Source organism: Leopardus geoffroyi, chromosome C1 (assembly GCF_018350155.1).
Source record: "Leopardus geoffroyi isolate Oge1 chromosome C1, O.geoffroyi_Oge1_pat1.0, whole genome shotgun sequence".
Lineage (NCBI taxonomy): Eukaryota > Metazoa > Chordata > Mammalia > Carnivora > Felidae > Leopardus > Leopardus geoffroyi.
In genome coordinates, this window is record NC_059328.1 from 24,467,860 (window position 1) to 24,608,069 (window position 140,210).

At 47.5% G+C, this 140,210-nt stretch overlaps 6 protein-coding genes and 1 long non-coding RNA gene across 11 annotated transcripts; 4 read left to right on the top strand and 3 right to left on the bottom strand.

Moving 5' to 3' along the window:
- The first annotated feature begins 232 nt into the window (after positions 1-232).
- Positions 233-32,474, top strand: HDAC1 (histone deacetylase 1). 2 transcript variants are annotated; one of them, XM_045476517.1, is made up of 14 exons: positions 233-532; positions 7,414-7,526; positions 18,756-18,873; positions 24,653-24,727; positions 26,095-26,233; positions 26,697-26,838; positions 27,844-27,936; positions 29,081-29,189; positions 29,271-29,411; positions 29,948-30,056; positions 30,151-30,281; positions 30,557-30,709; positions 31,228-31,276; positions 31,548-32,474. In XM_045476517.1, exons 1-14 carry the CDS (start codon positions 484-486, stop codon positions 31,573-31,575), a joined length of 1,449 nt encoding a protein of 482 aa, XP_045332473.1. In that variant the 5' UTR covers positions 233-483; the 3' UTR covers positions 31,576-32,474. The 2 variants fall into 2 exon arrangements, 1 of the variants encoding a protein (XP_045332473.1); XR_006712152.1 differs by having other exon boundaries at positions 376-532; positions 31,228-31,363.
- Positions 32,360-34,835, bottom strand: MARCKSL1 (MARCKS like 1). The gene is made up of 2 exons (XM_045476518.1): positions 34,507-34,835; positions 32,360-33,655 (listed from the first exon to the last, which is right to left on the bottom strand). The coding sequence occupies exons 1-2, from the start codon at positions 34,591-34,593 to the stop codon at positions 33,146-33,148; spliced, it is 597 nt and encodes a 198-aa protein (XP_045332474.1). The 5' UTR covers positions 34,594-34,835; the 3' UTR covers positions 32,360-33,145.
- A 20,130-nt stretch (positions 34,836-54,965) lies between these two features.
- FAM229A (family with sequence similarity 229 member A) lies at positions 54,966-56,317 on the bottom strand. Of its 2 annotated transcripts, none has more exons than XM_045476524.1 (3): positions 55,666-56,317; positions 55,438-55,584; positions 54,966-55,230 (listed from the first exon to the last, which is right to left on the bottom strand). In XM_045476524.1, exons 1-3 carry the CDS (start codon positions 55,800-55,802, stop codon positions 55,128-55,130), a joined length of 387 nt encoding a protein of 128 aa, XP_045332480.1. In that variant the 5' UTR covers positions 55,803-56,317; the 3' UTR covers positions 54,966-55,127. The 2 variants fall into 2 exon arrangements, with proteins under 2 accessions (XP_045332480.1, XP_045332479.1); XM_045476523.1 differs by having other exon boundaries at positions 55,113-55,343.
- A 106-nt stretch (positions 56,318-56,423) lies between these two features.
- Positions 56,424-58,016, top strand: TSSK3 (testis specific serine kinase 3). Its single transcript, XM_045476522.1, has 2 exons — positions 56,424-56,568; positions 57,297-58,016. Exons 1-2 carry the CDS (start codon positions 56,424-56,426, stop codon positions 57,956-57,958), a joined length of 807 nt encoding a protein of 268 aa, XP_045332478.1. The 3' UTR covers positions 57,959-58,016.
- Positions 58,017-58,583: 567 nt separating this feature from the next.
- On the bottom strand, positions 58,584-83,362 carry BSDC1 (BSD domain containing 1). Of its 3 annotated transcripts, none has more exons than XM_045476520.1 (11): positions 83,331-83,362; positions 82,692-82,752; positions 77,738-77,854; positions 74,485-74,652; positions 73,432-73,486; positions 70,499-70,614; positions 70,000-70,068; positions 69,760-69,838; positions 67,982-68,461; positions 61,571-61,674; positions 58,584-60,130 (listed from the first exon to the last, which is right to left on the bottom strand). In XM_045476520.1, coding segments are annotated over exons 1-11 (1,284 nt in total). In that variant the 5' UTR covers positions 83,333-83,362; the 3' UTR covers positions 58,584-60,097. The 3 variants fall into 3 exon arrangements, with proteins under 3 accessions (XP_045332476.1, XP_045332475.1, XP_045332477.1); XM_045476519.1 differs by lacking the exon at positions 83,331-83,362 and adding an exon at positions 83,019-83,067; XM_045476521.1 differs by lacking the exons at positions 70,000-70,068; positions 83,331-83,362 and adding an exon at positions 83,019-83,067.
- Positions 83,363-84,867: 1,505 nt separating this feature from the next.
- Positions 84,868-93,994, top strand: LOC123597539. The gene is made up of 3 exons (XR_006712154.1): positions 84,868-85,051; positions 93,200-93,377; positions 93,496-93,994. It is a non-coding gene; the product is annotated as an uncharacterized LOC123597539 (long non-coding RNA).
- Positions 93,995-101,104: 7,110 nt separating this feature from the next.
- ZBTB8B (zinc finger and BTB domain containing 8B) lies at positions 101,105-124,517 on the top strand. Its single transcript, XM_045476526.1, has 4 exons — positions 101,105-101,624; positions 107,677-108,692; positions 120,400-120,578; positions 124,036-124,517. Exons 2-4 carry the CDS (start codon positions 107,717-107,719, stop codon positions 124,351-124,353), a joined length of 1,473 nt encoding a protein of 490 aa, XP_045332482.1. The 5' UTR covers positions 101,105-101,624; positions 107,677-107,716; the 3' UTR covers positions 124,354-124,517.
- The last annotated feature ends 15,693 nt before the right edge of the window (positions 124,518-140,210 follow it).

The following is a 140,210-nucleotide window of genomic DNA, read 5'->3' on the forward strand; positions in this document are numbered from 1 at the left end:
AACCCGCGTTCTAATCGACGTTCAGCCCTGTCATTAGCTGAGTGACCTTGTGCAAGTCACTTTCCCCCCACAGGCCTCGGGTGATTCTCTATAAAATTACAAAGTTGGCTTCTGACCTTCAGGCACGCTTCCAACACCGAAATGGGACCGTGGAGTGTACGGATCTGCTTTCCTCCCCCGGGACTAATGGTACGGTCCCCGGGCAGTTTCCCCCACCCCCCTGTCGCAGACCTTGGTACAGGCCCAGGGGGCCCTCGGCTGCCTCTCAGGGCTGCCCTTGCCCCCAGCCGAGTTCCGGGCCGTCCTTGCGCAAGCTGATTGGCTGGAGCCGTGCCCGGGCTGCGCGGCTATAGGTGAGCCCGGGAGGGGACGGGCGGAGCGGGTTGGAGGCCCGCCCCCTCCTCCCCTGGGTCGGACGCTGAGCCGAGCCGCGGGCGGGAGGCCGGACGGACCGACTGACGGGAGGGACGGGAGCCGAGCAAAATGGCGCAGACTCAGGGCACCCGGAGGAAAGTCTGTTACTACTACGACGGTGAGCTCCGTGCGCGTGGCGGGGCGGGGGCGGGGCCGGGCCGGGCCGGATCCAGGAGAGGGAGGCTGAGGAGATGTGAGCGGGGAGGCTGGGAGAGGCTGAGGCGTTGGGGAAAGGCTGAGAGAGGAGGCTGCGAGGAGGTCGAGGCTGAGAGAGGAGGCTGAGAGGAAGGAGGTCGAGACTGAGGGAGGAGGCTCAGAGGAAAGAGGTCAGGGTGAGGGAGGAGGCTGAGAGCAGGAGGTCGAGGCTGAGGGAGGAGGCTCAGAGGAAAGAGGTCAGGGTGAGGGAGGAGGCTGAGAGCAGGAGGTCGAGACTGAGGGAGGAGGCTCAGAGGAAAGGAAGGGAAGTCGAGGCCGAGGGAAGAGGCTGAGGCCGAGCGGGGGTCGTCTGGAGAAGCTTGGGGTAACTTGGTGGCGAGGGGCGGGGAAGGGGGGAATCCTCAGGAAGCTTTATGGGGAGAGTTTTAGTGGGACTCCTGGAGGGGAGGCTGAGTCTGAGCGGGGAGGCAGGATCTGGTGGAGAAGTGTGCAATGATCTGTTTTCCTTGTGAGAATACAAAAGTCTTTCTCTGCCCCTTTGCTTCCTCATCCTTTTTGGTGAGAGTCCTGCGGAGTCCCCACCTCCTGTCACCAGCCTCCCCTCCCCCAGTCTCTGAGCTGGGCCTGCAGTTGCTGCTGGGAAATGGGGCCCCTGGGCTTGGAAGGAGAAAGTTGCAACCTGTTAAAACAGACTTTTTCATTTAACAAAAGCCTATGGAGCAGCTTACTCTGTACTAGGGATGATTAGCTGCTGGGACCATGGGGCTGATCAGGTCACTTCCCATCTTCTTCTCAGTCTGGAAGGGGAGATAGACAGTGGCAGGGAACTGCTCTCCAGTGTCATGCTGGGATAAAGGAAAGCTCAGAGTGTTTTGGGAGCCCAGAGGAGAGGCACTCAGCCCAGCCTGGGGAGTCAGGGAGGGAGGTGCCATCTTGGACCCAAGGAACAGGAGTTATTAGCCAAGCTCCGGGAAGGCAAAGGTGACAGTAAGTTTAGAGGTAAGAGAGAGGACAGCATTTTTGAAAGCAGGTGTGTGTACAGCATAGCTGAGGCATAGGTTTGAGGGCAGAGTGTAGAAGGTCAGGAAATAGCGTGGAGGGAAAGGTTGCAAGTGATGAGGCTTGAACCTCATGATCTGGGGACCAGATCATGAAGGGCTGGACACACTGTCTTAAGGAAGTTGGACTTTATTGTGAGTGCACTTGTGAATCATTGAAGTTTTATGCAGATTGTGACATCATCAGATTTATACCTCAGACCTATCACTCTGAGACAGAAATTGAATTCGCCAGTGTAGGGGTAAGGAAGACGGCAAGGATCCCAAACTTCTGGGTTGGGCAGTTTGATGTTGAGTGTTTGGAGAAGGTTATGTCAGTTAATAACTTTGGGTTTTGGGTTTTTTTAAGAAGTATTTTTTGAGGGCTATCCCTACTAGGGGATATCCAGGTAGAGGCATCCAGTAGGCAGTTGGCCATTCAGGTCGCCATTTTTATTTTTATTTTTTTCAATTAATTTTGAGAGAGAGAGAGAGAGGCAGAGTGCGAGCAGGGGCTGGGCAGAGAGAGAAGGAGACAAGAATCTGAGGCAGGCTTCAGGCTCTGAGCTGTCAGCACAGAGCCCAATGCAGGGCTTGAACTCACTAGCCGTGAGATCATAGCCTTAGCCGATGTCTGACGCTTAACCAACTGAGCCACCCAGGCGCCCCCAGGTTGGCCATTTAGAAGACAAAAATGAGAAGATAGAGATTTTTTGGTAGTTGTCAGCATGTAGATGGTAATTTTAGTTATGGAAGAGGATACAATCACCCAAGAAGTTGTATAGCGTGGGAAGAGAAGAAGATCGGAGTGGAATTCTAAGGACATGCACTGAGGAAAAGTCTAGTGCCCTTCATGCTCTGTATTCCCCTGTCGTAGCACTTGTCACTGTGTATTGGAATTGCCCATTTACTTGTTCGTTCTTCTTAGACAGTAATCTCCTTAGGGAAAGAGACCATGTCTTGTCTCGCTCTGTATGCTCAGCCCCCAGAACAATGCCTAGCTCAGAGTAGGCTGTCAATAAATACTTGCCGATTAAATTGTATACAGGGAATGTAAGTGAACCAGAAAGTCTTGGGTTACAGTAGCCAAAAGAAGGAAGGAGTGGCCAAGTGTTGGCAAGAACTGTTTTGTGTGTACAGTTTGGAACTGAAGTGAGATTGCGGTAGATTGAAGAATGAATGGATGGGTGAAGAGAAGACATCAGATTGAACCCTTTTCAAAGGAAGCTTGGTTGGGGCAGAGAGAGAGAGGGTTGTTGATACAGGGGGATGTAGTGGCTGAGAGTTGAGCATATTCAAAATTTGAATGGTAAATAGCCAGGGGGAGGGGTTGAAGATACAGGAAAGAGAGGGGTGGGTAATGATGGAGGTTCTTGAAGAGACCAGGTGAAATGGAAACCAGAGCACAGGTATGGACACTAGCCTTCAGGGGGAAGTTTCTTCATGATGAGAGGCAAGGAAAAGTTCAAATGTAGGCAAGTTTGATGAAGAGAAAGTTGGAGTTTTCAAGATGAGGTAATAGATTATTTCTTTTCCTGTGAGTGGGGGGAGGGTAGTTGGTAGAGTAGAAATCTTGAGAGAGATAGCTATGAAGTAGCTGTTGTGAAAGAGGGAGGTGGGAAAATAAATTTGGAAGAGTTGCTGGGCAGTGGTGAGGGCCTATTTGGGGCTGGAGCCTGCAACTTTGTAGCTGTATCGGTTTGCACTGTTTTATGATCTCTCCACCATTAGTTTAAAAAGAGAAAAAGTGGATGGGGCGCCTGGGTGGCGCAGTCGGTTAAGCGTCCGACTTCAGCCAGGTCACGATCTCGCGGTCCGTGAGTTCGAGCCCCGCGTCGGGCTCTGGGCTGATGGCTCAGAGCCTGGAGCCTGTTTCCGATTCTGTGTCTCCCTCTCTCTCTGCCCCTCCCCCATTCATGCTCTGTCTCTCTCTGTCCCAAAAATAAATAAACGTTGAAAAAAAAAAACTTTAATAAAAAAAGAAAAAAAAAAAGAGAAAAAGTGGAAAGACTGCAGTTTTTAGGCAAGGGAGATTTCTTACTCCTTGAGAAACCGCTTGTGAGTTTTGCAGTGAGGTCACTAGCTTGGGACTCAGACTTGGTTCTGCCCCTCAGAAGCTTTGCAGTATTGGGCAAGTCACTTTACCTTTGCAGGCCTCAGGTCACTCTCCTATAAAACTGAAAAACTTTGAGAACAATGGGAGAAGCTTTCCACAAGTTTAAAGGTAGTATCTAAATGAAAATGATTATTTCTTTTAAAAGTCTCTTAGCAACTGGATTAAAAGCTGTTAAGAAAAGGATGGTGTCTGGGCCCCACCCTCAGGTACTCCCCTAGCCTTCTAGATAAGTTATCTTAAGTCCCCCAAGTCTAAGCCTTGGCTGAATTCAGGTTTGATAGGCAGAGGAGTTGCTGGGGATCAAGGCCCAGGCCAGAGACTTGGATAAGCCATGATCTAATTATGTAACAGTAATGGTCATGTTACTGACTGCCTTCAAATTGGGTCTGCATCTGGATGTCTCAGCCAATGCCTTGAAAACCTATTCTGTCAATCCTCATAGCTGATAAGCTTGTCTGAGGGTCTCTGGGAGCAAAATTTTCTGCCTGCCTCCTCTGCTACTGCATCTCAAAGTCTGTCTATATGGGACAAGGGTCCCAATTGAATACCATCAAATACTGTACTCTGGCTTGTAGCTCTGGCTAAGAGCACAGTTCCTGCCCTCAGAGGCCTGCCTAAGATTAAGAGAAGAGGATAAAAGGACATTAAGCAAAAACTAAGGAAAACTAAGAAAATTTGAATAAAGCATGGGCTTCTTTTTAGTTAATGACACTGTATCAATATTGGTTCATTAACTGTAACAAATACTTCTTATTTTATCATGTAGAATGCTAATAATAGGGGAAACTGCCTATGGAGGTATCTGAGAACTCTATCTTTGCAATTTTTCTGTAAATCTAAAATTGTTCTAAAAAGTAGTCTAATAAAAAGACAGAAGAGGGTGAGATCCTAAATATCCAACTGTTTAGAAGTTTTCCATTGTCCCAGGCCATGTCTATGACCAAGAGTATTGGAGTGTGGCTTGGATACTATTGGTGGCATTTCCCACAATGCATTGCTCCCTGGAATGAATTCTGTTACTCGTGCCACCAAAACACAGTGCATAAGAGGTTGGGACCTTCTTTTCACTGGTGCTCAAAGATCTGCCTCGTCTTGATGGACTTCTAAGGCGAGAGAGATCTATCCTTGGGTGTGCGGTTCACTTGATTTTTGTGCTGTTTTTTGGCTTTTAACTTTTTCATTAAAAATTTTTTTTTCTGGGGCGCCTGGGTGGCACAGTCGGTTGAGCGTCCGACTTCAGCCAGGTCACGGTCTCACGGTCCGTGAGTTCGAGCCCCGCGTCGGGCTCTGGGCTGATGGCTCAGAGCCTGGAGCCTGTTTCTGATTCTGTGTCTCCCTCTCTCTCTGCCCCTCCCCCGTTCATGCTCTGTCTCTCTCTGTCCCAAAAATAAATAAACGTTAAAAAAAAAAAAAAATTTTTTTTTTCTTAGGTTTATTTATTTTGAGAGAGAGAGCATGCACAAGCAGAGAGGAAGAGCAAAGAGAGAGGGAGACAGAGGATCCAAAATGGGCTCTGTGCTGATAGAGAGCCTGACGTGGGGCTCGAACTCAAGAACTATGAGATCATGACCTGAGCCAAAGTCAGATGCTTAACTGACTGAGCCACCCAGGCACCCCAGTTTTTTCATTTTTTTATAGTAAGCTCTGTGCCCAAGATGGGGCTTGACCTCACAACCCTGAGATCAAGAATTGCATGCTCTAGCAACTGAGCCAGCCACGCACCCCCACTTGATTTCTGGAATATTTATTCCAGGAACTTTGTGGCAAGTAGATTCACAGAGCCCTCTGGATTAAGTGCAATTGAAGTAAGTATCTGGTAAACCCAATGTAGCTTTTAGGATACTGAATTTGGAGTCAGAAGAGTTGACCCCTGGATCAGTTATTGGTTGTGTGATCTTGAGCAGGCACTTAACCTCTCTGAATCTCACTGAGTTCAGTTCCTTGAATCTTTATTCAGCTTCTGTGATGTACAGGGCATATTTATCCTTGTCTTCAAGGAGTAGCCAGTCTTAGGAATATAAATAGATATGTAAGGGGACACCTGGGTGGCTTCAGTCAGTTCTAAGTGTCTGACTCTTGAGTTCAGCTCAGGTTGTGATCTCATGGTCATGGGATTGAGCCCCACAACAGGCTCCCCACTGATCTTGGAGCTTGCTTCGGATTCTCTTTCCCTCTGTGCCTCTCTTCTCTTGTGCGCGTGCGCTCTCTCCCTCCCTCAAAATAAATGAATATATAAAAATAGATATGTAAGTAATTCAGATACAAAACAAAATTTGTTAAGTGATATATACAAACTGTGTACAGAGGAAAGGACCATTTATTTTGATCAGGAATGTGTTTGGCACTTAAGCTGGGCTTTGTTGTATGAGGATCATCAGAAAAGGAAGGACAATCCAGGTCAAAGAAACAGTCTGAACAAAGGCTACTTGGGTGTGAAGGTGAATGCCATGTTCAGGATGCTGATAATAATCTAGTGTGTTTAGAACAGAGATTGGCAAATTTTCTGTAAAGGGCCAAATAGTAAATATTTTTCACTTCGTGTGCCATATGGGTGGGTCTCTGTGGCAACTATTTACTCAGCTCTGTTATTATAATGTGAAAGCAGCCATAGACAATATTTAAACTAATGGGCATGGCTGTGTTCCAGTAAAATTTTATTTACAAAAAACAGGCAGCCAATTGTATTTGGCTCAAGGGTCATAGTTTGCCTATTCCACTTTGGAGCGGAGAACTGCGAGAGGGAGAAAGGGAGGGAGAGGGAGAGTGTTATGGGTTGAATGCCAGGCTAGTGAAGTTGTTCTTTATCCTGTAGGAGATGGGGAGCCATTCAGGATTTTTTGAGCAGAGGAATGATGTTATGAAAGCTGTGTATTAGAAAAATAACTGGTCGTTGTAGCAGATAGTTTGAATTGAAGGCAGAGGAAGCAATTAGAAGTCTTTTGCTATGGATGAAGCAAGAGATGATAAGAACTTAGTTTTCTTATTTATAAAATTAGAATAATACTTCCTGTTCTAACTATTTTATGGGGTTATTGTGAAGATCCAGTAAGAAAACTAATGTAAATGTGCTTTGACTCCATAAAGTGTCACAGCATGATAAGGGTGAACTGTGACTTATAATAATTCTGAGTACTAACGGTTATTTTTCTGTTGTGGGAGTGAATTCTTTGGAGATATATAGTGGGGTGAGTCACTCACTGCCTGTTATTCCCGAGTAGCTTTGGAATGAACCCCTTACACTGTCTAGTTCCTGTGGACTAGACTTAACATCCTTAAATGCTGACCTCACCAGGGTCCTCTGCTTTTTTTTTTTTTTTTTTTTTTTTGATGTTTGTTTAGAGCACGCACGCATGGAGGGGAGGGGCAGAGAGAGAGGGAGAGCAAGAGAATCCCAAGCAGGCTATGTGCTGTCAGCCCAGAGCCCAACTCAGGGCTCAAACTCACGAACCATGAGATCATGACCTGAGCCAAAATCAAGAGTTGGATGCTTAACTGACTAAGCCACCCAGGCATCCCTGCTTGCTTTTTTTTTAAATTTTGGAGTTACCCTTCCTCAAGCTGGGTAGAATCTTGGAGACTAGAACGAAAGAGAAAAAGAATTTGACTAGGAGATAGTTATAAAGATTCCTGGATTCTCCTGGGAGTATATGTCAAACTGTGTCACTGAAACTGTCACTCTTTTTTCTTCAGGGGATGTTGGAAATTACTATTATGGACAAGGCCACCCAATGAAGCCTCACCGAATCCGCATGACTCACAATTTGCTACTTAACTATGGTCTCTATCGAAAAATGGAAATATATGTGAGTTACTGGGAGCCCTACCCCTCCCTAACCTCATCAGCTCTGGTCATAGTTATTCATCTCATTTTCTCAACTACTCATTCATCAAATGTGTTGAGTGGCTATTATGTGGCAGACACTGTAAATGATAGAGATTTCTGTTTTTAAAGGGTTCACTCCAGTGCTGGAGACTGACATGTATACAAATAAGTTGTACTACAGTCTATTATAAGTGCAATAATTAAAAAATGTACAAGATGCAGAGATAATAAAGAGTGAAGGAGGAAAGGAGCCTTGGAATGTTTCCTAGAGGTGATATCTGAGCACAATTTTAGAGACTGAATAGAATTTAGCCTGGAGTTCAGGAGGAGACCGACATTCTAGACCAAGGGAAAAGCATAGACAAAAGGCAAAAAGAGGTGAGAACAATATGATGTGTTGGGGAACTGCTACAAGTAGTTCGATGTGCAAGTAGTACTGTGGTGTAAGGTTCACAGGTATGAGTGAGGGGACCTAGAACTGGAGAGGCCAGAAAGGATTGGATGTGCTGTGCTATGTGACAAGCAGCTCTGACAGGCAAGAGTCAAAAAATCCAACGTTGAAATGGGGACTGTGTTGAACTAGATGCCCACGTCTCTAGTTACTAGAGAGCATAGACTATCTAAGTTCTTTAAAAAAAAATTTTTTTTTAATGTTTGCTTATTTTTGAGAGAGAGAGAGAAAGAGACAGAGTGCAAGCAGGGGAGGGGCAGAGAGAGAGGGAGACACAGAATCGGAAGCAGGCTCCAGGCTCTGAGTTGTCAGCACAGAGCCCAACGCAGGGCTGGAACCCACGAACCGTGAGATCATGACCTGAGTCGAAGTTGGATGCTTAACCGACTGAGCCACTCAGGCTCCCCTAGACTGTCTAACTTCTTGACTCAGTTCCAGCTGATTTTTGCCCATCTACAAGTTTTTAAAGAGAAGCTGGAAATCCACATTATTATGTAAAATTGCCTGGGTTTCAAATATTGACCCAAGTTGGTTTTTTGGTTTTGGTTTTGTTTTTTAAAACATGTTCAAACAAAAACACATCAGTACATCTGTGGACTAAATTTGGTCCAAAGGTTCCCAGTTTGAACCTCTTCTGGAGGCAGTGAGGAAAAAGTAATGAATTTTGTTTTATTTTATTTTTTTAAGTTTTTATTTATTTATTTATTTATTTATTTATTTATTTATTGTAATGTTTATTCATTTTTGAAAGACAGAGAGAGACAGAGCACAAGCAGGGGTGGGGTGGAGAGAGAGGGGGACACAGAATCCGAAGCAGGCTCCAGGCTCTGAGCCGTCAGCACAGAGCTCGACACGGGGCTCGAACTCACAAACCGCGAGATCATGACCCGAGCCGAAGTCGGACACTCAACCGACTGAGCCACCCAGGCGCCCTTAAGTTGTTTTTTTTTTTTTTTTTTTCAACGTTTTTTTTATTTTTGGGACAGAGAGAGACAGAGCATGAACGGGGGAGGGGCAGAGAGAGAGGGAGACACAGAATTGGAAACAGGCTCCAGGCTCTGAGCCATCAGCCCAGAGCCCGACGCGGGGCTCGAACTCACGGACCGCGAGATCGTGACCTGGCTGAAGTCGGACACTTAACCGATTGCGCCACCCAGGTGCCCCAAGTTTTTTTTTAATGTTTATACCTGCCATGGGGCTCGATCTCACAATCACAAGATCAAGAGTCTCCTACTCCACCAACTGAACCAGCCAGGAGCCCCCAGGCATGCATTTTAGAAGGAGGGAAGCCAGTTAGGAGGCTGTTGCAAAGATCCAAATGAGAAAATCAAAAAGGGCTGAGGACTCGTGTTGCCTTATGGTTAGAGCCTAAGAGTCTGTGGTTGAAGTCTGTGCCGGCAGCTTAAGTATCCTAGCAACAGCAGTATCCTTCCTCACCATTCCAGAGACTGAAAGAAGATGAGTCTTCTGTCTCAGATGGCCATGTTATGTCCCCAGAGCCACTGGAGGCAGCTGAGGAAGCAAGGAGGGAAGGGAGACAGAGGAGCAGACGGACCTTGGGACCAGAGAGCTTTTTCAGGTGTGAAAGGCAGCTGGGAATGAAAAACATAAAAAAGGTAGCAGAGGTTTTGAGGGACTCTAGGGAGGAGACTAACATTTAGATAAAGAGAGGATACCTAAACGTGGAATAGCAAGCACCAAGACCTTCCGGAGATGCCTCTTGCACGTGTATACCATGCTAATCTGGCCATGACTTGCCTTCTTTCCTGCTACTCCCCTCTCGGAACCCTCCAAGTCAGCCAGATCAGATTCTGCCTCTTTCCACCCCATCCTGATTGGGAGGAGTATTTAATCTGCCAGTCATATCTTACTCATCTTCAAAAGTCACCTCAAGCCCTCTTTCTTTCATTCAACAGATTTTTGTTGAGTACTTGTCATACCCCAGGGATTATATTAACCTCCATGAGTGATATTGAGATACTAAAAAATGGATCCTATCTTTAAGTGAGAGGAAAAATAAACTAACATTTATTAAAGATTGCTAGTTCTAAGCCAGAGCCACTTGTTATTTCGTGTAATCCATATAGCAACCTTAATTTATAGATGAGAAAACAAGGTCAGAGAGGATAATTAACAGGTTCAAAATCACAAAATCACATGAACTAAGACTCCAACTCAGATATATCTGGTTCCAGAGTCTTTATCTGTTCATTTGTCCTATTCCCTCTTCCCAAGCAGCATTTTAACAAGAGGCCTAGAGGTAGAATGTCTCAAGATTTTTTGGTGATGTCATCAGGGACCCAGGCTTATTCTGTTTATCCTTCTGCTCAATCATCCTTAGTTTATTTGATTTTATCCTTTTGTTTTTTGCCTTGAAATCACATGATGGCTGTCTTAGCTCCAAGTACCATGTCTTCATATGACAGAATCCAAAGAGGAAGGAAACAGGCAAAATGGATCATTTTCTACTATTTCCACACACACCCCTCCCCTTTTTATTAAATAGCAAAACCCTTCCTAGAAGTTTCCCAACAGATCTCCCTTTAAATCTCATTGGGTCATTTGCCATCCTTAGACTATTCACCGGCAATTGGCTTAGACTAATCACATTTGATCCCTTCGGCTGAGTACATTAACACCCAACCAAATTGAGATCTGTTAACAAGAAGGTAGAGAATGGCCCTTTGGGAAGCATCTAACAGTGGCTGTCATAGAGATAATAAATAATATCTTACTGGAAATTACTTCATCTGTGTGGTATTCTTATTGTAAACCTGTAAAGCAAAATTCCAGTATAATCTCTTTCTTAAAAATCTAGACTTGCTCTCTTTAGTGTGATCTGTTTCCTTCTTTGACCACTGAGTATGAATCTTCTTCAGTCTTCTTCCCCCAACAGTTCATCCCTTCTAGACTTCTCTGGGCTGTGATCCTAGTTTTCTTTTCCCAAAGCACAGATAGCCATTTTAGTATATGTCCTGAAATTGATGGCTTTTTGGGTCAATCCTAGAAGAAGCTCCTTAGACTTCTTACAGAAGTTGTATTCTGGGGCACCTGGCTGGCTCAGTCAGTAGAGAATGCACCTCTTGATCTTGGGGTTGTAAGTTTGAGCCCTACAGTGGGTGCAGAGATAACTTAAAAACAAAATCTTTAAAGGGGGGGAAAAAAAGCAGTTTCTGTATTCCATCTCTGTACCTGAAGGAGACATGTTGAAGTCTTTCACACAGTTGGTCCCTCCCCCAATTCTGCCTCCACACATCTAATTAATCTCTCCCAGAATCTACATCCTCATTTTTCATCCAGGAACCTTCTTATTTACATAATCAACAATTCTGCTCTCTTCCTTGCCTTGGATGCTAATTTTGTATATTCCCAGGCTTCTTATTCATCGCCTTCTGTTCTTTTGTGCTTTTTTTTAAAAATGTTTTTATAAAATATTGAGTAGATATGAAAAAATTTTTATAAAATATGTGGAAGGTATAAAGAATCACAATTCACTTAATACCACCTAGTTTAAGAAAACAAAGATTGCCATGATTGCTAAAGCCCCTATATGCTCTTCCCTGATCCTGTCTACTTTCTTCTTCCCCAGAGTTAACCTCTGTCCTGAATTTGGGACTTACTTTTTCCTTGCTTTTATTTATTTATTTATTAAAAATTTTTGTCATTTTAGAGAGAGCGCGTGTGCAAGCAGGGGAGAGGGGTGGGGGACAGAGAGAGAGAATCTTAAGCAGGCTCCATGCTCCCCACGAGTCCCAACTGGAGCTTGATCGCACAACCTGAGCCAAAATGACCCGAGCCGAAATGCAGAGTCAGATGCTCAACGAACTGGGCCACCCAGGCACCCCTATTTCCTTGTTTTTTAAAAATAATTTTGCCAGGGGGGCCTGAGTGGCTCAGTTGGTTGAGCGTCCAACTTCGGCTCAGGTCATGATCTCGTGGCCAGTGAGTTCGAGCCCCGCGCCGGGCTCTGTGCTGACAGCTCAGAGCCTGGAGCCTGTTTCAGATTCTGTGTCTCCCTCTCTCTCTGACCCTCCCCCGTTCATACTCTGTCTCTCTCTCTCTCTGTCTCAAAAATAAATAAATGTTAAAAAAAAATTAAAAAAAAAAATAATTTTGCCAGTATGTATTCTTAAACGATACATGTTTTAGTTTTACGTGTTTGAATATTATGTAAATGGAATCATACAGTATTATTATGTGACTTATTTGCCTTTTTTGTTCAACATGTTCCTGAGAGTCATACATGTTGATGGATGTAGCTAGACTTATTTTCACTGAAAGAATATAGTATAGGACATATGCACATATTTACCCGTATTAGATAATGTTAAAATGGTTTTCATTTGCCACCAATGTAGAATTAAAGTTGCTCTCAGTCCTTGCCAACACTTAATATTGTCATATTTAATTTTTTTGTCTGTTTAGGTTGATGTGAAATGATACTTACTATGGTTTTGATTAGTATTTCCCTGTTTACTAGGGAGACCGAGGATCTTTCTGTATGTTTATTGGTCATTCAGTTTTCCTTATTGAAGTCCCTATTCAAGCCTTTTATCCATTTTCTTATTTGTTCTGTTTTTGTTTTTGTTTTGATTGGGCCTTAGATACACAGAATTGAGATAAACATTATCCTTGGCTCATAAGCATCAAAAGAAGGTCCATTTTTGATCTTTTTGAAATACGTATTTTACTGTTTATTCATTAACTTAAATATTTTCATAGTGCTATGAATATCCATATTCCTACACCCCAATCACTCTTCTAAATTTTGTGTTTATTATACTCTTGCTTTAAAAAAAAAATGTTTATCCTGGGGCACCTGGGTGGCTCAGTTGGTTGGGCGACCGACTTCGGCTCAGGTCATGATCTTGTAGTTTGTGGGTTCGAGCCCCGCATCGGGCTCTGTGCTGACAGTTCAGAGTCTGGAGTCTGCTTCCTTTTCTGTGTCTCCCTCTCTCTGGCCCTCCCCTGCTCACGCTTTGTGTCTCTCTGTCTCAATAATAAATAAATGTTAAAAAAATTTTTTTAAACGTTTATCCTGTGTATATATGCCTAAACAATATATAGTAATTATTTACTTGTTTTTGAACTTTTTAAAAAAGGTGTCATACTGGGGCACCTGTGTGGCTTGGTTGGTTAAGCATCCAACTTCGGCTTAGGTCCTGATCTTGCGGTCTGTGAGTTTGAGCCCTGCGTTGGGTTCTGCTGACAGCTCAGAGCCTAGAACCTGCTTCAGATTCTGCGCCTCCCCCAGTCGCACTCTGTCTCTCTTTCAAAAATAAATTAAAAAAAAAAAAACATTAAAAAAAAAAAGGTGTCATTCTATGTAATCTTCTGGGACTTGCTTGTGTTTTTTTTTTTTCTTTTTTTAAGTTTATTTATTTATTTATTTTTAGTAATCTCTATACCCAGTGTGGGGCTTGAACTCCCGACCCTGTGATCAAGTCACACGTTCTCCCAACTGAGCCAGCCAGGTGCCCCCTGTGCCTTGCTTTTATCACACAATATTATGTTATGAAAATCCATCCACCTTGCATATAGCTTTAGTTCTTCCACTTTTCTCTGATGAATAATATCTTATTGTCATTATACTTCAGTTTATCTGTTTTTCCATTCTTAATTTGTGTCTAGTTTTTTAATGTGAGCAGCGCTTTGAATATTCTTGTACATGTCTCAGTTCATACATGCAAAAATTTTGGCTGTTTCTCTAGTACTAGAATTGCTGGACTGTAGGGTATGTGAATATTAAATGCCTCGTTGCTTTTCATTGTGGTCAAATGAATTTATAGTCCCACTGGCAATGTATGAGAGATACCTTGATTCATATCCTTTCCTATACTTGGAATTAGACTTTAAATTTTGCCAACTAAATGAGTGTGAACAGTATGTGATTGTGATCTTGATTTGCATTTCACTACTAACCAGTGAAACTGAGTATCTCTTCGTATGTTTATTAACTATTTGTGTGTCCTCTACTGTGAAATGTTTTTTCCTTTGCCCATTTTTCTCTTTTTGGTTGTTTGGCTTTCTTTTTCTTACCAGTTTGTAGTAGTTCTTTTTTCTGGTATAGATAGTCCAGTGGCCATACATTGCTCCAGATATCTTCTGTTTTGGTTTTGTCTTTTCACTCTAAAGTATCTTTAATGAACAGAGATTCTTGATTTTAATATAGTTATATTATTTCCTTTAGAAGTGCTTTTTGTGTTTTAAGAAATCCTTACCTTGGGGTGTCTGGCTGGCTCAGTCAAAAGAGCAGGCGACTCTTGATCTCAGGGTCATGAGTTCAAGCCCCGTGTTGGGCATAGAGCTTACTTAAAAAATAAAAATAAAAATAAAAATAAAAGCTTTATAGGTTTGCCTTCACATGTATTTACTATATCTAGAATAGATTTTTATGTCCATTGATGGATGAATGCATAAAGAAGATGTGGTATGTATATACAGTGGAGTATTAGCAATCAAAAACAATGAAATCTTGCCATTTGCAACTACGTGGATGGAACTAGAGGGTATTATGCTAAGCGAAATTAGTCAGAGAAAGACAAATATATGACTTCACTCATACGAGGACTTTTAAGACACAAAACAGATGAACACAAGGGAAGGGTAACAAAAATAATATAAAAACAGGGAGGGGGACAAAAACATAAGAGACTCTTAAATATGGAGAACAAACAGAGGGTTACTGGAGGGGTTGTGGGAGGGGGGATGGGCTAAATGGGTAAGGGGCACTAAAGAATCTACTTCTGAAATCATTGTTGCACTATATGCTAACTAACTTGGATGTAAGTTAAAAAAATAAAATAGAATCGATTTTTAAAGAAGTTTTATTTTTTTCAACGTTTTTATTTTATTTTTGGGACAGAGAGAGACAGAGCATGAACGGGGGAGGGGCAGAGAGAGAGGGAGACACAGAATCCGAAACAGGCTCCAGGCTCTGAGCCATCAGCCCAGAGCCCGACGCGGGGCTCGAACTCCCGGACCGCGAGATCGTGACCTGGCTGAAGTCGGACGCTTAACCGACTGTGCCACCCAGGCGCCCCTAGAATCGATTTTTAAATACAGTTTGAAGTAAGAATCCACTGAAATTTTTTCATTCCGCAAATACTTATTAAGCACCTGCTTTGTGCCAGGCATTGTGTATGGGTCTGTTTTTGGGCCTGTGTTCTGTTGACTTGGTCTGTTTATTGACGCATATGCCAGTACCCAGTGCTTAATTGTGATAGCTCTTCAGTAAGTTTTGACATCTAGTAGCACAAGTCCTCCCACTTTGTTCTTAAAAAACAACAACTGACTTGCTATTTGCCCTTTGTGCTTCTTTTCTTTTTTTAATATTTATTTATTTAAATGGCAGTATTCTTTTTTTAATGTTTATTTATTTTTAATGTTTTACTTATTTGAGAGAGAGGGAGAGAGAACGTGAGCAGGGGAGAGGCAGAAAGAGAGGGGCGGACAGAGGATCCAAAGCGGGCTCTGTGCTAACAGCAGAGAGCCTGATGCAGAGTTCGAACTCATGAACTGAGACATGAGATCATGACCTGAGCTGAAGTCAGACGTTTAACCAGCTGAGTCACCCAGGAGTCCTTTGAACTTCTATATAAATTTTAGAACTCATCAAGTGCTGGGATTTTGGTTGTAATTTTATTGAATCTTTACATCATCTTTTTTGTTTTGTTTTTAAGTTTTTTATTTATTTAAGTACTGTCTACATCCTATGTAGGGTTCACACTTAAAACTCTGAGATCAAGAGTTGCATGGTCCTCTGACTGAGCCAGCCAGGCACCCGTGAATCTTTATACCATCTTAGGGAGAATTGATATTTTGAGAATATTTAGCCTTTGCATCAGTGAACATGGCATATTTCCATTTATTTGGGTCCTTTTATTTTATTTTTTATTTTATTTACATCTTGTCTGTTTTTTTAGAGGGAGGGAGAACATGCAAGGAGGGGCAGAGAGAGAAGGAGACAGAGAATCCCAAGCAGGCTGTGCCCTGTCAGCACAGAGCCTGAGGCGGGACTTGATCTCAGGAACTGTGAGATCATGACCTAAGTGGAAGTTGGACACTCAACCGACTGAGCCACCCAGGCCCCCTAGATTTTTTTTTTTTTTTTTCCAACGTTTATTTATTTTTGGGACAGAGAGAGACAGAGCATGAACGGGGGAGGGGCAGAGAGAGAGGGAGACACAGAATCGGAAACAGGCTCCAGGCTCTGAGCCATCAGCCCAGAGCCCGACGCGGGGCTCGAACTCACGGACCGCGAGATCGTGACCTGGCTGAAGTCGGACGCTTAACCGACTGCGCCACCCAGGCGCCCCCTAGATTTTTTTTTTTAATGTTTATTTATTTTGGGGAGAGAGAGCTCAAGAGCACATGCACGCACAGGGGAGGGGCAGAGAGAGTCAGGGACAGGGTATCAGAAGCAGGCTCTGTGCTGTCATCAGAGAGCCCAATGCAGGCTTGAACTCACAAACTGTAAGATCATACCCAACCCAAAGTTGGATGCTTAACTGACTGAGTCACCCAGGCACCCCTAGAAATTTTTTCAAAGTAATTACAAAAATTTTGTTTTTAATGTTTATTTTTGAGAGAGAGAGAGAGCGCGCACGCGAGTGCGCACAAGGGAGGGGTAAAGAGGGAGACAGAGAATCCCAAGCAGGCTTTGCACTGCCGGTGCAATGCCCCATGTGGGGCTTGAATTCACAATCCATGAGATCATGACCTGAGCTAAAATCAAGAGTCTCTTGCTCAACTGACTGAGCCACCCAGGCTCCCCTCCAAGTACTTCTTTTTAATGCTATCATAAACTATCTTTTAACATTTTTATATTTAGGTTGTTTACTGGTATAGAGAAATGTAGTGCAATTCTTTTTTATTTAGACATGTATCCAGGGTCTCTGTAGATCTCTTTCTACTACCTGTTGTTTCTGTGAGCTCTCACTCGTAGTGCTTTGTTTCCTTGCATGTTTTGTAATTTTTGACTCTGCGGTCATATTTTTTGGAACTTTGTAGCCTGGGATGAAGATAGGTTCTTAAAGCAAGATTTGCCTTTACTTTGTAACAGAGGTAGCTTTTGAGATGGGCTTTGTCCTTGTTGAATGTAGTACATGAGGAACATGGAATCAAGGGGTGGCTTCTGTCTTAAACAATTGGGTAGTTGGTGGTGAGAATAGGAACCCTGGGAAAGAAGAGCATAGGAGAAATAAAGCAGTGGATGCAGTCAAGATTATGGAGGAGGTGTAATGAAAGGGATGGGCTGTGGATTGAAATGGAAGTCAAGAAAGGGTGTTGTTAAGGATTATAATTAGTTTCTCAACCTGAGTGGATATTGGTGTCATTAACAAGAATATTAAAAGAGAAGTCTGGAAGTTAAATATGAATGCCTCTCTATAAGTTGTTAGATCCAGTTGAATTTGAAGTGCCTCTAGGATTCACAGGTGGAGCTGGCTGGGAGGTTGTTGGAATTGTGAATCTGGAGCTCAGAACAGAAATCAAGATGGAGTGAGTCTGGGCAGGCATCTATATAGAAGGTAGAGTTAAAGCTCCATCTACAACGTTGCAATGAGGGTAAAAGGCTTAATACAATAAAAACAACTTCGGGGGCTCCTGGGTGGCTCAGTCAGTTGAGCATCTGACTTCAGTCCGGGTCATGATCTCACAGTTTGTGCCTGGCATCGGGCTCTATGCTGACAGCTCAGAGCCTGAACCTTGCTTTGGATTCTGTCTCCCTCTCTCTCTGCCCCTCCCCTGCTCATACTCTGTCTCTTTGTCTCTCAAAAATAAATAAACGTAAGCAAACAAACAACTTAGTATTTGGAGCCAAGTCTTGCTTCTTTCACTATGAGTGTGGTATATAAAACAGTATCCACCTTTTAGTCTTACATTCTGCCTTATACCGAGGATTAAACAAGCACCAAATAGTGCCTGGAGCCAGACCTCTGGGTTTCGATCCCAGTTTACCAACTGTGTAGCTTTGGGCAAATTACTTAACCTCCCTGTGGGCAGAGTGAGGATAATAATAGTATGGAGTTTAAGAGGTTGTTGTAAGGATCACAAAATCACATACAGTGCCTGGCACAGGGTAAACAATGTTATATGTGTATTGAAAATGCTCTATAAACTATAAAGATATTCATAATTGGAAGAGCAGAGGGTCATCTTCGAAGAAGACCTATCTTTAAGGGATGAGAGGAAGAAAAGAGAATTTTTAAAAAGAGGGAAAGAGGACTCAGAATGTTGGGATAATCAGGAAATGACCATGTCAAGGAAGGTTCAGTGGGGAGGGTGTGATGAGAATTGTTGTGATGATGATTTATAAAAGATTTCCTATCTATTTCAGTTATTGTTAGTCACCTCTTTTTCTGAAACTCTTGGAGCCTTTTGGACCATAACTATTTAAAAAGAAATAAGAGTTTGTAAGCATTTCACAATTTACAAAGAGATTTAACTATCTCCTCCAATTCTCACACTGTTAGGTAGAAGTTGTTGCCTCTATTTAGTAAGTGAGAAAATTGAGGCTCACAAGGTAGACTTGCCCAAGTAACAGAGCTTGAGTTGTAGTTCTGCTTTTTGATACTGAATCTCCTTTGATAATCCTATATGCCTAATTAGATCGCAAGTTTCCTGAGGCATTAATCTAATCAGTAATTCCTTGCCTAGCTCAATGCTGGATGGCTCTTCTCTTAGTGTTCGAAGTAGACTAAGTGAAGAGTGGCTTGGGTCTGGAATAACATGTTCTTTCTCCCCTCTTCCCTCTAGCGCCCTCACAAGGCCAATGCTGAGGAGATGACCAAGTACCACAGTGACGACTACATTAAATTCTTGCGCTCCATCCGCCCAGATAACATGTCTGAGTACAGCAAACAGATGCAGAGATGTAAGTCCATTCTGTTCCCTCCTTACTCTCAAGGCCCCAGTTGGATCTGCCCTTCAGTTGCAGAGGCTTACCCTGCCTTCCCTTGTATCTCCCATTCATCCCACACTTGATTTCCCCTGCCTTCCAAGGATGCCAAAGTGCAGCTCTTTAGTCTAGCTTTCCTTGTTTCTTGATTATAAAGAATAGTGTTTGATCTTTGTCTAGTTAGGTTCACAACAATATGCCAAGAAAACCGTAATTGTTGTGATGGAAAACGCACTGACGTAGGAGAGGGAGACAGAGATAGAAGTCCCAGCTCTGACTCTTAACTGACCAGGCTGGTCACTTCCCCTCAGATTTTTCTTTCGTAAAATGGACTGGATGTCATCCCATACAACTATAACTGCTCTCACTTTGTATTAATTGAGAATCAAGGGGCCACTTAGGACAGATTCTAGATGATGTAATCTTTGAGTTGAGGTGATTCTACCCCTGCTTCCTGAGACTTGAAACAGGTGTCATCTCGGAAGCTACACTCAGTTTGTAGGAATTAATGAGGCTTATTTTAGCTATGGGAGAAAATGTGTTTAAATTTGGAAAAAAACTTATATCTTACTTCTCCCTGTGTTATTTTAGAAATGATCTCTTAGCACCTAATATCTCATATAATAAAACAATGAAACAGCATTGTCCAAAAGTTTTGATTAGCTTGTAACAGTTTATTTGGAAATATCAGCAAATCTGTGGCACTTGTTGCTACTGGCCACAAGGTAGTCTGATTCCCAAGGCAGAAAGTTTATTTGTTATAATAGTTGTGCAGTTGTAATGATTACAGAACCACAGAGACCTTTTTTATTTTTTTATTTAAAAATTTTTAATATTTATTTATTTTTGAGAGAGAGAGACACACAGAGAGTGAGCGGGGGAGGAGCAGAGAGAGAGGGAGACACAGAACCTGAAGCAGGCTCCAGGCTCTGTGCTGTCAGCAGAGTCTGATGCGGGGCTCGAACTCATGAACTGTGAATCATGACCTGAGTCAAAGTCGGACGACTTTAACCGACTGAGCCACCCAGGTGCCCCTGCGGGTTTTTGTTTTTGTTTTTGTTTTTGTTTTTACAGAGGCCTTTTTAAAAGTATTATTACCACCCACAACTCCAGGAGCTGCTGCCCCTGTAAGTGCAGTATTTGCTCTTTGAATTGGCAGGATCTTATTTCCTTCCAAGATGAGACACATTCCTTTCTTTGCTCTAGATGGCTTTAGAGCTTTTCATAACCTATCGAGGCCAGTGATCAGGCTCCACTGTCAGCAAAGAGGACTCTCATTAGAGAAGCAGCTTGGTATTGAGGCAAGAAAATGAGTTATTTTTTGTTTAAAAAAATTTTTTTTTTAATTTTTTTTTAACATTTATTTATTTTTGAGACAGAGACAGCATGAACAGGGGAGGGTCAGAGAGAGAGGGAGACACAGAATCTGAAACAGGCTCCAGGCTCTGAGCTGTCAGCACAGAGCCCGATGCAGGGCTCAAACTCATGGACCATGAGATCATGACCTGAACTGAAGTCAGATGCTTAACCAACTGAGCCACCCAGGCACCCCTGTTTAAAATTTTTTTTAATGTTTATTTATTTTTGAGAGAGAGGAGAGTGCCAGTGGGAAAGGGGCAGAAAGAAAGGGAGACACAGAATCTGAAGCAAGCTCCAGGTTCCAAGCTGTCAGCACAAAGCCTGATGTGGGGCTCAAACCCACAAACCGTGAGATCATGACCTGAGCCAAAGTCGGATGCTTACTGACTGAGCCACCCAGGCACTCCAGGAGAATGAGTTTTGATGTCTTGGTTTGAATCCCTTAGCTCTACCACTTAACTGTGTGTTCTTAAGCAAGTCCTCTAGCCTCTCTGAGCCTTGTTTTCTCTTCTTTAAAAGGAAGACAATAGTGCTTATTTCATAGTGGAGGTTGTCGGGGATAGGTGAGATAGCACTGTCAGTGAAGCACTAACTGTCAATGAATAGTGACTTTTGCTGTGATGACTTACTATTTTCATCACTTTCCAATCTGTCAAGGCAGACATAAAATATTAGGCCCTCAGGAGTGCCCAGGTTTGGGTCTGACTTCCAGTTTGCTCCAGTTTTCCTGAAACTAGCATTCTAAGATTGTGCATTAAAAAATTAGGTCTGGGATTTTCTCTCATTGAAGATGGGTTAGGAAGGATGAGGTTCTCTATGGACTTAAGGTACCTTACTGACTTGACTCACAGGGTTATAGAAAGATGTCACTTAGTGAAGTGCTGTATAACCAGGGGTATCTTCAGAAACAATAACAGCGATGTGTGAGCTGAGCTCTTTTTTTTTTTTGTATGTACCAACACCTAACCTAGGAAGTTATACATGTAATAAGACTAAATAAGTTAGGTTTCCTTGCTCTTGGCTAGGATGTAATAAACATTTTGTGGTCATTTTGAGACTTTGAGAACTTTGATCAGAAGTTCTGATCTAATATTTTAATTAGTTAAAATGGGAACATGATGAGCAGTGGGCTTCCTGACAGCCTGACTCAGCCTGCCCATTTGCAGTTGGTCCCCTGGCAGCCAGCCTTGGCCTGCCAGGGAGTTCATGGCTTATTGGGCTGAGGCCTTATTAAAAATAATAATAAATAAAAGGGTGCCTGGGTGGCTTAGTTGGTTAAGCTTCTGACTCTTTTGTTTTTTTGCTTGTTTGTTTATTTGGGTGGGGGGGAGAAGGGCAGAGGGAGAGGGAGAAAGAGGACCTGAAGCAGGCTCCGTGCTGACAGCAGAGAGCCCCATGTGGGGCTTGAACTCATGAACCACGAGATCATCACCTGAGCCGAAGTCGGACGCTTAACCAACTGAGCTACCCGGGCACCCCAAGTGTCCCAACTTTTGATTTTGGCTCGGATCATGGTCTCACAGTTTTTGGGATTGAGCCCCGTGTCAGGCTCTGTACTGCCAGTGCACAGCCCGCTTGGGATTCTCTCTCTTCCTCTCTCTCTCTGTCCCTCCCCTGCTCATGTGCATGCACGCATGCTCTCTCCCTCTCTTTCAAAATAAATAAATATTTAAGAAAATTAAAAAATAACAGTGAATAAAAAATAAGATGGATTCAAACATGAATAAGTGCAATGGTGTTTTTTTTTTTGCCAGATTATCAGAATGTGAAACGTGGTGGAAAATGATAAAAGGGAATTATGGTGGTGAAATTTGAAGACATTGTCATTGTCATCTTTTTTATAGATGTATAAACTGAATTTTCCAGGGTCTCCTAACAAGGTAGTGGTAGAATGGAGAATGGAACTTGTCTCTTCCTGATTCTATAGTATTTTTAAATATGTTGCATGTAAAATATTTCAGACACACACAAAACGTATAAAAAAAAATAGAATGTACATCCATGTACCTACTACCTACCTTCCTTCCTTCCTCCCTTTCTTTCTTTCTTTCTTTCTATTTTGTTTTAATATTTATTTATTTATTTTTTTGTGAGAGAGACAGAGTGTGAGCTGAGGAGGTGCAGAGAGTGGGAGACACATAATCCAAAGCAGGCTCTAGGCTCTGAGATGTCAGCACAGAGCCTGACGCGGGGCTCGAATTCACGGACTGTGGGATCATGACCTGAGCCCGAGCTGGATGCTCAACTGACTGAGCCACTCAGGCACCCCCCCCCTTTTTTTTTAAGTTTATTTATTTTTGAGAGAGAGGGGGACAGAGCATGAGCAGGGGAAGGGCAGATAGAGAGGGAGACAGAATCTGAAGCAGGCTCCAGGCTCTGAGCTGTCAGCACAGAGCCCGATGTGGGGGGCTCAAACCCACAGACCGCAAGATCATGACCTGAGTTGAAGTCAGACACTTAACTAACTGAGCCACCCACGTGCCCCTACCAACCTTTCTTTCTAGGAAACAAAACGCTGCCAATACAGTTGAACCCCCCCTGGACACCTCCCCTTGGTCACACACCCTTTCTGTCCTACTCCCCAGTCCACCCTATTACACCACCACAGTGGTATAAGCCCTCTCCTGAAACCCCTGTTAATCCCATGCATCTTTCTGCAGGGTGCTTTTTACCACCTTCTCTACCTTCCTCCGCTCTCTCATCTCTCACCCAGTATTGTTCTCTTCAGTATAATGCCACCCTAAGAATAAGAAAAGTATTTGTGATAGGAAGAGGAGAACCCATACAAGAGTCCTCCCTAGTCTTACAAATTAGTCCAGGTGAGGGTCTCCATTTCCCCCCTTTCCGTCTCCAATCACACAGCTTGTTGAACTGGGAATAATGGGCTGGACACTTGAGCCACATGTTGGTTTGGGGCCTGAAGGGAAATATTTTTTTCTCATATCTAAAATAACCATTTTGTGGGGTGCCTGGCTGGCTCATTCAGTAGAGCATGCAACTCTTGATCTTGGAGTCTTGAGTTCAAGCCCCATATTGCTCTTAGAGCGTACTTGAAAAAAAATAATAATAAATAAAACATATCCCACATGAGAGTATAAACAAAACTCTAGAAACCTAGGCAGGCCAAACCCAATGAAAGACGAAGCAACTGGAGGAGGCATTCGGTTGCCAGTGGATAAATAGCTTGGCCCCAGGGACCAAAGTTCTTATTGACACAGCCTCCCAGTGTTTACCCGGGAAGTGGGGGTGAGAGCCACCTACTACTCCTCACCCCGTTATGCAGGCCACACTTCCTCAGAGCACTTGTCTTGGCAGGGCACCCTCCCAAGCCTAGGGCAGTGCCAGAGTTGGTAACGCTCATGGTTATTGCAGACTTTGAGCTTCAGCTGTCTCTCAGAAGGTTTCACAGTCCGAGCTGGGCTCTGCTACCCTCCTCATTCTAGGGCTTCTCCTTGCTCTACTTTGGGAATCCCAGTTGATAGCAGTGGATGTAGTAGGAAGGCTAGGGCAAGAGAATAAGGATCTAGCCTACCCCTGCCTCTAGTTTCCTGTGTCTCGTTGATGTCTCAGTACTTTCCTTTTCTGTGAGAGATGACTTGGAGCCCTAAGGTTCCTCTCTAGCTCCATGACTACAGCCCTCAGGTGTGCTTCCCTTCCTGTCTTTCAGTTTGTTTGCATTACTATTTGCATGCATTTCCTCATTGTGTGTTAGTTTGTACTTTTGCCCCGTTAGGCCTGAAATAACCTTACTCCAGTTGTCACTTGTAGGTGTAGTAGAAAGAGCACTACACTGTATGGGTCAAGACACCTGGACTCTGATTCTGGTGCTGCCATTGTCTTGCTATACAACCTTGGCAGCTCACTTAATTCTTCGTATCTGTTTGTTCAAGTACTTACTTGCTATATTCTTCCCCACATAAGATTTCTGTTAATCTTCTCAACATTTAGGTGAGGTGGATATCATGATTGCTTGTTAAAGATAATAAGCCAGGGGCGCCTGGGTGGCTCAGTCGGTTAAGCGTCCGACTTCGGCTCAGGTCATGATCTCGCGGTTTGTGAGTTCGAGCCCCGCATCAGGCTTTGTGCTGACAGCTCAGAGCCTGGAGCCTGTTTCGGATTCTGTGTCTCCCTCTTTCTCTGCCCCTCCCCTGCTCATGCTCTGTCTCTCTCTGTCTCAAAAATAAATAAAACATTAAAAAAAAATTAAAGATAATAAGCCAAAGCTCTAAGAAGTTAAATGACTTGACCCAATCACAAAGCCAGTAAGTAGTAGAGCCTGGACTAGAACCCAAGCCTTCTGAATCCAAATTCTTTGTTTTTTCCCATGAGCTCATAAATATGTAAACAAAAAACTAAAGAAATTGTGGAAACTAACTTTTCCCTTCTGTCTTTCAAGTCAACGTTGGTGAGGACTGTCCTGTATTTGATGGCCTGTTTGAGTTCTGTCAGTTATCTACTGGTGGCTCTGTGGGTAAGGAATATACCTCCCTCCTCGAGGGCAGTGCTGGGTTGTATTAGTGAGGTCTGCCTTTTAGGCCGCTATCCTAGTAGGGCTGATCTGTGACCCCATAAAATTGTCTTGTGAGTTTTTACCTTAGGTCTTTAAAATATCCTTCTGGTTCAGTCCCAGCCCAGGTTCAGTCTCTGACATGGTACTGACAGGTGTCCTTGACTGTCCTCTCCTACCCAGAGATCTTACATACTGGAATTCCCTGCAGACCTCGTGGGGTTGTTGAGATGCTGTACATAGAAGCAATTTGCAAACTGCAAAGTGCTATAAAAATGGGAAGTGTCATCATCTGTGTCTTACAAAAGAGCATGGTAATTACCTTTAGAGGTCAGAAATACTCCTCACGTATCTCCCACTTCCATTATTAACTTCTAGACTACCTCCAGGATTACTCTAAACCCTTTTTAACAAATATATATGTTCCTATGATCATTGTTTGGTCTCTTCTCCCCTTCCCCCTGCCTCTCAATATAACCTCAGAAAACAAAGATGTACACAGGAAAAAATTACCCACAATCATACTGTCCAAAGATAATCATTACTACCATTTTAGTGTTTGTATATGCATTCTTTTTTGTTAGTATATATCTGGATATAACATATACATCCATATTTTATAAAAATGTGTCATGTGTATATAGTTTTGTGTCTGAATTTTTTATTTAGTAAATCTTTAAGATTTCTTTGGTAGTCTATAGAATGATTTCTAGTGGCTTCAGGATTATGCCATGTTATGGACCAACGTCAGTTGATATAATTGGTCCCTCTTGGATCATTTGGCTTGTTCTGTGTCTTTATTGCTGTTAAAGTTACATGCCACAAATGCACCTGCATACACAAGTGTATATTTCTCTCACTTCTTGGGCCTGTTTGTGCTTTGAGCTTCTAGTTCCTTTAGTATCTTCATCATTTTTTGACCATGAACCATGGTAAGAAATACATTTACTCTTGCAATCCAGGTCGTGCACACACACTGTCATTCTGAAGCCAGTTTCACAGAAGAGCAACTTCCTTTACTGTTATTTTATTCTAGTCTGTTTTGTTTAAAATTGTGTGTGTATACACAAACACACACACACACACACTAATCATGACCCACTAAACCAATTTTAAGGCCTACTGATGGGTTTCCACCTTCAGTTTGGAAAAAAGTTGTTTGGAGTAGCCAGCCAATGTCATATTTACTCCCCGTTAGAATAGGGAGGGAGGGAGAGAACAGTCCAGCGATTGAATAGGCAGGTTCTACCTCTCACCAGGTTTCCTGGGCTTCTTGGGGAAAGGGGGAGAATGGCTTGCTAACAGTCTTGCGTTCTCTCTTTCACACCCAGCAAGTGCTGTGAAACTTAATAAGCAGCAGACGGACATCGCTGTGAATTGGGCTGGGGGCCTGCATCATGCAAAGAAGTCTGAGGCATCTGGCTTCTGTTACGTCAATGATATCGTCTTGGCCATCCTGGAACTGCTAAAGTATGCCTGCCTGGCCTTGTCTCTTGGAGGAGCACCTTAGGCCAGGTTCCCACTTCCCTCTCCCCCTGGGCTTGCCTCCCTAGTTTGCTTTTCCTAGCGGTGTGCTGGCTAGGATGTGTTCAGTGAGTGTCTCTGGCTGGCCATCCTCTCTTTGACGGGGTCCCGGTTTGATTTGAGCCCACGGCAAGATCAGGGGCAGGTGCTGCTCAGATCCTGCCTCCAGAGTGTCCCTGTGTGGCTGGAGTTGAGCCTGGCTGTAGAGTAGGAAGATCGGACTTGGTCGGCTTGGTCAGGCCTCTGGAGACACCCTGCCGCTCTTCCACCTTCCTTCAGCCAGTTTCCACGTCTCTGGTGCTTAGAGATACCTGAGGGAGGCAGCCAGCCCGGTAAGCTGGGACCTGGCGCCCTTGGCGCGTCCCACTCCCAGAGAGCCGCCAGACCCCTGACCCCCTTCTGATCCTAGGTATCACCAGAGGGTGCTGTATATTGACATTGATATTCACCACGGCGATGGCGTGGAAGAGGCCTTCTATACCACAGACCGGGTCATGACTGTGTCCTTTCATAAATACGGAGAGTACTTCCCGGGAACTGGGGACCTACGGGTGAGAACTCCCTTCAGGGGCCAGCCAGCTCACCCCTAGCTGCCAGCTCTAACTCTCCTATCTCATGTCACCAGAAACCACTTCCTGCCCCTTCTGCCATTCAGAATGCCATACCCCAGCCTAGGGTACCTGCCCTGGTCTTCCCTCCCTTATTCTGGAGGAAGGGAATGATGAGACACAAAGGGTTGGGAGGATAGGGGTCTCATGACTCATTGCAAGCCCCTCCTGGCCACAGCTAAGTTACACTGCACTATTCAAATGCCCCAAACAATTTGAATTTTAGGCTAGAGACATCAGGTTCTCTCTCATGGGCTAGGAATTGAGACCCTTATGGACCATCTCAAGGGTTCTTAACCTTCCCCTTTGATCATCTGACTGAAAGCTATGGACTCTGTCACCAGGAAAGCATAAGGAGTCTTTTGTATCTGATACTGAATAGTTAATTAAAGACACCTCCCCTTACTGAAGCCCATCTGTAGACCTCAGGATAAAAGTCCTTGGAAACTAACTCACTGAACTGTTGTATCTGCTTCTATTAGCATGAATATGAAACCAACCCTTTGCCGTGCACTAGCCCTCTGGTGAAAAAGTGGCACTAATTCATGTTTGCTGTGGCCAGCATAATAAATGGTCTTTCTTCTACCTTCTCTGGAGAGAAAAAGGTCGTCCCAGGGTGGGTGTTAGTTCTGTGACCCAACTACCAGCAGCTCTAACCCAATCCAAAGATGGAGGTCTTGTGCTCTGGGGTAGGATATTCCATCTCTGGCTCCATAAACGGTTCTCAGCCTGGGCGCAGGCTCAGTGGTGTGTCCAGAAACGTGAGCTAGACTTGCCAGTGAGGGGAATGGTATTAACCAAGGTGCCCCTGCTCTGTCCCTGGCCCACCTCATGGATTCCAATTGTCTCTCTTAGAATACTGCCTCTTTCCTTAGCCTCCCAGCCCCTGTCCTTGAACTTCTTCCTAGCTTCATCTTTCAGTTTTACTTTAATGTCCCTCTTGATTAGGATATTGGGGCTGGCAAAGGCAAGTATTACGCTGTTAACTACCCGCTCCGAGATGGGATCGATGACGAGTCCTATGAGGCCATTTTCAAGCCGGTAAGTGGCTTATCCACCACCCGGGCTACCAATGGGATTAGTCTAAGGGATGGGTAGCAAAGTACCCCCAGCATACCTCAGGGACCTCTCCCCACTGAGAAGCTGGTTGGGAAATGAGCTCTGTTTTGACCCTGGATTGTTATGCTGTGTGGTCAGCTAGAGGAACACAATTCATCCAAATATTTATTGATGCCTTCTGTGGGTCGGGCCCTCTGTTGGATACAAGAGTATCTAAGACATGAATCATGCCCTTAAAGACCTCACAGTCTACATCGTGGGAGGCAGGCACACACACAACAGTGTGTGGTCATTACTGTTTTGCAGGATGAACAGAGGAAGGGGAGACAAACCGCTGCCTGGGCTGGGGAGAGGGTAGTCAAAGAGGATTTCACAGAGGTGGCGACATTTGAGCTGGACTTTGAAAAATGAGGAGTTGCTATGTGAAGAAGGAGGTGGAGGCCGGAGGGCAGGGATGGCATTCAGCAGGGGGGACAGTACATAGCTGTATGTAGGTCAGTATGATGGGTGGGAGGAGTGTTGAAGGACGTGGGAAATGTATATGGGGGTCTTGGATGCCAAGCTGAGGAGTTAAATCTTCACCTGCAATCCACAAGGAACCATTACTGGAGTATTAACCTAATAAGGTTAGGTAGTCAAGTGCCTACTGTATGCCTTGCAGTAGGGGTGACAGAGAAGTCCAAGGTATGATCTTTGTCCTAGGTAACGTCAAAGTCTTGTGAGAATGGGAAAGGTGAAGGTGAGCACTCCCTCACAATAGGAGGCTCAAAGTCTCAAAAGACTGAAGGAGCAGGGCAGATGAAGCCAAGGGTCAGAAGAAGGGGCACTGGAGCTTGGGTAGTGAAAGAAGCGGAAGACTGAGGGAAAGGTGAGGCTGTTCTAGGTGCAGCATTACTAGAGCTAGAAGAAGCCTCTTGGAGAGCCTCCTAAATTGAAAAACTGAAATCCTAAATAGGGAAACAAGAACTCCAGACTGATACTTCCTCCTTACCACCCCGCACGAAGGAGAGTGGAAATGTAGGAATAAATACAGGAAACGGAAGAAGTACTGCAGCCCACCCTTTGCAGCCCCTAACATCACATAGCTTTTCTTAAAGCTGGCGGTGACCAGGATGTGTCCTTTTAGGTCATGTCCAAAGTAATGGAGATGTTCCAACCCAGTGCAGTTGTCTTACAGTGTGGCTCTGACTCCCTATCTGGGGATCGGTTAGGTTGCTTCAACCTGACCATCAAAGGTGAGACCAGGTAGCATAGGGATGGGTGGGCAGGGTTCTGCCAGGCGCTCCTGTAACCCAGCGCCCCTTTCTCCCACCAAGGGCACGCCAAGTGTGTAGAGTTTGTGAAGAGCTTCAACCTGCCTATGCTGATGCTGGGAGGAGGTGGTTATACCATCCGTAACGTGGCCCGCTGCTGGACGTATGAAACAGCCGTGGCTCTGGACACGGAGATCCCAAATGGTAATAGCCCTGGGCCAGGTTGGGCTGGGCAGAGCCAGAGCTCATGTGTCCTAGAGTTTATAACCCCTTCCGCATTGGCCATGTGGCCTCTCCTCTTCTGATACTGGGCATTGACTCTCTTCCCTATCTTCTTGTGATTGTCAGACCATCGCTTTTTCCTGAGTCCTTTTTTGACCCTGCCGCCTCTCCTTCCCACTTCTGGTCTAGACATAATGATCAGTGGTTATTTATAGCTTTGGAATTTCTACTCTGTAGGGTAACTGGGGTAGTGAGTGAGGAGGTGCTCCCAACGAGCATTGCCTAAATTTTTCTAAACCATGAGCTTGTACCTTCTCCTCAGTGGGGGGTGAGGTGTAGACACTGGAGAATGGCATTAAAAAGACTGAAACCCTGTAAGCACTCAGGTCTCACCCTGTCTCAGAGGCATTCTTCTCAGTTTGATGGTTGGGCTAGCAGTTCCAGATAAACCTACAAATGCTTTTCTCAGGGTCCCATGGTAGCCAGGTCTTTGACTCTTATCTCCTGCCCCCAATTAGAGCTTCCATACAACGACTACTTTGAATACTTTGGACCAGATTTCAAACTTCACATCAGTCCTTCCAATATGACCAACCAGAACACCAATGAGTACCTGGAGAAGATCAAGTGAGTATATTCCCCAGACACACCCTGATTGAACATTCCAGGCTCTGGTTTGTCCCTAACCAGCGCCAGCCACCCTCTCTACCATTGGCCATAGACAGCGACTGTTTGAGAACCTGCGAATGCTGCCCCACGCACCTGGGGTCCAAATGCAGGTGATTCCTGAGGATGCCATTCCAGAGGAGAGTGGCGACGAGGACGAAGAAGACCCTGACAAGCGCATCTCGAGTAAGACCCAGACCCAGGGGCCTGTAATTTCCCACTCAGTAGGTAGCTGACTTCCCACCACTGTTCTTGGTTCCACTTTCCTCTCAAGCTACCCACCTGTTGAGAAACCCCAGTTCTGGTAGTTGGGACAGTTTAGGGAGTCTGAGTTTCCTTCCTTTCTTCTTGGTCACCCCTTCCCTTGGTGTCTCTTGGACACACAGGGAGGCACTGGGCACAGGTCCTGAGGTAAAGATAATCTCCTGCTCTCTCACCCATTATTTCCCATTGCTTCCCAGTCTGTTCCTCTGACAAACGAATCGCCTGTGAGGAAGAGTTCTCGGACTCTGATGAAGAGGGAGAAGGCGGTCGCAAGAACTCTTCCAACTTCAAAAAAGCCAAGAGAGTCAAAACTGAGGATGAAAAAGAGAAAGATCCAGAAGAGAAGAAAGGTGGGTTTGGGTTGCGTCTGGACTTGGGTCTTGAGCCCCAGGCCCCAGAGGAGGATGAATCTATGTAGGGCACTGGGAGGAGGGAGCTGACTCAGGCCCTGCCTTCTGTGGGGCTGTCTCAGCTCCCAGAAGTGGCAGGGCCCACAAAAGAATGAAACTCGATTTGTCATCTCCAGTGGCTGATTGAGCCCTGCCAGGTTCCAGAGCCAGGGACATGCCTGGGCTCCCCTTGGTTAGGAGTGTGGCTCTCACATACCACCCAAGCCCTTTTCCCAGCACTTCACCCCAGTTTCCCAGGGGGCTGCCTCCGCCCACTGGGTTCAGGCTCTAGCAGGCCAGGAAACCGGTCCAACCTGTTTGTTCTCCACAGGGCTCAATGGAAGGGCCTGGGATGGGCTTTTCTCTCTTTAGTATGTCCACTGAGCTGCAGTGTTGGGGAAGGGGTTTCAGGTAAGTGAAAATTCCGTGGGTCTTTCTGGAAGGGATCCCTTCACCATCCCTACATTCTTATGTTCTAGAAGTCACAGAAGAGGAGAAAACCAAGGAGGAGAAGCAAGAAGCCAAAGGGTGAGGAAGGAGCTGTCAGCCATCTCCCTGGCATTGGAGCACCAGCCCTTTTGTCCGCTATGCCGAGGGAAGGCGCAGGGACAGCTGGTGCGGCTTACAAAGACCTCTTTCAGGAACCAGTCCATCTCTGCAGTTCTAGGCAGAGCTAGGAAGCCCCAGCTCTCAGCAGTCACCTGGGCAGCTAGGGTCCTATAGAAGTCATTGTCCCCATATTTTTGCCTCAAGGCCTCTGGGGTGCATGATCTCATGCCAGTCTCTGCTCTCTCCACAGGGTCAAGGAGGAGGTCAAGTTGGCCTGAGCAGACCTCTCCAGTTGTGGCTTCCTGCCAAGTTTCCCACCTTTCTCCCACAACCCCTCAGATTTTATATTTTCTATCTCTCTGTGTATTTATATAAAAATATATTAAATATAAATATCCCCAGGGACTAGACAGGAACCAGGGCCCTGAGCCCAGGGCACGTGTTAGGAGTGAGCTTTTCTAGTGGCTGCCTTGCCACCCATCCTTTCCCACTTCTTAATTTTGAACCATAAAGGGTGCTGGGTCTGGAAAGCATTATTCTTGAGAAGCCATAGGACAAAATCCTGAAATGTTAAGTGCCTGCTTAGTGGCTTTGGAAAGGTGTCCTTACTGGGCATTCTAGGAGTGGCTAGATCTTGAGGGACCCCCTGTCAGGCTCCTTAAGGTAGTATCAGCCATTTTTAGATTGGTTCTGTTATCATACCTTCCCACTGGCCCCCTGTGAGCCAAGAAACTCACAATGCCTGCCCTCTATCCTCGCCCAGTTCTGCAGGTGGAGATTGGTAGTCTAGTTTCCTTTTTGAGATACTATTTTAATTTTTGTGAGAATCTTTGTAATAAAATGGTACATTTCTACATCCTCCTGAGCTTGTCTCCTAGCAGTATCCCTGGGTTGATTTCAACTCCACTTCCCTGTCCTGGTGTCCATGAGAATCTGGGCAACCCTCCTGAACAACAAGACAACCCCACAATCTTACCCCTCACCTTAATCCCTCCCTCAAGGGTTGAGGTTAACCAGTCTTCTCACCCTACTCCCAGAAGACCACTCATTAAAAAGCACTACTAAAGGGACGACATTTATTCCTTTTCCAAATGTTACAGTAAAACCAGGTGGAAGAGAATGGTTTTAGCAGTTAGAAAAAAAAAAAAAGTACAAATCTGGGGTTTGGCCATTAAAAGTTATTTACAACAATGGGAGGGGGAAAAAAAGACAACAAGAAGTTGTTTCACATTACAGACCTCCCCCCCACCCCAAAGCCTAATACTTGCTTACCAAGTCAAAAAAGAGACACAGTCGATTCACAAGCTGGAGGTTTGAACTTGAGTAAGACATTTATAAAAACCTAGACAGGGGCAGTGTCCTCCCCAGCCCAGGTGCCACTAGGCACAGCACAAGAGACTAAAAACTCAACAGGGGTGGGGGGGGGGGGGGGAGGAGGAAGGCTGGACACTCAGGGTTTGGGAGTGTAGGCACCCCACATCTGGCTCAGGGATTTGGGGAATAGAGTAAACAAAACCTACTTGGAAAAGAATTGGGGAAGAAAACCAGCAATTGCCTTCTGCAGGGGTGGGGACAGGAGAGGTAGGGCCAGGGGCAGGAGCATTTCACATCACTAACCTAACTTGGGAAATTGCAAGGGACCATCTTCAACTGGCCTTAAGAGGAAGGCCAAATGGACGATGGGAGAATCCACAGGAGGGAAAAGGAGAGGGAACGTGGCGGGGAGGGGGCAACAGCCCCTTCCTTTCTGGGCACAGGAAGGCAGCCAGGGCACCAGGTCCAGGCAGTGACCTCACAAGGACAGCACAGTTTTTGCAGCTTAGAGATCACCCACCTGCCCCCACCCAGCTACTCATTCTGCTCGCTGGCGGGTGTAGGGCCACTCTCCGGCCCCGAGGGAGTGGATGGCTCTGCAGCCTGGGGCCCTGCCTCTTCTGTGTCTCCTCCCTTGGAGGCAGCACTAGCCTCTGCCCCCTTGGCCTGGGGCTCCTGGCTCTCGGGGGTGGCAACAGCCTTCCCTTCCTGGGCTGTGCCTTCCTCGCTGCAGGCACCGATCTCCCCCTGCTCCTGCTCTTCCTCTGTAGGTGAGGAGGCAGAAGAATCACCCCCACCCTCCTTCCGATTTCTCTTGAAGGACAGACCACTCAATTTGAAAGGCTTCTTGAAAGAGAATTTCTTCTTCTTCTTGGGGGTCTCCTTGGCGGGGGCATCCCCCTTGACCTCAGCGCCCTGGCTAGGGGGTGCTGGCTCGATGGCATCGCCAGTGGCCCCGGCTGCCTCCTCTGTTCCGTTCACGGGGGGCGATTCCCCTTCACCCTTGGGGGATAAGTCTCCATTGCTTTTCACGTGGCCATTCTCCTGCAGGGCAGAGGAGACAGCAATGAGGGCCGGGGCTCTACCCCACCTCCCCCAGCCCGCCCCTGACCCCTTCCAGGCAATGGGACCCCGACTATTCTGCAACCCGGGAGGTTGGCTGTAGCTTCACCCCCACCGGGATCCCGTCAAACATCTCCCTCCTGCCCTCACGAGCGCGCGGGGGCCGAGCGCGCAGAGGCCGCGACCGGCAGGAGGCGCTGGGGTCCCGTGGCCCCCCACCCACCTCCCCCGGGGCGCGCTCTCCATTCGGCGCAGACCCGCTCGAGGCCGCCGATCCCCGGCGGGCGGGCGAGCGAGCCCAGCAAGCCGACAACGGGCGGGAAGCCGCCCCAGGGCGCTCTTCTCCGCACCTGGACGGCCCATTTTCCCAGCCTCCTGCTTTGTGTAAACGGCCCCCCACCCACCCTAGGCTCTCCCATCTCGATTCCCCCCACCCCCCCACCGCCGCCAAAAAGAAGGCCGTGAGCCACCGAGATCGGGTCTAAGGGTGGAGTGCCCTCCCCCCCGGGCGCCCGCCCCGCGGCCCCTGGGCGCCCCCTTGGCGCGGCCCGGCAGCGCCTTTGTTCCTCGCGCGGCACTCGGGGCGGCCGGGGGGCAGCGCCGGGGGCCGGGGCCGCGAACAAAGAAGGCAGCGGGGCCGGGCCGGCGCCCCCTCCCCGCCCCTCCCCTCGCTTCGCCCGCGGGGGCTGCGGCGCCGAGAACAAAGGGACCGGGCGGGGGAGGGGGCGCCGCGTGTCCCGGGCCGGACAAAGCGCGCGGCCCCGGCCCAGGGCCCCAAAGGGGGCGAAGTGAGGGAGGAGGGGGCCGGGTCGGGCCGTTCCGAGTGCACCCACCTGTCCGTTGGCCTTAGCAGGGGAAGCGCCTGCTGCCTCCTCGGCGGTCACGTCGCCCCGGGGAGCCTTGGAGCTCTGGCTGCCCATGATGGGGGGGGGGGGTCTGCTGGGGGGCGCCCGGAGCCACCCCGGGCTCGCGCCGCAGGGGATAGTTCAGCCGGGTCGGCCTGGCCGGCGGAGGGGTGGGGCTCGCGCCTGAGGGGGAGGGGTATCGGGGGGGAAACCGAGCTGCACCCCCCTCTCCGCGCCCGACCCGCTAGCTGCACCCGCCGCCGCTCAGCTCCGCGCCAGAATGCCGCCCGCCGCCCGCCGAGCTGCCTTATATATGCGCCCCAGCTCGGGGCGGGGCCGGACATTTAAATAAGCGCCCAATCGAGGAGCAGAGGCGGGCTCAGGTCCCGGGCCCCACTTGCGCAGTGGGCGACGCCGGCGGTCTGGTACCCCCAGCCTACTCGCCTACCAGGGCAGGTGGGGTCCAGCGTGGGTAGGGGAGAGGCGGGTCTTTCGGCGAGCTGGGCAGGGGGGGGGGGGCTCCTAGAGGAAAGGGAGAGCAATCCTGTCACCACCCATCCGTCCGAGTGGACGCCCCAGCAACTGGAGTGGTCCCAACACCTTGGTCCTGCACTGACAGCCCCTGTCAGTCTCCCCCTAGAACTCTTCGAAGGGCTCACATGCCCAGACTCGTTAGAGGTTTGGTCCTGAGTTATGCTCCGGAGAATGTGGTCATAGAAGCCGCAGGGCCCCGCGCTGGGATCTGCGCCCCCTCAGGCCGGGAGACCCGTCAGAGGTCCCACCCACGTCCCTGCCTGCCGGTCCCGGTCAGCCTGGGGGGTCTGGCCCGCCGCGGAGTCCGTCTGGTCAAGACTGGTAAGATGCGTCCAACTCCCCCTCCCCTACCTCCCTTCGCAGCCAGTCACACACGAAGCCCCCACAGACAAACTCACCCTTGGTCTCTCCTGCCCCCAGCCTGGACCCATTACAAAGTTCCGATTAAGGTGGTCCTGCGACCTTGAAGGGCATCTCCGTCCCCACCTGAAAGCTGGAGAGTCTGAGGCTCAGAGACATTGGCATAACCTGTCTGACCTGTCAGATGCTCTCCCCCCACCTCTGCTCCCCCATATTAGGGAGCCTCCCGGAGCAGGCAGAGGAACCCCAGGAATTTAACAAACACTGCAGTGGAGGGGTGGGACATCAGCAAGGCTCCTGGGACAGCCCCTTGAGGACAGCCCCAAGACTGCCCAGCCTGGCCCCCTACCCAGCCTGAGAGTGAGGGAGCCTGGAGAGAGAGGCGGGGTGCAGGGGGTGGAGACCCTCCAGCTCTAGTCCCCTGCCACTTCCCCTTCCCCTGGTATGGACAGGTCTGTGGGAACCCCCGAGTCCTGACTGGCCCCGGATGTGTGTGTCCGGTTGCCTGCCCTCAGCCCCCAGGAGGAAAGGGATGGGGGCTGGAGGAAGCAAAGTGTTGCAAAAGTAAGGCTGTGCCCTGGACAGCTCAGCACGTCCCTCCCTCCCTCCTACTGGTATGGCCTCCTGGGAGGCCTGAGGCTGTGAGGTGTGGAGACACCGCAGGGCCTGAGAAATCAGGAACTCCCCACAAATCTGACCACAAAGGGGCGGAGGAGGGCTGAGGTGACATGACACTCAGCACTCACTCCTGTAGACCCCCCCCCCCCCACTCTGAGGCCACAGAATACTCTCAACTGCTTCAACACCCCTCCTCATTTTCCAGACTGGGACACCCAGGTTCAGAAAGAGAAAGTGATGCGCCCAAGGACACACAGCAGATACCGGTAACTGAGGGTGAGAAAGGATTTGGAAAGACCCACTAAAATGAGGTGGAGGCTGTACGGAAACCCCTGGAGAAGTCGTCCATTAAGATCTGGGACTGCCTGGCCGAAGTGGGAGGTCAGAAGGAACCAGCCTTGGGCTGGGAGGGGCATCCTGCCCCGCTGAAGTTCACTGACAGAACAGTGCCTTCTCCACCCACTGCCACTAAGGAATGGACTCCGTGACCTGCATCTCTGTCTCGACCACAATAGGGAACCCACAATGCTGCCAGGCGCTGCCCGCACCGGCTGGCAGGGCTCAGATGGAGGGTGTGCGAGTCCTGGAGGGGTTGGGATCAGGGGTGAAGAGCAGATCCCAAAGCTCCCGATTTCCGGGCGCTGCGCTGAGGGGCTGAGAGGCAAACCCAGGAGGAGAGAGCAAAGGGCTCTCTGAAGGACCCTGAGTTCCCAGAGCCCCAGAGGGAGCCAGGCCCACAGGGAGCTCTGCCTCTCCTCCAAGATATTGCTGGAGTCTGAGGAAGGGTCGTCTGGGAGCCCAATCCTTCAGTAAATCCAGGTCCCCGCAGGGTCTGGCTTCTGGAAGAGGGAAGAAGCTTAGGATGCTGTGGGGGTGAGCGGGGGGCGGTGTGCGGAGCCCCCACGGCCTCCTCCGTCCACACTGTGGCTCCTTCCTCCCCAGCTGCTGCCAGCCCAGACAATGCGCCCATTGTTCTGTGTCTCCAGGGGCCTGTGTGCAACTGTGTGTGTCTGTTTCTCTCTGTGTGTGACTGTGTATTGCTCTGTGTCTGTGTGTGAGAGACTTTGTGACTGTGTGTGAGTGTGTGTGACCAGGTGTGCACGTTTGTGGTTGTGTGAGCCTGCATCTTTGTTGGGCCGTGGGTATTTAGAGGGAGAGAGAGACTTGGTGACTCTTGGCGACTCTGAGACTTTCTGGGTGTGTGCCTGTCTGTCCTTCAGATTGCGCGTTGGTGACTAAGTCTGACTGAGATTGGGTGTACAACTATGAGGGTGTGTGGCCGTGTGAGAGAATGTGAGTGTGGATGAAAAAGTAGCTGTTGGCGTTTCTGTGCCTGTCCCCGTGGGTGGCTGTGTGTGCCTCAGTTTGATCGCTGAGGCCGTGGTGGTCAGAGCCTTCGAGGTATGGGCTTTTGCCAGCACAGAGGCAGGGAAAGGAGCAGTGGGAAGGACAGGGGGACTCTGGGATGGATGGGGGAAAGGCAGCTGTAGAGACTAGAACCCCATATGTGAAAACACATCCCTCATCCGTCCCAGCTGTCCAGTGAGGCCTCAGCCCCCTGCCCTGGCCTGAGATGCTCCTTAGCCTCCCTGGATGGAAGGGAATGAGTTTCCTTGGCAGGGAGCCTGGGACCTCAGGAGAGCCACAGGGTGGGGCTGAAAGGTGGGAGGAGGGCAGAAGAGAACACGGCCCTATAAAGGAGGATTGGGTACACTTGAGGTCTCCGCGGGGACCCTGTGGTGGGGATCCGGTGAGATGCCAGGTGAGGGGTGAGTGGGCAATAGCTAGTCGGAGGTGGGGGATGGGCCTTCCTAGCATGGGCGGGGGGAGGGGGGGCAGCACTTGCACAGGCCTGGAGAGGGGAAGAGACATCAGAGAATGGCTACGTCCCAGTGGAGACCTCAGCAAGGGTGACTTGATACGGCCCGGTTCCCAGCGCCAGTCACCCCGTCTCCTTCTGGGGGGGCGTCAGCTGGACCCACGGACCGTAGTTTTGCCCCAGGTCAGCCTCCTCCTGCTCTGGAACCTCCTTAGGCCTCAGTTTGCCGGTCTGTACAGTGACAGGTTGGACTCCATGATTCATACTCACAAACACTAGAGTTCCTCCACCAGCTGTGAGTCACGCAGAGCCCTTGCCCTCAGGGGTTTCCCGTCCAGGGGAAGAGGCAGGCAGTGCCTTAAAGGGAGAAAAAGAGCCAGACCGGGGTCAGCTAAGGAGGCTGGAGGCTTCACGAAGGAGGGGCATGTGCACGGGCCAGGGATGGAGGTAGAGTTTGGAACAGAACAAAATGGGAACAGCAAACGGTTTGTGTGAAGGTGTGGATGGAGCGACAGGCCCAGTCTGGAGCAAGGTTTGGAGACAGGATCCCTAGGACTCAGGGGCTGGCCGGCTGCAGGGCTGGGGTAGGGAGGAGGGAGGGATAATGTTGTCGCCTGCATTTCTGATGTGGGTGACAGCTGGCAAAGTGGATCTGTTGACTGAGACAGGAAAACGGAGGGAAAGAGAACTTGGGCTGGGGGGGCGGGGTGGCGGGGCTTGCTGAATTGAGCTTTGTTGAGTCTCAGGTGCCCAGGGAACATTCAGGGGCACATCCAGGAGGCAGCACATAGACATGCTATCGGATCATGTTTCCTGAGCCAAAGGCCAGGGCCCAATGTCTGGCTAGTGACCTTTCAGGGACAACGGACAGAGAAGGTTTTAAGTCAGAACTGACCCCAGGAAATCTGGGCCTCTGGATGCTGTGAGATGAAGGTAAACAGAGCCAAGCAATGCATGAGATCACCCAGGAAGTGCCCAGGCAGCGAGGAGCACTGTCGTTGGAGGGGCAGGGGATGGGTGGGGCCCTGGGAAGGAGACTGGGAAGGAGCCAACAGAGAGGGAGAGGAAACACCCCCGAGGACAGAATCCTGGAGATCCTTGAAAAGGCAGGAATGACCACCACCAATAATACTCATAGCTGCTAGCATTGCTTACACCCCTGTTGTATGCCAAGCCCTGTGCCAACTGCTTTCCATACCTTAGTTCATGACCTGGTGAGATGTGTACCCTCATTGTTCCTGTTTACAGAGGAGGAAACCCGGGGAGGCGGGATGTTTATGGGAGCAGCAGAGGAGGAGGTCAGAACCAGCAGAAAGTGGCTCTCAGGATCTCAGAGGAGCATGGCAGTGCTAGGTTCAGCCAGAGGCATTCATAAAAGCTTCTGATGCTTCGGGTTTGTGAGGCACAATTAGGATGTCAGCAGGGAGAGACAAGGCAGCCACAGGCTCAGCACCCCCGGGACTCGACTCCCCAGCATCCTGGGTACCCTGGGATCTGGTTCGGTTGTCAGCGGGACCCAGGTCTGTAGCCTCCCTGCCAATCACGAGCCTTGAACCTGAGTCTGGATACTGAGGCACCTCAGGGGCGCTTCCCTAGGACCCACCATCCCACCAGTCACCAAATCACAGGGACCTGGATTCCAAAGATTCAACATTTTAGGCCGCTCAGCCCTTTTATTTCTTCCTTCCCCTCCCTCTTGCCTTGGTCTCTGTGAACGTGCGTGCGCGTGTGTGCGCGCGCGCACACGTGCATGTGTGTGCATGCGTGCGTGCGTGTGTGGGACTGGGGTGGGGTGGTTGTGTAACACAGCCAGGGCCCAGTCACTATCAGAGCTGTCTCTCCGGGGCTCAATTTCCCCAATAGCCATGCGGCGTGTCATCGGCTCACCTGCCTATCTCCCCCAGGCTTGATGAGTTCACCAGAAATTCAACCCGGTTGCTCTGAACTGCCCTAGCCTCTCCCTTCCCCCTTCCCTCCCCTCTTCCCAACTTTCAGTTTCTTTTCAGATCCTGGGTGCCACTGGGGAAGAGGCAGCCAAACCAGTGGAGTGTGGGTTGCTTACAACTTTCCAATCAAAATTCCCCACTCAGGGGAAGTCCCTTTCAAAGGGAAACTGAAAGCCTGTCCTAGTCCAGTCCCCAGTGCCACCCCTTCCTCTCCGCACTGCTCAGACCCCTCACTTCTCCCATCCAACCTCTTCCTCCAAATGATCTGGACCCACCCTGCAGCTTTGTGACCCCAGACGAGTCCCTCCCCTCACCAGGCCTCCCAGTGCACACTCTGTAAATGAGGACCCTGGGTGTCACTTCAGGCTGTGGCCAGGGTTCAGCGAGGTGTTTTTGTGTTGAGGCAGTTGTAGTGATGAAGCGTCGCGTCCTTGCGGTGTGGCTGCAGGCCCTCTCTGAGCCTCAGTGTCCTCGTCTGTAAAGCGGGGATAATAGCCATGTCTTGGGGTTCCTGTGAGGTAAATGAGCTACGGCCACCAAGTGAGGCCCTTAAAACCGAGCATCTGGGGCGCAGAGCACAGGGGGAACATCCAGCAATATTCGTAGGTGCAGTTGAGTGAAATCCTGGCCGAGGGTGTGGCACATACTTGGCATTCACCAGTGTGCCCATTCCCTGGGCCTGGGGAGAGGAGGCAGGAGTCCAAGAGCTCCCTGAGATGACCTTGTGTCCCCTCCACCAACTTTCTTCTGGGACAGGTGGTAGAGGGCTGTTCCAAGGATGCTGACTTATGCAGAGGGAAATTTATTTGGCTCGATCAGTTCCTTACATGGCAACGGAGTCTCCCCAGAACCCAGAGGATTCTCTCCCTCTCCTCTTGCACCTGAGAAGTATCCCAGTGGGACCTCCTCTTAGTGACTTTTCCCAGAAAGACATGCTAGAAAGCCCCCCTCCAATACACACTTCATCTGTCCGTCCCCTCCTAGTCCCTTCGCAAATTCTCCTTCCTTCCTGTCTGCCCAGGGAGGTCTGATATCCTGGTGAGCCTCCCCGAGTGCTCCAGGTCATGCCTCAGAGAGATCAAGCTCCCGGCCTCATTTCCCACCCCCCACCCCCCCCCCCCACGCCCTGCCGGACTTTTTCTCTGGCTCACTGAACTTCAACTCTACTGGCTTTTCAGCTCCTCAGAGTATCAAGCTTCTCTCCCCTCAGGGCCTTTGAACATGCTGTTCCCTCAGCCTAGAATGCCTCTCTCCACTTCTCTACTTCCTGAATTTTTACTCTTCTCTTAAAGCCCAGAAACCCAGATCAAACCACTCCTGAGGACGTCCACGTTCCGCAGGAGGAAGAGAGGGCTCTCCCCACCACATACCCTATGGAATAGAGCCCCTGTGGGCCGAGGGTCCCCCTACTCTGTTGCCCAAGCCAGGAACCCAGCCTCCCACCTCAGGCTCATCATCTGCTCTCCTCCACCCCCACAGCTGTGGTCCTTCTCACCTACAGCATTTCATCAGCTCCTTGTTTGTGTCTCTGTCCCAAGTCCAGCCTCTCTGGCTGTTCTCCTCTGTCTCCGGGTCACTTTCCAATAGAGGCTGCTCAGTAAATATTTATTGGTTGATGGAGTAGATGTGTGAAGGAAGTCACGAAGGATTGAAAGAAATGTCAAATCAAGTATGTCCCTTTGGCTTTAAACCCTTTCTGTGGCTTCCTACTGCCCTCGGGATGTCTACACCTTATACGTAAGGTCTTCGCTATCTGATGCCCATGGTGCACTCTGGACTTTCCTCTGATCCATAACCCTGCTCTCCTTCCTGCCTTTACGCAGGCAGTCGCTCTGCTTGGATGGTCCTCCCTGCCGTGCAGCAGGGAAGCACTTGGTGGTTGCAGTCACCCAGGCAAGAGCCAGTGGGGGCCTGGGCAGTGTCAGCCAACGCGAGCATTTCCGGAGCTGGGCCCATTCTCAGTGCTGGGGCTTACGAGTGTAGCCTTGGAGTTAATGTTTGAGATGCCCATTAGAGTCCCCATGGAGACATCGGGCTAGCAGTTAATGGGTCCATGAGCCTACACTTGAGAATTTGGGGGTGTCCCAAATTTGGAGGCACACGATTCACCAGAGAGGAGTGGCTCAAGAAGACAACTCCAGGGACTCACCAACATTTAGACTCTGGGAGGGGAGCTGGCAGGGACATTCAGCTGATGGTCAGTGAGAAAGGAAGAGGTCCAGGAGCAGGGGTGTCGTGAATGCTGAGGGAAACAATGGTTTCCAAAAGCAGTGAGTGACCCACCATGTCAAATGCTGCTAGAGGGTGGAGGAAGATAGAGGGAGAGAGGTATGGGTGGCGTTCAGGGGCAAAAGGGCCGGGACTTAGGGAAGGACTAAGAATTGAGAGAGTGAGCCCCTGAGGAGGAAGAACGGAGCATGGCCCTGAAGGTCCAGCCTGGACAAATGAGGGGAAGGAGGTGCCAAGCGGTCCATGGAAGCTTAGAGGAGGAGCAGTGGGTACGCTTGGGAACAGAGAGGTCAGTTTGGGACAGGTTGAGGCGAGGTGACTTTGGGATGTCATTAGGATCCATGGGTCTAGACAGAAATGTGTGTGTGTGTGTGTGTGTGTGTGTGTGTGTGTGGGTGAGAAAGAGAGAGAGAGAGAGAAAGAGAAAGAGAGAGAGAAAGTCTATATGCTGATGACTGAAATCTCTGTCTCTAGTCTAGATCTCTCCAGAACTCCAGCTACCCTTGGAGATCAACCTGGATGACCCACAAGGACATACAAAACAGGAAAACAGGCTCTGGTAGTGTAGATGGGACAGAGTTGTTGGTGAGAAAACCAGGAAGAGACTGATCCAGATGAAAGTGATAGTGGCCGGAACTAGGTGAGGCCAGAGGGCAGGAGGAGAAGACAATATCCAGAGACAGTCAGGGAGCAGGGAGCACTAGAGACCGGGACTGGGTCCCGTGTGGAGGGAGAGGGGCTGGAGGAGGAAGGGAGATGCTTCTAGGAGCCTGCTCCTTTGGGGAGCTAGAGTGGGGCTGCCCTGTAGTTACCTGTTTACATGACTGAGGCCCCCACCAAGGGCATGGGATGGGCCATATGTGGGTCTCATGGGGTTGGGAAGGGAGCTGCTGTTGACCATGAGTGGATGAGTTAGGATAGCAGCCCAAAGACTCCCTCCTCCAGCCATCAGCACCCTCTGAGGCCGGGCAGGATCCACTCTTAGCCTCAGTCTCAGGTAGGAGCCAGGAGAGTGTGTGAGGGGGAGCGCAGGGACAGGTGCCCTGAGGCCTTGGACCTAGTTGAGGGTCAGAGACTACTCATTCACCAGCATGGACCCTGAGACTCAGGGAGGGGGGTCTAGACCTGGAGATGCCTTGAGGCGACCGTGTCCCTCCTTTGCTTTAAACCTGTCCTTGGCTCTCAACCTCCTCCTGGAGAATGTCCAACCCCTTGTCTTGGCGTTCAAGGTCTTTGAAGCTCCAGGCCCAGTTAGCCTCATTTTAGTCTGAGCCCACCGGCTGCCAGTCTCACAGTTCCCTCGGCGGGATGACCATTTCAGCCTGTATATGAAGGAAACTTCCTCCGTGCTGCCCACTCTGCCTGGAGTGCTGTTCCCTGTGTGTGCCTACCCAGTGCCTGCCTACCTGTTAAGATTTAGCTCGAGGAAGCCGTCCTGAAATCTTTCCCGATCCATCGGAGGACTCACTGTGCCCCAGACAAACTAATGTCACCCTCCTGCAGCACTTTACTGAGCTGGCGTATGTGTCTGTCTTTCTCTAGCTATGGCACTGTGAGAGTCTGGACAGCAGGAGCCAGGTCTGGTTCATCTAGTCTGTGCCACAGAGGGGGCTCGGGGGGATCTGGGGGCAGGGGAAGGGTCAGGAGTGACCGCAGAGGCCCTCCCAGCCCTGTGGGTTCAGTCTAATTCAGTGTGTGTGGGTGGGGAGAACTGAAATGATCATGCCCAAAGTAGAGAGAGCCAGAGAGAGGTGAAAACTGCTTTATTTGGGCAGTGAGGGGCAGAAACATGGAGATCCCAGGGGAGAAGGCAAACGTAGAGAATCTTCACGCACGGGGAGGGACATGGGACTGTGAATTGTTCCCAGGACATCTTCCTGCTCATCGTGGCTCGGCACCAGTCAGCCTTGGGACAATCATGTGATGAACCTGAAGCCTGTCTCCCCAGATCCCTGGAAAACAGACATCCGTGACACTCCTCTGGAGCCCCGGGGCGCAGGATGTGTACCTGGCCACTCCACACTGCCTGGTGTCACACGCAGCTCTGCCACCAACTCTCTGGGTGTCCTTGGGCAAGTCACGTGACGGCTCTGAGCCTCAGTCTCCTCCTCTGAGGATAATGGAAATAATAATGGTATCCGCCTTGTAGGTTTGTGAAAAGTCTTAAAAAAGAAAACTCACGCCAAGCGTCAGCATAGTACCTGGCAGAGAGTAAATGAGCAATACGGATTTGTTGTTACGATTATTACTATTTTGACAAGAGATCTGGGTTCTGGTCCCAGTTCTGCCCCGTTTTCCTCTCTGGGCCTGCCGGAATTTCTGTCTGTAAAATGGGGTGTTGAAGGACTCAGTGAGAAAAATGGCTGTGGCAGAGGCTTCTGAGATGAGTTATCACTCGGCCCCTCTGAGGTTCGCCTCCCTGGGGCTGCAGGAGGGTATTATTCCCACTGCGTTAGGTCTTTACTGGGTTCTCTGTCCAGGCAGGACTCCTCTGCCTGCAAGGCAGAATGAGAGGAAGGGCCGGGGCTCCCTCGGCAGGACTGTGGTTAGATAGCATGAGGGACTTCCTGCCGGGTTACAGGATGCTACTCTGGGAAGGAGCCAGAGGTTGTGGGACTCAGGTGGCCATGGGGAGGGCCTGCTTCCAGGAGGAATGGCCAGGCCAGGCTAGTTAGGTCAGAGTCCAGGGGGTGAATCAGACCGGCAGTGACCTCACTTCCAGAGACCCTGGAGGGCCGCTGTTTAAACCTGCCCTTCGATTCCCAAGATCACGGAGACAGCAAAGAGAAACAGAGACACAGCAAACAGGGAGACTCCAGGGCAGACAGCCAGAGGCAAGGGGCCACCCACTGAATGTAGGCTGTTCCCTCTGCTCAGAACACTCTTCCCAGGGTTTGGAGTGGTTGACCCTCATCCTTCACACCTTGATTGAGAGTTACCTTCTCAGACCAACCCATGCAGTCATTCAACATTTACCGAGCCCCCCAAAAAACAAACAAAACAAAAATAAAAACAAAAAACCATTTACTGAGCCTCAATTATGAGTCAGGCACTGTTCTAGATAAGACAAAGTCCCTGCTCATTCCATATAAAGCAGCTGGCCCAGCTTGTTCTTCTCAAGCACAGCACACTGTTTATCTCTGACTTCTTTTTATTGTCGGTCTCTCTAACCAGAATGTAAGCCCCATGAGGGCAGGGACTTCAGTAGTTCCTTTTACCCGATGACTCGGAATATAAACCTGGCACAAACTAAAATAGGCCCTTGATAAGTATTTGTTGAATAAATGAATGGACATAGAGATCAGAGATGGATACCCAGAGAAACGGAACCACGCTCAGCGGTGGACACAGATATTCAGAGATGCGCATCATAGGATGACTGCCAGGATGGTGCCTTCAAGGCAACCAGAGCTTTCCTTTCTCTTAGGTTGCTAGGCAGGAGACTTGTTTGGAATGCTGTTTTACCTTTATTATTATTACTATTGTTTTAAAGTAGTCTCTATGCCTAACGTGGGAGTCCAATTCATGAGCTTGAGATCAAGAGTTGCATACTCTGCTGACTGAGCCAGTCAGGTGCCCCTCTGTGTATTTTACCCTTTTTTTAAATTAATTTATTTTGAGGGGTGCCTGGGTGGCTCAGTTGGTTAAGTGCCCGACTCCGACTCTGGCTCAGGTCATAAACCCGCTGTTCTGAGTTCGAGCCCCACATCGGGCTAGCTGCAGTCAGCACAGAGCCTGCTTTGGATCCTCTGTGCCGCCTCTCTCTCTGTCCCTCCCTTACTCATGCTCCCTCTCTCTCAAAAACAAATAAACATTAAAAAAATTAAGTTTATTTATTTTGAGAGAGAGAGAGAGCAAGTGAGCAGGTGAAGGGCAGAGAGAGAGAGAGAGAGAGGGAGAGAGAAACTCCAACTGGCTCCACGCTGTCAGTGCAGAGACGGACACAGGGTTCGATCTCACTGAACATAGAGATCATGACTGGAGCAGAAATCAAGAGACCCACGCGCAACCGACAGAGCCACGCAGGCGCCCCTGCCTATTTTACATTTTTAGGTGCCTTTTGATGAACAGAACTTTTAATAGTCAAATCCATCAACCTTTTAGATTCTGTATATATATATTTTTTTTTTTACATACATATATAAGTAAATATATATATATATATATATATATATATATATATTTAAGTAACCTCTATACCCAGTGTGGGGCTGGAACCCAGAGATCAAGAGTCACACGCTCCAGTGACTGAGCCAGCCAGGGGCCCCAGATCCGTCAATCTTTAAAAAAAACTGTTTGTGGTAGAGAAAGGAACGGATGGGTAACCCCGCAGAGTCCCACAGCCGCCCTAGGGGCCCTTCGCATCGTGGCTCAACCCCTCCAGGTCCTGGAGCCTGGGAGGGAGCGGCTGCTGAGGACCCACTAGGTGCTCACACCTTGCTCTTCCCCCACCTCACCGCTAGGCCCCGCCTCTGGAACCGCTTTCCCCAGGGGTCCCGCCCCTATCGGCCGCGCCCTCTCTTGGCCCCGCCCCTCACCGGCTCTCACGGGCGCAGGGGAACTAGATGTCTCTTCCTCTTGCCCAGAAATTGATAGTTAATATTCTGCCATCGGTGCTTCCATCTGGAGGGAGGGAAAATTGGACAGACAGGATAGGGGCAAGGCTCCGCCTCCCTCCGGGTCTACGCCCATTCCGCATAGCCCCGCCCCTTCCCTCGGCTCTCAGCAGTCTCAGGCCCCGCCCTTCCGACTCAGTGCCGCCCCCTCCTCCCGCTCCCAGGCACCGTCAAGCCCAGCCGATCCAACCCCTGACAGGCCCTGGGCTCTGGGGATCCGCTCCTTCGCTCAGGCCCCACCTCCCACCCGCCCCCCGCCCCCGCCCCACCCCTCCAGGGCCTCGGCCCCGCCCCGCGCGCTCACGTGAGGCGCGGGCGCGAGCTGTAGCAGCTGGGCCAGCGCGCCGAGGGTACGTCTGCCAGGCCGGTGGCCCCCGGCAGCAGCAGCAGGTTCCGAGCTGGCCAGCGCCAGGCGGCGCCCGGCGGGCGGCGACGCTGCGGGCTCAGCCAGTAGTCGCCCAGGCTGCGGCGGGAGGCAGGCGCCGGCAAGGCCGGGCCCCGGCAGCCCCAGAAACACAACTCCTGGTCCAGGCGGTGCGGGGGCGTGGCCCGGGGCCGTCTGCGGGGGGAAACGGGGCAGCAGTCACCCCAGAGCACGACGGGCGAGGAGAAGGGAGCCTCCTCGGATCAGACGCGGCGGGGCGGGGGTCAGAGTCACTCTTGGTCGACACTTTAGAGGGACGGGGAGGGACATTGGAGGGGTTGCATCGGGGCACTCAGGCCTGGACGCCTCCTCCCCCGGCTGCGGGACCAGACCCCTTTATCCCGCCAGCGCCCTCCCCGGGGCCCCCTCACCGAGACAGAAGAAAATTCACTACGAAGTGGGCAGTCTCGGTGAATAGCATGGCGTCCAGCCCGCCTGGCCCTGCTTCGGCCTCTTAAATACCTGCCGGGGGTGGAGGGGGAGGCCTGAAAGCCCATAGTCCCCCCGGGATGGCTGTTTTTAGCAGGAGGCGTCAGCTGGCAGAGCAGGGTGGGGGCAGCACCAGCCCCCTCGGGCGGGTGGGGTCTGGTCTATGGTCCGACTTCACCAGCTGCTTTGGTGGGAGGGGGCCAGGCACCAGATACCCAGGATCTCCCGAGACGCTCCTCCCCATCCCATCCCCCCCCCAGGACCGAGGACAGAAGGGCAGAGGCAGCAAGAGGGGGCGGATGGCAGTAAGGTCAGCTGCCAGTTAAACCGTGCCCATGCCACCCAGGCAGACCCCTGATGGCATGCTCAGGCAGAACCCGCACCTCAAAAAGTGACCCTGCTCCCAGGCTTGAGTCCTCTACCTCTGCCTCCCATGACCCTTATGAGAGCCTTTTCCCTTGCTCCAGGGCACTTTCAAATGTCAGAGGCAGAAGGCTCCTCAACCAACACTAGTTCAGGGTTCTTATCTGGAGACATTCTATGAATGAACTTCTGGGGATCCAGGACCCCCTAAACTGTCTCAAAGTTCCAAATACACATATATTTCTGGGAAGAATTTAGAAAGGATCTGTGACAGCATCTCCCCCCCCGCCCCCGCCTCCCCCAAAAAAGTTAAAAGCTCTTGATCTGGTCTAACACAGTCTTTTGGGAAGGGAAACTGAGGTTCAGAGAGTGGCAGAAAAAAAGCCAAAAGAAAAACCCAGGCCTCATACTACTCTGCCTGCCCCTCCAAAGGGTGAGGCAGCTCCTCTGTGCCCTTGTTCTGGTTAGAGCATGGGGTTCAGGGCTCAGAGCTCAGGGCTCAGAGCCCAGGCTGGGCCCTGCTCCCCGACCCCCTGGGGATCCTGAGGAACGTGCTGGCCCAGCTCCCTTTCCCACACTGCCAATTTGGGCTATTTCCCCCCCAGTGACTCACACTGGCTGCTGGGGAGAGTGGGCAGCTGTTCCGAGCCCCCAGGGCCCAGTACAGGCCCTGACTTGCCCCCCAACTGTGCAGCCATATTTGGGGATTTTTCCTCCTTTAGGGAATCTTCCCTGCCTTTATCCCTTCCTCTTTTCTCCATCTCCAACCTCTCCCTCCCTGATGGCTCCTTCCCAGCAGCAAACAAACAGGCTCTAGTCTTTCCTATCTTTGAAAAAGAAGAAAGCCCTCCTTCAACCCCATGTCCTTCTCCAGCTCCCCTTCACAGCCAACATTCTTGAAAGAGTTGTGTACACACGCTGTTTCCACTTCCTCACTCAGCCCCTGCAATCTGGCTTCCTCCCCCACCATTCCCCAGGAACGCTTGCTCGTCAAGGTCACCACTGACCTTCTTGTTGCTAAATTCGAGGGATGCTCGTGAGTCTTTATCTGACTTGACCCTTTAGCAGTGGCTGACTTCAATACAAATACTCCCTCCTACTTGAAATACTTTCGTGTTCTTGTTTTTCTGGACACTGTGCACTCTTGATTTTCTTGCCGTCTTACTGGTTGCTGCCACATGGCAAATTTCTCATCCTTTGCTTACTGCCTAATCAGGTCCCAAGGGGATCTCATTGGTTCCCATGCCTTGGGTGTCCACCCATGTCAGAGACTCACTTCTCTCTTTCAGCTCTGATCTGTCTTCTCTGCCCTACACCTGTCTCCTGGACATCCCTTCCCCCTTCCCCTCCCCCTCCCCCCAGGTGCCCCACCTCGCAGGAAACATGCCCCATACCTGCCTTCCCTCCTATGTTCCTTAGCTTGGTCATTTTCTTGGTCGCCAGGACCAAAAATCTGGGTTTTTTTTTTTTTTCTAGGCTCTTCTCTCTTTCATATTTAAGCAGCTATGAAATCCTGTCCTCTCCAGAATATTTTATTTTATGTTCAAGCTTATGTATTTATTTTGAGAAAGGAGAGAATCTTGAGCAGGCTGTCAGTGCGGACCCGGATGGGCTCAAACTCACCAACTGTGAGATCATGACCTGAGCTGACGTCAAGAGTCAGATGCCTAATGACTGAGCCACCCGGGGGCCCTCGCATTTAAAAAATCCCATTGCTTCTATTTCCATTGCTAATGAATGCCTGGTCCAACACCGTTGCCTTTCACCTGGGAGGACACGGCAGCCTCCTGACTCGTCTCCCTGTTGCTACTCTCTATCCCTTTATGTGGCCTGTTCCCCACAAAGCAGCCAGCGTTGTATTTCCAAAACATGAGTACGTCCCTCTGGACAGTGTCTTCAGCACCAAGCTCACCCTTGGCATGCACCAGTCACAGTGCCGGGGACATTTCCCACCTCCATGTCCTTGCCTGGGTAACTGCTGCTCATCTGAGATTCACTGGGGGAACCATTCTGGGTCTCCTAGCTGGTTCTGTTCCTTCTCCACACAGCACTGGGGCCTCTCCCCTATGGACTTACCGAGCATTCACTAGCTAGTCTAATCTGCAGATATCCTACAAACTCCTGAGCCTGGCCATTCTAGGCCCCTGGGATGTCAGGATGAACACGACACAGCCCCTGCCCTCAGTGAGTCCACAGTGTGATGGGGGAAAACAGACATTCGTCAGGCATCAAGGAACAGATAAGCAGGTGCTATGAGAGGGGAAGGACAGGTGGTCAGAGGAGGCTTCCTTGAGAAGTGACAATTGGTGGATGTCTGAAGGGTAAGTGGGGTTGGGAGGGAGGCTATTCCAGGCAGAAGGAACAGCGTGCTGAAAGGTGGGAAGAGCGTTATGTGAATGAATTGCTGAGGCGTGTCTAGTGCTTTCCATATGCCTTCGTCCATCCTTTTCTCTCGAAGACCAGATCGAGGCCCAAGAGGTAGAAGGCTGCTGAGAAGGCCTCAGAGGAGGCAGAGGGGAGGAGAAAGGGGAAGTTGGGTCAGAGCCCGGATGTGATGGGGTTTCAGGAAAGTGGCATCTGGGGTTTCCTCAGAGTCTGGAAATTCCACTGTCTCTGCTCCACCTTGAGACCCCCCAATTCTGAGATGCTCGGACGCAGGGGCCCAGTCCTCGGAAATCCTCTCTAGGCTCTCTAGGGGCTGTGCTTCTATATCTGAAGTGCCACATCCATTAGTGGGTACCTGAGACTCAACAGCCCCTAATGTCAGGGTGCACCAACCACGAGCTGGCCGAATGCCCATTACCTGCGTGATCCCATGCAGTCCTCACAGTAACCCTTGGAGGCACATAACTCCTTCATCCCCCTTGTACAATGAGACTTCCAGAGCTTAAGGAACTTGCTCAAATTCCCACAGCTAACACGAGGCAGAATGAGGATTTGAACCAAAGTTTGACTGACATCAGACACTGCTTTTAACTCTGTGCTATATTAAGCCTGTCGACCCCCTGGTTGATCGGCTCAGTAAGGGGAGGAGGCTTTGTGGGGTATTTGCTTGTGGTTGGGGTGGCTGCCCCCCCCCCCCCCCCCATATCAAGCAACGGGAAATGGTAGTACTGACGTCAATTGTTGCCATGACGATACAGCAACCTTTTCCCTGCCATCTCCATGGTAACCTGGGGGTCCATCTGTACTTCGCCCCCTCCTTCTAAAAGGGGTGCCTTTAGGGAGGGGCTAGCTAATAGGGCGCCTGAGAGGCGAGTCAGGGGAAGCAGTGATTCGAGCATGCCCCTTTCCCCAGATGCCTCCCTATTCCTTGGGCCCAGAGAATAAAGTTGGAATCTCTCGGGGTCCTGCTTTGGGGTCTAGGGACGGCTTTACCCTCGAGGGTGAAGGACGCAGCTCTCCCTTTTCCACCTGGGGATTCCCCTGGAAATGTCCCCCGACCAAGTTCCTAAGTTCATGAGCAGAACTGCTGGGAAGTTGGCAGAGGAAAGCGAAAAGGGATTCCCCAGTCCTCTCCAAGGCTGGACATGGCCCAGCCCCTGGGGACGTGACTGGCTTGGCTCTCTGCTGCCCCTTGGAGCCAGAGGTAGGGGCAGCAGCAGCAGCAGCAGCCTCTCTTGCTCAAGTGCTACCTGTGCCAGAGGTTCCTGCCTGGTGCTGTACATGCATGAAACCTTCCAGCAGGTGTCATTAACCCCATTTTACAGATTTGGAAATGGAGACTCTGAAAGGCTAAGTAACTAGCCTAAGTTTGCACAGCTAGTAAATGGCAGAGTCAAGACTCAACTCTAAGACTAGAATTTAGGCCAGTGGCTTTTCTGGAGGCGGTGGGGCGGGGGGCGGGGCAGGGAGGTCAGGGAGGAAGAAACAGAGAACAGGATGGAAAAGAAGAGAAATAGGAGAGGGAAGTGACTCAGGATGGAACTTGTCATGCTCCCTTGTCAGCTACAGAAAAAAAGCTCAAATTCAAGGCCTCCTTGATCCAGCTTGTCTTCTGTTAACTCATCACTGGATCCCCTGAATTCTGAGCTCTGCAAGGGCCAGGAATCTGTCAGAATCAAGCCTGGTTCTTAGCACCTGGTGTAGCCCAGAGAGGTAGGTGTTGCTAGAAGCTGCTTTCCACCTGCTAGGCTATGTGAGTTCCAAAAGGGCCAGTATCTGTGTCCTTCAAGTTCACTCTGAATCCCCAGTGCCCTGCACAGGCCTGGCTGGTAGATTTGTATTGGCCGAGTGAAGGGCAGGGCCTGAGCTAGAACCCGGTGGCCTGACTCCTGGTCACACGGTCCAAGGCTCCTCAATGCCACAGAACGGAGTTGTCACCCTGGCTCCCGCCACTCTCTATCTCTTCTTTTCAGGCTTCTTTTCCTCCAGGTATACCTGATCTTTGCAAAAGCTCTCTCTGCTCCTGGAATTTTTCTCCATCTCTGCCCATTATTTTCTGGTGATGCTCTCAGTCACCTGGCCGGCCATGCTTCTAACTCCAGGGTAGGCTCACGGCTGGCCCAGCTCATCAGTTATAATCTCCCATTTCCCTGATAATGGTAACTGGCCAAAGGAGTGTGCATGTGACGCAAGAAGGATCAATCACTGCCCTTCCCAAGGTCAGGTAAACTGAGACTGGGAGAAAGCACTCTCCCTTCCAATTGCAGATTTCCAAACAGCAGCAGCCATGTTTCCTGCCCAGAGGAGATAATCAGGGATTAGAGAGGAACAAAAGGGGGCAGTCTTAGTGGGCCCAGCCAACATCCTGGTTCCTACAGTTCTTCCTTTAAGCTTAGGTATGTGGAAAGCTTATATCCTTTCCCAGCCACTTGAAACAATCCATTCCTTTTTGGCATAAGTTAACTTTAGTTGCCTGCAAAGGAGAGACCTTATCAATACAGAGGCCAATAATTTTTTTCTCTCTAAACTTACAGTGGCCTCCTAAGGAGGAGGAGTACTGTTTCCAGGGAAGAAGGCCCTTTTTCTGCAGAGCAGCAGCCCGGGTTGTTAGGCTGAGTAGGGCCTGCCTGGAGTTTGTTGGGGATGGAAACAGCTGGATTACTCCACTTAATAGAGAGTATTGAGAGCCCTGGGGGCTCTCTAGGAATTAAGGGTGGAGGAGGAGAGGAATAAAGGGGAGAGTGAAACCAGCACTGTGGCCTGAAGCCAGGGATTCTCCTGGTGGGTGAAAGAGAAAGAGAGGCATGGAAGGGCTTTTAAGAACTAGGGTGTTTGAAGGACCAGGCAGTGGATGGTCAAGTCTAAAGTCCTCACTTCGAAGTAGACCCTTTCTTGGCAAACATTCTCTCCTCTTTATTACTATTATTTTTTTCTAATGTATATCTTTTTTAGGGGCATCTGGGTGGCTCAGTCCGTTAAGCATCCGACTTTGGCTCAGGTCATGATCTCATCGTGGTTCGTGGGTTCGAACTCCCCATCGGGTTCTGTGCTGGTTGGTGCAGAGCCTGTTTGGGATTCTCTCTCTCCTGCTCTCTCTCTGTTCCATCTGTGCTCTCTCTCTCTCTCAAAATAAATTAAATTTCAAAAAATAATAATGTATTTATTTTTTTTTTTTAAGTTTTAATTTAAATTCCAGTTAGTTAACCTACAGTGTACTTAGTTTCAGGTGTGCAACATACTGACATTCTGTTCTCTTGTAATAAGTCTCCTACATTTGGGACTGCCTGGGAGAGAAATTGTGTGGAGATCGACAATGGTGGTCCTTTTGGGTGACTGTGGAATTCTGAAGTTCTCTAGGGAGGACTGGGACTTCTACCCCATGTGGAGTAGGGGTGTTAAGTCATTTGTACTTTGATTTCAGGGGGCAGGAGACTGAACCTGACTTTTGGGTTACGTATATTTTTTCCAATATTAAAATAATCCAGGGTCATTAAAACAAAATTGGAAAGTGGAAAATACTTGTTCAGTTCAATGTCGCACTTCCAGGCAGCCTTGGGTCATGGACCCCCTCTTCCCCCCACCCTCCCCATGGATGTAAATTTTAGAGTATTAAGTCAGAGGATACTGAGGAGTGTGCTAGCCTATCCACCTATCATCTGGGGGAACCCTGGGAAAGTCTCTCAAGGCTCAGTTCCCTCACCTATAAAATAGAAATGAGAAATCAAAGTCTTTCTATAAAAAAAAAAAAAAATTGCTGTGGTTCCTAGAGTTCTTCTTTTTTAAATGTTTATTTATTTATTTATTTATTTTAATTTTTTTTAACGTTTTATTTATTTTTGAGACAGAGAGAGACAGAGCATGAACGGGGGAGGGGCAGAGAGAGGGGGAGACACAGAATGGAAGCAGGCTCCAGGCTCTGAGCCATCAGCCCAGAGCCCGACGCGGGGCTCGAACTCACGGACCGCGAGATTGTGACCTGAGCTGAAGTCAGACGCTCAACTGACTGAGCCACCCAGGCGCCCCTAAATGTTTATTTATTTTTGAGAGACACACAGAGCACAAGCAGGGGAGGGGCAGAGAGAGAAGAAGACACAGAATCCGAAGCAGGCTCCAAGCTGTCAGCACAGCCTGATGTGAGTCTAGAACCCGCAAGCTATGGGATCGTGACCTGAGCCAAAATCCGATGCTCAACGGACTGAGCCACACAGGCTCCCAGAAATCAAAGTCTTTCAAACGATTTCTTTCCCTGTCTTTTTCTGGTCCCACCTCTCCTAGGAGAAATCAAAGCTCTAGATGGCCTAGGAGGCCCCTAATCCCTCCAACAAAGCCAGAGGTGCCCAGGGTCACAGAACAGCAGGTAGCAAAATCTAATTCCATCTTGGGAGAATTAAATGGGCCTAGTGTGGGCGGCCATTCTCTTTATTCTAAGTTGTCTGTCCAACCTCTCCAGTCCAGAGCTTCTCGGGACCCCCAGAACGCAGCACAGCTATGCCAATTTCAATGGAGAACCAAGGAGAGGGATGAGAAGGACGACGGCAGGGGGTAAGGTTGCCCTGGAAGGGGTCAGGACCAGTAAGAAATGGGGGAAAGGCTTGGCGGACTGGGAGGGCGGACCTCTACGGCTAGGTCAAAGGGAGGAGACAGCCGAAAGGAAGGTGCTATTGGATGGGGCAGAGCAATTTGCGGGCCGATCGACGGGATAGACATACACGGCCAGCCTGGAGTGGAAAGAACAGTTTATGCTGTGCTTTATTAAAATGTGCATCATTCTTTTATTTTAAAATGTGCATCATTGTCTCGTGCTCGGCGCGCGCGACCTCAGCGTGGTGGCCCGCGGCAGGCCTCGTCCCGCCCGGCTCCCGGGGAGCCGCCGTGCGCAGGCGCCCTCAGGTGGCGCGGGCCCGGGGGCTCCCGCCCATGGCCAGGTAGACGTCGATGGGCACGTGCAACAGTGTCAGGCAGTGGCAGCCCGGGCAGCGTCGAAGCGGCCTGGGGAAAGCGGGACCCGGCCGATGCTGCTGGGAACGCGCCCAGGGAGTGCACCCGGGCCCCGCCGAAGGGGTTCCGGCGAGGCTGCGGGGCCCTGACGCGGGGGCGGGGACCTGGGGAGGGAAAGTGGATTCGGGCCGCCGGGAGCTTCGCGCGGCGGAGAGGGCGGGGGCGGCGGAGGGGGTCGCGGGAGGGCGCCGGTCTCACCTGACCGGGTTGTGCTCCGTGGCTACAGGCTCCGGGCTGTCCTGGGACTCGGGGGCGGCGGCAAGGCCAGGGGAGTCTCCGGCCTCAATGGGGAATCTCCGACCCTGCGAGGGCTCCTGGGCACTCATGTCCAGGCCCCGGGGCGCTCTGCGCGGGCAGTGGCGGTCAGGCCGCTCCCGGGCCGCCGGGCGCCCCCTGCCCGCGCCCGCCCCCTGGGCCGTTGCTCACCTGCCGGAGGCCGAGGCCGGTCCCAGGCTGGAAACAGCTGCCCGACCCCTGGCCGCGGGAGGACGCTCCGGTCCAGGCGGAGCCCGGCAGGTGTCTGCGGCGCGCCACGGCCCGGGCGTCGAGGGGGCGGGCTGCATTGTGATCCGGGCCGCGGCGCGCTGACCTCACAGAGGCCGTTCCTCCCGTCGGGAACCTCCAGCCGTCCTGGGCTGCCCGGCACTCCGCGCCGCAGCGAGCCCGGGCTGGAGGGCCTTGGCCATGGCGCCTCGGCACTGGGTCGGGCAGGTTCCCCGCAGGCCGATCCGGGCGCAGGAGGCGGCGGCAAGCAGCCGCGAGGCGGCGTCCAAGAAAAGGAGCCCGTCATCCCTGGAGACGCGCAGACGTCCCGGGGCGCCCCCGGGCGGGCTGCGACTCCCTGCCTGGCGCGGGGGCGGGGGCGCAGGCGCAGCGGGGACTTAGCCCATACTGGATTTGGTAGTAGTGATGGTGAGGACAGGTAAGGGCTCTGCCCATTTTGGCCAAAGGGTCACACAGCATTTACATCACAATTGGGCCGGAGTTTTAAAATGTCTGGTCCTCTCCCTCCCCACCACCCGTGGCTGCTGTGTCCAGACGGAGAATGTTCTAGCGTGGGGACGGCTGCGGATGAAGTCCTTGGGGGGAAAAGGAGCAGGCCAAGGGCGATGGTGGAGTAGAGCTGCCTCACAGAGGCAGCATGAGCTGAGAGGGTGACAGGAAGGAAGGAGGCGCTAGACAGCATGGAGGACTTTCTGCTCTCCAATGGGTACCAGCTGGGCAAGACCATTGGGGAAGGGACCTACTCAAAAGTCAAAGAAGCATTTTCCAAAAAACACCAAACAAAAGTGGCAATTAAAATTATAGACAAGATGGGAGGGCCGGAAGGTGAGCTGGGGCCCCTTTGGAGAAAGGGAGGGCTGGTTAAGGTGGGTGGACACTTCCACCAGTGGGAAGGAACATCCCCACCTCCCCTTTAGTCTGCAATCAAGGAATCCCAAGAGTTTGTGGCTCTGGTGGAGGTCAGCGGGGAACAAAAGGATGCTGTGAGTCCAGGAACATCACACCCTCCAAAACCCAAAATTTAAGTGGCAGTTAGTGAAGGGTCCTTAGAATCAGAAGCCCAGCCTGCCGGCCTTCCCTGTTCTAGGAGGGGGACAGAGACAGGCAGAGAGACCATGGCCTGGGCTGGTGGAGGGCAGGAACTGTTGCCAATGCAGTTGGGGATGGGAAAAAGGAAGACCGGGCTCATGGGAAGAACCGTGGGTCAGGAGGCAGGGGTGTGAGGAGATGGCAAATCAGGCCTCATAACTGAGATTCAGTGTTTTTTTCTAAAAATCCCCAAAGCACTTTGATATCCATGGTCTCACAGGCGGCTCACAACAGTCCTTGAGGATGGCCTGGAGTAGTTCCTTTGAATAATATATTAACTACAAAAATAATAGCAGTGAACATTCATTGCAACGTCCAAGTAGCTAGACATTTAAGACTGTTAATGGGAACCAAGGCACAAGACCCAGAAATGCTGGGTGGAGAAACTGGAAGGAGGGGACAGGAGTGAAGGGTTATGCCCTCCTGGACTTGAGATCCCATCTCTTTTCTCTTTGTTTCCTCAGAATTTATCCAGAGATTCCTGCCTCGGGAGCTCCAGATTGTCTGTACCCTGGACCACAAGAACATCATCCAGGTGTATGAGATGCTGGAGTCTGCTGACGGGAAAATCTACCTGGTGATGGAACTGGCTGAAGGCGGGGACGTCTTTGACTGTGTGCTGAACGGGGGGCCACTTCCCGAGAGCCAGGCCAAGGCCCTCTTCCGTCAAATGGTCGAGGCCATCCGCTACTGCCATGGCTGTGGTGTGGCCCACCGGGACCTCAAGTGTGAGAACGCCTTGTTGCAGGGCTTCAACCTGAAGCTGACTGACTTTGGCTTCGCTAAGGTGTTGCCCAAGTCACGTCGAGAGCTGAGCCAGACGTTCTGCGGCAGCACAGCCTACGCCGCCCCCGAGGTGCTGCAGGGTATTCCTCACGATAGCAAGAAGGGCGACGTCTGGAGTATGGGCGTGGTCCTGTACGTCATGCTCTGTGCCAGCCTACCTTTTGATGACACAGACATCCCCAAGATGCTGTGGCAGCAGCAGAAGGGGGTGTCCTTCCCCACTCATCTGGGCATCTCAGCCGAATGCCAGGACCTGCTCAAGCGGCTCCTGGAACCAGACATGATCCTCCGGCCTTCAATCGAAGAAGTTAGTTGGCATCCATGGCTAGCAAGCACTTGATAAAAGCAATGGCAAGTCCTCCCCAATAAAGCAGGGGGAGAAAGCAAACCCAAAAACGCGCTTCTAAAATGGTGATATATATTTTACACTTTAAGTTTACTTGTGTCCTAAAACTTACCTACACCTTCCCTGGCCTTCTCTCTCTCTTTCCCTTGAAATATCTTCGTGGAACCACAGGGTCTCATTCAGACTTCCCTTTTATTACAGCTAACAAGTGATTTGCACACAGGCGTTTTAACTAAAGTTAATTAAAAACAGACCCCAGAATCATACATGTACAGGGGGAGGAGAGGAGAAAAATGACCAAGAGCAGCTGGAACCACTGTTGCTGCAACTTCCTTTCCGAATAAAAGCAGAAGCGTTGGGAATGCAGAAGTGGTCTCTTGACTCCTTGTCTTGGTAAGAGGCCTGTTGGGAGCCCTATCCCTGCCTCATCCCAAAGTCTAAGCTGTCTGAGATGAGGACCAGGGGTTTCCTCAGGACCCAGACTTCCCCCCAACTTCCACCATCCCTGCCCCTTCCCCGGGTCCAAGCAGAAAGCCACCCTATGCACTGTGTTCATCCCGCCCCGGCTCCAGGGCAACTGCTGTTGGGGACAAGAACGGACCCCCAGACACCTTCCAGCTTCTGTTGAATCTCTTTAATGCTGTTAACGGCAAGTCTGGAAAAGGTTCAGGACAAAGTTCTTTTTTCTTTCTTTTTTAATTACAAAACTAACAGCTGTTAGAATCTTTTTTTTTGTTTTGTTTTCCTTTTTTCTTTCCCTGGCTACAAAATACTCTGGGGAGATGCATTATAATTTAAAATATATAATATTGCACAAACAACCAAAAAGTTAATTAAACTAAAGAAATAATTACAAAGAGAAAAACCCCATCCCATCAAAAAAAAAAAAAAAAAAAAAAGATTCTCTCCATCCCACCCCCCTCACTGAAGGTTTCAAGTGGAACTGACCACCACTCTCTTGGCGTACCTGACCATAATCCCTTTAAATCATTGGTGAACACACCAGATTATGTACAAGAATCACCAGAGCAGCATCATGAAGCACCAGGGTCTCCAGGGATTCCTGCAGCCCCTCAGTCCTCCAAGAGAGGAATAGCTTTACCAGAGTGAAGGGTGAGAGCCACAAAGACCGGGTCTGTCTTCAGGAAGAAGAGCTTTTGCAGAAGCCTGATAAGAGTCTCAAGAAGTTCACCCCCAGCATATCCCTTCAAGCAGCAGAAGGGCTGAGGTGGAGAAGTTGGGCTTACCAGAGTTGTAAGGACTCAGCTTTGATCGCTGCTCTGTACCGCCGGTAGCTGGCTTGTGTCCTAAGCTACAGGGGGGTCGAGGTGGGTAGCTGGTTGGACAAGGTATCCCGCCAGGCAATGCACAGAAGGGCCTGAAGTGACCCCCTCCCTTCTTGGGGAGGGGAGAAATGCAAGAGCAGACTCTTGCAGGTGGCACAGCTGGGCTAAGGACTTGGGTGCATCTGACATGAAGAAGCCCTGGGAGAGGCATTGGGGACATACCAGCCTGGGCTGGACGAAAGGGAAGAGGTGGGAACTTGGGGTTTGGTCTCTAGATTTGGAACCACAAGGAACCTTTCTGGGAATGGAAAATGCCTGGGAAGGGGAGATTCCCAAGAGAGGCAAATTTCCCAGAGACGAATGCCTCTCACTCACTGGGATAGGAACCAAAATGTGCTTGCCATCCCTGTCTAGCTAGGACAGGTGGGATGGCCCTCCTTGCCTACTTTTGGGTGGACAGAATGTTCTCTCAGCTTCCTCCAAGAGACTGGTGCTTAGGTCCTGCACAGATAGAAGGGCTAGAGTTACCCCTTGGGACTTCCCAGCAAGAGTCCCCAAGAACAGTGGGTGTTCAGCAGAGAAATGTAGGCTCTTCTGGTGAGGGGGGTAGGGCTCCTCCCCTTTGAGTCATCCTATGGTTGGCACAAGTCAGAGTTCCTGGTTTGGATTTAGTGAGCCCCTTCCCAGATGTGAGCAGAGGCCCAAAAGACCAGTGAAGAGCCACCCAGAGGTCTGGTTGACAGAAGCCATTGGGGGGACATTCTCAGTCAGTGTCTTCCAGGGCTGGGCTGAGGTGAGCGAGGGGGTGGGAGGTTCTGTGGGCGGGGGAGCTGCGCGCTCTGGCCCCTCATTCCCAGTCCTCCCACTCTACATCTTCCAGCTGCGGACAGGAGGGGATAACGGAGAGCACAAACACATATTTACTCCTCTGAGTCAAGCCCGGACCCAGCCTCCCCTTGCTGCCCCCATTTCCAGACAGCCCTCCCCTAAACATCCTCCCCCAACTCCCTGCACACCCCGCCCTCCCACCCCTTGGGCCACACCTTGCCCCCTAGGAGAGTGAACCACTGTCTTAAGGAACACGTCTGGGAGCAGAGCTGCCCTGTGTCCGAGTGGTGGGGCTGCTGCTCTGATCATTCCAGGCCCAAAGGAAATGCTTCCATCAGCCAACACTGGACACTGGGAGGGGACATCCTGCTTCCAGGAACCAACCAAACTTGAGAGTAGCCCTGTGATCAGAAGCAAGGTGGCACTGTACTGCAGGTGCTCACAGGGTCTTCATCAGGGGCTCCAGTGCCCTAACTTCAACTGAAGTCTCTCCAGGGAACTTTCTATCGGCCTGCTGTCAGGTGACCCCCGGTATGATGGGTTGTAGAATGACTGCCTGGGTATATGGTGGCCAGGTTTTACAGAGGGTCGCAAAGACCCAGAAGGCATTAAGCCCCTGTGACATGATAGGGGATCATGGGCCTTCTCTACCCTGGGTATAGTGAGGTCATAGAAGCAAAGTACTCATGGGTAGGTCTCTACCTCTCCCCAGGCTTCAGTTTTCCCATATGAAAAACGAGGCCCTGCCTATCTTTCTAATCTGTTTCCCTCTTTACAGCAGGTTTATGAGCTACATGATAGAAGAAATCATGTGATTCTTGTGTAACAGTGGGAGTAACACTGACTTGAATGTTATATGTCTGGGCTGGAGCCTCACTCTTGCCACTTAGCTGTGAGAGCTTTTTTCCCTGCCTTTCATTCAAAAATGACTCCTTCTTGATTTTGGCAGGTAATGAAGAGTTAGAGTAATAAGGCCTCTGAGCTTCTAACTGGACTGGGTTTTGTGGTGGCTTCAGTAACATTCACTGAGAGCTCGCATGTCCCAGGCACGATGCCTAACATGTCTACATGCATTACCTCTCACAGCTTATGTGCTTCTAAGATCAATTCTGTTTTCGATGGGAAAACAGAGGCTCAGGTTAAGTGACTCGCCCTAGATCACACTATCTTTTGTCTCCAAGGCCAGGAATCTATCTGTTCAGGTCCCATCCCTGGGAACCATGAATCAGAAGATCTGGGGCAGGGTTTGGAGTCTACATTTTTTAGTAGTTCCTCAGGTGACTCTGATGCAGAGCTAATGTCAGGTACTCTCTCACCATCTACCCTGGAACTGAGGGGAAACAGAGCCTGCTGACGGAAACCATTCAGGGCCTGAAGCTGCCATCTCAGGAACAGGGATCCATCCTGAGGGGACAGTTGGACTTGATGGGAGGAGTCCTCAAACACTGGGATCATTGGGCTTGCTTTCCTGTGGCCAGCCAGGCCCACTCACCTCCCCAGAGGCATCCACTTTGGAGAGTGCCATCTGTACTTCTTCTTCAGTCATGTCCAAGTCAAAGTCCTTCTCCCAGTCCTCACTGATGTCCGTGCTTGAGCCTGGAACCATGATCCACAGTGTCAAAGGTAGGAAGGGGTATGTATGAGCAGGTTGTAGCTGGGGGTTATGGCACTCTTCAAAAGGGCCTGGCAAATATACATCAAAGCTCTCACATTCTGTTGTCACTCTGGCTCAGTGATTCCACTTTTAGGAATCCATTCTAAGGAAAAATCTTGGATTCAGTAAAAGATTTAGCCAAAGGGATGTTCACTGTAGTGCGGTTATAGTGATGAAAATTAAAAAAAACCTGGGGCACCTGGGTGGCTCAGTCGGTTAAGCGTCCGCCTTCGGCTTGGGTCATGATCTCACGGTTTGCGGGTTCGAGCCCGGCATCAGGCTCTGTGCTGACATCTCAGAGCCTGCAGCCTGCTTCTGATTCTGTGTCTCCCTGTCTCTCTCTTTCTGCCCCTTCCCCACTCATGCTCTCTCTCTCTCTCAAAAATAAATAAAAACATTTAAAATAAATAAATAAATAAATAAATAAATAAATAAATAAATAAACAAACCTGAGAGTCCACTGATAGGGAATTACAAAAGTAAATAAATGGTATAGTCACATGATGGAACATTATGTGGCTTTTAAATGTTAGGCTATAGACCACTTACATGCATGGCAAAATAATCTAAAACTATTAAGTAAGGAAAAGTAAGTTACTAAATAGTGAAGAAGCATTTTGGCCCAGAGGCTCCCAGGAGCCACAGAAATCTTCTAGAAGACATAAACAATGAACCTCTTCCTCTTCACTCACTCCATGCTACCTACACTGACCTCGCTACTCCTGAAACACACCAGACACATTCCTGCTTTAGGGCCTTTGCATGGGCTGTTCCTTGTACTTAGAACTCTCTCCTCAGACATCCACAGGCCAATTTCCTCGCCTCCTTCACGCCTTTGCTCAAATCCTACCATCTAAATGTGGCCTGCCCTGACCATGCCACTTTAAACTGCAACCCACTTCCGCACTCTGCTCTCTTTATTCTTTTTTCCATTGCATTTATCACTTTCGAACATATTACATCATTAGACTTAATATGCTTATTGTCAATAATAGAGGAACTAGAATGTGAGCTCCCTGAGGGCAGGGATCTTTGTTTTCCTTTCTTAGGTATGCCCAGTGCCTAGAATACAGAGTTTGCACCCAACAGATATTCATGGACCCTTTTCTAAACCAGGGTTGGCAAACTACGGCCCATGGACCAAATCCAGCCTACTGCCTGTTTTTGGAAATTCAGCTTTGGAACACAGCCCTTGCCATTTGTTTACATATTGCCTATGGCTGCTTTCCTGTTACAACAGCAGAGCTGAGTAGTTCTAACAGACTGTATGCCCCAAAAGCCTAAAATATTTGTGATCTGGCCCTATACAGAAAAAGTCTACTCATCCCTGCTCTGGGTGATTCTGATGCCTGCTAAGGTTAGCAGTCACTGCTCTAAACATTCATTATTTGGGTAGGACTTCTTAGAGGGAACATAAAAAAATGTCCATGTGAAGGTTATTACTAAGAAGAAAACTACAAAAAGAGTTTTTTTAAAAAAGAATATGCAGAAAAAAAGTATATGTATTATAAGTCCATTAAAAAAATATGCTCAAAGGGGCACCTGGGGTGACTCGGTTGAGCATCCGACTTCAGCTCAGGTCATGATCTCGCGGTTCGTGGGTTTGAGCCCTGCATTGGGCTCTGTGCTGACAGCTCAGAACCTGGAGCCTGCTTCGGATTCTGTGTCTTTCTCTCTCTCTCTCTCTCTCTCTCCCTCTCTCTCTCTCTCCTCTGCCCCTCCCCCACTCATGCTCTCTCTCCCTCTCTCAAAAATAAATAAGCATTAAAAAAAATATGCTCACAGATGCTTGTACACAGAGAAAAGATGTGTAAAATACCCACAAAAATACTAACAATAGTTACCTCTAGGTGATGAGGTCATGGGGTAATTTTCTTGGTATTTTTTTTTTTTCTATAATGAACACATACTACTTGTAACTTTTTTTGTCTATTAAAAGCATATTTTAAAAACGTAGGTCCCTGATCTCCCAGTGGCATGACCTGTAAACACGTCCTTGTTTCTTGTACAGCTTGCTCCTCACCAGGCACCCAGGCTCTGAGACCTCCCCTAAGCCCTGCCCCTGTGCTCCTTATAAGGGGTCTTGCTCTGTTCTCACTTCCTAGCCACAAGCATCCTGGGTCTCTGGAGCCCTGTAGACCTGGATGGAATCTTTACTTTTTTTTTTTTTATCTATTGTGTAGTCTTGGGTAAGTTATTTTGGGCTTCAGTCTATTTATAAAACAAGGATAAAACCACCCTCTTTGCAGAGAACCACAGGAGGAGCTTATTATGCAGATACCTGCCTCCCCTTCCCCCTCATTCAGATTCTGAACGTCTAAGTGGTGGCCCAGAACTCTGCATTATAAATAGATACCCGGGTGATTCTTTGTAGGCCTGGGCCTGCAGTTTGAGATCCAACAGTGTTAAGATTAGAAGTGTCAATGTGAAGTGCATGTAACACACATACACATAGTGGGGATTTAACAAATGGGGGCCGTTAAAGGCACGGTCTCAGAGTTCAGTAATTTTGCACATGGTCCCACGGCTAGGCAGGGCAGACTGGCAACCAAGACCACGTTCTTCGGACTCCGCATCCAAGTCTCTCTATGCCTTCAGGACATTTTGGCGGCACACACCTGGCTGGCTGTCAGTGTTGGCTTCCTGTGAGTTATGGCTGATACCTCATTTCAGAGGTGTGGCCATGGCCATGACTGCTTTCCCTAACCTCAGGTTGCCCTCTTTTTCAGGCTTTAAATGTTAGGGCAGTCCTTCCAGGGGTGGAAAACAGAGTACCAGCTTACAGTTTTGGAGCACCTCACACCCACCCTCTGAGGTGGGTATTAACAGTCCCAGTTTTCAGATGACGAAATGAAGGCTTTGAGTGGCAGAGATGAGAACCAGGGCTGTCTCTGCCATGTGCCTCCTCCCACCATCTTGTCCTCTCACACAAGAGTACTAACATCTCCATTACACTGTGCCTGTGGCGGAGAACTGAGCTATGCCAAAACAATTTAAGATTTCCTGATGGAGTTTGTCTGTTGTTTTTTTAAGAAAGGGGAGTTTTCAGGTGATTACTAACTAGCTCATTTTCTTCTGTTTAATTGGATCTCTGCTTCCCCAGAGAAGAAATGGAGGCAAAAGCCACTCTCAAGTCAGTCATTGGTGAAGTAGGGCCTTCAGCCCAGGGCACCTTCTGGTTTGCAGGCCATAGGCCTGTCTCAGTCTCTCCTTCCCCTCCTCCTACTGAGGGAACCTGAGCAGGGTAAGTCCAGGCTCTTAGATTAAATGGCTCTTGGGTCAAAATGCAGGTGGGAAGCAGCTCTGCAAGGACAACGATCGCCCCACTGCCCTTGGACTGTGGGAGACTGTGTGGCTAGCCTACCCCAAGAGACTCTGCTGTGCCCAGAGACCAAGCCTCTCTTACGTCATCTAAGATGTAGACCTAAGAGAAAAACGGAGTCACTCACCTTCTCCAAGCCTTCATTATTTCTTTTTAAGATTCACTCTCTCTACTCTGTTCCCACTGTCCTCCTGTCAGTCCAAGGCCCCATCTTCTCCCGACTAAGTGACTGCTTGTGGTGGGTCTTCGGCAGCGATAACCCAGCCCTCCTGCAAACCCCCGAGTGTCAGAGGCAGCCGAGCAGAGCAATGAAGAGCTTATGCCACAGCTCCCCCGTAATCTCATTTTGTCCCATTTCAACCCACCACTCATTTTTCTGACCCTGCTCTCCCACAGCCCAATTCCCAATGGAGCCTACAGTATTTTTTTTTAATAAATTTTTTTTTATATTTATTTTTGAAGGAGAGAGAGGAACACAGTGTGAGGGGGGAGGGGCAGAGAGAGAGGGAGACAGAGAATCGGAAGCAGGCTCTAGGCTCTGAGCTGTCAGCACAGAGCCCAATGCGGGGCTCAATATCGGGCTCAAACTCACAGGCCATGAGATCATGACCTGAGTGAGCCAAAGTCGGACACTTAACCGACTGAGCCACCCAGGTGCCCTGGAGCCTATGGCTCTTTAATCCAACTGTTTCACTGTCTCTCCTTCCCTTTCCCAGCTCCAATTCCATGAGCCACAATTCTGATCACTTTTTTGCATATACTTGTGGACTTTCTTCTTTTCCTCTACCGATTTCCCCCGGCTAAACTTGAACCCTGGTTAAATCCAGTTCCCCATCTATTCTGTGCCTGCACCTAGCTACTGACTGTAGCTGGACAAAAGTACACCAGTGCTGACTGGTGTCTCTTAAAATTCATGACTGCTATCTCAAACGGGCCCTTAGTACCACCCAGCCAGCAACTCCATACCACCTGTTGGGTCCCTCACCTACTCTTCCACTTTCCCAAAGTACTTTTTCATGCTTTTCTAAATACTTAGTGAGTGGGTGGTTGATCTCAAGTTTCCTACCAGTAAAAAAAAAGGGGGAGGGGGGTGGGAAATCACACAGACCTCTCTTGGGCTTCTGTGAGTACTAAGTGATATGCATATCCAGTGTTAGCAGAGTGATACAGACATACAGAAAGTGCTCAGAGATAGTACCTTTTATCATCATCATTTCCCCAAAGTAGGGCTCTACTCATATTTCTTCCCTGATTGAAGACCTATTGTGAAACAATTACCCCCAATTTGTAGAGGAATAAATGGGGCTTAGAGAAGATCAGTAACTTTTCTGAAGTCACCTGGCTTAGGAGCAAGATTGGGATTTGAACCCAGAACTGTTCAAACCCCAGAACCTGAGCCCTTAGCCTCTGTAAGTGAGGCTCTTCGTACAGGTCAGGCATCTAATGTGAGCAGCACGCCCTGCCGCTTTATGGCACCAAGTCCAACGTTCCAAGTTTGGCTAAGATTTTAAGTTCTTAAGTTCTGCTTCTGAGTTAACCCATCTAACCCTTCTTATTCCTCCCTCTCCTGGGAGATAATACAGCAAAGTGGGCTTTACTCACCACTTCTCCTGCCCATGGCCTCTGCTATCTGGACTTTGTAGGCCCCTGAGCCTCGCAGCTGCCCTCAACTCTCCACCTCTCCTATACAATGCCTGTCTCCTCAGTAAACCAACCGCTGATGCCTGGAGCCTTCCTTCTTTCTCTGAACTCCTCCGGCATCAAGCCTGCCCCATACAGCTTCATGTTTCATCATAAAGACTGCAGCTTTTGCCCCTCCCTCCTCAGTGTCTCATAAAGAGTAGGTAGGAGCTCAATGGATGACCTCACTGAATCAGAGCCAGAAGGAAAGCATTGTGTTGGAAACTGGAAACCCTGTGGTTTCCATCAGGGAGCAAGGGGAGGGGTGTGGTGGGGCCAGTTTCCCTTCCACTGCAGCAAACCAGTCTCTCAGCACCAGCAGGCCAGGGCTCACCTGCTGGGCAAGTTTCGTGGCTGACTGGTACTGTGTGTGTGTTTCAGGAGAGGCCTTGCTGACAATCAGCTATCTCTAAAGAGGGATTCTGGATGTGGCAAAACAGTCAACCCCAGAGCTCTTACTGTCCTTTCCTTCCCAGAATTAGAGAGGTTCCCCTTTGACAAAAAGTCAGAGTCTCCAGTCTCAAATTTCACTATATAGATAAGAAACTAAAGCTTTAAAACTTAAGCTGGGTCACAGCAAGTTCATGAGGATTCGTTTAATTCTTTTAAAAACTGTACGTGTTTAAAAAACACGTGGATTTCGTGCTCCTAATAATGGGATAAGCTTAGGGAGGCTAAATGACTTTCCTGAGGTCAAAAAGGGTGAGGACCCCTGACAATGACACAGGGATTTCCAACCCAGGGTAAGGCTTAATTGTCCAAACGGACAGTGTGGTAGTTACGGGCATAGGCTCTGAGTCAGAGACCTGGGCCTGAATCTGGGCCTGCCACTTCCTGGCCATGTGAATTTGAGCAAGTTACTTAACATTTCTGAGCCTCGTTTTCTTCATCCATAAAAGAAGGCAATAATACCGACCTGACTGGGCTGTGAGATGAAATGAGAAATTAAATGCAATATAACACACTAAGCCCAGGACATGGCATAAACCTTATTCTGTTGGACCTAAGACCCCAACGATTGTAAGATGCACTCTTATTTCAGAGCATATGTACACCTTGGATGAAATAAGGTAATAAATACTCAACAGATAGCAGCTGTCACCATCATCAGTATCACAAATGAAAGGGTGAGGAAACTGGCACCACAAATGCTTCTGGGATCCTAAAGAGACAAGTCTGCCTTATGGGGTAACAACTCTTGCTTGTCCCCCTCCCCCCTGCTCCCTGGGATTTTGGCCTCGACTTACCTTTCTTTCCATTGTTAGAGGGCGTAGACTTCCCACTGTCCGAGTTCAGCTCAAACACCCGTAAGTCTGTGAGTACCTCCTCCCTCAGAGTCTCTACTCTGGCTGGAGGCCTAGGCTCTGGGCCACTGGGGCGGCCAGCAGGGGTGTGGGGCTTGAACTGAGCTGGGGGCGGGGGTCCAGTCTCACCCACATCCACAGCCAGGCCCTGTTCCTCCAAAGATGCCTCTAGCAGCTTCTGGGACAGGTCCTTGGGCAACACGGGTGCCTCAGCTGCAGTGGCAGGTTTGGCGATCTGGGTCACGGGGGAGATGCTCTCACTGCTCTCTGAAGGAGTCACCTCTGTTGGAGGCTCGGCCGGAGTCATCAGATTCTCTTCACAGGGGCTCAGGGGACCAGGTCCTCCTTCAGGGGATGTGGAGGTTTTGGCCACAGGAACCTTTGCCTCTTTTGCAGAGGTGGGTGAGTCGCTCACAAGCTCCTCTGTTGAGAGAGAACAGGAAAGAGGGCTACGTACCCTGGTCAGCCCCAAGACAACCTTGGAGCTCTCTGAAGACAGACCTCAGGTTCCCACCAAAGCTTACTCCGATCAAGACTAAAGGGTGCCAGTTTCCTCACTCTTTCCCCATCATGGTTCCTCTGCAGATACTGCCTGCTGGTCAAAGTCTCTCCTACGCTGAGGCCTAGCATATGTCTTGTGGACACTCAGCTTCTGGCAGCACAGCCCAAGACGGTATTATAGATTCAAAAGCTAAGACTTGACAGTCAGTTCTGGGTTCAGGCTGGGCTCTGCTCTATCCTCAGTGTATGATCTCGGGCAAGACACTGAACTTTTCTTTAACTTACCCCCACTTAATAAATGTGTTAATAGTATACAGGTGGCTCCAACATACTATCCAAAGTTGAGCTACCAGGTAGAGGAGGCTGAGCTCTTAAGCGAGTGGTTCCCAAACCTGGCTAGGCACGAACCATTACCAGGGGAGCTCGTTAAAAATGCAAGTTTGGGGGCGCCTGGGTGGCTCAGCCTGTTAAGAATCTGACTTCGGCTTAGGGTCATGATCTCACAGTTCATGAGTTCCAGCCCTGCGTCAGGCTCTCTGCTGTCAGCATGGAGCCCACTTTGGATCCTCTGTCCCCTCCCCTTCTCTGCCCCTCCCCCACTCACGTTCTCTCCCTCTCTCAAAAATAAACATCAAAATTTAAAAAAAAATTTAATGTTTATTTATTTTTGAGAGACGGAGAGAGAGAGGGCACGAGTGGAGAAGGGGCAGAGAGAGAGGGAGACACAGAATCTGAAGCAGGCTCCAGGCTCTGAGCTATCAGCACAGAGTCCGACACGGGGCTCAAACTCACAAACCGTGAGATCATGACCTGAGCCGAAGTCGGTGTTTAACTGACGGAGCCACCCAGGTGCCCCCCCCCCCCCCAATTTTTTTAAAGTACAACTTTGGCCACATCCCTAGAGTCTCATTTAGAATGGGGGGAAGGGAATCTTGAATTCTGATAAGCCTCCTAGGTGACTGTGAAGTGGCTGGCCCATAGGCTGGCAGGGGAATCTGTTGCTACTGACACATGTGATTTCCTTACCTAAACCGGGAATTCCGCCAGCCCAGGCAAACTTTTCCTTTTTAGTTCAGCCTATCCTCAGCATGGACAAGCGCCGTATACATGCCCTACGCTTCCCTGCATGCCAGATCTCTCCGGTGTTCAGAGATGGCCAGATGGTCCCTACAGGCAGCACAGGACCTGTTACTTGCCCATCACCTTTCAATATCTCTTACCTTCTTCCTCCTCCCAGCCAGGCTCTTCGGAGATGCTCTGTTCTGCCCGTTGCTTCAGGGCATCCCTCCGGGCCTGCTCCTGAGTGTGGGGGAGATGGCCAGAAGCAGTCAGGGCTCACTCTCCCCAGACCCTGGCCCTGACCCCAGAACTCTTGGTACCTTGTGCCCCTTCTTCCCTCAACAAAATCCAGTCTACTTCCCCAAGGGCTGAGTGGACCTCCCCGGGCCAGGCCAGCATACCTGCTCTAGTTGATGCACTTTATAGAAATACCGATGCCAGAATTCTGAATGGGAAACAGCTGCTGGGACCTGGAGGGAGGGGACAGTGGAGATGAGACTTTGGGCGTGGTTGTGCACGGTCTGTGTCCCCAGCCTTATCAACCTGCTCCCAGCTGCTCTGGATTTCAGATGTGGCTCCGTGGCTGAGCGGTTTTCCTCAGAGCACTTAACACCCTTCCATCCCCAGACCCACTTTCCTGGCCTAGCTTGGCCAAGGAGAGAGAAAAGAATTCCCATCAGGTTTTGCTGGCCCTTCCATTTTTCCCCTGATTGCCAGAAGCCTGGCGAATCAGCTTTGCCCATGTAGAGTCTTGGCTCAGGACCTGGCTGGTCTGGCTCTAGAGGGTCTCAGACTGCTCTCTGGGCCAGGTAACTGCAGTGACTCTAGCTAGATATGTGCCTCCCACCTCCTGACACCTCAAGCTGAAGCTGGGTAAAGTCCTGCCAGCTGGGCCCTCACCATCTTGGTGTAGAGGGCCCGGATGGAGGGGCTGCCTACAAGGAGCTCTGAGATCTCCCCCTTCTTCTCCTCCAAGCAGAACTGGGAAAGCCAGGCGTCAAACAATTCCGGGGGCCCTGCAGAGGGACAGACACTGATGGTCAGTTTTTTGGGTCTGGAGAAAGAACACCGGGCCTACAGAAAACATATCTAAGCCTGGACATGGACAGTGAGGAAAGCTTAAGGTTTTTTTTCAAAGCCATTTGGCCAAAGGTGGGGGGTCGGGAAGGGTGAAGCAGTGGGTAGGCCCCACTGGTATCACGGCATAGCATTTAAGTGATCTCTAGAACAGGCTACTATCTGCATGTTCTCATGCTGCTTGCTTTTTAGCCCATTGCACTTGGCTACTGAACGCCCTCCTCTCCGAAACTGTTCTCAGGTCCCCAGGGACCCCCATGTTGCCAGTCTAAAGGCTACTTCCTGGGGCACCTGGCTGGCTCAGTCAGTTGAACGTCTGACTCTTGATTTTGGTTCAGGTCATGACCTCACAGTTTGTGGGATTTAGCCCCGTCAGGCTCCATGCTGATAGCATGGGGCTGCTTGAGATTTCTTCTCTCCCTCTTTCCTCCCCACTCCTGCATGCACACACACACTTTCTCTCTCAAAAATAAATAAACTTAAAAAACAAAAATAAAGGCTACTTCTCTGCCCTCTCTCATGTGACCAGTCCGGCTTCTGACCCTGGGAGCCACTGTCGTCCTCGTGACGCCCTCTTCTCTTCTGGCTTCTCAGTCTTCTATGATTCCCCTCCCACCTTTCCAGTTGTTCCATGTGAGTCTTCAGTGGCTCCTCTTTTTTCCTCTCCTTATGTCTTCCCATTCTCTGTTTTCTCCTAAGATAACCTCTACTAAGCCACAAGTTTTAACCTCTCCCTCCCCCAACAACTCCTCAATCTGTCTTTGCAGCCCAGGCTACCCTTCTGGGCTCCAGAGCCAGGGGTCCAGGTGTCCTCTGGAAACTTCTATCAGCTCGGGTGCAGCAAATGCAACGTGTGCTCATTTTCTTCCGTCCCTAAGCTGTCCCACCTAGTTATCCACCAGAACCCTGGGTGCTGTCCTGGACTCCTCCTTTATCTGATCGCCCTGGGTTCCACCTCCTCGGTGTCTTCCACACCTCATTCTTCATTCCACCTGCCACTCCCTGGGTTCTGGACTTACCTCTGACATGGGGATTCCTGCCAAGCCTCCTACCCAGTCTGCCCATCTTCTATCTTTCTCTATGCTTGATGGCTCTTTTACAAAATACAAAATCTGATCACCTCAGGCTTCAAAACCCTTCAGTAGTTCTCTAGGGAGGGCTTTTTATTTATTTTTAATTTTTTATTATTATTTTTATTAAGTAAACTCTATACCCAATGTGGGGCTCGCACTCATGACCGTGAGATCAAGAGTCATTTGCTTCACTGACTGAGCCAGCCAGGTTCCCCTGTAGGGAGGGCTTTTTAAGCTAGGGTCCAAGCATGGGCTTCACAGAGGGTCAAAGACCTCCCATATGGCATTATAAAATTTTGTGGAGAGGGGTGCCTGGGCAGCTCAGTTGGTTGAGCGTCCGACTCTTGCTTTCAGTTAGGGTCATGGGATCGAGCCCAGGCTCTGCACTGAATGGAGAACTTGTTTGGGATTCTCTCTCTCTCTCTCCCCCACCCCCCTCTGCCCCTCTCCCCTGCTTGTGCTCTTTCTAAGTAAGTAAGTAAGTAAATAAATAAATAACATTTTGTGAAGAGAGGGCCTGTCATTTTCAACAGATTTTTAAAGGCCTTAGGGGCGCCTGGGTGGCGCAGTTGGTTAAGCGTCTGACTTCAGCCAGGTCACAATCTCACGGTCCGTGGGTTCGAGCCCCGCGTCAGGCTCTGGGCTGATGGCTCAGAGCCTGGAGCCTGTTTCCGATTCTGTGTCTCCCTCTCTCTCTGCCCCTCCCCCGTTCATGCTCTGTCTCTCTCTGTCCCAAAAATAAATAAACGTTGAAAAAAAAAAAAAAAAGGCCTTTGTGACTAAAAAAAAAGTTAAGAACCACTACTTTGAGCCTTTCAGGACAAAACTTCAAACTGCATAGTCTGGCACCCAAAGCCCTTCCAATCCGGCCCCCACCAGCAGCTCTCATTGCCATCCCTCCCTCACATGCACCCCTTAATCTAGACTTCTCAAATGCAGGACCTTAAAATGTCCTACTGCCATGCTTGAACACCTTCCCCCACTGCTAAAAATAAAATTAGTCTACTTGTTTTTCTTTTTAAAGTAGGCTCCACGCCCAGTGTGGGGCTTGAACTCATAACCCTGAGATCAAGCGTGGCAACCTCCACCAACTAAGCCAGCCAGGCGCCCCCCAAATTAGTTTACTTCTAATTTATCCTTAAAAACTCAACACAAGTGTCACATCCTAGGTTCCCCAGGTTGCACCGGGTGCTTCCCTTCTGGGTTCCTACTGCCCCCACCTTTCTGTGGAAACAGTCACTCTACCTCTACTATCCTTGCTTTATTCGTTGTTTCCTGTCTCTCTTTCCTAACAGCAGGTTCCTGGAGGTCTGCACTGGGGTGAGGATTTGACTAATTTCTGAGCTCCAGTTCCCAGCCTGGGGCTTGCTGCATGAGAGGGGCTTGGCAAACAAGCGCCAAAGAGAAGGCAGGCAGGGCAGCAGGGCTGGGATGGGGCCTGAGCTGAGAATGAGGGAGCGGAGCAAAGTCTCAGCAGACTGCAGAGATGAACACAGTCTGGGTTCAGGGAGGAAAAGGGACTGTCAACCCATCCTACCACACATAAGGTACACTCTAGTCCCACTCTGGTCTCTCCACACAGGAGGTGCTGGGCCACTGCTAGTAGAGACCAACAGGGTGCTCATCCCAGATTCCCATGGTCTCCCTTCCCTGCAAGCCTCCCCCTCACCGCTACCCCCTCACCATCTGGTTCATTGCAGTAGGTTGCCGGGTCTGACTGCAGGCTGTAGAGGCGAGCCTGTAAGAAATAAAGAACAGAACTTCTGGAGTGCTAGGTGGAGAAAGCACCCCCTCTCTGACAGCAGAGTCTACCATTGTTGTTGATTTAGGTGCTCAGAGACTGATCATTCCCCTGTACATTTATTCCCATTTGGAAATCAGCCTCAACCCAGCCTCTCCCCTGCTGGCTGCCAGACCCCACAGGGCATCTGTCAGCTTGCCCATGGCTAGAAAGGGGAATACTGGGCTAGGGAGTGAAAAACTGAGGCTCCCGGAAAAATGGTCTCCCCTAGTATTCCACCTGGGGAATTAAGATACAGTGTAAGCAGGCTATAAACTTGTATGTATAAAATGCTTTTGAATTGTGTGAAACCTGAAAAACATTAGTGCAAATACACTAATAAAGTCCAAATTCATGGGCAAAATTTGAAATAATATATCTCCCCAAATTAAAAGCAAAAAGTTGTTGATCTACGTGCTCCGAAGACATCCTCCCCCCATACGTTGATTCCCACTGGAAATCAGCCTTAACCCAAACGGGGAGATCATACCTGTACAGCATTCCTTATCAAGGCTGAAAGCTGAAAGGACTCCCCAAGAGCAGCACTACAGAAATGACTGGAATAATTACGCTCTGCTCACTTGCAAGAATGTAAATAATTAAAAGGATGGTAAGAAAGATGCTGATATTTTTTATATGCGTTTTTACAGCAGGTTATAAAATTCGATGTATAAAGTGCTTTTTTTGTTAAAGAGAAAGAGTTCAAACTATCTTTACCAATGTTTGTAAACAAAAAGAAATGAAAGGTTATAGCCAAACAAGAAATAAGTGGTTCTCTTTCAGTGATGGGATTATGGATTTAGCGATAATTATCTTCTTGATTAGTACTATTCTCCAGTATAGTTATACACACATATTTATTTTCTGGCCTGAACACATTCTGCTTTTATGAGTGCACATTGGAAGATGGCATCTAGTGCTGTTAGGCACCTGCAGGGGAGGCTGCTAATGAATACCTTGGTGCCATCATAGGGCTCAGCTGTGCCAGAGGGTGTGCCCATCAGGGTGATGACATCGCAGTCTATGGTCTTGTCTGGTGAGGGAGCGAAGGTGTCGGAGATCACCCCTAGGAAGTCAGACAACCCCTTCTTCATCTTCTCTGTTGCCCCCGAGGAGCCTTCAGTCTGCAGAGAGAAGCGGAAGAGGAAACAAGTGGCCCAGGAGCAGGCTGCAAGTTAGAGTTTGGGGTACTGAGGGGTAAAGCATCAGGGGCAAAGGAAGCATCAAGGGTGAAGCATCCCTGTGTAGGGACCAGGGAAGTGCTCATGGCCTCTTACCCCATCTCTGAGGTTGGAGAAGGACAGAAGTGGCTAGGGTCCCCAGACACCAGAAGAGGGTGTGGAACAGGACCCCAGTAGGCCTATATAGTCGGAGCAGAACTCCCTGACTGGCTGTTTCATCAAAATTTCAAGGCTAGTCATACTGATCAAAAACTGGCAGGAGAGGGGATGCTCGGATGGCTCAGTTGGTTGAGCATCCGACCCTGGTCACGATCTCTCAGTGCGTGGGACTGAGTCCTGAGGTGGGCTCTGCGCCGACAGCAAAGAGCCTGCTTGGGACTCTCTGTCTCCCTCTCTCTATGCCCCTCTGCTGCTCATGCTCACTTGTTCTCTCTCTCAAAATAAATAAGTAAACATTTAAAAAAATGGGCAGGATAGGATGCATGCTGTACACCCTCTGTGGGGAAGGGGACCTGTGGGTGGAGTGGTGGGAAAGGTACTAGTTTTGGAGACCTAACCCCCTCTGAGTCAGCTTCCTGATCTGTAAAATTAGGACAAACAGACTTCCTTCAGAGGGCTGCTGTGAAAAATAAAAAAGATCAGGCATGTACAAGCCTGGCATAAAACAAACATCTACTAAATAGCAGTACTGTAATATCACAATGTCATCATCATTGTTGCTCAGGAAGTAGAACATTCTCTATGAAAGACTGGGGATACATGGGCAGGATGAGAACACGTATCCTTGCCTAGACGCAAACCTGGGACCAGCTGAGGGCCAACGTATGCATTGTCTAGAAGGGGCAAGTGGGACACCAAGCTTGAGCCACACTGGCCGGGATATCCTTGAACAAGCAGAAATAGGATGCTGACAGGGCCAGGCTCTAAAAACCTCATGGAAACCATAGCATTTACTCCTGATTAGGCTATCCAAGCATTTTACACCCGGAATCTATCAGCATGCCTGGCACATGCTAGCACAGATATACAATCATATTTGTCAAATGAAAAAAAAAAGGAATAAATAGCCACCTGGGTGGCTGAGTTGGTTAAGCAACCGACTGTTGATTTTGGCTCAGGTCATGATGTCACGGTTCCTGAGATGGAGCCCCACATCAGGCTCTGAACTGACAGTGAGGAGCCTAGTTGAGATTCTCTCTCTCCCACTCTCTCTCTGCCCCTCCCCTGCTTGCTGGGTGTCTCTCTCAAAAATAAATAAATAAGGGGCGCCTAGGTGGCTCAGTCGGTTAAGCGTCCGACTTCACCCGGGTCACGATCTCACAGTCCGTGAGTTCGAGCCCTGCATCAGGCTCTGGGCTGATGGCTCAGAGCCTGGAGCCTGCTTCCGATTCTGTGTCTCCCTCTTTCCCTGCCCTTCCCCCGTTCATGCTCTGTCTCTCTCTGTCCCAAAAATAAATAAACGTTGAAAAAAAAAATTAAAAAATAAATAAATAAATAAATAAATAAACACTAAAGAAAGAAAGAAAGAAAGAGAGAGAGAAAGAAAGAGAGAGAGAGAGAGAAAGAGAGAGAGAGAGAAAGAAAAGAAAGAGAGAAAGAAAGAGAGAAAGAAAAGAAAGAGAAAGAAAGAGAGAAAGAAAAGAAAGAGAAAGAAAGAGAGAAAGAAAAGAAAGAAACAAAGAAAGAGAAAAGAAAAGAAAAGAAAAGAAAAGGAAAGGAAAGAAAAGAAAAAGAGGCGCTGGGGCGGCTCAGTCAGTTAAGCGTCCAACTCTTGATTTCAGCTCAGGTCACGATCTCACAGTTTGTGAGTTCAAGCCCCACATTGAGTTCTGTGCTGACAGTGCAGAGCCTGCTTGGGATTCTCTCTCTCTGTTCCTCCCTCACTTGTGCTCTCTCTCTTTCAAAGTAAACTTAAAAAAAAAATAAAAATAAAATTTTAAAAAGGAATAAATAAACGGAAAAAATGAGTGGTGTCTCTGCTGCTGGCTGGACCCTAGCAGTTCAGCAGGATTACTATCTGTCACTCCTGCTCATGCTCATGAGTAGCTGTGATTAGCCTGCAGACAGTATTTTACAAGAGGAGTCAACAAAATTAAGGTTGGCTAAAAGAACTCCAAAACATGTTTTTCATAACATGGCTTCTAATCTCAAGGCAACTGATTCAGCTGGAGATCAGATGAAGAAAGTGCAATTTCCCCAATACTAAAGGAGAAACTGTTCATGCAAAACCTATATATTATACTTCATCAGAAGCTTGAGCTTTGCAGGGATAGCCAACCATACACTATTTTCACTTTTCACACTCACTTTAGAATCTAAATCCTATCTCACAAGAAGATTCTGCCACACATCTTTGATTAATAAAAACAGGGCCCGTAAGAATAGAACTTGGCACCACCTTTCTGGAGGGTAGTTTTGCAATAAATATTAAAAGGCCTACAACTGTACTCACCGTATGATCCCTTCTAGTATTTTATTATAAAGAAAATATGAAGGCCAAAGATTTAGCAATCAGAATGTTTACTGTAGCTCTGTTTATCCAGTACCAGAAAAAAATGAAATAGGAAACTAGGAACTGATTAAACCTACAGAACAAAATAACAAGCCATTTATGATGCTGGAGAATGAGGTTTGCAATGATTAAGCCAGAAAGTAGGTTATAAACCGTGATATTCAGTTGATTCCAGTTTTGAAAAAGAAAGTGGACAAAGTGAAAAAGAACGAGGAACATACTCCCCAAATATTAACAGTCGTTACCTCTGGGAGATGGAACTAGGTCTTTCTTTTTCTTTTACTTACGTGTATTTTCTAAACTGTCTACAGTGAATGACTTTGCCAGAAGGAAAACATTTGCTAAAACAATACAGAAATGGGAGAGCTTATGAATACTTATTCTATATAGCTTGTTTGCTTGACAGACATAATTCTTTCAAAGCGGGAGCCTATGGGGGAAAAACAATCACTTAATAGTAGAAAGGTTGGGGTATCAGGCTGAGAAGGACAGTCAGAGCGTGAAGGGAGTACTCACAGCTAGCTTCTCCTTGACCACACTGGCTGTGGCTGCAATGGTGCAGGCCGTGTCATGCTGGACCACCTGGGTGAACTCTGTCAGGTCTCGCTTCATGAACTCCAAGGCTTCGGAGGACTACGGGGAAGACAAGAGAGGGATGACAGAGCCAGCTGGCTCCACTACCCTTTGTTCCTGTTCCCGGGGCTGCTTCTATCCCAGACAGACACATGGAAACCTCAAGTGACATGGGAAGCCTCAGCACAGAAACAATGATTGCCTGTCCCAATCCCATGACCTGGGATTACCGAACAGCAGAGAGTACAGAGGGACTCCCTGCAGCTCTGAGAATCGGGATGAGACTCAGCCCTGACCTTTATAAGCTCTGTGGCCACAAGTAACTCTCATCTAGTTTCAGTTTTCTCCTGAGGGAGGTACACTAAATCGGTGGTTCAAGAGCAGACTGGGGAAGGGGGTGCACACAGTCCGGAAACGAAACAGACTCCGATGCATTGCTCTGAAATCCTTTAAGTCATGACATTTGTTTCAAATTTCAAGTAACCTGAAGAAAAGGTGTGTGATTTTTTTTTTATCAAGGGACAGTGTTTCTATTTTTATTTATTTTTTATTACAGGGAAGTTCAGTTGAAATATGAGGCAGTATGTGAAATTATTTGTCTGAAAAACTAAATAAACATGTTGTACTAGTGACAGTAATAGTTGAGAAAGCGTTTATGAGCGATTCTTGGCAATTTAATACCAGAAAAAAGGTGTGTGGTTTTTACATTCCACAAAGGGGGTGTTGAGAGAAATACTGGATTGGATTGCCTCCCAAGTCTTGCTTCTACCATTCTAGGGTTCTATTCATCCATAGAGATCCTTCGGGCAGAATGAATATTTGCTTCTGTCAGACCGACCTGCTGCTCACCCTGCACTCAGACCAGGTTTGAGAGAGCAGGCCCTCAGCCCTGGTCTGAGTCTTGCCCTGCTTTGTTTCATCCTTACCCACTCTGGGGGTGCCTTCCCAAACTACCTCTGTGCTCCCCTGGCAAGCCCCCTCATTTTGCACATGCAGAGTCACCTGAAAAAAAATTTTTTTTTTTTTTTTCATTTTTGAGGGTTCTGGTGACTTTTTTCTAGTTTTCATCAGCCTGGGATGAAATGGGGGTAGTCTCATCTATCAGCAAGAAGCTTCTCTGGGAGTGGGAATCATGTCTCCATTTCAGACTCAGGACTCTGTAATTGGAGTGGAGGGGCCATTTATTCTCTATCTCCATCCACTCTGCCATTCTCCATCCTGGTCCAGGCCAGCCTGCTCTGTCGAACGGACTCCTCGCAGGTTGTATCAGATACCTCTACTGCCTTCTCCTTGTGACACTGCTGGGAGCTTTGGAAGTCAGAGCAGACCAGGTTGCCCCTGCTTTACATTCTACAGTGCCCACAGTATCCTATGAGCAAGTATACCATCTTTCCCTTCACTTACAAGGCCCATATAATCTCATCTCTGGCCCTCATCCTCTACCACTGTGTTTCTCACTGAGCTCTAGTTGGCTTTCTGCAAGTTTCTCAGATGCTCTAGCATCTTCCTTACCTTCATGGTATTAGAACATATGGTTCTAACTCTTCCAAACAAATAAGTGAAAAAAACACAACAAATAAACCCCTTCAACTGGTTAATTCTGGTTTCTCCTTCAGATCTACGCTTAAATGTCACTTCCCCGGAGAAGCTTCCCTGATGCCACCTCAGATTAGGTTGGGTCCCTGCTTCATGTTCCCAGGGCACCTGAATGTTCTCTAACGTTTGTCATACTATAGATTATGATTACCCGTCCCAAGTCTAGCTTCCTGGATAAACTGAGTTCCCTGAGCACAGAACCCGTGTTTTTTGTTCACTGATGCTTTCCCAGTATGTGACACAGAACGCGGCATAGAGCAGGTGCTTAAATTTGCTTGTTAAGTTTACATGTACCAGAGCAATTTTAATTAAATAACCATTAGCATGATTATTTGATAAATGGCTGTCACTAGACTGTGAGCTCTGAGGGGACAAATATGAACAGACATGGTGCCTGCCCTCAAGAAGATCGTAGTCTCCTGGCAAAATGTTCATATAACAGTGTTGATACACAAGGGCAGAGTGGTGACCAGTGTATTATCAGGAAGTTGGAAAGACTTGGTGAAGGGAAGCCTGGACTGAGCCCTAAAGGGAATCAGCAAAGGAAGCCTGCCTGGGGCATAGTAGGGCATAGGGCTTACCGAAGCCCATGTGCATTTCAGTCCTAACGAACATAAAAGGTAAAGCAAAACTGGTTTGGAATAAAGCTGGAGAGGTTGCCAGGGGCAACTATGGAGGGCCTGGTCAGCCCTGAAGGTAATGGGGAGCCACCAAGGGTTTGAAGGAGGTGGGACATGATGAGCTTTGCCTTTTTCACAGGTCACTCCAGTCACTGGCATGGAGTGCCATGGACGGGTCCAAAAGTGACAAGAGTAGAAGACAGAGGAAAACCAGTCAGGAGGCTGCTGCTGCAATAGTCCGGAAAAGAAAACAGAATATGAATAAGGACAGTGCTGGTCAGGATGAAAGGATGGGACTGGTTCAAGAAATATTAGTCAAAAAAGGTAGATTTGGTGATTGTGTTGACTGAGGGCAAAAAAGAGTCAAGGAAGGGCCACTGGCTGCTAAACTAGGTGCCTGGGTGGATGCAGGGCTGCCAGCTGAGGGAGAAAATGCCAAAGGGGAAGCCCGCTTAGAGGGAGGGTGATGACAATGATTTCGGTCCTGTAGAATGTGTGGTGTATCTGGATAGTTGTCCATCAGCAGCTATTCTCAAACACTAAAGTTCAGAGTAAAGGACTAGGAGTCACTCCATCATGGAAATGGAGGAGGTCACCCAGGAAGCGTTTGTAGAGTGAACAGAGCAGTGAGCGGAAGACAAGTCCCCTCAAACACTACACTTTTAAGGCGCAGGAAGGGAAAGTCATGAGACAGTCGGGAAAGAAAAGCCTCGAGATGTGGAGAATTGAGAGAGAAGCATGCCACAAAGCCAAAGGAGTAGAGTTTCAAGAAAGAGGGAGTGATCACTAGTGTCAAATGCGGCAGAAAGGTCCAGGAAGATAAGGGCTGAAAACCACCCACTGGATTTGGCAAGCGGTAGGTGAAGCTGAGTGTGTTTACAGATAAGCTTGTATGTGGTAGCTGCAGGGATGGGGACGGAGTCATGAGAGATCATGCTGTTGATCTCAAATTATAAACAGTAGGAGAGGAGGTTGTCTCCCAGAGGTAAAAGAAGAAGCAGTTGAACAGTGGACTTGAGGAAGAGTTAGGTTTGGGGAAAGTTTCTGAAGGCAAGGGGGAAGAAAAGCATATCAGAGACTGGAAAAGCTTGCTGGGTGTTGCTCAGGCCTGAGTAAGGTTGGTGAATCTGTGGTTGGGCCAAAGAGCAATATGACTTTCTCTATCACTGTCTGTGGGTAAATGCAAGCACACACGTACACTATAGGATGAGGTAAGGTGCACAGGAAGGTAGATTATACCACCATCTCAAACTTGTCTCTAAGGCAGTACGCTAAGGGGTGCAAGGGAACTGAGGGTCCTGGGAATTGAGTGGTCCAGGTGGAGCCAGGATGGGAAGGGGGAAGGAGGCAAGGCCAGGAAAGCACTGCAAGACCAAGAAAAAAAAAAAAAAAATGGAGGTAAAAATGGATGGGTGGTGTTTAAGGGATTTCCCCATCACCCTCTTCAGGACTTAATAAAAATAACTCCAGCTTATATACTACTTACTGTGTAATAAGCATTGTCCTCGGTGCTTTACACATTATCACTCAATCCTTACAATACTATCAGGTAGGTATAATCAGTACTCCCATTTTGCAGATGAGGAACTGAGCAAGGTTAAATAACTTGCTCAACTTGGTCTAACAGTAAGCAGCTGAAAGGGAGATTAAGTCCTCTTTCTGAATGGGGTAACTGTCAAAGGCAGAAACAACGTCCACACCCCTGCTTCAAACTGGGAGTTCCCCAAGAACGAAGATGGAAAGCTAACCAACTATCTATTTTTCATGAGTTATGGTAAGACCAGCCTTGAGAGAAACACACAGGAGCCCCTCGCACACCTGCTGAATGAACATCAGACTCTCCTTCCAAGAGATCGCTCAATGGAAGTGACCTTCTTTGAGGTCTCTTCAATTAAACTTCCTTGTGAAATTCTCCTCGTGCTTATCAACAACGTAAACAACTCAGGGCATTCTTAGATTTGCTAGGCTGTAGCTGAGAGGCTGTCCAGGACTGCATAGGCTAAAGGAGGTATTAAAATGCTCCCAGAGTAGAGGACTGATTTAACCGAGATCAGAAGCCTCCCGGAGTCTGCCCTGAAGCAGGACTCACCCCAATTCCCTGAGGTAAACGGTAATTAACTTTTTTCCACAATTCACTGGGGCCCGCTTTGACAAACTAGCACGGAAGGGAACAGAAACACACAACAGCATTGTCCATTGGTAGAGCAGAGCCTCACTCATCCCACAGGGATTGCTGCCTCCCTGCTAGACTGAGCTTCGTGAGGCCCAGGATTGCAGCTTATCCTCAGGACCTGTCAGAGAGTGCTGGCTGTGCCATTCTAATACCCGAATGACTAGAGCAGTAAGTTTCTATCGCCAGAGTTCTTCTTCAGGGCCTAGATCAAATGTTCTCTCTTCTACGAAGCTGTGAATTTCCTGAGCTGGAATAAACTGCTCTTCCTATGGATTCCTACAAAAGGGTCGCGCCAGCCTTTAAACCAACATGTATTTCACCGTGGCGACTGTCACACTGGCCTGAGTCGGGGTCAGTCCTCCCTTACACCGATAAGGTATAACAGTAGAGCTCGGTGGGCCTCATCTCGAAGGCCTGGCGCCCGCGTAGGTCGGGCGGGGCCGCTCGGACCTGGTTGCAGTGAGGCGGAGCGAGGCCCTGCCGGAGGAAGGGCGCCGGCCCGGCTTACCTTCTCCTTGACTGCCTGGTAGCTCTGCTGCAGCCAGCTCCGCCACCATCCCACGTCCTCCCTGTGGAAGACAGACACATCTGGCGGCCCTGCGGTGCGACTCTTGCCCGCGCAACGATCGGGTCTCAGTTTCCCCCTGAGATGTGGTCCGCGGGCCGAGACTTGGCAGACCGCTTCCCCACCCCCCTCACACTGCGACTCCACCCCGCCTTTTCAGTTCCGTCCACTCGCGCGCTGGCCTCCTGCTCCCCACGGGGACCCTGGCCCAGCACCCCGGCCCTCAGAGAATTCAGGCCCCAACGCCAGAGAGCAGGATGACGGGCTCACCCTTCCGCCATCTTGCCCGCATGACATCACCACTATTTACTGACCTCTGACTTCCGACACGGCACCGCCCCCTCAAGCACCGCCCCGGAGCGCTCGGCCCAATCCTCGCGCTGACACCGCCCCCAGCCCAATCTCCGCTCCGGTCCTCTACTGGGCCCCGCCTCCTTGAGCTCCGTCCAGTGTCCGTCTACAATTCGCCCTTCAACTCCGCCTCTGGACTCTTGGCCCAATCCTCACTCAGTTCGGTTCTCAGGGTCCACTCCCCAGCGGTAGCCCTACCCCCCCACAACAACTACTTTTTAATCAACGTACATCGGATACGGTGGCTGCTAAGGGCCACGTTCGTCCCTCTAGCTGGACCGCGGAGGCGCGGGAGCGGAGCGGAGAAAGGGAGGGAGCGGGGCTGGAGCTCGAAAGTCTGGACCCTAAAGCTCAGGTCTAGGACCACCCCCCTTTATGAAACAAGCCGCGTAACAGCTGCTTGGGGTCTCTTCGGGCTAATCCAACAAGCGCAGAGCGGAGCCCTGGGCTACGGTCTGCAGGTGTGTGGAGAAAATTTCATTACAGTTAACTTCCATGAGGCTTCTCGAGGGGCTCTGAGGATATTAGGGAGATAGACACACATTCACCTACCTCAACTTTTGATAGCCCAAATCAGAACTTTTTGAACTGGAGCTGAATGTGGATTGACTTGTGAAAGGGGGACGGAGACAAACTTTCTGGATCTGCTACCTGTCAAATCCCATGACCTCTTGTCTGTTTAGGGGCGTAGCTTTAGTAATTCCCCCACCAGCCATTCCGTTTTTTCTCTTTACATGATTGTTCCTGTCGTCATACATGGTATTTCTCCCACATTAAAAGCATGGAAATAAATATCAACCCTCTCTTGACCCGACACCCATTCCCTAATTCCCTTTACAGCAAAACTCCTATAAGACTTGCCCACCCGCGCTGTCTTCGACTCCCCTCTCTTCCCAATCTCTCTTGAATTCACTTCAGTCAGGTTTTTGCCTCCCCACAATAAGTTGAACTAACTTTTGTTAAGATGTTAAGAGCCATGGCCAATTTTCAATTCGTATTTGGACCATTAGCATCTTACTTGACACAGTTGATCACCTTCCTACTTTTTATTTTATTAAAAGTTTTTTTTAATGTTTATTTTTGAGAGAGAGAGAGACAGAGTGTGAGTGGGGGAGGGGCAGAGAGAGAGAGGGAGGCACAGAATCCAAAGGAGGCTCCAGGCCCTGAGCTGTCAACACAGAGCCAGACACAGAGGCGAATTCACAAACCGTGAGATCATGACCTGAGCCAAAGTTGGAGACTTAACTGACTGAGCCACCCAGGCACCCCATCTACCTTTTAAAACTTTTACTTTCTTCACTTGGCTCCAGGACACCATGCCCTCCTGACTTTCCTCTTATCTTGCTGGCATCTCCTTTTTGGTGTTCTCTACTGTTTTTTCACTGACCTCTTGTCGCTGGAATGTCCAAGGGCTTAGTCCTTGACCTTCTCCTTTTCGATGTCTGTAATCATTCACCAGATGATATCATCAAGTCTCACGATTTTAATTAATTAACTAATTTAGAGAGAGGCAGAGACAGAGTAAGTGGGGGAGGGGCGGGGGGGGGGGAGAGAGAGAGAATCCCAAGCGGACTCCTCACTGCAAGCACAGAGCCCCACGCAGGGCTTGAACTCATGAAACTGGGAGATCATGACCTGAGCTAATTCCTCAGCAAATCTAGTTGGCTTTACCTTTAAATTAAAAAAAAAAAAAAGTTTATTTATTTTTGAGAAAGAGAGACACTGAGTGTGAGTGGGGGAGGGGCAGAGAGCGAGGGAGACACAGAATCCCAAGCAGGGTCCAGGCTCTGAGCTGTCAGCACAGCACAGGCTCCAGCTCACGAACTGAACCGTGATATCATGGCCTGAGCCAAAGCGGGATGCTTATCTGACAGATCCACCCCGGCGCCCCGGCTTTACCTTTGAAACAACACCAGAATCCTGTCACTTCTCACCACCTCCACTGCTGCTGTGTAAGTCCCAGCCATTATGTTCCTCACCTGGATAAATGCAAGAGCTTTTTAACTGATATCTCTGTATCCACTCTTGCCTTCCTCTCGTATAGCCTTAATTCATCCTGAAAGTAATCTCTTAAAAAATATAAGAGAGTGGGAATGTAAAATGGTGCAGCTGCTGTGGAAAACAATACGGTGGTTCCTGCAAAAGCTGAACCCAGAATTACCATATGATCCAGCAATTCCACTTTCTTGGTATATACGCAAAAGAATTGAAAGCAGGACTTCTAACAGATATTTGTACACCAGTATTCACAGCTGCATCTTCTCAGTCGCCCAGAGGAATAAGAAACCCAAGTGTTCATTGACAGATGAATGGATAAATGAAATGTGGTGTATACTCACAAGGGAATGTTATTCAGCCTTAAAAAGGAAGGAAATTCTGACAGGCTGAAATGTGGATGAACCCTGAAGACATCATGTCATGTGAAATAAGCCAGTCACAAAAGGATGAGTATTGTATGATTCTACTCATACAACATATGGAGTAGTCACAATTCACAGAAGCAAAAAGTAGAGTGGTGGCTACAAGGGGCTAGAGGGAGGAGGGAGGGGGAGTTCTTGTGTAAGAGTGGGTTCAGAGTTGCAGTGTGGTAAAATAAAAAGGTTCCAGAGATGGATGACGGTTTTGGGTGTGCACCAGTGTGAATGTCCTTAATGCCACTGAACTGTTTAGTTGAAAATAGTTACAATGTGAGTTTTACGTGCCATGTGTTTTCTCACATGAAAAAATGTATAAGTCAGATCGTGATCCTCCTCTGCTCAAAATTCTCCAATATCTATTTACTGTGCTCAGAGGAAAAGCTGCTAAGTCCTCACAATCTCCTTCAAGGCCCTACGGAGTTGATCTGCCCTCAAACTGCTGGCCCCTTTAATCACCCTGTTCCGGTCACACTGGCCGTTGTTTTAAAGTTTGTTTGTTTGTTGATTTATTTATTTATTTATTTATTTATTTATTTATTTAGAGAAAGAGAGTGCAAGTGGGGAAGTGGGGGAGGAGCAGAGAGAGAGCGGGACAGAGAATAAATATGAAGCGGGCTCTGTGCTAACAGCAGAAAGCCCCAACCTGGGGCACCTAGGATGACGTCAGACCCTTAACTGACTGAGCGACCCAGGCACCACCATATTGGCCATTAAAATAATTTTTTTTTAATGTTTGTTTATTTTTGAGAGAGAGCGAGAGCGTGCAAGAGACGGAGTATGAGCAGGGGAGGGGCAGAGAGAGAGGGAGACACAGAACCAAAGCAGGCTCTAGGCTCTGAGCTGTCAGCACAGAGCCCCGTGTGGAGCTCGAACACGAACTGTGAAATCATGACCTGAGCTGAAGTGAGATGCTCAACCGACTTTGCCATCCAGGCGCCTCCCGTATTGGCCATTTTGATGTTCCTTCAAATTTGCCAGCACTCTCCTGACTCAGAACCTTTGAACTTCTTGTTCTCTCTGCTTAGAATGACCTTATCCCAGGGGGGCCTGGGTGGTCCTGCTCTTGATTTCTGCTCAGGTTATGATCTCATGATTCATGGGCTTTCATGGGCTGCGTTGGGCTCTGTGTTGACAGTGTGGAACCTGCTTGGGATTCTCTGTCTCCCTTCTCCTCTGCTCCTCCCCCACTCACTCTGTCTCAAAAATAAATAAACAAAGAAGGAAGGAAGGAAGGAAGGAAGAAAAAGAAAGAAAGAAAGAAAGAAAGAAAGAAAGAAAGAAAGAAAGAAAGAAAGCTCTTACCCCAAATACCCATTTGCTTCACCTCCTTCAAATCTTGACTCAAATATCATCTTTGGGGGCGCCTGGGTGGCTCAGTCGGTTGAGCGTCCGACTTCGGCTCGGGTCATGATCTCGCGGGTCCGTGAGTTCGAGCCCCACGTCAGGCTCTGTGTTGACAGCTCAGAGCCTGGAGCCTGCTTCAGATTCTGTGTCTCCCTCTCTCTCTGTCCCTCCCCCGCTCATGCTCTGTCTCTATCTCTCTCTCTCTCTCTGTCAAAAATAAATAAACATTAAAAAAATATTTTTAAATATCATCTTTTATCCACTCTGACCACATTTAAAGTTGCAACTTGCACCCCCACATTCCCATTCCTCTCCCATGCTTAAATTTTTTCTCCACATCACTTACCACCATCTGACATACCATATATTTAAAAAAAATTTTTTTAATGTTTAAAAATTAAAAAAAATTTAAAATTGAAAAATTAAAAAACATTTTTTTTTTTTTTTAACGGCCATAAGCCTGGAGTATAATTGCCAACATATACTTGGGGGTTAAAGATAAAGGAGGTTTGTAAAGGAATTTTTTGTGTGTTTAAGGAGATTGGCAGGATCCTGGGAGGTTAGGATAATGTTAAGGCAAAATTCCCTTTTGCCCGTAGCAAAATTTCATGGAGGCAGCTGAGCTCCTAGAGGGAGGTCACTCTGCCGTTTCAAGGACTAGTCAATGGGCTGTAGGCAGTAAGGGAATTTAATTTTTCATGTGCCTTAGTTTCCCACATCACCATGGCAAGCACTTAAACCCCCTTACATCTTGATGAGGGTGATATTAGGTCTCCAGAAAACGGAGTCTGTAGATTTCTGGAGATCAGCTATTAATAAGATTGTTCTTTTCTTTGTTGTTAGGCAGTCAGGAGTGTCTAAGGAATATCATACATATCCCACCTGCACAGGGGGTGGGAGGGCTGCTGTTAGCCTGTACTTTGCCCTCAGCTTGCCCCACGCTCCCTCATCACTTTGACTGACATGCCTCCTTCTGCCCTGCTGGACCCCTCTTGGCTGATGATTTCTTGTTCCAGGATCTTCCCGGCTTTGGCTCCCAAGAAGGCCTGACACCCAGGTACCACCAGGTGGTGCTGTGGACTCATTCAGGTGAAGCTAGCTCTCCATATCCAGGAGGCACGGAAGGGGGCAGTCTTAGGATTCCCTCTGGCTCCTCTGGAGAAGCTTGGTTTCCTCTATAGAAGGCAGATGGGCCCCAGATGATCCTGGGAGGTGAAGTCTCCAAAATCCACCCTGGGTCTGCACTGGAGATTCCAGCACAGGGTTGGCAGCAGACCCACTACATAATTTGTGGGGCCCAGTGGAAAATAAAAATGCCGAAGTTGCTGCTAGAGGCAGCATAACACATGCCTAAAAGCATGCAGAATGGTTCTGGTTCAGTCTTCTAGAGCTGACTGTTAAAATTTTAGCAATTTTAGGGGTGCCTGGGTGGCTCAGTCAGTGAAGCAACTGACTCTTGATTTCAGCTCAGGTCATTATCTCATTGTTTGCGAGAGATTGGCCCCAGAGTCAGGCTCTGAGCTGACAGCGAGGAGCCTGCTTGGGATTCTCTGTCTCCCTCTTTCTTTGCCCCTCCCCTGCTTGCTCTCTCTCTCTCTCTCTCTCAAAATAAATAAACTTAAAAAAAACTTAGGAGTTTTGGGGCACCTGGGTGGCTCAGTTGGTTGGGCGGCCGACTTCAGCTCAGGTCATGATCTCGTGCTCTGTGGGTTCGAGCCCCGCGTCAGGCTCTATGCTGGCAGCTCAGAGCCTGGAGCCTGCTTCCGATTCTGTGTCTCCCTCTCTCTCGGCCCCTCCCCTGCTTGCTCTCTGTCTCTTTTTCAAATAATAAACATTAAAAAATTTTTTAATTAAAAAATTTTAGGAATTTTATGAGCTGATTGTTGAACACAGCCATTATAAAAATTAAATGATATAAAAAGTATATGAAATAAATTATATAAAACCAAAGGTAATGAATACCCCAAACTCATCACTATATAATTATTTTTATTTTTTGATTGATTGATTTTTAGGGCATATGTCATATATTGACCCTGTGTTCCCTCACTCACTGGTCACTACTCTTGACTTGTAGAACAGGTACAGAACTGCAAGGAATCATCCCCAGCTCTGTGATAACCAGATACACCAGTTCTAGGGGTGGGGGGGAGGGGTGTCACATCATAGACTAGAATCGACAACCGTAGGGACGGGTGGTTCTGCCAGTTAGCTATGACCACATGTTCTCCTCACTCCCACAGCAGATCGTCAGGGTCATCTAGTTCATTAGAGACAAAGGCATCAGTCTGCACACGCTCGCAGAACTTGTATGTTTCACAGTAGACCAGCACTGGCACATTATGGGCTTGTGCCCCCAGGGCCAGCTCTGCTATCCCTACCCGTGACAAGATTAGTCACAATTAGTTAGCATATAGTGCAACAATGATCTCAGGAGTAGATTTCTTAATGCCCCTTACCCATTTAGCCCACACACCCCCACAACTCCTCTAGTAACCCTCTGTTTGCTCTCCATATTTAAGAGTCTCTTATGTTTTTGTCCCCCTTCCCTGTTTTTATATTATTTTTGCTTCCCTTCTCTTATGTTCATCTGTTTTGGATCTTAAAGTCCTCATATGAATGAAGTCATATGATATTTGTCTTTCTCTGACTGACTAATTTCGCTTAGCATAATAACCTCTAGTTCCATCCACATAGTTGCAAATGGCAAGATTTCATTCTTTTTGATTGCTGAGTAATACTCCATTGTCTATAGATACCACATCTTCTTTATCCATTCATCCATTGATGGACATTTGGACTCTTTCCATACTTTGGCTATTGTAGATAGTGCTGCTATAAACATTGGGGTGCATGTGTCCCTTCGAAACAGCATACCTCTATCCCTTCGATAAATACCTAGTAGTCCAATTGCTGGGTTGTAGGGTAGTTCTATTTTTAGTTTTTTGAGGAACCTCCATACTATTTTCCAGAGTGGCTGCACCAGTTTGCATTCCCATCAGCAGTGCAAAAGAGATCCTCTTTCTCTGCATCCTCGCCAATCCGGCAATCTGTTGTTGCCTGAGTTGTTCATGTTAGCCATTCTGACAGGTGTGAGGTGGTGTCTCATTGTGGTTTTGATTTTATTTCCCTGATGATGAGTGATGTTGAGCATTTTTTCATGTGTCAGTTGGCCATCTGGATGTCTTCTTTGGAGAAGTGTCTATTCATGTCTTTTGTGATGGCTTCCGGTCGTATGTTTAGGTCTTTCATCCATTTTGAGTTTATTTTTGTGTATGGTGTAAGAAAGTGGTCCAGATTCATTTTTCTGCATGTCGCTGTCTAGTTTCCCCAGCGCCATTTGCTGAAGAGACTGTCTTTATTCCATTGGATATTCTTTCCTGGCTTGTCAAAGATTAGATGGCCATGACATTTGTGGGTCCATTTCCGGGTTCTCTATTCTGGTCCATTGATCCAAGTGTCTGTTTTTGTGTCAGTACCATACCGTCTTGATGATTACAGCTTTGTAACACATCTTGAAGTCTGGGATTGTGATGCCTCCCTCTTTGGTTTTCTTTTTCAGGATTGCTTTGGCTATTTGGGGTCTTTTCTGGTTCCATATATATTTTAGGATTGTTTGTTCTAGCTCTGTGAAGGATGCTAGTGTTATTTTGATAGATATTGCATTGAATACGTAGATTGCTTTGGGTAGTATCGACATTTTAACAATATTTGTTCTTCCGATCCATGAACATGGAATATTTTTCCATTTTTTTGTGTCTTCTTCAAATATATTTATATTTTTATATATACTTAAATTTATATATAACTTATATATATTTAATTATAGTTATTTCATGAACACTTATGCTTTTGAAGTGACTTATGTTTATTGTGCCTATATGGTGAAAATACTATATAGTGGTGTGCTTCTTGGTTCAGGTTTCTTGCCAACTTTGCATTCAGTGATGTCACACTGGTAGTTAAAAATTGACAAAAGTCAGGGGTGCCTGGGTGGCTCAGTGTATTAAGCATCTGACTTCGGCTCAGGTCATGATCTCATGGTTTGTGAGTTTGAGCCGCACATCAGATTCTGCACTGACAGATTCTCTCTCTCTCTCTCTCTCTCTCTCTGCCCCACCCCACTTGCATGCACACACACACACACACACACTCTCTCTCTCTCTCTCTCTCTCTCCATCAAAATAAATAAATAAACTTTAAAAAATTGACGAAGGTCAGAGTGTTCATGTCATCAAAATCTACAAACACCACAAATCATGTTCGTCCCCCACTCCCCAGCTGAAGCCAGTTAAACTTTTACCAGTACACCCTGGTTGGACTCCTAATGTGCTGTGCCATGTGGTCTTGAGCAAAGCTCTCTTCTCTCCATCCTCCCATACTTAGTGTATCACTTTATAATTTACAAAAAAGGGACATTCTTTGTGTGCTGGGCACTGTTGTCCCATGTAACTTTTTTTTAAAAGTTTTTTTGGTGTGTTTTTAAATATTTATTTGAGAGAGAGAGAGAGAGAGAGAGAGAGCATGCACAAGCAGAGGAGGGACAGAGAGAGGGAGAGAATCCCAAGGAGCCCCCAAGCTGCCAGTGCAGAGCCCGACATGGGGCTTGATCCCATGAACCACGAGATCATGACTGGAGCCGAAATCAAGAGTCAGATGGTCAACTGACTGAGCCATCCAGGCACCCCTCATGTAACTCTTACAACCACCCAGGAGGTAGATTATTGTGGTACAAAGAACAAAGGATGTTGCCACAGAGGAGTTGATGACTTTGACTCCTGGGATGGCTGTCCCCAGGACTCCGGAAGGTGGCACTGTGGTTTGACTCAGGGAAGCCAGCCACATTCCCTTTCTGTGCCTCTGTCCTGCATTGAGAAAATAATAATAATAATAATAATAATAATAATAATAATAATAAATATAATAGTGGTCTTTCCAGCCATCTTCAGTGTTGTTTTTGAGACTTGTACATCAGAAGCCTGCTCCCTAGCTGTACCTTAAGAGTAGAAAGAGGAAAGATCTAGCCCTCTCTGCTCCTGTAGAAGGTCACAGCTGTAGGAGGTGAAAACTGGCATTTCCTTCTTACTATAACAACAGACAGTGAGAATTTTTCCCAAAAGGGAGACTGGGGTTGGATCCTTTAGGAATTCAGGAAATGCCAGCACAAAATATGATGCTTTGGTGTACTGATTATTTTGAACCTTGCACCTGAAGAAACAACAAATCTGGGGAGAGGCTTTCTCTGAATTCCCCCTCTCTGCTCAATGACAGATCCTTCAAAAGGAACTCAATTGTCTAAAATCCCCTCCCCTGGAGCTTCATCAACCAGGAAAGATTGACTTTTTTTACAGGAGAGAATAGAAATTGACACCACTTCTAGAAGTGACATCCAGACACACTTTTGTGGCAAACCATCATATCTCCCCTGTTTTCTTCTAAGGACCCTTCATTTATTCTCTCCCCTAAGTGGCCTATACCTCCCCTCTCCTTGCCTGTTAAGATGGTATATAAGCTCCCAATCCTACTGCTTTTTTGGGGTATTTCCTTTTTCCTCCCACTGTGATCCCCACCTGCATGTAATATTAAAAGTGAATAAATATGTATTCCTTTTCTCCTATTAATCTGACTGTTATCAGTCTATTTCATAGACCCAACTATGGAACCTAGGATGGCTGAGGGAAAGTTTTTCCTCCCCTGCAATGTGGGGGGCCCAAACATTAACTGTCCTATATACCCACTTGCAGCCAAATACATACACCCTGTGTCCCAAATTTACACTTGCTTCCCAATTAGCAGAAAGCAGCTATCACTCCTGTAATTAAAAACACCCTGAGTGCCTGGGTGGCTCAGTCGGTTAAGCATCTGACATCAGCTGACAGTTCTCACAGTTCGTAGGTTTGAGCCCATGTCGGGCTCTGTGCTGACAACTCAGAGCCTGGAGCCTGCTTTGGATTCTGTGTCCCTCCCACCACTGTCCTTCCCCCAGTCCCGCTCTGTCTCTCTCTCTCTCAAAAATGAATAAACATTTTTTAAAAATTAAAAAAACACACAACCTTACTCCCCAAGGAAGGAACCCCAATGCCTTGATGTTCCTTCTCTAGCTTTCTCAAATTCCCTTCTCAAAAATCTGCACTCTGTGACTAATGGTGAAGTTAATAATCCCTACACAACCACCTGGAGACAATAGTAGGGGAAAGGGAGAAGATGAAATATCTAAAATGTGTAAATAGACACATCAAGGAGGGAAGTTCAAGTAGAGGCCATAATTGTCGCCTCCATAACCCATTTTAAGGCCGATGTTGTATTTATGGCTTTGCTTCTTCACTATATCTATTTCAGGTTTCTTCTGCTTTCAGTCAGTAAGGGACAGCCAGGTTCTTAGCTCATAGAAGAGACTCAAGCTTTGATTCCCGAGAGATCTGTGCCCTGGGGGACCCTCTTGTATGGAACTGCAGCAGTCTTGCTGTGACTCTGATCACAGGATTTGTGCTAGGAATAGGATCATTCGAGAATACAGGTAAGTCTTTCACTAAGCCTCCTTGCCCCCTCTGTGTGGTAACAACCTATTTCCCCTTGATAGCCAGACACTGTCACCCCAGAAAATACCTTGATTTCTTTTTTGCTTGTCTGTTCAGGAGCATGAAGCGTTCAAAATGGTTGGGTGGCAGTTTCAACTTCCAGTTTGGTGGGAAAACTGTGTCACTTGGTGGAGGCATTCGTCCCTCAGACACTACAGGCTTTTAACACACCTCTCCTCCGTATAGTCATGAGGCCAAGAAGCAAAGAATGTTTGAGTTGTAAAACGGTTTCATTGTGAGAGAGCCACTCCTACATCCAGCCCCTTGGTCCTCGAACTGCTCTCTGGCTAAAGGAGAAACAGTACGTACCCTGGTTCAGAGCATTACTATATCCTGTGGATGGCTCTCTAGTTCATGAAGTGTCTACAGCTGGGACCTTACGTGGACCTTCAGGAGCCCTTTCTACCATGGTAGAATGCTGACTAATGGAGCACGTGGTAAGACCAATGACTCCTGCGGGTATCCCCTGCTCAGTTTCCCACTTCTTGTCTTGCAAAGTGATTTCCATGGTTAGAAACAATATTTTGTGAGATAACAAGACTGCGTATTAAGTCCACAGATGGAGGTTCTGGCAGAGGCATGTGAGGCAGGAAAAGCAAATCCAAATCCAAAGTAAGCACCTCTTCTAGTGAGACAAATTCCCCACGAGGAACACGGTCCTATGTACTCCATCTGCCACCGTGTAATTGGCTGGGTTCCTCGAGGTATGACACCAAATCAAAGGTCCAGGGCCGATTGCGGCTGTGGGCAAACTTGGTGTCAGTAATGGTGGCTGTCAGGTTGGCCTTTGTGAGGAGATGTCCGTCTTCTTTAGCCCATGCAGTTAGTCTCCACTCCTGTCATCATAGTCCTTTTTCAATGAACCTATTGAACAAGAGCCGCACTGGCTGGGGGAAAAGGCCATCTGGTTAACATCCACAGAACATTCTATTTGCTATTCAAAGCTTCCCCCATAGTTGAGGCCCATGGTGACTATTTGTATGGCATACCTTCTGTCTCATGATCTGGGACCATTCTAAGAAATTCATCTTTCCCAAGCCTCTTTGTCATGAACTTCCAATCTTGTAAGACTTTCAGCTGTTCAAATCATTAGTCATTGCCCATGAACTGGTACAGGTCCTCACCTCGGGCCATCTTTTCTTCCAGGCAAAGTGGGTAATGAGACATGTTGCTTACAGTCCTGCCCTGCTGAGGGATCTCCTTCTCCACTATCCCTCAGGGCCACTTCTTGCTGTTTCAGAATCTGTCATCAGAAAACCAGGCTCTAATAATTTCCCCTTCACAGTGGAGCCTTGTTGTACTCACTCACATAGCTGGGAACATTCTACTGGTCTGGGCCCACTCCAGCAGGTCTATCCTTGCTCCTCTGTCCCCATCCTTTTGTTCCCAAGTCTCTCAAGCAATCTCCTTGAGAACAACCTGCTTCTATATGGACCCTTTCCTCGAGGGAACCGCTGGGCAGAGGGGTCAGATGGCAGTTCATTGGGGGGCAGCTCAGGTTACAAGGTCATCTGGGGTGCCCTTTGGTCAAGTGTGCAGTCTGCCGGAGCCCAGCGAAAACCCGGGAGCTATTTCTCAAAAGAAAAATACTCACTTTTGAATGAAGCATGTCTTTGCCTCCAAGCCCTGAGGGCCTGTTTACAGCGACCATCTATCAGTGTCTGTGGTAGGCCTCAGGGAGCACTCTGATTTGCCTCAGGCACTCCGGAAGATCAGGGCTGAAAGCCTGAACTATGTGCACTGCATGGCCTGGACCAGGTCGGGAGGCCTCTTCTGCCCTCTCCCCCTCTGTGCCTTACTCACAGCTGGAGACTGGCAAATGGGTAGGAGCAGTCAGTGCACCAGGCGGTGCTTCCAAAATCCCAAAGGACCCATCAAACCCTAGGGCTCCGTCTAAGAGGTGGGAAGTCCAAAGTGCAGCAACCTGTCCTTTGCTTTGGAGGGAATGTCCTGAAGTGTCTCAAAACATGTGACACCCAGAATTTTAATGAAGTGGCAGGGCGCTATATTTTCACTGGCTTTATCTTCCACCCTTTGGCACCTGCTACTTTCTCTCTCTCTCTCTATCTTTTTTTTTTTTTTTTTTTTTTTGGTTCTATCAGTATCGGGCCACCAGTATGAGAGCCTGTGGGATGAAGTGACAGAAACTTGGAATGGAATCTTGACCTCTATTCCGTCCTCCTTCTATCTGAGGAGGTGTAAAGCTAAAAACACTTCCCAGGCTCCCTTACAGCGGAGGTTCTGATGTAAATCCAATTCCTTCAAGTAGATGCACCCACAGGAGACTTGGGAAAGCAGAAGTAAAGCAGAAATCATCTCTCTGCAGCTGTGGCTGCTGGCAAGCGAGATCTGTTTGAAAGACCAGGAGCAGCTTCCGGTTTTTCGCACGGGACTGACTGAATACGGTAGGGTCAAGGCTCCTGCAGACTAAATTAGGGCATAGACCAGCAGGTGGGCTTTTCTCTGAGGCAGGACTATAAAGCTAATTGTTTCTCGTATATTCTTTGTCATAGTGGAGAAAAATGCATTGGCCTGATCAAGTTCTGGGGGTTGTACTGATATCTGTCCTCCCCAAAGCCACATCTGAAACAGCATTTGCAATTGGGGTCACCATTTGATTAAGTTTACAATATTCTTCTGCCTTCTTCAAGACTATCTGACTTTTCCAGTTCCCAAACAAAGACACAGAGATTTATATATATCTCTGTGTCTTTGTTATATATATACATATATTTTTAATGTTTATATATATATATATATATCTGTGTCTTTGTTGTGTATATATATATTAATGTGTTTATATATATATCTGTGTCTTTGTTATATATATAAACATATATATGTATGTTTAATGTTTATATATATGTGTCTTTGTTTTATATATATATATTTTTTTAATGTTTATTTATTTTTGAGACAGGGAGAGACAGAGCATGAATGGGGGAGGGTCAGAGAGAGAGGGAGACACAGAATCTGAAACAGGCTCCAGGCTCTGAGCTGTCAGCACAGAGCCCGACCCGGGACTTGAACTCATGGATCACAAGATCATGACCTGAGCCGAAGTCGGATGCTTAACCGACTGAGCCACCCAGGCGCCCCAGGACACCGATATAAATGTGACAGAAATCACCACCTCTGCATATTTTAAGTCTTTAATGGTGGCATTAATCTTTGCGATGCTCTCAAGCTCTTTTATTTTAATTTACATTTTATGGGAATCAGGAACTTCAATGACTTGCACTTTGTTTTTCCAATAATAAAAGCTGTTAACCAACCTATGGCCTGAGTGCCAATGCAGGATTCTGCCAGTAGTTTATTTATTCTTTTTTTTTAATGTTTATTTATTTGCTTGAGAAAGCGCAAGTGGGGGAGGGGTAGAGAGAGAGAGGGACAGAGGATCTGAAGCAGGCTCTGCCCTAACAGCAGCAAGCCCAATGTGGGGCTCAAACTCACAAATGATGAGATCATGACCTGAGCTGAAGTCGGTCGCTCAACTGACTGAGCTACCTAGGTGCCCCTTTAAGATATTTAGTCTAATTATACAAATGAGGAAAAACTAGCAGATGGATTTAGGAGCTAGATCTATCCCTGAGTGGACTTTGGTCAAAACTCCATTTATAACCAGGCTCTCTATACTTCATATTTTCTCTAGGTGCCTAGCCTCTTACCTGTCCCACTGTGATCTCCCTTGGACTGCCAGGGCCAGAATCTTGCAAACTACATTTCCCAAATTCCCAAAGTCCATTGATAGCCGTGTCCCAGTTAGGTTGTGCCAATGGGAGGCACTTGGTTATATTTAATTTTTTTAACGTTTATTTATTATTGAGAGACAGAGAGAGACAGAGCATGAGCAGGGGAGGCACCAAGAGACGGGGAGACACAGAATCTGAAGCAGGCTCCAGGCTCCGAGCTGTCAGCCCAGAGCCTGACACGGGGCTCGAACTCACAAACCGCGAGATCGTGACCTGAGCTGAATACGGACGCTCAACCGACTGAGCCACCCAGGTGCCCTGGCACTTGGTTATATTTAAAGGTGGGAGGAAGGGAGAAACCTTTCTGCTTCAGGAGGTACCTTGGCTTTGACAGCACTGGGTCCTCCAGCATTGTCGGTAGGGAGTGTGGGGTTGTAGGCTACAGCCCAAGGGCAGTAGCAATTTCCTGGGCTCTGGATAATGCTCTCTCTCTCCCACACTCTTCAGTATATCCAATGTCTTTGTGACCAACCCCCTGCATTAAAGTCTTCTCTGCTTTAAATATGTAGGGTGGTATCTGTTTTCCTGATTAGACATTGATTCATACATTTCTGTAAAGCCCACACTCTAGTGCAGCACAGAAGCATCCTGGGTGTCCAGGAATTTGTGTGGCCATTGTCTGATTGTTCCCGAAAGGTTTGAATATTTGAGTACAAATTCTTTGGAGAAAGACTCATGGTATGGTCCTGCAGGTTATTGTTGGGTCTTTCCTTAAGGGTCTTTAACTTTCTTTTAAAAAAAAATTTTTTTTAATGTTTATTTATTATTGAGAGACAGAAACACAGAGCGTGAGCAGGGGAGAGGTAGAGAGAGGTGAAGACACAGACTCCGAAGTAGGCTTCAGGCTCTGAGCAAGCAGTCAGCACAGAGCCTGACGCGGGGCTCGATCTCACAAACTGTGAGATCATGACCTGAGCCGAAGTCAGTTGCCTAACCAACTGAGCCACCCAGGCGCCCCTAACTTTCTTTTTATTCAGTGGTCGACACACCTGAACCTACTCAAGTATGGACATTGGATGAAAAATCAAAACTGTCTTTTGGTGCGCCTGGGTGGCTCAGCCGGTTAAATGTCCAACTTTGGCTCAGGTCATGATCTCACGGTTTATGAGTTTGAGCCCTACATCAGGTCTGCACTAACAGTGTGGAGCCTCCTTGGGATTCTCTCTCTCCTTCTCTCTATCTCACTTTATCTCTATCTCAAAAAAATAATTAGAACAAAATTGTCTATTGCATCAAGATAGGCCTTTGTTCACTGGGCATGGAAGTATTTTTTTTTTCCTGTTACTGTTATAAAAATTAAATGGGAATTTAGTAGACTGTCCCTGATTCGTTAGTTGTTTCCAAAAATCTCTGGATCAAATCACTCTGATTTCATGCCAACCCTGCTGCTTATTAGTAACACTTCCCATTTTGTATTTGTTGGGTAACTGCCACCACTTGGGCTGTATCATTCCAGACTCCTCCTCCTGAAATGAGAGTACATTTCAATTATAGACCCATCCGCCATCATTCCTGGCTTAGAGAGGATGGTCAGTAAAATGCCTTTTAATGATTTTGGCACTTCCTTCATCAATTGTCCTCTGGTTTTGGTAAAGGAGGTGAATTCTGGGTCTTTTCAAGGAATATAACTATTGGGTTGATCAGCAAGATGCACAGACAGATTCAATAAATCATCCTGACTCCTGAGATCTTTGAATTTATTCCTCTGGTTTATGGCAAAAGATTTCCACTGTCATACAAATGAATGACAGGTCAGTATTGTATCCAGTTTTGCATAAACCAACACTTCAATTGTTAGAATAACAGCTGCCAGCCATCAGAGGAAGCTCCCTGGATGCAGAATCTCCAGTGAATATATTCAAACCAATAAATTCATTTTGATCTGAAATTATATTCAGGCTTTCCTTATTTAAGTACCCTCAAAATTCACCTCCATAAATAGTCCCTTGCTTTTTCATCAAATAAAATAGCAGTTTCCTGCGATTGTTTTCTTTGGGCAGGCCTCCCTTTCCCTAGTTTTTGTCTGGTTTTCATCCTCCAGGACGTGTTATACTTGGGCTTTGGTTCTGGCCAAGGGGCAAGAAGGAACTTAAGTTTTCTTCAGCAATGAAGGTTCAATCTTATCAATTAAGGAAGGATGGAATTTTTCATGTACAGGAGGAGCGAACACTTCCTTGGAGCTCAGCAGACAATACTATGTTCTTGCTAAGAAATTCAATCCCGTCTCATAACCTAGATTAAATTTATTAGAAGAACTTCTCTTAATTAACCTACACTTAACTGATTTACTGAATTAACTGGTAATCCCCATGATCACTTTCTCTCCACATTTTTTAAAAAAAGTTTATCGATTTATTTTGAGAGAGAGAAAGAGAGTCCGAAAATGGGAAGGGCATAGAGAGGTGGGGGGAGAGAAAATCTCAAGCAGGCTCCACTATCAGTGCAGAGCGCACAGCCTGATGCAGGGCTCGAACCCATGAACCAGGAGATCATGACCTGAGCCAAGATCAAGAGTCAAAGTCAGACGCTTAACTAACTGAGCCACCCAGGTGTCCCCTCCACACTTTTTTTTTTTTTTAATTAAGGTAAAATCCACCCAATATACATTCAGTCATTTAAAAGTATACAAGTCAGTGGCATTTAGTGTATTCACAACGCTGTACAACCACCACCTATTTCTAGTTTCAAGTGTAGAGCTTTCTGAGTGCAGAGCTCTGTGTGACCTGCACAGTTGGTACACCGGTTAAGCTGGTTTGCCTATCTCTCACTCCCTTACCCCGGTGGCTGTCCTCCTATTTCTTAGGCACATCCCAATCTGTTTTTAGAACCTTCCTACTAGCTCTTTCCCTGCCTGCAATGCTCATCTGTTTAACCTGAGCATGGCAGCTGGAAGGTTGCCAACTGAGAGAGGCCATCCTTGACCTTCAGCCCCTCATAGCCACCAAATCACTTTGTTGGATCGTCTACCTGTTTTAATTCTTTGCCATGCACTTCATATATTTCCTTTTTTTAGTTGTTTTTTTGTTTATTAGCCATCTCCCCTTGTTATGGGTTGGACTCTGCCTGCACTCCACCCCCCCACCCCCACCCCACCCCCCCCCCCCCCCCGCCCCCATTCGTGTGCAGAAGTCCTAACCCCCAGCACCTCAGAATATGACCTTATTTGGAAAACAGGGTTATTGCAAATGCACTCGTTTGTTGAGTCGAAGTTGTACTGGGGTAGAGTGAACCCCTAATTCACTATGACTAGTGACTTTATATAAAGGGGAAATCTACACACAGAGATATATACAGGGAGAGCGCGGGTGAACATGAAGAGGGCCAGCTACAAGTCCAGGAGAGAGGCCTGCGACAGATCCTTCCTCCAGAACCCTCGGAAGGAACCAACCCTGCCCACACCTTGACTTCCAGCCTCCAGATATTCGAGACAATGAGTTTCTGCTGTTTAAGGCGGCCTGTAGTGTTTTGACACAGCAGCGCTCACAAACTGATACACCCACTATGAGAACTGAGCTCCGCGAGAATGGCAAGCTGGTTTGTCTTGTTCACAGCTGTCCCACAACATGTCAGTACTGTTCCTGAGCACCGGGTACCGCTATTTAACTGTTTCACTTGCATACATGACCCTGAAAGCTTTTCAAGGGAAGAGGGTGTCGGGGTGTTCGTTAAAAACCTGTTGAGGGGCGCCTGGGTGGCGCAGTCGGTTAAGCGTCCGACTTCAGCCAGGTCACGATCTCGCGGTCCGTGAGTTCGAGCCCCGCGTCAGGCTCTGGGCTGATGGCTCAGAGCCTGGAGCCTGTTTCCGATTCTGTGTCTCCCTCTCTCTCTGCCCCTCCCCCGTTCATGCTCTGTCTCTCTCTGTCCCAAAAATAAATAAAACGTTGAAAAAAAAATTAAAAAAAAAAAAAAAAAACCTGTTGAGTACATGAAACCGTTTCACTCTTTCCAGAATTTCTGCGAAGCGCCGGCAAGTAAAATGTGTGCGGACTGATAGGTCAGAGCTCTCATTCTCCGGGCCACTTTAATATGCACGTCGTGCTTTCAGCTCTCCGGACAAAGACGCCGACACTTCGCAGGTCCCTCGAGTGGGACTCAGAAGACCGAACAGAGCTCCAGCCTTCTGCTAGTGTCCGTTCTTGCCCCTTTTGGCATCTCGGGACTTGTAGTTTTGTCCACTATATCTTTGCTGGAGAAACGAACGCTGAGACCACAACTCCCGTCACCGCGCGAGGACTGGCGCCATCAGAGCGCAGCCTCAGGAGGGGGCACGGGCGCCATTGACTAACCCGCTGGTCGAAGGGTCCGCCTTCCTGAGCCTAGGAGCCCCTGTGATTGGTCAGCTGCCTCGCTTCTCACGGAGGGGGCGACAGGTGAATGAAAGAGGGGCGTGTCGCTGTGCGGTAGCTCGGCCGCAAGGCTGGATCCCGCTGAAAGGTGAGAGTCGAGAAGCGGGTTCGCGCTACCTCTTTCATTGGTTTGGGGAACATTCGGGGCGCCCCAGGAGGTCCGCCGTGGGTGGAGGGAGCGGGCAGAGAGCTCCCCTCTTGGTCGGCCTCCCTCGGACCTCCCGGCCCTGGCTGCTCCCGAGACCTCCCGCCACCCAAACCTGAGCTGGATGACCGACCCTTCCCTCCCTCCAGAGTGGGGAGCGTCGGCGCGGCGGCAGCTGTCCCCCTTTCCTTGGTATGGGGCTGTCTCGCCGCGTCGTCCAGCCGGGTGGTCCTGGCGCCCGCCCATTGCGATGGTGCTGTGACGCGAGGGCTCGGCCAGGTTGGGGCAATGCCCACCGCAGCGATGGTCACTTTGTCTGCAGGAGGCAACGAGACGGGTAAGGCCCCTGTTTCCCACCCTCAGGAGCCAAAGACCGGTCCAGGAACTGGTTCCGGTGATCTCCGCAGGGTCGTCCGTCTTTGGAAGGTGGGGAAGGGGTGGAGATCCCCTTGTCTTGGGAAGAGTTTAGCGGGTGAACCCAAGGTGCAGTTGACCCTGAAATTTTTTCTGTGAAAATGGAAACTCTTCTCCCGTGTCCTTCCCCTTCCCTCCATGCGTTGGGAGAGGAGTGACTTCCTCAACCCTATGGGGAGTCAGGTTGGCATAGCGGATAAGAATGTCAACCCTGGAATCAAACCAATTTTGGTTTCAGTCCTGACTTGCACATGTTAGCTATAAATCTGAACTTCAATTTCCTCCCCTAAAAAAGAGGGTATAACAATGATATCTACTGCATTGGGTTATTGTGAGGTAAAAGTTAATTAATGCTTGTAAAGTACTGTCTACAGTGCTTCATGAAGAGTGGTGTTCAGTAAATGCTAGGAATGGATGAGCAGGTTTTCATTATTCTCAGGTTGGTGAGACTGAAGGAGTCTTGGCAGAGTCGGCGGGTGGAATTCAAGGCTGGTTCTGGTGCCAGCATGAAGGCAGTCATGTGATCTGGGTAGCATTCCCTGGGGGAATGTGGGAGTGTGCTGTAGAGAGTAGTGTTGGCATCTGCTCTCTCCCGGAGGACATGCACGGTGTACTTGGCTCATTTTTCTATTCCTGGCACCTTCCTTGTATGTAACCAGTAACTGTTGAATTGAATTGCAACAGTCAGAGGGCTGGGGGTTCCCCTAACCGGTGAGGCTAAATGTACTTCTGACAGCAGTAGATCCAGAGAGCTTCTTTCCAAGGAGAAGTAGTGATCCTCAGCCTGTCTCACGGTTGCAGGGCACCAAAGGCAAGTGATATGAATAAGGATTTCCACAGTATATGCCAAATACAGGGTTGGGGAAAGGGTTGTGGACAGACTTTTGCCAAGTTAAGGAGTATTGACATGACCCGACAGAATCTGGATTATTTGCAGAGAGAAAGCCAAAGGAAATGGGTTTGGGGTACGGTTGCTGGAAAGGAGCATCTTCCAGTGAAAGATGGAAGTGCCCTGTCGATAAAACTGTTCTTCAGCTAAGAAGTGTTGGGCCTGCACCGGTTTATCTCCCTGATTGGCCAACTCCTTATTCCTCTGCCCTTCCTCCTTTACCCCCTTTGTTTAAAAAGAAAAAAATGAAAGCAGTACATGCACTTAGTGAAACATTCTAACAGGTTGAAAATGAAAAGTGGAGATCCCTTCACATACTTCTCACCCTTAATCTCTCTTCTCAAGGGTGTCTGCTATTAACTCCTGCTTGTGTAACCCTACATTGAAGAACATCATGCTTATGCAGATGGAATCATATGGTACATTTTGTTTTGCTTCTTGTCTTTTTCTCTCAATATACCTTGATGACCTATCCATAACGAACACACACAACTCTGGCTCATTAAAAACGTGGCTGCATAGTATTCCCCTGTGTGATTGCACCTCATTTATTTAACTTGTCCCCTGTTGGACATTCTTTATACTTTTGTGCTCGTCTAAAAGCCTGGTGAGTGGACATCTCTGAACTTGTAATTTGATATTTTTTGGCAACCCATCCAAAAGGGTAAATTTTTATATTGATATTTCTGGGACAAAAGAAGTGTGCATTTTAAGTTTTAATAAATATTGCAAAATTCCTCTCTAGAATGGTGTTCCAAGTTACATCTGCATCACCAGTGGATATTAGCACATGACAGTTGAAAAATGTGATGTTACCAGTCTGATAGGTTTTCTTTCAGTTCTGAGGAAGGGAGTAAACTATGGTATTGAAAAGTTGTATTTTCCTATATCTTGATTTTCCCTTCATATTTTTTCTTTTTCTTTAAAGTTGATTTATTTATTTTGAGAGACAGAGAGAGAGAGAGAGAGAGAGAGAGAGAGCATGAGCAGGGGAGGAGCAGAGAGAGAGGGAGAGAGAATCCCAAGCAGGCCCTGAGCTATGGCAGAGCCTGAGGCGGGGCTCGATCTCATGAACCCATGAGATCATGACCTGATGACCTGAGCTGAGATCAAGAGTTGGACCCTTAACCAGCTGAGCCACCCAGGCACCCCGTTTATATTTTTTAAAGGTTTTTTTTTTTTTAATTTATTTTGAGAGAGAGAGAAAGAGAGTGTGCACCAACGCGTGTGAGTCAGGAAGGGACAGAGAGAGGGAGACAGAGGATCCAAAGCAGGTTCTGCACTGTCAGCGTAGAGCCCGATTCAGGGCTCAAACTCATGAACCTTGTGAAATCAAGACCTGAGCCACACAGGTGCCCTTCCCTTCGTATGTTGATTGCCAAAGGCAGCAGCAGGAACTGCTGGGAAGGCTTGGTTGGAAAAGTCAGAAGAGGTGGGAATGACAGTGAAGCCTTAGTCCTGTGACAACTTTCAGGGTTAACTTATTTGGGAATCGTAGAATTTTGCAGATATCTAACAGTTTTCTTGCTTTCTGAAGCAAATGTTAATTTTAACTACTTTGGATGAAAAAATTCCAGAAATTATGATATAACTTCCTTGACTTTAAAATGAATATAAACAGATAAGAATCTTCTTGAGGACTTAAGCCCATCACTTATAGCCCTGGGCTATAATTTAGTGCTGTCCTAAGGCCATTTTGAATATGTAGGAGCATTTAATGTTGCTTAGCTAAATGGCCTCAGGCTGATGTTTTGAAAAAATTCCTGGGTCTATTTTTTTAAGAAACATTTTTTACCTTTTCCTAGCTGTCAACTCTCACTTTTGTCAGTTTACTATCTTATAGAGGACCCTCTCTACTTCTCTCCCTAATTGGTTGTCTAGTTTCTAAACTGAAACAAGTGAAATGCATCACTTGTTATAAATATGTATAAAGTAAGTGTGAACTGCCAGTTAATAAGGTTCTTGTGGGTCTTTATTGAGTAGAGTCCGTGTAGTTAGTACACAGACTATGGGGAATCAACTTTGCCAATGGAAGAGCCCTTTTTGTGGGGAGAAAGTGCCTGGTTTTTGGCTGGTTAGGGTATTGTGGCATTGCATTTGTAGAAAGGAAGAGCACTAAGGAGTTGTGAGTTGTGGTTGGCAGCTCTAACCAGGCCTTTTGTGATTCCAGTAGAGGGATGATGGACTTGGTTCTAGAAACTTCCCTGTGCTCAGTGGGTCAATACGGAAAAGGGGTAGTCAATGGATTGTTACGGAAACCGAAGTTCTGCTGCTTGTCGCTCTAAAGGCCAATACTCAAGAGATGAGTTTTGATTGAAAAAAATATGTGAGTTTTGTTCAGAAGCCCAAGGACCTGGGGAGAAGGCGGACTCTTGTCCAAAAGCCAACACCGAGGTTTCTGCCTGACCCAGGGATTTTTAAAGCGATTTAATCAGTTAACGGAGTCCCATGGTCTTTGACATTTCTTGATTGTGTGAGGACTTGATGATGCCAGCTACAGAATTCTCTCAGTGCTCAGAGGTTGTGCAAGAACGTCTGGTTCCTGGTTACCCGGGGGTTGTGCAAGAGCACTCTGTTCTTTCTGCAAAGGAGGGCAAGGTTTGCAGATGTGTAAAGGGAGGTCAGCAAAGTCATTTGCGTGACCTTAAAAAAGAAAAACATTTCGCTCAATGTTTCTGGGCTAATCAGAAAGCTGAGGTGGCTTCAAACAGACTTGCTGGCCTTTGTGGCCTAGGAAAGTTCTGGTCCTTCATTCCCCAAGGCCAGTGGTCCGCAAGTCTTAAAAGAAAGTAAATTAGTTCTGTTACAGATCAAGGGCCTTAAGTCAGCAAGCAAGGAGTGTGTTAACTTGAAGTAGGTTGACCCTTAAGACCAGGTTGGAGTGCTGTTGCAGGTTGGCTCTGTGGTTTGTGTGATGGGAAAAGATGGAAGAGAGCGAGCTCGGGGAAGGTCAGCATCTGTCTTTCTCAGTAGCAGAAGGATTGTAAACTTGATTTATACCTGCTCTACTTAGCAGTTAAGAAAGGAGTATTCCTTTCTACTTACCGAACCTACTTTGTCCAAAGCACTCTGCCAGGTGCTATGGGGGATAGCAAATGAAGTAAGATGTGGCTTGTACCTTCCAAGGCTTTTAGTCCCCTGACCAATGAGGGCCAGGACCTAAAGTTTGGAGGAGTGGACCAAGGATAGTGGAGTCAATCCGTTGAGAGTCTCTCAGTTGCAAGAGATAGAAAACCCAACTCAGACCAGCTAAGGCAAAAAGGGACTTAACTGGCCTCTGGCACAGCATGAGTTGGGGCCCAGACGGTGTCCCCGGGGCATGTGTTGCTCCTGTCTGAACTGAGCTGTCATCTTTGTTGGGCGGTTCCCTTGGTGGTGAGGCAGCATCTTAAAAAAAATTTTTTTTAATGTTCTTATTTATTTTTGAGACAGAGAGAGACAGAGCATGAGCAGGGGAGGGGCAGAGAGAGAGGGAGACACAGACTCAGGAAGCAGGCTTTAGTCTCCGAGCTGTCAGAACAGAGCCCGACGCGGGGCTCGAACTCACAAACTGGGAGATCATGACCTGAGCTGAAGTTGGACGCTCAACCGACTGAGCCACCCAGGCACCCCTGTGAGGCAGCATCTTTGACATCCACATACCCACCGAGTAGAGAGTGCTCTTCTTTGGGTGCCCCAGTAAACATTTCATTGCTTTTCATTGCTCTGACCAAGCCACATGGCCATCTCTCAGCTAATCACTGTGGTCAGAAGGTGGGACATGTTGATTGTGGTGGCCTCTATTAGATCTAGAGCCTAGGGATGGGGCCAGCTTGATGCAAAACACATTGGCCAATGGAGTACCTGGGTGCCTCAGTCAGTTAAGCATCTGACGTTGGCTCAGATCATGATCCCACCGCTCATGAGTTCGAGCCCCCCATCAGGCTCTGTGCTGATGGCTCAGAGCCTAGAGCCTGCTTTGGATTCTGTGTCTCCCTCTCTCTGTGCCCCTCTTCCAATCGTACGCTCTCTCTCTCTCTCTCTCTCTCTCTCTCAAAAATAAATAAAGATTAAAAAATTAAAAAAAATTCAAAACACATTGGTGAAGAATGGGGGAAGGATGGTTCTATCAAAGCCAGAAAAACTACCAAAACCATAAGAATAATGAATGTATGCTGGCTAGCCCACCAAATGCTTCCATAAAGTAGTAATAGGTGTGTGCCCAGACTGGTAAGTATGGTCTCTGAGTTCCGTATCAGGACCGAACTATAAGTCTTAGATTTGGGTGTTATCTATATTTTGAGTCTTTAAAATTTTTTTAAATGTTTATTTTATTTTGGGGGGGAGGGGCAGGGAGAGATGGGGGACACAGAATTTGAAACAGGCTCCAGGCTCTAAACTGTCAGTATAGAGCCCGATGTGGGGTTCAAACCCACAAACCACAAGATCATGACCTGGGCCGAAGTCGGGCGCTTAACCAACTGAGCCACCCAGGCGCCCCAGTGTCTGACTCTTAATATTGGCTCAGGTCCTGATCTCATGATTCATGAGATCGAGCCCCCCTCTGTGCTATTAGCACAGTTGGGATTCTCTCTCTCCCTCTCTTTCTGCCCCTCCCCATTCACGCTTTCTCACTCTCTCTCTCAAAAATAAACTTTAAAACAAAAGGAAAAATCAATTGGTAAATTAACTTCAAAAAAACAATCTTGGCAGAGATTCAGGCTACTCCAGAGCAGCAGCAGCTGGTGGAGACATGGAGATGCAGTCCTATCATGCCAAGCTCTTGGGGGAGTTGAATGAACAGCGGAAGAGGGACTTTTTCTGTGACTGCAGCATCATTGTGGAAGGGCGGATCTTCAAGGCCCACAGGAACATTTTGTTTGCCAACAGCGGCTACTTCCGAGCCCTGCTCATTCACTACATCCAGGACAGCGGGCGGCACAGCACCGCCTCCCTGGACATAGTCACCTCCGATGCCTTCTCCACCATCTTAGACTTCCTGTACTCTGGGAAGCTGGATTTGTGCGGGGACAACGTGATCGAAGTCATGTCGGCGGCCAGCTACCTGCAGATGAACGACGTGGTGAACTTCTGCAAGGCCTACATCAGGTCGTCCCTTGATATCTGCCGGAAGATGGAGAAGGAGGCTGCCGTGGCTGCGGCGGTGGCGGCGGCGGCGGCGGCGGCGGTGGCGGCTCATCAGGTGGACAGCGGAAGCCCCAGTTCAGGCAGGGAAGGGACCTCCTGTGACACGAAGAGCGTGGTCCCCTCTCCGGCCGAGGGAGAGGAGAGGGTGGACTGTCCAAGAGAGCCCCCTCGCAGTGACTGCAGAGGCTGCCACCCACTGGAACTGGCGGCGAAGGACGGCCAGGGCAGTGGCCCAGCTGACAGTGACCTCTCTATTCTGCCCAAACAGATAGAGCCCAAGGTGGAGTTTGATGCCGACGAGGTGGAGGTGGAGTTGGGCGAACAGCTGCAGCCGTATGCCACCCCACTCAGCCTGGCCCACATGGACGAGGGTTTGCCCGGTGGCCAGGCCATCGACTTGGCTTACGGTAACTACCACGTGAAGCAGTTCCTGGAGGCACTCCTGCGCAACGGTGCCGTCCAGGGCAAAGGTGACGTGGACCATCACTTTTCTCGAAGTTTGGAGGGAAGACCAGAGGGTGCGGGAGGAGCCATGAGTGCCGTGATGGATGTCCAGACTGACTGGTATGGAGAGGACTCAGGTGAGCTCCATTCGCCTTCAGCATTTCTGTCGGTCACTTAGCATGCACACCTGTGCCTTACTGGCTCCCATCACCATGATCGTCAGCATTGCCATTGTCACTGCTGTCATCACCACCATCTCCACCACATTATCACCACCACCACCAGTAGGTGTTAGTTGAGCCCCTGCTGTGTGCAGGGCATTGTCTCTCCCTGTGTGTTACTATTTTACCTCTACAACTAGAGTATAAGGGTGTTGAGGGCAGTTTGAAGACGTGGGAAAAAATCTACTGTCTTTTACTAACCAGCAGTGGGGCTTCAGTTAAATCAGTAAATCTCTTTGAACCCATTTTGTTCTGGAGATAATCGTCCCTGCCTTGCCTTTCTCACAGCATTGAGGACCAAATGAGAAGGTTTTCAGAATTTTTTCTCATGTACGAGAACATATTCTAAGAAATTTATTCTTCTCTGTGTTAACCTTGGTGCCTGGCACATGGTAGACAGGCAGTTTTGGTCGATGGTGCATCTACTTGAGAAGATCTAAAATGAGTCGGCATTTGGCTTTATGTGAGTAAATTTCATATATCCTTTGGTAGGCTTTTAAAAAAAATATTTAAGGGGCGCCTGGGTGGCTCAGTCGGTTAAGCGTCCGACTTCGGCTCAGGTCATGACCTCACAGTTTGTGGGTTTGAGCCCTGACTTGGGCTCTGTGCTGACAGCTCAGAGCCTGGAGCCTGTTTCGGATTCTGTGTCTCCCTCTCTCTGCCCCTCCCCTGCTTGCACTCTGTCTCTGTCTCTCTCAAAAACAAATAAATATTAAAACAAATTAAAACAAATTTAATGTTGATACATCTAAAGATGTGTGTGTTTTAATTAAATCATCAACCTTAAACTAGCTTTTATATCAAATATTTTACTTTTGTAGGCTTTTGTGTTTTAAGAGAACTTGGTTGTTCCCCTGAACATTCTGAGAGATGAGTTAACATGACTAACTCTCCTGAACAGGTGGGGTAATTGTGTTGTAAAGTGTCTTGGAGAGAGAAATAGATTTGGCCGCTACCTTACTGATGAAAGTACCCTATAGCTTCCAGAACCTCAAGCCAAGAAATTAACGAATCCCAATTTAAATTCAGCCTTCAATACTGAGCAGTGAAAGTATTTTAGATAAGGGAGATCAGCTGCTTTTATTTGTTACTAAGTGGCTGTCTTGAGATGTTTAATTTCATTTTTTTAAAGCAAGAACGCTCTCTATGTCTGATTAAAACTAGGCTTGGAAACTTGAAAACGCTCTTTCTGATCCTCAGGGACACTGGCTTAACCAGCATTTAGGAGGTAGTGGCTGTTTTCAGTGAACACACTGTGGGAACGGGTTGAAATCTCATTTCCGTGCATAATAGCACTTCACAGACGGTGACCACCCTTTCACATCCATTAGACCCTCGTGAGTTTGGCAGATGAGCGTGGAGAAACCAAGACCCACAGGGTTTGGTGAATTTCCTGAGAATGCAGAGCTGGTAAGTGGCAGAGCTAAACCCGGCAACCTGGGCTGGCTTCATTTCATTGAAACAAACTCTGAAGGCAGCACATGGATTTCAGGGCCATGGTTTTATCTTTCAACCCCTCTGCCCATAAGCACAAGTATCAAGAAATAGTCTTCAGCTCTACGCCATCTTCATTCAAGTCCAGTCCCTCAGTCTGTAAAGTCAGGTTTCCAACTACAAGGTGCTGTGGCAAGGCAGCCCACCCCGGCCCTGGCCATGCCTGTTGTCTGCCAGGTTTCGATTCCATTCACACGGCTCCTGGGTAAATTTATTCCAAATGCCAAGGCACAGAGTAGGACTGATTTGTTTGGTCATTCATTTATTTGCTCAAATATTTTGAGTACCTTCCTGGTGAAGATTCGAAGATAAGTCAGACATGGATCCAGCCCTCAAAGAACTGAGGGTGTCTTAGAGGAGATGGGATGTGTGTAATTGGCATCACATGATGAAAAGTCACCAGGGCTGGAAGACAGATGGAGGTGTGATTTTCACAGTAGTCCAGAAGCAGGAGAACCGGATTCCTCGTGGGAGATCAGGGAGGCATTATGAAGGTGGCATCTGAGGGCAAGAAGAGACATAGGGAGAAATTGATTGGAGTCGGATTATGGAAAACCTTAAATGCTGAGAGGTAAGGTTTTGTCTGTAGGCATAGGGGAATTTTTGATAGTTACTGAGCTTGGAAGTGGACAGGATCTGTGCTTGTGGGACAGTAATTTGGCCTCAGCACCCGATGGTGTGGAGATGGGAGACAAGGGCAGGGAGACAGTCAGGAGGGTGTTGCGATAATTCTGTAGCCACATTGCTTATATCTGACGTTAGCAGACACTGCCAGATCATAAGGTCCTCCTGTAAAGTCTTCTCCCCCCAGACCTCCCAACCCCAGTTCCAGCACCTGCCATTGCTTCTCGGAGAGTTCATCTACATTGGTCACCTCCACTGTTTTACTTCCTACTCTTTTCTCCGCTCACTGTGGTCTGGCTTCTGCCCCCTCCACACCACTGACACTGCTGCCATGAGGTCAGTCATAGATTTGCTAGAGTCAATCCAGTGAGCGATTTTCAAGTGTTACCTTACTTGGCCTCTCTCAGTAGTTGACTCTGCCCTTTCTTTCCTTCTTGAAATTCTTTCTTCCTCTGGTTTCTGACACTGTGGGTACCCATTGCTCTTAACCTCTGCCCATTCCTTTCCAGTCTCATCATGGGGTCATTTAATGCCAGTGTGGCCAGTTCTCCATCATTGGCTTGCTTCTTCAACATCTTATCATTGCTGCTAACTAATTAATTAACTAACTCATCAGTTTGTTCTCTGTATTTATAGGTCTGATTCTGCTTTTTGTTTGCTTATTCATTTATTTGTTTTTTTAGGTTCCATGGATGAGTGAAATAATGTGGTGTTTGTGTTTCTCAGTCTGACTTATTTCACTTAGCATTATACTCTCTAGGTCCATGCATGTAGTGGCAAATGACATGATCTTATTCTTTTCTGTGGCTGAGAAATATTCCAGTGTGTGTGTGTGTGTGTGTGTGTGTGCGTGTGCGCACGCGTGCATATGCACCACGTTTATGTCACATCTTCTTTATCCATTCATCTATTGATGGACACAGGTTGTTTCCATATCTTGGCTATTGTAAATAATGCTGCAATAAACATAGGGGTGCATGCATCTTTTCAAATTAATGGTTTTCTTAAGCTTATTTATTTTGAGAGAGAGAGAAAACACGAGCAAGGGAGGAACAGGGAGAGAGAGAGTGAGAGAGAGAGAGAGAGAGCACGCGAATCCCAAGCAGTCTCCGTGCTGTCAGCACAGAGCCTGATGCAGGGCTCAAACTCACCAACCGGGAGATCATGACCTGAGCCGAAATCAAGAGTCAAATGCTTAACTGACTGAGCCACCCAGGTGCCCTCAAATTAGTGTTTTTGTTTCCTTTGGGTAAATACCCAGTAGTGGAATTTGAGAGACCTCCATACTGTTTTCCACAGTGGCTGTACCAATTTATATTCCCACCAACAGTGCACACGAGTTCCTTTTTCTCCACATCCTTTTCAGCGCTTGTTATTTCTTTTTGATTCTAGCCATTCTGACAAGTATAAATAAAGGTGATATCTCGTTGTGATTTTGATTTGCATTTCCCTGATGATTAGTGACGTTAAGCATCTTTCATGTGTCTGTTGGCCATCTGTATGTCTTCTGTAGAAAAATGTCTATTCAGGTCCTCTGCCTGTTTTTTAAATCATACTGTTTTTATGGTGTTGAATTGTGTAAGTCCTTCATATATTTTGGATATTAACCCCTTCTCGAATTTATCAGTTGCGAATATCTTCTTCCATTCAGTAGGTTGCCTTTTTGTTTTGCTGATGGTTTCCTTTGCTGTGCAAAAGCTTGTTATTTTTATGTAGTGCCAATAGTGTATTTTTGCTTTTTTCCCTCTTGCCTTAGGAGACATATCTAGAAAAATGTTGCTGTGGCCGATGTCAGAGCAATTACTGCTTGTGCTTGCTTCTAGAATTTTTATGGTTTCAGGTTTTACATTTAGGTCTTCAATCCATTTTGAGTTTACATTTGTGTATGGTATAAGAAAGTGGTCTGGTTTCATTCTTGTGCATGTAGCTGTCCAGTTTCCCCAGCATTGTTTATTGAAGAGACCGTCTTTTCCCCATTCGTATATTCTTGCCTCCTTTTTCCTAGATTAATTGGCCATGTAAGCGTAGGTTTATTTCTGGGCTCTCTATTCTGTCCCACTGATCTGTGTGTCCATTCATTCAATCATTTAACAGATATTTATTGAGCACTGACTATGCCAGACACTGTTCATCAGCATGAACAAAAGGTAGTCCTTGTCCTCATGGAGCTGATGTTCCAAGGCAGGGAGACAGACAACAAACATAGAAATAAGTGTATAATATGAAGAGAACAAAAGCAGGGGAAAAGTTGACAGAGAGTGAAGGGGATGCTATTTTGTTTAGTGTTGACAAGGAAGGCCTTTCTAACAAGTTGCTTTTGAGCAGAAGCCACGAGGGAGGAAGAGAGCAAATTGTGCAGGTAAATCAGGGAGAAGCACATTCTGGGCAGAGGAAAGAGCATGGTGCAAAGTGCAGGTCACACTTGTCGGGTGACCAGCAGGGTGCTGTGGAGGCTGGAGTGGAGTGGGCGAGGCAGAAGGTGCTGGAGGATGAGGTCAGAGAATTTGGGTGAGCACAGATCAGCTAGGGCCCTGAAGGCCATGAGAAGACCTTTGGGTCTTACTCCAAGAAGGGATACCACTAGAAGTTCTCAGCCAAGAGTGACTTGAAATGACATATATTAAAAGGATCCGGGGCGCTCGGGTGGCTCAGTCGGTTGAGCGTCCAACTTCGGCTCAGGTCACGATCTCGCAGTTTGTGAGTTCAAGCCCTGCGTCAGGCTCTGTGCTGACAGCTCAGAGCCTGGAGCCTGCTTCAGATTCTGTGTCCCCCTCTCTCTCTGCCGTACCCCTGCTTGTGCTCTGTCTCTCTGTCTTTCAAAAATGAATAAACATTTAAAAAAACTTTTAAAAAAAGGATCCCTTTGGGTAGTGGTCTTCTTGGATAAGACTGGACTGTCTCTCAAGGTAGAACGAACCGGATGTGCTAATGGCTTATGTGAGTGGTATGAGAAAGACAGAAGTCAAGGATGACCCTAAGGTCTTTAGCTTGAGCAGTTGATTTAGACATGTTATGTTTGTGACGCCTCTCAGATATCCAAGTGGAGATGCTCAGTAAGAAGTTGCATCTGTATGTCTGGAGTTCCGGGTTAGGGGGCGCAGTCAGAGCTGAGATATAAATTTGGGAGTCATTAATGGGTCCATGGAATTTGAAACCTATATATCCCATGAACTTATAGGTGTAGAAGAAGAAGATAAGAGATTTAAGGACTGAGCCCTGGGGAACTCCAGCATGTCAAGGTCAGAAAAATAGGGAGAAACCAGTAAAGGAGACTGAGAGGGGGCAGGCAGTGAGGTAGGAGGAAAATCGAGAGTGATGGATGCCAGGAGGAGAAAGCGTTTCAGGAAAAAGGAGAAATTGACTATGTATAGTACTGTGCGTAGGCGGATTGAAAACTGATCACTGGGGAGGTCTTTGGTGGGTTTGACAAGAGCAGTGTCGATGAAGTAGTGGAGCAAGAGACCAAACGGCCTGAAACAGAGCTGGGGAATATAGACGGGAAGACAGTGAGTATTGACGCTTCTTTCAAGCAGTTTTGTTGTGAAGGGGACAGAGAAATGCATCAGTGGCCAAAGGGCCATATGAGGTCTAGGTTTTTATTAAGGTTGGAGGATCTAAAAGCATGTTCGATTGCTGATGGGAATAGTCCAGGAGAGGGGAGGATAATTGATGGTGGAAGAGAGGGGCAGTTGATAGATCGAGGGAAGACAAGGTCCCTGTACAAATGGCAGGGACAGTCTGGCTCTGCATGTGAGGAAGGACAGTTCGTTCGTAGGAACAGGAGTGAAAGCAGACCACATGTGTTCATAGGAGAGTTTGGGGGTAGCTGGGAGCATGCAGAGGTTCTCTTCTGATTGCTTCTCCTCAGTTAAAGCAGCAAGGATGGTGGCTGAAAGGAAGGAAGGGGCAGCGGGGGTGGAGAGCTGAGCAGAGGGAGGGTGTGGAATAGTCCCTGAAGAACCAAGGGCTCTGATATTAGTGCTCAGAGAGTGATGGTTAGATGGATTTGAAGTGAGACTAGAACACACAGTTGTGTTATTTTTCACCAGTGATGTTAGCTTGCCTTGTTTCAGATATGGAATAGGCAGAGATTTGTATTTACCCAGAATTTAGGTTTAACCAGGGGAATACAGATAGAGGGAGAGACAGGACTCAGGCAGTTGAGGGTGGATGTGAAGGAGTGATTTCAGTGGTGGATTGTGGGTACTAAACTGGGGAAGGAGAGGCATGAGGATCCAAGGAGGTGAAGGACAGTAAAATGGCAGCATAGTCCATGGCTTGGTCCCAGCCAAGAAAGGACACTTAGGGGGTGAGCTGGAAAGATATGAGATGGTGACTGGGAAGTGGAGTGCTTGAAATGTGGACTGTGGAGCAAATGCAGTTATTGGCAATATCTTGGTGTGGGGCCATGATTCCGCTCCCAACTGTACACTAGCAGGGTGCTTTAAAAATATGGTTGGGAGGCATTTGGGTAGCTCAGTCAGTTAAGCATCAGACTTTGGCCAGGTCATGATCTCAGGGTTGGTGAGTTTGAGCCCACATCTGGCTCTGTGCTGACAGCTCAGAGCCTGGAGCCTGGAGCTTGGATGCTGTGTCTCTCTCTCTTCCTGCCCCTCCCCAACTCGTGCTCTGTCTCTCCCAAAAATAAATAAACATTAAAAAAACTTAAAAGATATGCTTGGGACAGAGATTGGACATCAGTATTTTTTAAGTTTCCCAGGTGATTCTTTTTTTTTTTTTTTAAGTTTATTTATTTAATTTGAGAGAGAGCATGAGTGAGGGAAGGGCAGAGAGAGAGGGAGAGACAGAGAATCCCAAGCAGGCTCCACACTATCAGCGTGGAGCCCGACATGGGTCTCAAACGCATAAAATGTTGAGATTGTGACCTGAGCCGAAATCAAGAGTTGAATGCTTAACTGACTGAGCCACCCAAGCACCCCTTTCCCAGGTGATTCTGATATGCAGGTCAAGTTGAGAACTCTTGGTCTAGGACTGGGTAGCTGACATGGGGTAGAAGACAAGGAGAAAAGGAGGTCATGGAACAGAGAGGCCAGGGTGCTGGGTCATTTTCAGTATTCACACCAAGAATTACGCTAGGGGTTATGTTGTGAAGGCAATGTGCTCAAATCTCCATGGAATGACGAGGTGACGTCGGGGCTCCTAGATGACTATGATAAGGAGAGGTTGGTATGCCACTGATGAGGTTTTGGGGTGATGGTAGGGTGGTCTGGAGCTGATGGCCAAGAAGGAAGTCTTGAAGACGTCTTTGGTGCAAAAAGTGATTTTATTAAAGCTTGGGGACAGGACCCGTGGGCAGAAAGAGCTGCACTGGGGTTGTGAAGAATGGCTGGTTTTATAGTATGGAATTTGGGAGGAGGCCTCCAGAGGGACTTTGACATGCTAAAGCAGACTCCTAAGATACCTGAGGCCTGGGGCGCCTGGGTGGCGCAGTCGGTTAAGCGTCCGACTTCAGCCAGGTCACGATCTCGCGGTCCGTGAGTTCGAACCCCGCGTCGGGCTCTGGGCTGATGGCTCAGAGCCTGGAGCCTGTTTCCGATTCTGTGTCTCCCTCTCTCTCTGCCCCTCCCCCGTTCATGCTCTGTCTCTCTCTGTCCCAAAAATAAATAAACGTTGAAAAAAAAAAATGTAAAAAAAGATACCTGAGGCCTTGCTATCATCAAGCCAAGATTGTTTTCCCTCTAAGTAAGGCATTAACATTAGGACAGTAAGGGTTTCCTGGAGAAATGTTACACTCTGTATTTGCCTCAAGTATTTGTCAATGGGCTGCAGGTTATAAGGAATGTAATTTTACCTGCCATTTCCTTCTTGCCTTTGTTTCCCACATCACTATTAAGGGGTGATGTTGGGGCTCCAGGAAATGGAGTCTATAGGTTTCTGGAGATTAGGCTGTGGATAAGATTGCCTTTTTCTTGCAATTTACTAAGATATTTGTAAACCCATGTCCTATAAGACTGTGATCTCTGTCAGCTGGCCATTTCCTTTGTCCTTAGGCAGCCAGGAGTGCCTAAGGAATATCACACACGTCCCACCTGGGGAGGAGGGTGTGCTAGCTTGCATTTTGTCCTTAGCCCACCTCATGCTCTCTCATCACTATCATTCGATGGTGTGAGCTTCAAAAGATCTTAAGGTTTTCGAAGATGGAGGGAGGGACAGTGGTCTGGAGATGACAGTGAAGCACAAGGAAGATCCTACTCACCTCCGACCCAGAGGTGTCAGGGTTATGGGGTAAGGTTAGCAGGGTGTTCAGGGGAGAGCCAGGTCTCAATTAAAGCAACAGGTCCAACTTGCTGAAGATTTGCAAAACTGTATTCTTCCCTTCTTTCCCTAAGTTCCAGATGTATCTGTCTAACCCAGATATTCCCCCATGGATGCTATGGAGCTGCCCCAAACACAGTAAAATCCAAACTGAACCCCTCATTGTCCCAGTACCTGCTTTTTCTCCTGTGTTCCCTGCCTCAGTTTATTCCACTGTCATCTACCAAATCAACAGACCCACAATCTGTGTCATTTTGAATCTTCTCTTTCCCTTCTCTCCCCTCCCCCATGTGGTCACTGCATGCTGTTAACTTTACTTCTCTGCTTTAATTCATGACATCTCTCATCCTCTCCCCCTCTCTTCCTGCCTTTCATCTTGCCTCTCTTAAATCCTTCCCCTGCATTGCCCTCTGAGGGAGCTTTTAAAACTCAGATCTGACCATGTACTCCCCCTCCTTAAGATTCTAGCTGCTTAAAGAATAAAGTCCAGGGGCTCCTGGGTGGCTCAGTCGGTTGGGCGGCCGACTTCGGCTCAGGTCACGATCTCGCGGTCCGTGAGTTCGAGCCCCGTGTCGGGCTCTGTGCTGACGGCTCAGAGCCTGGAGCCTGTTTCAGATTCTGTGTCTCCCTCTCGCTGACCCTCCCCTGTTCATGCTCTGTCTCTCTCTCTCTCAAAAATAAATAAAACGTTAAAAAATTTTTTTTAAAAAATAATAAAGTCCAAGAGGGATGCCTTGGTGGCTTAGTTGGTTAAGCATCCAACTTCGGCTCAGGTCACAATCTCAAGGTTGGTGAGTTCGAGCCCCGCATCGGGCTCTGTGCTGACAGAGCGAAGCCTGAAGCCTGCTTCGGATTCTGTGTCTCCGTCTCTCTCTGCCCTTCCTTCATTCGTGCTCTGTCTGTCTCTCTCTCAAAAATAAATAAACATGAAAAAAAATTTCTTTTAAATCTTGCTCAAAGATGACCCTTCTGTGAAATCCTTTTCTGAACTCCTAGAGAGAATTCATTACTTTCCTGTCTATACTTCTTCATCACTTTGAAATTTGCATGTGTTACATTACATTGTATGAATTTGTTCACATGTCTTTCTGTCCTGCTAAACTTAACTTCTTGAGGGAGGAAACCGGTGTCTTGGTAATGATGGACCTTGTTAACGCAGCGTTGGGCATTCAGATGAACGTTTGTGTTGGCGAAATCAGATCATGAGAGGGGAAGGGGAGTGTGCTCATTCTTACTTTTCTGGTGGAGAAATAGTTAACAGTTGGTTTTTCCAACGACTAACACTGGACCCATTTTACTTAATGTTTTTGCAGATAATGGAGAAGAAAGGTAAAGTATAACACCAGGCCGGTGAGGATAGGTGGCCAGAAGGTTCCACAACCTCTGAGGAGGGAGCAGGAAACTGGCATCTCAGCCCCAGTGTGACCAATGAGAACTAAAACAATCTAACATATGTATATAGTGATGAGCCACGAGCTGCTGCTTTTATTCTGGGAAACCGCTTTGGACTCACTATAGATTATGAAGAGTGTTAGGCATTATCGGACGGGAACTAGAAACCAGAGAAAATCTCCACCCTTATGTAGAATGATGTCGGGTTCTCACCTGCGGTTCAGCTTGCCATACTTTTGGCAACACCTTGGAAGAGACCAAGCCCAGCTAGGTATCCCGAGAAGGCCCCAGAGAAAAGGAGTTACTCCAGTGTTGAAAGAAACCACAGAAGCCTGGCCTGCTTCATCAGTAAGGACACCAAGGACTTGGTGTTTGTGTTTATTGACGATGGTGACAAAAATGACTGATATTTATGAGCCCTTACCATGTCCCAGGTGCCGTGCTTTAGGTGTTACTTCATTTCATTCTTACCATAATCCTTTAAGGTGGGAACTATTATCACCCGTATCTTACATACGAGTAAAGTAAGGCGCAGAGAAGTTACGTGAGATGTCCAAGGTCACACGGCTGGTAAGTGGTACAGCTGGGGCCTGAACCCAGGCCTCAGTGCCTGGAAAGCTTGAGTCACTAGTGCCTTCCTATGTGACGTGATATGACCAAGGTCTACAAAAAGTCCTGAGGGGACACATCTTGGAATACTGTAGTAAGGGTAACTCGGGAAACTTGAACAGTTTTTATACCTGGGGATTAATTGTGTTGTCAATCATAATGGTTGTACAAGTAAGATGGGGAAAAAAAGTTGGAAAAAGATTTAAGTGAATCCCTGGATAGTTGATGATCTCAGGTATATAGAGTTAATACGCATTCTAGTTTACGGTCTGTGTCATAGCACACCATTTCTGCACGTGCCTGGAAGCTGTTCTTAGGAGCTCCTGTCAAAGAGAGCATGGATCCTAGGGGAGAGAGAGACAGAGAGAGACAGAGAGAGAGAGAACATGGATCCTGATCCAGGGGTGTGATCCATCAATAACAGAGGTTTCCAAACTTTTGGGGGTCATGAGATCAATCGAGGAGGTCTGTGTTAGTCAGTTCAGGCTGCCACAGCAGAATACGACAGACTGAGTGGCTTAAACAACAGAAATTTGTTTTCTCACAGTTCTGGAGGCTCAGAGTCCAAGATCAAGGTGCTGGCAGGGTTTTTTCTTCCTGGCTGGCAGACAGCTGCCTTCTTGCTGGTCCTCACGTGGCCTTCCCTCTGTGCATGAACAGAGAGAGAGTGAGATCTCTGGTGTCTCTTCCTCTAATTATAAGGACACCAGTCCTATCAGGGTAGGGCTCCACCCTTATGACCTCATTTAACCTTAATTGCCTCCCTATCTCCAAATATAATCACACTGTAGTTTAGGGCTTCAATGTATGAATTGGGGGGGGGGGGATGCAATACGGTTCATGACAAAGTCTCAATCAGCGTTGTCTTAAAATGAAATCAAACAAAATAGATACCGTCAGATTGACTGTTATTTTGGGAAGCTTTTCCACTTATCCGCTGGAAGACACCACTGAGGTGGTGATGTAAGCTGTATCTCTAACTGAGCCACAGAGGTTGAAAGCCAGTAAGAACTGTATGGCATTCCTTGCAACCCTTTACCCTCCGGCTGATGGGGAGCCAGACAAAGACTTGGAATTTGCAGTGTCTTGCCGTTGGCTGGTGGTAGAGTTGATGTCCTCCCTCTCAATCTGGGCTGGAGGAATTCCCCAGCTCCTGATCACCTGTCAGAGGGTGGCCAGTGTCATTGTTGCTTACAGTGCAGCTAAATCAACCCATTTGGTTCCCCAGGTGATGTGCTGGTGGTCCCCATCAAGCTCCACAAGTGTCCTTTCTGCCCTTACACTGCCAAACAGAAGGGCATCCTTAAGCGGCACATCCGCTCACACACAGGCGAGCGGCCCTACCCCTGCGAGACGTGCGGCAAGCGGTTCACTCGACAGGAGCACCTGCGGAGTCATGCCCTAAGCGTAAGTGTCTGGACTGGCAGGTCTCCTGTGGTGAGGGCGGCGGGGGACACAGGGGAGGGGGTTCCCGACATCTGTCTGAAGTAAGGGTAAACCAGCCTGTCTTTTGGGGCGCCTAGGTGGCTCAGTCAGTTAAGTGTCCAACTCTTGATTTCGGCTCGGGTCATGATCTCACGGTTCGTGAGTTTGAGCCCTGCATCAGGCTCTGAGCTGATAGTGTAGAGCCTGCTTGGGATTCTCTCTCTCTTTCTTTCTCTCTCTCTCTCTCTCTCTCTGCCCCTCCCCTGCTGGCACTGTCTCTGTTTCTCTCTAAAAACAAAAACAAAAACAAAAACAAAAACAAAAAATAACAAACAAATAAACAAAACCTTAAAAACATACAAAACAGTTTGTCTTCTGTGTCTTTGTCCACTGGACTATTTTCAGAGAATTTTAAACATATGTTTCTACTAAATTAAAGCTGGGTTGGTAGCACTTAGAGAAAGTTAAAACTTATATGATTACAGACCAGTTTTCTTAGACTCAAGAAAGTTTAGATCCTAGTTAGGGATGGTTGTCATAAGGCAGAGAACAGCGGGGCTTGGACAGGGGATTGTGGGTCTGTTCTCACCAGTGTGATACTAAAGGTGAGAAAGCTGTATCCTCAGTTTCCCACCTAATGCCAGTACCTGGACATAGGGAAAGGACATGCTGCCCTTCATAAGGCCACCTGTGGGCAGCAAACAGGGCTCCAGACCAAGGTGACCTCCCCTCCCACTGGCTACTCCCTGGGAGCCCATCTCCCAGGTGAGTGGTTAATTCCCACCAGCTAAAATGCATTCAGGCCATTTAGGAAGGCATGTATTTAAGATCATCTTTGAGCAAGGCAATCAGTCTTTGGGAAATCAAACATAACAATGGGTTTGGACTTCAAAGGACACTATCAAGAATGTGACAACCCACAGAAAGGGAGAAAATACTTGTGAACCGCTTATCTGCTAAAAATCTAGTAACCAGAATATATAAAGAACACTTTCAATTTAACAATAAAAAACAAATAACCAGATTAAACAATGGATGTGAAGAGACATTTCTCCAAAGAAGAGATACAAATGGCCAACAAGAACATGAAAAGATGCTCAACATCATTAGTCATTAGGGAAATACAAATCAGAGCCACAGTAAGATACCACTTCAAATATACTAGAATTGTTATCATCAAAAAAAAAAAAAAAGTGTTGGCAAGGATGTGGAGGAATTGGAGTGTTCATACACTGCGGATAGGAATGTAAAATGGTGTAACCAATGTGCAAAAACAATTTGGTGGTTCTTTAAAAAGTTAAGCATAAAATTGCCATAGGTCCCAGCAATTCCACATCAAGGTATATACCCAAGAGAACTGAAAGCATGCATTCACACAAAAAAGTACATGCCCACAAATGTTCACAACAGCATTATTCACAGTAGCCAAAAAGTGAAAACAGCCCAAGTGTCCATCAACTGATGAATGAATAAAGAAATTGTGGTCTATCCATACAATGGACCCTTATTCAGCCATAAAATGGAATGAAGTTCTGATACAGCTACAACATGGATGAACCTTAAAAGCATTATGCTGCTTGAAAGAGGCCAGTCACAAAAGGCCACGTATTATATGATTTCATTTATATGAAATATACAAAATGTGCAGACTCATGCATATAGAGTAGATTAGTGGTTAGTAGGGGCGAGAGGGGTGTCGGATGGTAGCGGGGTGACAGTTAATGGGCACACGGTTTCTTTCTGGGGTGAGGAAAATGTTCTGGAATTAGCGGTGCCTGGGTGGCTCTGTTGGTTAGGCATCGACTTCAGTTCAGGTCATGGTTTGTGAGTTCGAGCCCCGCATTGGGCTCTCTGCTATTAGCACAGAGCCCGGTTTGGATCCTCTGCCCACCCCATCCCTCTGCCCATCCCACCTGCCCTTCCCCAGCTCATGCTCTCTCTCTCAAAAATAAATAAACATTAAAAAAAATGTTCTGGAATTAGATGGTGGTGATAGTTGCACAACCTTGTGAGTGTACTAAAACCCATTGAATTGTTTGCTTTAAAAAGGTGAATTTCGGGGCACCCAGGTGGCTCAGTTGGTTGAGTGTACGACTCTTAACTTTGACTCAGGTCATGATCCTAGGGTCATAGGATCGAGTCCCACGTTGGGATCCGTGCTTTGCATGGAGCCTGATTAAGATTCTTTTTCACTCTCCCTCTGCCCTCTCCCCTGCTCCTCTCTCTCTCTCTCAGAAAAAAAAAAAAAAAAGGTGAATTTTATAGAATGTGAATTATGGGTTTGAAAGAATCCAGACTTAAGATAAGTACAAAGTTACTGACTGCTTCTGCTCTCAGGGCTGGCCCCAGCACACTTGTCTGAAAGTAGCTTCATTCCATGGTCTTAAGTTTTTGTTTGTCTTTTTTCCTCCTCAATTTATATCTCCAGTCTGTCTTGGCAGCAACAAGTCCCTGGTGCCCCTAAGATGTTTCATTGATTGGAATCCTCATTCCCTCTATCTTTCCACATTATACAAAGTCCAGTCTACTGCAGCCTAAAGACGTGGTATTCAAAGGCACCATCAGGTTGCAAAGGTCATGTACATATTCTGGTTGGCTCAAGTGCTGTGGGGTTAGTGTAGGAAGCCCAGAAGACCCCATGGAAGACATGGACATTGGCCAGGATGTAGTGGCAGCTCCAGCAAGCTGAGTATAGTGCTGTTGGCCCTTGTCCTCCACCATTTCTCTCTGTCTCTACCTCTTGTGTCCATCCTGCATCCAGAGTCTCTACAGGAGAGGCTTTGGTTCACAGAGCTCCTTTAGGCTGGAGCTCCTGAATAGTGCACACATTAGATAGTCCCTTATATGGAGGGGGGGCCCTGGGGCTGCTGCCCTGAGGAGTTGCTGCATGGGGTAGGAGATCAGGTTCCTTTTTCTAGTATGCAAAGTGCTTCTCCTAGGTAAGGAATGTATTTATCAATGAAGAGTTAAGAATGAGACATCTGCCACATATGGAGAAGATACCATCTAACAAGTCTGCCTCCCTAATAACTAGATAGTCCCAGGTACAGAAAAAGCCATGCTTAAAATCCCCATCAGTTTCCTGAATGCTGTTTATATGCTGGACATAGGGATATAGTAACAAATGTGACAGAGAACATGAATGAGAATGGTCCCTGCCTTCTTGGAGCTTATAGTCTAGTGAATTTACCAATAATTTGTTAGAAAATCAACAAAGGAAGTATAGGTGGGAATATATAGCTGGGGACCTAACCTGACCCAGAGCATGAGCGAAGAGTTCCTTCAAAGGTATTAGTAGTAGCGGAGGCCTTGGCAATGGGGGGTGGGCACGTTCCTCGCATATCCAATGGCCTTGGGGGTGGAAACACCTTCGTGAGGCTGAGGCTGTGGCAGAGAGAGCAAGCAGGAGAACGCTTACTGTGTCTGCTTGTAATTTTAGGTCCATAGATCCAACCGTCCAATCATCTGCAAGGGCTGCAGAAGAACCTTCACGAGTCACCTGTCCCAGGGACTGCGGCGCTTCGGGCTATGTGACAGCTGCACCTGTGTTACAGACACACACGATGATGAAGACGATTTGATGCCCATCAATCTTAGCCTGGTGGAGGCCTCGTCCGAAAGCCAAGAAAAGAGTGATACAGACAATGACTGGCCAATCTATGTGGAGTCTGGTGAGGAAAATGACCCCGCTGGAGATGATTCTGATGGCAGACAGCAGATTCGGCCCAACTTGTCAGATCAAGAGACACTTACGTAGCGGAAAATTCTGGGGTGTGGGTAGGGGGAGAGGTTTTAGAATTTGTTGTTGCTCATTCTATGTTCGAAAGCCACCATCTGTCCAATTTTGTGGAACCCGGAGAGGAACATGTTTTCACTGTTACTATCGTTACATTTTTGTTACATTACACGGTGAAGGTTGGATTTTGTGACTCAAAGGACTGATGACTTCTTAGTGGAATGCCCTCGCTTTCTGAGGGCCTTGTTGAGTTAATTCTGAGTGAATTAATGCTTGCCCCAAGGCTTCCCATGTTTCCTGTTGTGCACCCAAACTCTGGTTAGGAGAAAGACAAGAAAGTCTTTTAATTGTCTCATTCCTCTAGATTCCTTTTTTTTTTTGTCAGCCTTTTTCTCTGGAAATGTAGGCAAAAATATTTTGACATCAGTCTTACCTTTGCCAAGCTTCTCCTGATGGATTCCATATTTTAATTTTCTGGTGAAGTATTTTTTTTTTTAACATTTATTTATTTTTGAAAGACAGAAGGACAGAGCACGAGTGGGGGAGGGGCAGAGAGAGAGGTAGACACAGAATCCGAAGCAGGCTCCAGGCTCCGAGCTGTCAGCACAGAGCCCCACATGGGGCTTGAACCCATGAACCGAAGTTGGACACTTAAACAACTGAGCCACCCAGGAGCCCCTCTGGCGAAGTCTTAAAGACAAAGCTTCACTGATACAAAGCAGGCAGGGCTGTTTGGCTCCATGAGTGTAAAGATACTTCTAAGACTTAAGTTTTTAATGGCTGGGAGTATTTATGTGCACCCAAGCATGGCAATGAGCTGAGAGACTCCTGGGCACTCTGACTTGCCCAGCTAAGTTCAACTTTAAGTTAGTCCTGAGAAAGGAGACTGTGAGCCCAAGTCTGGGTGGTTTCCCTGTTTAGTTTGGGATCTGACCGGTCTGCACACACAGATAACCTGTTTTGTGATCATAAAACAAGTCATTTGGATGAAACTCAAACCCCTTCCCTGTGTTTTCCTGCCATTTTCAAGAGCTGCTGCTGTGTAATGTGGAAATGTAGCCCCTGCTGACGGCCTTCTACTTCGATTATGAATAGAACTTTAATTGGAGGGAAAGTGTGAGCCTGTATAAACAAGTTATATTTCTGAATCGTTTGCCTTTTAAAGTTTATTTATTTATTTTGAGAGAGAGAGTGAGAGTGAGTAGAGGGAAGGGGCAGAGAAAGAGGGGAGAAAGGATCCCAAGCAGGCTCCGGGATATTAGCCCAGAGCCTGATGCAGGGCTCGATCTCACAAACCATGAGATCATTACCTGCGCTGAGATCAAGAGTCAGACACATCTTTTACCTTTTAAAAGATCCTCTGGAGGGAAAGAGAAGATTGGTAGAAGAACAGGTTTTTAAAATCTTTGCAGCCAACACAGTTATTCTAACAGAAGAGGCTATACTTCTTTAAAAGGCTGAAGAGCAAGAAATATTAGGGATTAAGGGATATTCAAGGCACTTTCATAATCTTGTCTTATATTAAAGACATAAGACAAAAAGATAAAGACATAAAGATAGATTTTTAAAAATTATTTATGTATTTATTTTAATTAGACTCCACACCCCACATGGGGCTTGAACTCATGACCCTGAGAGCCAGCCAGACACCCTCCAAAATGGATTTTTAAAAGAAATCCCTTTTTCTTCCTTTAATTTTAGTCTAGTTGTGTTTCCAAAGGTAGTGAAATCACCTTTCTGCCTCTTGAGCAAAAATAATAATAATAATAATAAAAAACATTATAAATTGGCTTGTGAATGTTAGTCATTGAAGAGTTCAAAATGTGCTTAAAGCATCTTCTCAATAGAGGTTAGAACTCCAGAATGGTATTACTTGAACTGTGGCCCCCAGACAGCTGGTCTGTGAATTCTTCGATACCAATCTACACAGCAGGACCATGTGTTGGCCTGTAGTAGGTTGGAAACCTCAAAACTGGTCTTTTACCACAGATAGTTTGAAAATTATTGTTCTAGATCAAGAGTTGAAGACTAGAAATTATCAAGGACCAGAAACACTTTTCTTCCCTGAAACGGAAATATTAGCTGTTGTTTAAAAGGAGGGATCTTCGCAAATGGGAAACCTAATCGATTGTGTAGAAGGTGTACTTTGCAAGGAGTTAGGTTTGATATTTTTGCTCTGTTGAAGTTATTTCTGATGGTGTTTTTTTTTTTTTTTTTAAAGATTTTATTTATAAGTAATCTCCACACCCAACATGGGGCTCAAACTCACAACTCTGAGATCGAGAGTAGCATGTCTCACCAACTGAGCCAGCCAGGCACACCTAAATTATCTCTGGTGTTTTAATGTGACTTTTCTACCTCCCAGTTCAACTTCTGTGCCCACTTTCTTTGGTAGAGCAACCTCTTCAGTGACTCCATGACTTAATCACATGGCTGGGTCCAAAGTAAACACATTTACACTAGCAATTTCACTTTAGGACAGTGACTTTCAACTGCGGGTGATTTTGTCCCCCAGAGGACATTTGGCAATGTCTGGAGGCATCCTCAACTGTTACAACTCAGGGCAGGGTACTGCCGGCAGCCGGATGAGGTTGGTGTTCAACATCTTACAACGCATAGGATGGCCCCTTATAACAAAGGATTTTCTACTCCAAAATGTCAGGAGTATCAAGGCTGAGGAACCTTACCAACAGAAAAGTTGGATTTTTAAAATGACCTTTAATGAGTGAACTTAATTTTGTGTTATGTTTTAGGTTACCTTTTACCTTCATAATATTTAGTAGGCCCTCATGCTCCCACAAGTCTTGGAAAAGAGTGGAATTAGTAAAATCAGGAGCTGAGGCTAAATTGTTCATAACTTGCCTAAGCTCTGATTAGGTTTGTGATGTAGAAACTTAGACATTCTAGGAGCGCCTGGGAGGCTCAGTTGGTTAAGCGTCCAACTTTGGCTCAGGTCATGATCTCATGGTTCATGTGTTCAAGTCCCGTGTCAGGCTCTGTGCTGACAGAGCTCTGTCTCTCAAAAGTAAACATTAAAATAGAAATGAAGGAAGGAAGGAAGAAACTCTGATCTGATTCATACTCCCAGAACCATTACTAGGTTCTCGTCATTTTAGCACATTTTATTTTATTATTTTTTTTAATGTTTATTTATTTTTTTGCGCGCGAGAGAGAGACTGAGCATGAGCAGAGGAAGGGCAGAGAGAGAGGGAGACATAGAATCTGAAGCAGGCTCCAGGCTCTGAACTGTCATCACAGAGCCTGATGTGGGGCTTGAACTCACAGACTGCGAAATCATGACCTGAGCTGAAGTCAGATGCTTAACCAACTGAGCCACCCAGGTGCCCCTATTTTATTATTGTTTTAAGTTTATTTATTTATTTTGAGATAGAGTGCACGCATGCACATGAGCGGGGAAGGGGCAGAGAGAGGTAGAGAGAATCCCAAGCAGGCTCTGTACTGTCAGCACAGACAAACTGTGAGATCATTTCGGCTTGAGCCGAAATCCAGAGTAGAACGCTTAACCTACTGAGCCACCCAGGTGCCCCTTATTACATTTTACAGTAGCAAAATTACTGGGAGGAAAATGGAACATGAAGCTTAATATTTAAATTATTCTTTCTGTAATGTCTCAGATTGTTGCATTTCCAATTGGCTGTTTCGAGTTTGTATGCTGACTTTAGTACTAACTGGACCACTGAGTTCTATCACTTTTAATGGAGATAATCCCTTTATTTGGACTATCGAATCATAAACATCCTCTGTTTTAAATTTATGTTCACAGTTAGCGGTCAATATTTATAATTGCACAGTGTCTTTGGGGTGTAATTAATGGGGCTGGTGACATCTCTATAAGTAAATTAATAGTTGGGTCCAACACAGGCCATTAATGATTTATTTTATATCTGGCATCTTTCTGGCACCCTCTTCTTCCCCTCCTCCCCCTCCTCCTCCCCCTCCTCTTCCTCCTCCTCCTTCTTTTTTTTAATATAATTTATTGTCAAATTGGTTTCCATACAACACCCAGTTCTCATCCCAACAAGTGTCTTTCTGGCACATTCAATCCAAGTTCACAAAGAGATTATTTGTCTTATGTTAGATACATTGCATGGACAGTAACAGAATTCTTATTGGTAATGGAATTTAAAAATGGCATCCATGGGAAGTTGTTTCTTTTGGGGGAAAGGGACAGACCTTCATAGCAAGGGTTGGAAAGGAATGTAAATGAGGCTTGTATCTGTAATAGACTAAGAAATGACATAAAGCAATGGGACTTCTGGTCATTTGGTAGATAGATGCCATTTTGATGTAAATATTTTGGTGGTCACTACAGTTGGAATATTCCTTGAGAAAACTACTGACCTGGTGGTTTGCAAAATATTGTGAAATTGAGTATTCTGGGGGTTCAGAATACACGATGGGTTTTTGTTGTCATTAATTGATGTTGTGATAAACTGCTTGGGGAAAAAAGCCATGTGTATGGCTGCGTGTGCTGATTCTGAGGGCAGTGGGAAGACTGGAGTGGCCTTTGGTCAACTGAGTTCATTGGACTTATAAGTTTTTTTATGTGTTTCTTGTGCATTGATAATAGAATGACCTCTGTGAAGTCTAGTGTCATGGGGTGGGAGGGGCAAAGGGTTGGGGTGGGTGAGAAGTTCTTATTGCGCTCTGTTTTGAGCAGCACCACTGTACTTCCTGTCGTTGTTCATCTCTTGTAGCTTGCTTTGTGCTTTCATGTGGCTGTGCTGTCTTCCAAGTCCAAAAAGGGGCACTTGATTCAGTTGCTTATGATGGACAATGTTTTCATGGATTTTTGTTCAGTATTTCTGCTACATATGACTGTGCTCCTCAAACGTTTCATTGTAGTGTGGAAAAATTGAATTCTTTTCTTCAGATAATGCTTCTAGAGGGAGAAATGAAAAGGTTTTTTTGTTTTTGTTTTTTTTTTTGGCAGGAGGAATTTGGTTGGTTCCTAACATGCCCTAGTTTTAAAAGGTGACAGTAACTCACACTATTGTGATCAGAGGATATGGAACCTTCATAACTGGAGGACTTCTAGCACCTGCTCTGACCTCCAGGTAGATTATTTTACTACCCCCAATTCTTCATTGACAACTCTGGTTTGAGGGAACAATTTTATATCTGTCATTTGATTTTTGGACCTTTGTCAATAGCATGTTAAAAATTGGGGGGTTAGGGTGGGGACCGTGTGCTTGGGTAGAGAAGGTTCAGTAGGAACAAGCTTGGGGGTTTTAAGGGAAGGCATCAAGTTGAGATATATGTCTTGGTGACGTAATGGAGATGGATTGTCCATCCTGCAGACAGTGAAGGGTACAATCACGGGTCTTTTGGAAGCAGAAAACCATGCCACACAGTGTCACATCTCTGGTAGTCCCTGTGGAGCATCCACTACGAAACAAAACGAAACGAAACAAAACAAACCACGAAGCAAGTAGTATACAATGCCCTCCCGGGGTCTACTTAGGCTCAACTGAGCATTTAGAAACATTCATACTCTGAAACTGCTACACTTGGTATCATCGGAGTCACTTAGAAGGATGTGGGATGAGGAGCACAGCTCAGCAGCAGGGCAGAACTAGATGTTGCTCTTCTACGGGAGTCCCTACAACTCTCTGTGTGTCGTAGCTTCAGTGCAAGGAGACGGACCCACATCAGGCATGTATGGAACCTATCCTGGCTAAAAGCCTCTTGTCTCGTGGGAGCAAGTGTCGGTTATAACCACTCCATAGACATATTTTCCAGGGTCCCCTCAAGAGATATGTCTGTTCCAAGAGTCACTGTGCTCAGGGAAGCCCAGAGCTGTGGCTTCCTCTCAGGCATTTATAGTTCTCCCAGTCTGGATGCAGTTTACCAATTAGGGGTCAGCTCTACCATACGTAATGATTCCAGCAACATAGGTGATGCACTATTCTTTATTAGGCTGCCAGGGGAACAGAGCTAGAAAGTTAACGAAAGGTCAGATTCTCATATGGAAGGGGAAAAGGTCCTGTTAATCCATTACCAAGCAGTATGCTGAGCAATTGCACAGCAGATACCCCACCTAGTTCCTATAACATGCAGCCAGAGGAATGTCCTATTAAAATATAGCCGACACCAACTCATTTTCTTCTCTTGAAGGGTATTCATTCTTTGTGTTTAGCAGCTTATGGTGAACACGCAGTTGGGAAATTTTCTGAGGAATGAGTAAGAGTTGGATAAATTGTCAAAATGATCCCACGAAAAGGCCATACATCCTTTGGTGCTACTAATAGTAGGCAGGTATAGTAGGACATTCCAAAAGGACATTATTGAATGGACGTTTGTGGGGATTCCATGAGTCACACGTTGATGGGAATCTATGTCCTCCGGGCAACCACAAACACTAGGCTCTTGGTAACAATGCCTCTTATTGCTGCCACGTGGTACTACTCTTGCTTGCTTCTGTTGCTTCTGGAAGATCAGTAAGTGGAGATAGCTGGCTATTTATGCAATAGTTATCCAACAATTATTCATGGAGTCCTTGCTGTATGTCAGGCACTAGGGGTACACCAGTGAACAAACTCCCTGCCCTCAAGGAATTTGCAGTGTGTGGTCAGGGGGACTAGCAATTAAGCAGCTACAACATAGGTCTAGGTGTGACAGTGGGGCAAGGATGCAATGGGGGCTCTGAGAGAGCTTGGGTAGAACACCTGCCCCATCTAAGCAACTGTTATTGTGGTCCTTCTCATCCGGTAAACTTCTGTCTCTGGGATATAATTTATAAGCACTACAAAATTTTTTTTAATGTTTACCTGTTTTTGAGACCGAGAGACAGAGCATGAGTGGGGGAGGGGCAGAGAGAGAGGGAGATACAGAATCCGAAGCAGGCTCCAGGCTCTGAGCTGTCAGCACAGAGCCTGACACGGGGCTCGAACTCACGAACCATGGGATCATGACCTGAGCCAAAGTTAGATGCTGAACCGATTGAGTCCCCCAGGCACCCCAACACTTTATTTATTTATTTATTTATTTATTTTTATTTTTTTCAACGTTTATTTTTTTGGGACAGAGAGAGACAGAGCATGAACGGGGGAGGGGCAGAGAGAGAGGGAGACACAGAATCGGAAACAGGCTCCAGGCTCTGAGCCATCAGGCCAGAGCCCGACGCGGGGCTCGAACCCACGGACCGCGAGATCGTGACCTGGCTGAAGTCGGACGCTTAACTGACTGCGCCACCCAGGCGCCCCCACCCCAACACTTTAAATAGTTTCTGACACTTCCTGCCTTTCCCAAACATGGTGGCTTTAGACATCAACAATGTTTAGATTACTTGTTTTATTAAGGGATGCACGAATATTGTAAGCATTTCAGAATATCCTACTCTTTAGAAAATATGCATCAGATGCTATGGTTTTCGTATTCAAACACCACTCCCACCATTCCCACCACCACCACCACCACCACCACCACCACTAAATAACTTCCCATTATCCTCATCCCGTGTGATAAGATAGAACAAGGTATTGTCACTGTGACAGATGTGGAGGAGCCCCATTGTGTCTGGATTGGGTCTTGGCTGGCCATGTTAACTAGTTAATACCCCGGAAACCAGATAGATATGGAACAGAACCATTCAATCAAAGAATTAGAAAAATAGAAGGGACTTTAGGGATAGTCTAATCTAACTCTATTTTACAGAGAGATGAAATGACTAGTCCCTAGGTCCCACACAGCTAGTTAGGGTCAGAGACCAGTTCCTGCCAGGCCAATGCTGATAATAAACATGTTGGGGCAGGCAGCAAAGACCATCCATAGATAGCATTAGTTTCCTTGGGTGCCCATCAGACTAAAATGACAGAAGAGGAAAATGCTCTGACTCTGTGTGATCATGGCTTACATTCTTGTAATGCTTAGACAGGAAGAGGGCAAATCACATGCTGAGAATGGGGAAGTTACTTTAATTTCTGTGCCTGTAATACCTACACATATCTGAACAACATAAACCACCATCAACACACACACACACACACACACACACACACACAGGCCAAATCAAAATCTTTATTGCTCACTTATTTAATATGTATCATGTATTTGATTTTTTAAATAGAGGTTTTTTATTAAAGATATTTTTAAAGTTTATTTATTTATTTTGAGAGAAAGACAGCACAAGTGAGGGAGGGGCAGAGAGAGAGAAGGAGACACAGAATCCCAAATAGGTTCTGCACTGTCAGCATGGGTTCAAACTCATAAAACCATGAGATCACGATTCTGAGCTGAAATCAAGAGCCAGATGCTTAGCTGACTGAGCCACCCAGGAGCCCCCACAAGAACAATCTTATCTGAAACACAAATCACATATTTAATTTATTTTTTTTAACGTTTATTTATTTTTGAGACAGAGAGAGACAGAGCATGAACAGGGGAGGGGCAGAGAGAGAGGGAGACACAGAAACAGAAGCAGGCTCCAGGCTCCGAGCCATCAGCCCAGAACCCAACGCGGGGCTCGAACCCACGGACCGCGAGATCGTGACACGAGCCGAAGTCGGACGCCCAACCAACTGAGCCACCCAGGCGCCCCACAAACCACATATTTTAAATCAGCAGCACATATAATATTAAGGTATTCACAAAATGAATTTGGGTATTTCTTGATTTAGCGTATTAAAAATTTTTTTTTAATTTTTTTCATGTTTATTTATTTTTGAGGGTGGGGGCAGAGAGACAGAGGGAGACACAGAATCTGAAGCAGGCTCCAGGCTCTGAGCTGTGAACACAGAGCCCAGCGTGGGGCTTGAACTCACAAACCATGAGATCATGACCTGAGCTGAAGTCAGATGCTTAACCAACTGAGCCACTTGGGTGCACCCCCCCCACAAATTTTTTTTTTAAGTTTATTTATTTAGGGACACCTGGGTGGCTCAGTCGGGGTTAAGCACCTGACTTTGGCTCAGGTCATGATCTCATGGTCCATGAGTTCAAGCCCCACATCGGGCTCTCTGCTCTCAGCGCAGAGCCTGTTTTGTATCCTGTTTCCCTTTCTCTCTGCCCCTCCCTTGCTCACACTCTCCCTCTCTCTCTCAAAAATAAATAAACATTAAAAAATTTTAAAGTTTATTTATTTATTTTGAGAAAGAGAGAGACACACACACACTAAGTGGGGGGAGGGGCAGAGAATAGGAGAAACAGAATCCCAAGCAGGCTCCACAACATTACTGCAGAGTCCCATCTCGGGGCTTGAACCCATGAACTGTGAGATCATGACCTGAGCCGAGATCAAGAGTCTGTTGTTCAACTGACTGAGCCACCCAGGTGCCCTGATTTAGTGGATTTTAATAAACTTTCTGCAAAAGCAAATTTTATGTAAAGGTCCATGACAATATATAATAGTTATTTGTAAAATAGATTAGCCACTTTATGATCTAAAAATATGTAGAACCGGTGATCTTGGTTATTAATGAAATATTTATCAAGTTTGGGGTTAAAATTAGTGCAAATCATCTGTGACTTGGTTAAATCAACCTGAGACTAAGTAGGAAATAGACTGAAACTAAATTTTTCTTTGGATTTATGTGAAATCAGATTGAGACCCCTAGTGACAAGTTTATAATAGAAACAGCCTTATCCTGGTTCAGGAAAAAGGTTTGTTTTCTTCATTGCTCATTTTGTCTTCAGAAACCAATGTAATTTAACTATTTTCTATACTTGGAGAATTTAAAATTGACCTAAGTTAGATAACTGGGAATGTTGGAATGACTAAGTTTGAAATGGTTAAGGCAGTTGTAGAATGAATGAAATGAATTGAGGATTGATCCCCTCACATGAATGAGTTAATAAACCGTCGTAATTTAAAGTTAGTTAACTTTTTCTCAGTGCAATTATTTTACGTGAAATTCTAATGAGGAATTCTATGAATAAGATATTAGTTAAGAAAACAAAGAAAGCTGTTAAATAGAACTCTAAACAGAAGCAGCTCCCATCAAACATCTTTTCACACCTTTCTGTCCCTTGGTGATAGGACCAATTACTTCCTTAAAAGAGACAGTTTCTGGGCAGAGAATCCCAAGCCAGGACACCTAGATTCTGTGACAGAAGACTGCCCACTGTTTGATGAGTAATGCAGAACGCAGTAAGAGGCAAAACTGGGGCGCCTGGGTGTCTCAGTCGGTTGAGCGTCCGACTTCGGCTCAGGTCACGATCTCACAGTCCGTGAGTTCGAGCCCCGCGTCGGGCTCTGTGCTGACAGCTCAGAGCCTGGAGCCTGCTTCGGATTCTGTCTCCCTCTTTCTCTGCCCCTCCCCACCTCATGCTCTGTCTCTCTCTGTCTCAGAAATAAACATTAAAAAAAAAAAATTAAAAAAAAAAGAGGCAAAACTAATGGCAGGCAACACAAAAATCAGAGAAGACACAACCATTCTAAACCCTGAGCTCTACAGTCACACACTTTGCAACAACTCTTAGAAGGAAAATAAAAACTGACTTGATCTTTGGCCATCAAGTCTTACAAAGGCACTTGTCAAAACTGCTATCAAAAAAAAAAAAAAATTGAGAGAGAAGATGAAGTTGGAAATGATTCTGACCATTAAAACAACAGCAACTGAGATCTTTTTTAAGGAGTGGGAAACCTGCTTTTTGGAACCAAGTTGGTCTTTATGTTAAAATGGCTATGTACAAAGTCTGTTTATATGATTCATTGTTGTCTGGGTTATGTGTTGATTTGCTATTTTTACTTTTTATATATAAAGAACTAAAAATAAGAGAGAATAAAGTAATACATTGGTGGATATAATCTATATAATATAGATCTAACTTCTTGTTTCTGTTGTCTCGACATTCCATTTTTAATGTAAACCTTTAAGACGTGCATATTTTTGTTTTGAAAATTATTTCTGCTTAAACAACAGTGACAAATATTTATCCTTTAAAGATAGGAAGGTGGTTCAGTTTTAGCTATATTTTGGTATAATTTTACATTTTTTGAAAATGTTTAGGCTGGGTTTATTTAAGATTGGCTGGGCTTACTGCCAGCTCTTGAGAAAACCTATAGTTTTTAAGAGTCCCCATAACAATATATAACTGCTAACAGTAAATACACTTTCCATCTGTTTGAAGACTCATTAACTTCATTTAATAATAGAAAAAAAAAAGTACTGTCTAAAACAGAATTTGGGCCGAATCCTGCTTGCCGCCTGTTTTTTGCAAACAAAATAAAGTTTTATTGGAACACAGGCACACCCATTCCTTTCTACATTGTATAAGCCAGCTTTTGTGCTATGGTGGCAAAGTTGAGTGGTTGTGACACATATCTTTCATGTGCAAAGCCCCAAATAGTTACTATCTGGTACTTTACAGAGTGTGCCTACCAGTGATCTAAAATGTTGGTTGGCACAAGAGATAGATCTATTATACCTTATATAGGATAGTGGGCATCACTAGGACTAAACCTATCTGGTATGTATGGACCAATCTGTGAACATCACTAAGATTTAAACATATCTAATATGTATGAGGGTCAGGGAAGGGACACAGCTGATCCATATGAAGTTTTCTGGGGGAAAGTCTCTGGAAATATCTGACCAGGAGAAAAGATGGTCACTTGGCTCAGCTCCAGGGAAGTATGCCTGAGCCTGCAGCGCGAGAGCTATAGGCAGAAACTAAAGGAGCATGATCTTAAATCTTGGTGAGATGCTGGGAGCTCAGACTGCACTGCTTGGAACACCTGCCAAAAGTATGAGGCAGAGCAGGAGGGTGGGGGCACTGACTGCCCTGTATTTCGCAACTCTGCACATCCTCTATCCTCGTGTATCCTTAGCACAGCTAAGGCAAGAGAGGTTAAATCCAGCTGGATGGGCCCTATTGGTGAGCACTGCAGGCAGCCAGGATTTCAGCTTTTCCAAGCCCCTACAAATTCAGCAGCAGACATCAGAGTGCTTTTGGCTTCAAGGAACAGGCATTCAAGCAAGCTGAAGGTAATGGTTCTCAATGTGTGGTCCCAGAACTATCAGCATCAGCATCATCCCAGGGGCGTTCTGGTGTAAACTAAAATTTGAAAGCAGTTTTAAAAGGATTTGTTTCAAGATTCAAATGAGGGATTTTATGAACATCCTAGGGGAAGAAATCAGCAGATCACCTGGAATTAGCAAGTAAGGACTGGGACTGCTCCTGGTCTCCCATGGTCCTTGTCTATACTCCTTGGCTGCTTCTCTCTGCCAAGCGTGAAGTTCCCCAGCCACTCTTAGAGGATTAGCTTTCTTCTGTCCATTCATTGAGCTCTAAATGGCTGTCCCAGCCCTGACCTGACCACTGCTCTGTCCTTCAGGTAAAATTCTCCAAAGGAAAACACCTCCATTTCTGCCCAGCAAAGCTGGGTTCTATGGGGTCACATGGCACCGTGGGTCAGGCAGCAGGGGGTTCTAATCAAGAGGTTAGGGTGGGATGGGGAGTGTGTTATTTGGAAGCTGGGGCTGGGTGATAGTACAGGGGACAGATTCTCTGGGAAGGGGCATTGGAGAGAGCAGAAATATTGTCCCATGTGTCTCCTTTGAAAAAAAATTTTTTTTTTTTTTAGTGTTTTATTCATTTCCTGAGAGTGAGCCAGAGTGTGAGCAGGGGAGGGGCAGAGAGAGAGGGAGACACAGAATCCAAAGCAAGCTCCAGGCTCAGCTCAGATGCCAGACTTGAACTCACCGACTGTGAGATCATGACCTGAGCAAAAGTTGGATGCTTAACCAACTGAGCCATCCAGGTGCTCCTGGCCCACATGTCTCCTATATGAACAAAATCAAGGCAGACAGGAAGTTTTACTAGAGCAGGCATTGTATACCTCCAGGAGTTCCCAGAATCAATGGGGAGAAACCTGCAGGTGGCTGGACAGTTTTTCCATTAGTAGGACAGCAAAAGTCAATTCAGTTATACATACTCAGAAGAACTGAATTTGGAAACAGGTGTTCATACAACAACTTGTACATACATGCAAACGATCACAGCAGCTCTATTCAGGATAGCCAGAAGGTGGAAACACCCAAATGTCCATCAACTGATGAATGGATAAACAAAATGTGGCATATGCAAGCGGTGGGATATTCCTCACCCATCAAAAGGAATGAGGTTCTCATACACTCTACAACATGGATGAATCTTGAAAACATTATGCTAGGTGAGAGAAACCAGCCACAAAGGGCATCATATTGTATAATTCCACTTACATAAAATGGCTGGAATAGACAAATCCACAGAGACAAATAAATAAATAAATAAATGACAGTGGGGGTTGCCAGGGGCTGGGCGGGAGACAATGCAGGTTTCCCTTTGAGGTGGAGGGAAAAGTTCTGGAACTAAATAGTGGTGATAGTTGCACAACACTGTGAATGCATTTAATACCAAGGAGTTGTCCTTAAAATGATAGGTTTTATGGGTACTTCACCACAATCTTTTTTAAAACGTCTATTTACTTAGCGTTTCTGGGGTTCCCGGAGGTGTTCGCGCGGAGGGCGGGCGGGGCGTCGGGGCTGCCAGGACGGGCCGCGCGCCTGGCTGCTGGCGGAGGGCGGGCGGCGGGATGCGGCCGGGGCGCGGCGCCCCCAGACGTCCCCGGGCCGGGAGAGCGGCGGGAGGCGCAGAGGCGGGCGGGCGCCATTTGCAGCCCCGGGCGCAGCGGCGGCGGCGGCGGCGCGCCGGTTCCGAGGGGCTAGGGACGGTCACAGAGGCGGTGCGGGCGGCTGGCGGCGCGGGCCCCGGCCTCGGGGCGGCGGCCCGCGGGGAGAGGCGGGCAGCGCCGGGGCGCACCGGCTCGGGACCCGGAGGCCGCCCTTCTCCGCGGCCGCCCGGCCGCCCCTCCTGTGCGCCCGGGAGGGGCTGCGAGACAATGGCCGCGCCGTCGCCGCCCGCGCCCGCGCCCGCCGCGCCTCCCGGCCCCGGCCCAACCGCGGCGCGGGGAAAGGTGGGAAGGCGCGCGGAGCCTCCTGGCGGCGGCGCGGGGACGGTGCCCGGCGTGTGTGGAGCCGTCGGGCGCCGCGGACTCCAAGAGGGTCGGCGGCCGGCCGGGCTCCGGCTGCGCGGCGAGTGACGGGGTCCCAGCTAAGGTGGAGATTGTCCCTCTGTTTGCTTTTGTGTGTCCAGTCTTGCCTGCATCCAGGCTATGCATTTCTGGCAGGACCATCACAGAAGTGATGCTGCGTCCTTCTCAGCGCGTCGTATCAAGTGGCACTCAATTTCAGCTTCGTCAATTTGTCTCATTACTGATGCTGTTCACTTGGATGCTTGATTAAGATGATGTCCCACATGCTTCCCCACTGTACAGTGACACTTTTCCCTTTTGAAATTATGAAGTGTTATATACAGAGGTATTTGAAACTGTAGCAATCACCCATTTTTCATCAAACCTTTTAATATTCATTTATTTTTTTATACCACATGGACTCGCGGGTTCCTGTTTTAGCCATTGGGCTAGAATCTGTTGCTGTCATTTATTTTAATGCTTCAGTTGTTTCAGATTTGACCAGTGGAAGCCCATTCAGCCAGCTTCTGTGTCTACTTGACATGTCCCAGCTTCTGTGTCTACTTGACATGTCTACTTGAACGCTTCCTTTCTCCCACAAGATGTTCCAGGCTCGCCTTGTGTTTTATCCTTGCCCCAGTCCTGGAATCAGATACTTCTCCAAGTAGCTTTGGTTCTTTTAGTGGAGAGCTCTTACTTAGAAATGGATATCATCATGTTGGGTATGCTCATTGCTTTTGAAATGTTGCTGCTTTCATGACCTCTCAGTGGACATTTACATAGAGAGTGTGATAGCTAGATTGACACCTTGGTGTAGATACACAGATACCGATTGATATATACATAAGTAATTCTAGGTCCAGTCCAATACCACAGGATTCATTCTACAGGTATACCACAGAGATATTGCAGGTTCATTTCTAGACCACTGCAATAAAGTATCACAATAAATCAAGTTAAATGATTTTTTTTTTTTTTTTTTTGGTTTCCCAGTGCATATAAAAATTATGTCTGGGGCGCCTGAGTGGCTCAGTTGGTTGAGCATCCAACTTCGGCTCAGGTCATGATCTCATGGTTCATGGGTTCGAGCCCCGCATTGGGTTCTGTGCTGACAGCTCTGAGCCTGGAGCCTGTTTTCAGTTTCTGTGTCTCCCTCTTTCTCTGCCCCTTCCCCGCTCATGCTCTGTCTCTCTGTCTCCAAAATAAATAAACATTAAAAAACTTAAAAAAAAATTATGTCTATACTATGCTGTAGTCTACTAAGTGTGCAATAGCATTAAGTCTGAAAAGTGTACAATACTTTATTGCTAAGAAATGCTAACCATCATCTCTTTCAGCAGGTCTAATCACTGATCACAGATCACCATAACAAATATAATAATAATGAAAGTTTGAAATATTGCAAGAATTACCAAAATGTGACACAGGGCACAAAGTAAGCAAATGCTGTTGGAAATATGGCGGGATAGACTTGCTCAAAGCAGGGTTGCTACAAACCTTCAATTTGTAACAAATGCTATACCTGGAAAGTGCAACAAAGCGAAATGCAATAAATCAAGGTGTGCCTGTAATTTTCTCCTTCTTCATTATTTCTGGTACTACCACATTTATTCTTTCAAAAATTGTTATTTTCATTATTAAAGTAAAATATTCCCTTCAATAAAATTTGAAAGTACCGAAAAATAAAGAGAGGAAAATCAACCATAATTTGGCATAAAAATACAACCATGTTTTGTAGATTTACTCTCAGTCTTTTCTTTATGTGTCAGTCCCCTTTTTTGAGTTATGGAAATCATACTATAAATACAATTTTGCATCCTGTTTTTCACTCAATTTTGTATGGGTAGGCAAGTCAGTCCACAGGCCAAACCTGGTCCACTGTTTGTTTTTGTCTACAAGCTAA

Coding starts and splice junctions, on each gene's coding strand:
- HDAC1 (XM_045476517.1), top strand. CDS start 484: ATGGCGCAGACTCAGGGCACCCGGAGGAAAGTCTGTTACTACTACGAC. Junction 18,874..24,652: donor CAGCAAACAGATGCAGAGAT/GTAAGTCCATTC, acceptor CTGTCTTTCAAG/TCAACGTTGGTGAGGACTGT. Junction 29,190..29,270: donor CTTCAACCTGACCATCAAAG/GTGAGACCAGGT, acceptor TCTCCCACCAAG/GGCACGCCAAGTGTGTAGAG.
- MARCKSL1 (XM_045476518.1), bottom strand. CDS start 34,593: ATGGGCAGCCAGAGCTCCAAGGCTCCCCGGGGCGACGTGACCGCCGAG. Junction 33,656..34,506: donor CTGCTAAGGCCAACGGACAG/GTGGGTGCACTC, acceptor TCTGCCCTGCAG/GAGAATGGCCACGTGAAAAG.
- FAM229A (XM_045476523.1), bottom strand. CDS start 55,802: ATGCAGCCCGCCCCCTCGACGCCCGGGCCGTGGCGCGCCGCAGACACC. Junction 55,585..55,665: donor CCGGCCTCGGCCTCCGGCAG/GTGAGCAACGGC, acceptor CTGCCCGCGCAG/AGCGCCCCGGGGCCTGGACA. Junction 55,344..55,437: donor ACGGAGCACAACCCGGTCAG/GTGAGACCGGCG, acceptor TTCCCTCCCCAG/GTCCCCGCCCCCGCGTCAGG.
- TSSK3 (XM_045476522.1), top strand. CDS start 56,424: ATGGAGGACTTTCTGCTCTCCAATGGGTACCAGCTGGGCAAGACCATT. Junction 56,569..57,296: donor CAAGATGGGAGGGCCGGAAG/GTGAGCTGGGGC, acceptor TTGTTTCCTCAG/AATTTATCCAGAGATTCCTG.
- BSDC1 (XM_045476519.1), bottom strand. Junction 74,653..77,737: donor TGGTCAAGGAGAAGCTAGCT/GTGAGTACTCCC, acceptor TTCTCTCTGCAG/ACTGAAGGCTCCTCGGGGGC. Junction 70,615..73,431: donor CTACTGCAATGAACCAGATG/GTGAGGGGGTAG, acceptor GTCCCTCTGCAG/GGCCCCCGGAATTGTTTGAC.
- ZBTB8B (XM_045476526.1), top strand. CDS start 107,717: ATGGAGATGCAGTCCTATCATGCCAAGCTCTTGGGGGAGTTGAATGAA. Junction 108,693..120,399: donor CTGGTATGGAGAGGACTCAG/GTGAGCTCCATT, acceptor TTGGTTCCCCAG/GTGATGTGCTGGTGGTCCCC. Junction 120,579..124,035: donor TGCGGAGTCATGCCCTAAGC/GTAAGTGTCTGG, acceptor TTGTAATTTTAG/GTCCATAGATCCAACCGTCC.